Raw genomic sequence first — 128,581 nt, forward strand, 5'->3', positions numbered from 1 at the left:
ATAACAAAATATTATTATAATAGATAGCTTCCCTTTTCATCTGTGCTATGTCTACAGGCCTGAGGTTTTTCTTGTTGGGTCATGTGAATTGGAAACACTCCTGGCTTAAGGTGGATCAGACCCTTTTAAACAACCACAAACGTTGTTATTATTCATTCTGAATCTTATCTAAAAAAAAAAGCCAGAAACGACATCTTTAATGGACAACATACATTTACATTTTAACAGACGCTCTTATCCAGAGCGACTTACAGTTAGTGAGTGCATACATAATTTTTTTCACCCCCCGTGGGAATCGAACCCACAACCCTGGCGTTGCAAACGCCATGCTCTACCAACTGAGCTACATCCCTGCCAGCCATTCCCTCCCCTACCCTGGATGACACTGGGCCAATTGTGCGCCGCCCCATGGGTCTCCCGGTCGCGGCAGGCTACGACAGAGCCTGGATTCGAACCAGGATCTCTAGTGGCATAGTGGCCTTAGACCACTGCGCCACTCGGGAGGCCGACATATGCTGTAGTTTAGTGAATTACTATCGCAGGGCTGAGCGTTATGCAAAGAATGGTTACAATGACTTTAAATATTAATTCCACTCTACACACACAACGTTAAGCAGTGGACTTGAAAAAAAAAAAAAAAGACAGACAGGTTTCAATGTACACAAAACAAAAATAAAAACGGAACAATTTCAAAGACTTTACTGAGTTAGAGTTAATATAAGGAAATCAGTCAATTAGAATTTATTCGTGTCCTGTTGAAAAACAAATGATAGTCCCACTAAGCCCAAACCAGATGGGATGGCGTATCGCTGCAAAGACACGGCGGAAATGCATTCCAGGTGAGGCAAAGGGTGGCTATTTGAAGAATCTCTAAAAAAAATTAATAAATAAAAACCTTTGGATGAGTAGGTGTGTCCAAACTTTTGACTGGTAGTGTATATACTGTCTATATAAAACACATAAATCAAGTTTGACTGCACTGGGCCTTTGAGACCATGATATTTGCTCCACAAACATTTGTGAATAATCACCAGCAGTGGAAATAAAATAATATGCCAACATTTCTTGGCCTCCCATAGCCTCAACAGATCGTTTAATCTTTATCCTGTGCCAAACATATTTATTCAGTGAGTCTAAATTATTATGTTAGCTAGCTATAGATTGGATCATTCTAGCTAGTTTTAGAGGACAACTAAACTGATTTCATGAACACATACCTTGTTTTCCATGAAAATGTGTTTGCTCTCTCATGAGGCAGGCAATCAGGAGAGGAGGGTTGTAACTAGTTACCACAGTCACAAAGTACAAACTGGCTATCGTAAAAATCCATAATAACAAAAATATGCTTTTTTTTGTCTTAATTTAAGGTTAGGGATTAGGTTAGCAGTGTGGTTAGGGTCATATTTTAAGAAGAGCAATTGTAGAAATAGGTTTAGCCATAATTATGACGTTGTGGCTGTGGTAACTAGTGACGACCAGGGAGGAGCCTGAGCGAAGAAATAAACCAAGTGCAGAGTTCAGAGTCAAAGGGAAAGAGGATAGCTAATCAGTTGCACAACTGAATCAAAGATATGTATAACTAATGCATTCAACCGAAATGGGTCTTCCTCAATTAACCCAACCACTCTGAATCAGAGAGGTGCGGGGAGCTACCTTAATCGACGTTAAACAATGAGGTGCTGGTTGTTGAGAGGGATGGTTGACGAGGCTCTGTAAGCTTTAGCTAGGAGACCAATTATGCCATCATTTTATTCATTCTATTTCTATGGTGATTCCACATGGTACACATGGTATTGAATGAAGCACTATGTTCAATTAAAGAATTCTCAAAGACGCAGGATTATTTTTTACTCAAAGTACAGCGTGATCCATCCGTGTTGGATAGGAATGAACAACAACTGGAAATACTGTAAAGACGGTTTTGTTGAAAAGGACATGTATTTTATGGAAATTGATCATATTCGGCATATGCCATCTCAAAAGCAGATATTCAAACAAGGCCACTTAGGTGTGAGCGGGTGAATTATTATTGTTATATTTTGTTTTTCTGGGTGTATCTCTGACGACCTGTATAGGTCCGGAACGATGCACCCCTTTTATTTAGTTTTCCAAGCTCCCGATCACAACCTAGCTGGTGTGGTAAAAGACCCTGACTAACTGTAGCACTATTATTGGTCTTTGTTTTGTTTGTTTTGTAAGTGTTGTTAATTCTCTTAAGTGTATGAATGTGTTGTTTGTGGATGTTGTGTGGATTGTCTGCCAACATGTGGCATGTTTTGTTCTGTCTTGCACTGAAAAAGAAAAAACTCCAATAAAATATATGAAAACATGATTACTGTTTACTGTGAGAAAAACATATTTCACACTGTGTTGGCTGTTGTTTGTTTCCTTTTAATAGAAAAACAGCACAATTGGATGTTCAATGTCCACAACAATGTTTAAACCCTATCGGGAGATCATTTTTTAGGTCTGGAGTGTAGTTACCCTTAAATGCAAGCGTGCACCAGGAAGAGACCTTTGTTTGGTTAAGCGGTGTTGCTGTAGCCATCATGTGATTGCAGAGTTTGCCAAACAAATGGCCACTGGATTGATGCAAATTATCATGGTATAATTCCGCCAGGCAGGCATAGGCTACTTTGTAGTTAACATTTACTTGCAAAGGTTTTGGGGGAAAGCCATTCCTTCCCTACCTGAAGAAGGTTAACATTAGCATCAGCTAACGGCACTGCACACATGCACACAGACAGGGGCATTCCTGTGCTGTTTCAGAAAGGTCATGGAAATACGAATCACTGATGCATTTTGTTCATGTCTTATGATTCACTTGGGCAAATGAATGCGTTTTCAAACAAGTCGAATAGATTTAGTTGATTTCCTACTAAGTTCAATACATTTTTGAATGTTGTTGAATTTCGGTTTAATGTCTGGATTCCATGATTCCGTCCGCAACGCCTATTTTATAGGGCCCTAGTCCATGAACTTGTCATAAGTCAACATAGGATATGGCCTCTTTCCCCCCCCCCCACAAGACTCAAAATGATAGCATGGAAATGTAAGCAAGGGTTGAGCTTCTTCAGAGTGTGTCACAAAGTGGATACTTGTCTGTGTCCCTTTCAGAGTGAGGGACACATTGACTTTATATAGTGTACCAAGAGTTGTTCTTTACTTACGGCCATACCAGCCTGAATACGTCCGATCTCGGAAGCTAAGTAGGGTCGGGCCTGGTTAGTACTTGGATTGGAGACCGCCTGGGAATACCAGGTGCTGTAAGCATTTTGTTCCAGTAGGGTGTACTCTTGTGTCATGGAGCAACTGCCTTTTATTTATCACCCTAATAATATAATGTATTTCTATTGGACTAAATGCAGTTTGTATGTGCTGCCCTGCCTGCCCTGCCCTGATCAAATTAAATAATGGACAGTGCGTTTCCCTCAAAATGTAGGCAGTACATTCAGCCTTTGTTTTGAGTCTAGGAGACTGTCAATGTCTGTAGTCCATTAGGGCACTATAAAATCCCTTCGATGTTTTGCCTCATTCCGTTTTTTCCCAAGTTCCATTTTCTCCTTTTAGATTTCCCTGTTGACCGTTTGTCCCTGTTTTTGCAGGTTTTCGCTCTCAAAAGTACACATTTTTAATAGAAAAACAGCACAATTGGATGTTCTATGTCCACAACAATGTTTAAACTCTATCAGGAGACCATTTTTGAGGTCTGGGAAAAATTGAAGACGTTTAGATTTTGGGGTGTAGTTACCTTTAAATTCAAGCGTGCACCAGGAAGAGACCTTTGTTTGGTTAAGCGGTGTTGCTGTAGCGCTCATGTGATTGCAGAGTTTGCCAAACAAATGGCCACTGGATTTATGCAAATAATCACGGTATACTTCCGACAGGCAGGCATAGGCTACTTTGTAGTTAACATTTACTTGCAAAGGTTTTTGGGGAGAGCCATTCCTTCTCTACTTGAAGAAGGTTATCATTAGCATCATCGCTAACGGCTACACAATGTGTAGACATACGCGCGCACCGCACACAGACAGGGGCATTCCTGTGCGGTTTCAGAAAGTTCATGGAAATACGAATCACTGATGCATTTTGTTAATGTCTTATGATTCACTTGGGCAAATGAATGCGTTTTCTAACAAGTTGAATAGATTTAGTTGATTTCCTACTAAGTTCAATACATTTTTGAATATTGTTGAATTTAGGTTTAATGTCTGGATTCCGTGATTCCGTCCGCAACGCCTATTTTATAGGGCCCTAGTCCATGAACTTGTCATAAATCAACATAGGATATGGCCTCTTTTTTCCCCCCACAAGACTCAAATATATAGCCTGGAAATGTAAGCAAGGTTTAAGCTTATTCAGTCTGTGTCACAAAGTCTGTTTCCCTTTCAGAGTGAGTGACACATTGACTTTATATAGTGTACCAAGAGACTATGGGTCTATCCAAAATGGCACCCTATTCCCTATATAGGGGACTACTTTTGACCAGGGCCCATACGGCTCTGGTCAAAGTAGTGCACTATGTAGGGCAGAGTGTACCATTTGGGATGCACCCCAGTGTGGGGGGTCAAAAGTGAAATCAGGCCAATGGGAGAGCTCCTTACTGACAGACCGGGGTTCATGACCTTTTTGTTTCCTAGCCCAAAAAAGGCTAAAGTCTGCAGAAATGTATTTATTTCGTGTTGTTTTATTATTCAGTCTGCAGAAATGTCCTTCTTTCGTGTTTGCTGTTTTGTTCTCTATTGCTCCTCTATTGTTCCTCAAGCAAGGGGGGAGGCTGATGACATCACAACTTCCCAACAAACCAATTTCTTTAATGCCCTCCTACTTGACGTTTGCAGATGTGTCTATAAAACACTATTTTGCTCAAAGCACATTTTTTTACTTTTTAGTGTGTGTACTTTATTGTATTTATACTTATGATATCGCTTTTCAACAGGAAAAGTTCCAAAATTACTGGAGGAAAAATCAAGCCAAATAAACAACTTTATTACTGTCAGAATTACATTTACTTTATGACTCCAGGAGGCCATACAATGTGACTGACTGAGGCACCTGTAATTCCATGACATAAAAAATAATATGCTACATTGTTTTGAAAAAAAGAAAGAGCTGTCCTAACAGCCTGATCTCACCTCAGAATATCCCTATTTTTTTTATTTTTTATTTCACCTTTATTTAACCAGGTAAACCAGTTGAGAACACAAGAAATGCACACCTTTCCTCTCTGTTCATCATGAAATTCCATGATGTCATCATCAAAAATACAAATTAACAATACCTCTGACTGCTCTGCCAGAAACCTTAGTCACACATTGTGTGGACATGAGGTTGTTGTGATCCTTAGAGCCTTAGCCAAAAGAAGAGAGCTCTTCCTCATTGGTCTGGATGATAAAAAGACTATCACAACGAAGGAGGGATGGGATGGCATGGGGGAAGGAGGGGTGGGGTGTGGAGGAAGAGGATTAATCAGTCTCATTAACTCGAATTGAATGGTCTGAAAATAGGTTTCCAGTGTGAAGCTACTTCCTTGAATGCCTACCAGTTCTCTATCGGGAAGAAGGCATGGGGCGTGGTGGAAGAGGATGAATCAGTCTCGTTTCCTTGAATTGAATGGTCTGAAAATAGGTTTCCAGTGTGAAGCTACTTCCTTGAATGCCTACCGTCCTCCAGAAATTGTTTAACTTTTCCTGTTGAAAAGCGATATCCCAAGTATAAATACAGTAAAGTATGGTTTGAGCAAAATAGTGGTTTTTAGACACAACTGCAAACTTCAAGTAGGATGCATCCAAGGAGTTGGTCTGATGGGAATCCGGATGTCATCGGCCTCCCCCCTTGCTTGAGGAACAATAGAGAACAAAAGAGGAAATGCCCACCCCCCACTTGTACTATGCAGAGGTGGCACCACAGGTTCAAAAGTGGTGTGGCAAAATGTGTATTTTCTTTTCTGAGGGCTTTAGTTTTTCTTGACCTCATGACCTGGTCAGGTAAAACTATGGGTCCTATTTGTAGGCTATAACAAAATACTATTATAATAGATAGCTTCCCTTTTCATCTGTGCTATGACTACAGGCCTGAGGTTTTTCTTGTTGGGTCATGTGAATTGGAAACACTCCTGGCTTAAGGTGGATCAGACCCTTTCAAACGACCATGGATATAAAAAAAGCCAGAGACAACAACTTCAACGGACAACATACTCTGTAGTTTTGTGAACTACTATAGCAGGACTGAGCGTTATGCAAAGAATGGTTACAATGTCTTTAAATATTAATTCCATTATACACACACAACATTAAGCAGTGGACTTTGAAAAAATATACAAGACAGACAGGTTTCAATGTATACTGAACAAAAATATAAACAGGACATGCAACAATTTCAAAGATTTTACTGACTTACATATATTTAAGGAAATCAGTCAATTGAAATAAATTAATTAGGCCCTAATCTATGGATTTCACATGACTTGGAATAAAGATATGTATATGTTGGTCACAGACACCCTAAAAAAAGGTTGGGGCGTGGATCAGAAAACCAGTCAGTATCTGATGTGAACACCATTTGCCTCATGCAGTGCGACACATCTCCTTTGCATAGAGTTGATCAGGCTGTTGAATGTGGCCTGTTGAATGTTGTCCCACTCCTCTTCAATGGCTGTGCGAAGCTCCTGGATATTGGCAGGAACTGGAACACGCTGTTGTACACGTCGATGGCCTCACACACCAGTACAGTAGGTGGCGGTGTATGCACCTAAAAGTTGGATGCGTTCCGGACATTATTATGAGCCGTTCTCACCTCAGCAGCCTCCACTGGAGCCGACTAGGTGAAAAATCTATCAATCTGTCCTTGAGCAAAGCACTTAACCCTAATTGCTCCAGTGTTGCCGTCAATAATGGCTGATCCCTGGCTGTGACACCAAATACATTTCCATTTCACACCTCACACTTGTACAGGTTAATAAGGAATGGGAAAAACATGAATCAGCGTAACCACTGAGACATTAGTCCAAAGGTTAACCCAGTATAGGCAGGAAAGAAATTAGGTTCCAAAAACAGGCAGTTAAAGGCAGAACAGTTTTTCTTCTGTGTACTTATTTCATATGGCTGTTGTAGCTGAATAGAGAAGAGGTGGGCCTATCTACTGTAATAAAACGACTACTACTTTATCACTGGTAATAAAATGACACTTCATCAAAGCTCAGTAAAAGCAATAAATGCAATATCTCCAGAGAAATGCTGAGTGTGCCTGCAGACTGCAGGTAGGCCTATACGTGTTGCAACCAATGTTCCCTCTAATTTTTTTCAGCACTCAGCAAATTTCAGGTCTGCTAAGCACAAACCTGAACATTGTGAAAATTCTGTGCAACTTCCACCGCGCGTTCACTGTGAACACTGAGGCTGAACCCACTTTAAGTTCGAGTTTTAACAGTGGCCAAGTAGGCTACTGTGGCTATTTGATCATAATGTAGGCCTATTTTACCAGAGTTAAATGCATCCCATAACATTTTAACATGGAAATAGCTGTTCTATCATTCAGCCTACAACAGCAGCCAATGTGTGGTGTTCAATGTAGGCCTACATGAGACTTTTGAAAAAAACATGCAGGTCTTGACATTAACCTGTTTATCAATTTGTCCTTCAGACAAGGTGACTGAAAATGTTATTGTGTTGTTTAATGCAAGAAACCACTTTACAAAAGAAAATGCATTATTATTTCCACACCATTATTACAGAAAATCAGACAAATTATGCTACCCTCTGCATATTGGCTACATAGCTTATTCAAACCTGTCTCAAAATATAACATTGCTCCTTAAGACAAAAAAAGCTCTTTACCTGACTGGCTTTTCAAAGATGTCTAGAAATGTACACCTTTTGTGCTCTTGTAGGAAGCAATCACTCCCCTATTGCTGACTACAAATTATATATAACTGGGCTAATAACTCACTAACTAGCAAAGGATATGAACAACATGTGCAGATGTGGCTACATGCAGCTCTTGCTTTGATCTCAAATCAAGTGCATCTACTCAAGACCACAGCTGTAAACACAGTCCTGTTCAAAGTAAATGGCACAGGTACATATATGGCCAGTGGTGGAAAAAGTACCCCAAATGTCATACTTGAGTAAAAGTAAAGATACCTTAATAGAACATGACTCAAGTAAAAGTGAAAGTCACCCAATAAAAGTATCAAAAGTAAATTAAATTGCTAAAATATACTTAAATATCAAAAGTAAAAGTGTAAATAATTTCAAATTCCTTAAATTAAGCAAATCAGACAGCACCATTTTCTTGTTTTTTAAATTTACAGATAGCCAGGGGAAGGCTCCAACACTCAGACATAATTTACAAATGAAGCATGTGTTTAGTGAGTCGGCCAGATCAGAGGCAGTAGGGATGACCAGGAATGTTGTCTTGATAAGTAGGTGGATTTGACAATTTTCCTGTCCTGCATTCAAAATGTTAGAAGTACTTTTGGGTGTCAGGGAAACTGTATGGAGAAAAAAGTACATAATTGTCTTTAGGAATGTAGTGAAGTAAAAGTAGTCAAAAATATAAATAGTAAAGTACAGATACAAAAAAAAACGTTAATAGTACAAGTATTTTTACTTAAGTACTTTACACCACTGTATATGGCAATGGTCTATTTGCATATAGGCCTACTGCAGCTCTGTGTAGAGTACTCAGTCGTGGGCAATATAATCCTACTCCAAAGCATTCTGCTTACAGCAAAATCTCTTGCATAGTTCGTTTTGTTGCAGTATGTTGCAGTATGTCAGTATGTGGCATTGAACGTGGCTAATTGCATTGATTCGATCACAATTGCCACAGTAAAGGGAAACGTTGATAGATAACTAACAGGGAAAACTCTAGAAAATTGAGTGAAGTGCAACCTCCTGCTTCTCTCCGTGGGCTGATATTTCTTCTGCGCGCTGTGCGGCAATCCCGGTGGAGCTGCGTGGCAGTCTCGACGCTACTGTGCGCCAGCGCACGGACGCAGTTTAGAGGGAAAATTAGTTGCAAACAATGATGATACATTGGTTGCAGTGTACTTCGTCCACTTGCTCCACTCTCATGTGACGCAAATATTGTCCTCCTATTTGTTTGCTTACGTGCCTCTACTGCCACACCTTCTTACTCGGAGAGATATATTAACCTGTTGACCATTTGAGCTCCAGTCAGTTAGTTAGGAACACAAATCTCCATAGGACTTTACGCATCTAGGCTTTTTAATGACTTTCATGGAGGAGCAACGGTATCCTGTTAATGTCCGACTGATTGGAGTGATGCACAAGAAGAAAAGCAAAGTATGGATACTTGATGCATGTAATACTACTGCAGCTATTATGGGATATTTCTCCAGATTTCTGCATGAGATGAATTTGGCAGCAATGATTTATACCAAATATTTAATTGATATTTATAACTTATTTCTAATTTTCAGATGTACATGACCTCGGTGCTTTGGTCAGATCAGAATGACATCATTGTTTACAGAACCTTCAAGGACTTCAAGACACTTAATGTAAGTTACATCTTCAACTGCAATTCAAATTGTCAGATCTTATGTCGGCTACAAAAATGCAAAATATAATATGTAGCCATACTTTTCTTACTTATGCCAACTATTTATCCAAAACAGGAACAAATGAAGAAGATATTTCCACCTGCAAATCCACTTAAAAAATCGGACAGGATTATTCCTAGATTTCGAGGTAGGCCAACATTGTACTTTTAATATCATGTTGCCGATTGATGTCTATCAGTGGTATACTTTATGAACTAATAAGTTATTAATAATTCATAATTAGTCATCATCATCTATTCCTTCATTAGACTGGAAGATGAAGATAAACGCAAATAATAAAGGTCCCAGCAAGTCGGTGGTCCAGCTGAAGTTTTTGGAGAAATACTGCAGCGAGCTCCTCAGCTGCGACCCGCGCGTCTCACAGTGTCCTGAACTCATCCGGTTCTTCCACCCTAAGGACCAAGAACTACAGCCAGAGTTTGCCAAGAATAGGTAGATTATAGTGAGAATTACGCACTGTATCCTGAGCATTACCCACAGCATTACGCACAATTGGAACGACTTCAAATCCAGTGTCCCGTTATGTTTTAGTGATTTAATTTAGTACAAGAAATAGTAATACATTTACAATGTGACTTCCGTCCTCAGTATCGTGATCATGCCTTCAGAGGACTCCGCTGGACATGACAAGAGTGTCAACGTTGGCAACGTGACGCAGCCGTTCGTAACGGAGGCATACCGGTGCATGGCACCCTACGAGACCAAAGACACCAAAAACCGGCCTTTCAAAGTGGCCGTGGACGAAAACGTGGACGTGCTCATCAAAGACAAAGCAGGTGAGAGAATTTCTGCTGTGCTTTACCTTGCGCAAAGTATTATGTGCAAGTATTTTACTCTGTAATAAACATGTAAAATTGCATCACTTTTAAACTCTGCACCAATTGATCGATTCTGTGACATGTAATGGGCTTGAAAGAGCTGATCATAAATGTCCATCACCTGTCTAACCCCTCTCCCTCTGCTCCCAGGCTGGTGGCTGGTGGAGAATGAGGACAAGCGTATGGCCTGGTTCCCTGCTCCATACCTGGAGAAGGTGGAGGGGGAGGAGGAGGATGATGATAGGGACGGGTCCTATGGGGAAAGTAAGAGACCATCTCTTATTCCTTACACATATGCATTTATGTTTTCTATGGCCTGGGAGGGGATAATCAGGGGTACTGTCTGCAAAAATGTTTACATCAACAAATATATAAAATGTTCACATATAGCTGATGCACCAGCGTCAAGACATATGCACTGCAAATACTGTACTGTGCATGTACTGCAAGGTGTGGACTACCACTGACAGTATATTGCCATAAATTGATGTTGCACCTATCCTAACATTCTGCATCACCCACCCATAGGTGTGCTGTATAGTGCTGTCAGAAGCTACAAAGCCACGAATGGAGACGAGGTGTCTGTGGACATTGGCTCAGTGGTGGAAGTCCTGCAGAAGTCTGACAACGGCTGGTGGCTGATCAGGTATGTTACTGAACAACACCTGTCTGACTAAACAGGAAGAATACAGTAGCTATAACTGTAAAAGAGAATCATGACTTCCAGACTGTCGGAACCATGGAATCATAATGATTAGAACTCATACTAATTATATGGTCAGATGACAGCAAATGCATTGAGAGAATGGGAAGTGAATGGGAATTGAAAGTTATGGTGCAGACAGGCATGCAGAGTATCATCGCCCGTCCATCATATACCATGCGGAAACAACAACGCTGTAATTATCTCACTACATCACAAGTCATCTTTAGTTGATTCTGATGAACCAATTACCAGAGATAGCTGAGCCATTGTCTGCTCAATGCTCTTTTGAGACAACCTCTCAGCGTGTTCCACTCCTATCATTAGAAAATAGTTGGTATGCTGATATTTCGAGAGCTTGGGACTATAAGGTTCTATCTGCAAAAATATTATTATTTGATAATTGGCTTTAATGTTCCGAACCCTCATTGGTTTGAATAGTAACAGCGATTTTTATCTTGTATTCTTTTGAACTTAACAACATTCATTGGGGTATTTAGAGTACTATATACATTGGGGAAAAAAAGTATTTAGTCAGCCACCAATTGTGCAAGTTCTCCCACTTAAAAAGATGAGAGAGGCCTGTAATTTTCATCATAGGTACACGTCAACTATGACAGACAAAATGAGATTTTTTTTCTCCAGAAAATCACATTGTAGGATTTTTAATGAATTTATTTGCAAATTATGGTGGAAAATAAGTATTTGGTCAATAACAAAAGTTTCTCAATACTTTGTCATATACCCTTTGTTGGCAATGACACAGGTCAAACGTTTTCTGTAAGTCTTCACAAGGTTTTCACACACTGTTGCTGGTATTTTGGCCCATTCCTCCATGCAGATCTCCTCTAGAGCAGTGATGTTTTGTGGCTGTCGCTGGGCAACACGGACTTTCAACTCCCCTCCAAAGATTTTCTATGGGGTTGAGATCTGGAGACTGGCTAGGCCACTCCAGGACCTTGAAATGCTTGTTACGAAGCCACTCCTTCGTTGCCCGGGCGGTGTGTTTGGGATCATTGTCATGCTGAAAGACCCAGCCACGTTTCATCTTCAATGCCCTTGCTGATGGAAGGAGGTTTTCACTCAAAATCTCACGATACATGGCCCCATTCATTCTTTCCTTTACACGGATCAGTCGTCCTGGTCCCTTTGCTGAAAAACAGCCCCAAAGCATGGTGTTTCCACCCCCATGCTTCACAGTAGGTATGGTGTTCTTTGGATGCAACTCAGCATTCTTTGTCCTCCAAACACGACGAGTTGAGATTTGACCAAAAGTTCTATTTTGGTTTCATCTGACCATATGACATTCTCCCAATCCTCTTCTGGATCATCCAAATGCACTCTAGCAAACTTCAGACGGGCCTGGACATGTACTGGCTTAAGCAGGGGGGACACGTCTGGCACTGCAGGATTTGAGTCCCTGGCGGCGTAGTGTGTTACTGATGGTAGGCTTTGTTACTTTGGTCCCAGCTCTCTGCAGGTCATTCACTAGGTCCCCCCGTGTGGTTCTGGGATTTTTGCTCACTGTTCTTGTGATCATTTTGACCCCACGGGGTGAGATCTTGCGTGGAGCCCCAGATCGAGGGAGATTATCAGTGGTCTTGTATGTCTTCCATTTCCTAATAATTGCTCCCACAGTTGATTTCTTCAAACCAAGCTGCTTACCTATTGCAGATTCAGTCTTCCCAGCCTGGTGCAGGTCTACAATTTTGTTTCTGGTGTCCTTTGACAGCTCTTTGGTCTTGGCCATAGTGGAGTTTGGAGTGTGACTGTTTGAGGTTGTGGACAGGTGTCTTTTATACTGATAACAAGTTCAAACAGGTGCCATTAATACAGGTAACGAGTGGAGGACAGTGGAGCCTCTTAAAGAAGAAGTTACAGGTCTGTGAGAGCCAGAAATCTTGCTTGTTTGTAGGTGACCAAATACTTATTTTCCACCATAATTTGCAAATAAATTCATTAAAAATCCTACAATGTGATTTTCTGGATTTTTTTTCCTCAATTTGTCTGTCATAGTTGACGTGTACCTATGATGAAAATTACAGGCCTCTCTCATCTTTTTAAGTGGGAGAACTTGCACAATTGGTGGCTGACTAAATACTTTTTTTCCCCACTGTATTTTCCCAGTCAGATATAGTGTATTTTTCCCCACTGTAGGTAGAGAACATTGAACAGAACAAGGATATGTCAATAACTCAATTTTGACAAAAATGCAGATAGAACTTTCCAGACGTCAGTTCAACGTCTAGTTTTGATTTACATTTGGTTGAGTTGTCAACTAATGTGAGTGAAACTAATGTGGGTGAAAAAAAGACAAAATTCCCTTACGTTGACTTTTTTCAAATCCAACCAGTTTTCCATGTTGATTCAACGTCATCACATGGAATATTTTGGTTGAAATTATGTGGAAATAACGTTGATTCAATCAGTTTTTGCCCAGTGGGTTATAATCTCAAGTTCTCGATTTGTTTCTTACTGCATACCTTTTTACTAAACAGTACGTTCAAAATAGTATGTAGTAAGATTAGTACACAGTATGCAGTTTAAGTAAGAAGTAGCCAAGCCAGATTTCGGACACGACCATTGACTTGTCCATTTAAGTGAAAGCTAGACAGACAAATGTGTACAAAGGCCACAGACTTGTCAACTATCATTACCTAGGAGAACATATTGTACCAAGGCTTTGACAACATTGGGATTTCTGATATGAAATCCGAACTCATGTCAGTTTCCAATTTCTCACTTCTTCTTTCTCCTCTTGACAGATACAACGGCAAGACCGGCTACGTACCTGCCATGTACCTGCAGCCCTACAACAACCCCCGTGTCCGCCTGGCGGCTCTCAACCTGGCCCAGCTGCAGCTCCCCGGCTCCAGCTCTGACCACAAGCTGGCCGGACACTCCCACAAGCTCAGCCGTTCCCAAGGCAACCTCCTGCAGCTGCCCGGCTCTTTTAATGTTCTATCTGAGCCTCGGCCTAGCCCTCCACCTGTGATGTTCACCACCCCCGCCCCGGCATACCCTAGCAAGGGCACTCCAACACCTACTGTCATGGTGGAGGTGGACCGGGAGGTGGATAGACGTGAGTACAGCCTGACTGGCAGCAAGGGCAGCATGGGGAATGAGGGCAGCATGGAAAGCGAGGGCAGCGACTTCAGCTTCAGCGACGACGGCGTGTCGGAGGGGAGGATGGTCCACGGAAGATCAGACCCAAACCTGTTCAAGATGGCCCCCACCACCCCCAAGGTGCCCCCCAGGCCCAGGGCGCAGGAGATCCTGACGCGCTGCACCACCGTCACGCGCAAGAAAGCCTCCAAAGCCAGTCTGTCGCCAGCGCCTGCTGAGACACTGAGCCGATAAATTGGAGCAGTGTTGACCCAAAATGGTGGTGATTCGTTGGTAGCCAGTCCCTCCTTAGCCTTTTAAAACCAAGGTTGAAGACTGAGTTGTGGCCAGGAAATGTGGTGTGATCTCTTTATGGGTTACATGAAGAATCCAAAGGCTTTAGCACAGAAAGTCACCGTACTAGAAGCCCAGAAGATGGACTGTGGGACTTTTATGATGTTACCTGAACATGATTACACTGTGACATGATTTACAAGTGTTTAACTGTGCCGTGGGGCTGGTCATGTAACCATGAGTTGTGATATGGGAGGAAGAATCATACGTTACTGTAATACTCAGTCACATATTGAGTCTTTATTTTTTTTATGTGGAAGTTTACTTCTTGCACTGTTAGTCAGGCCTACTTCCATGCACCTGCACAAATGGATACTGACACTGAAACTCATTCACTGATAGTAACTGCATTGTAGACATTTTAATGCGGTCTGTTCATTCACAATTTATTTTGTGGATGAACAAATATTAAGGTTGGGGGTTTACTGTCATTTGTTTACAATCCTCAGTTTTAATTAATAATTTTTCTTCACTTAAAAATGTGAGAAGTCTGAAGTCATATACTGGTATAATGAAAATATACACTTTAGTGAATGAACATTCAGTAGCAATTTAGATTTCATAGTTTCTACTGTATGGCCTTGAATCTAGAGATCTCTATTTTCCATACTGGAAAAGTACTATTGTGCCTTATATGCATGTTATTAGCAACTATGGTTGATTCCACATCATGATTCCCTCATATTGTACTGCATACTGCAATAAATTCTAATACATTATCATACTAAAATAACTTGTCCGCCTCTCTTTGAATGGAGAAAATATGCTGATTTCAACTTAACAGTGTGTTGTGTTGTGTGTGGCCTACGCCGAGTGCTCTACAGATGACACTGGTTCCATCTCTTTTCATCCATAGCAAAGCACCCAATTTCTCAGTCTCGGTGTCACCATTCCTATCCACCGCTACCTTACTATTAATCATATTCTGGGTCACAAACTGTTAGGCATCTCCCGGAGTCCACTGACATACTGTTAGAACTCACCCTGAGTCCACTGACATACTGTTAGAGCTCACCCTGAGCCCACTGACATACTGTTAGAGCTCACGCTGAGCCCACTGACATACTGTTAGAGCTCACCCTGAGCCCACTGACATACTGTTAGAGCTCACCCTGAGCCCACTGACATACTGTTAGAGCTCACCCTGAGTCCACTGACTTATACCAGAGATCCCAGACCACACCTGCGCCACCCTGAGATAGGGACAGACCACTGACTTAAATAAAATGTGACAGACAGACACACAGGGTGACAACATGCTTAACAGGCTGGACCAGTCTAATGTGGTAAAGGAATACAGGCTTGACCTTATTCACCCGTTCCTGTGTCTCATGGTTTATGCCCCAAATGCCCTATGGGACTTTTATGTCAAATCATTTCATAAGTTAAGCCTTCAAACATACTCTTTTACATGAACATATTGGTTGATGTTTCAAATGAATATGAACTTAATAAAAAAAACAGCACAATAATTATTTCCACAAGGCACATTTTAATCCAGATGCATTTGTAATCATCATGACAAACAAAATATATTGTTACTTAAAGGAGGCTTTTGTTGTTGTTTATGTGGAAGAGCAGGACTGCACAACAATGTACAAATATAAAAATTAACGAGTGCTGGTTTCTGTAGAGAAGAGTGGGGAGGAAGTCACGGGTAGAGCCTCGACAATTTCTGACCACTAGTAGCAGGCTTCCACTAGGTACCAGTAGCAGGCTTCCACTAGGTACCAGTAGCAGGCTTCCACTAGGTACCAGTAGCACGCTTCAACTAAGTACCAGTAGCAGGCTTCAACTAGGTACCACTAGCAGGCTTCAACTAGGTACCAGTAGTACGCTTCAACTAGGTACCAGTAGCAGGCTTCAACTAGGTACCAGTAGTAGGCTTCAACTAGGTACGAGAAGCAGGCTTCAACTAGCCCATGGGGGGCCAGTATGAAAAAAAAATATGTATGCACTCACTAACTGTAAGTCGCTCTGGATAAGAGCGTCTGCTAAATGACAAAAATGTAAATGTAGCGCCCAGAGTTTTTCCTGGTCAGAAAAACTCATGGCACTATTTATGAGAAATGACACGGTTTTCCAAAATGGCTGCCGAGAAAGGGGCCTATGCTGACAGCCAGGCATATCAACCTCAAAACCAGTTCATTTTAAAGGTCGTTCAGGACCTGCTTCTCTGTCTGTCAGTGTCTATAAAGCCACACTATCAGTTGCTCCAGGCAGTGGTCCATGCTAAAGGGGACTCCTGTGGGTTCACACCCAGGCATCCTTGGTGGGCTTGGTGTCAGACAGTCTCCCATCAGCTGGTGATTGCTTGGAGGGGTGGAGGGGATGCTGCAGACAGGATGATCTGACACTTGGCCATCTTACCCTCTGTTTGGTCTCCCTGGTCCTCCTCTTCCTCATCTCCTGAGCTCTCCTCACTGCCAGAGGGATGGCTGCCATTTTCTTTTCTGTTCTGTCCATTTTCCACCCTTTGTCCGCTGACTGAGGCTTTCCTGGTGATACTGACTTCATCATCATCCTCCATGTTGGCTGGGAAATTTGTATCTTCCTCGAGACCACCATCCTCCTCCACCACTCCCTCATTCCATCTCTCCTCACCATCCCCCTGTTCCCTACTCCCATCCCCACCCTCACCTGATCGCTTGTCGATCATAAACAGGGGGTGCGGCACCTGAAGAGAGGCGGTGTCCATCTCCTCATCCTGCGAGTCCATACTGTAAAAGGATATGACAACACACATTAGCAACCAACAACAAAGGAGGTAAAATATCCATATAAATCACGTGCTGCACAGACCCATGTTTGCTCTGTCGTATTTCCTGAAGCTGGACTCTAGCTGGATTCTTATTGGCTCTTAGGACCATGTTGAAGAATTAGGCTCCGCTGCATGCTTCCTATCACATCATAATTTATATTAGGGTACTGCAGAATACATTATCTTTATGCTTGACCCATGACAATGACTTTCTAGATAATTACTTTAAAATAATCATTCTTCAAACCTGTCCTACAGCACCATTCTTCCAGAAGTTTCAGTGTAGATTTACCAGATTGTAGTTTAGGCTCCATGGTACAGTATGGGATTTTATAGTATCTGATTAATCTCCAGCTGATCCCAGGACCTGGTTATCGTTGTTACCGTTCCACATTCAGTTTCTTATTCATCATTACAGTTCTTTCATTTGCAGGCAACGCTTATAAACTGCCTCCCCTATTCTCTATGTAGTGCACTACTTTAGACCAGAGCCCTAGTGAAAAGCAGTGCACTTGTCTATACAGTGAGGGAAAAAAGTATTTGATCCCCTGCTGAATTTGTATGTTTCCCTACCGACAAAGAAATGATCAGTCTATAATTTTAATGGTAGGTTTATTTGAACAGTGAGAGACAGAATAACAACAAAAAAATCCAGAAACTCTTATGTCAAAAATTTTATACATTGATTTGCATTTTATGAGGGAAATAAGTATTTGACCCCCTCTCAATCAGAAAGATTTCTGGCTCCCAGGTGTATTTTATACAGGTAACGAGCTGAGATTAGGAGCACACTCTTAAAGGGAGTGCTCCTAATCTCAGCTTGTTACCTGTATAAAAGACACCTGTCCACAGAAGCAATCAATCAATCAGATTCCAAACTCTCCACCATGGCCAAGACCAAAGAGCTCTCCAAGGATGTCAGGGACAAGATTGTAGACCTACACAAGGCTGGAATGGGCTACAAGACCATCACCAAGCAGCTTGGTGAGAAGGTGACAACAGTTGGTGCGATTATTCGCAAATGGAAGAAACACAAAAGACCTGTCAATCTCCCTTGGTCTGGGGCTCCATGCAAGATCTCACCTCGTGGAGTTGCAATGATCATGAGAACGGTGAGGAATCAGCCCAGAACTACACGGGAGGATCTTGTCAATGATCTCAAGGCAGCTGGGACCATAGTCACCAAGAAAACAATTGGTAACACACTACGCCGTGAAGGACTGAAATCCTGCAGCGCCCGCAAGGTCCCCCTGCTCAAGAAACCACATATACAGGGCCTTCTGAAGTTTGCTAATGAACATCTGAATGATTCAGAGGAGAACTGGGTGAAAGTGTTGTGGTCAGATGAGACCAAAATCGAGCTCTTTGGCATCAACTCAACTCGCCGTATTTGGAGGAGGAGGAATGCTGCCTATGAACCCCAGAGACCACCATCCCTACCGTCAAAAATGGAGGTGGAAACATTATGCTTTGGGGGTGTTTTTCTGCTAAGGGGACAGGACAACTTCACCGCATCAAAAGGGACGATGGACGGGGCCATGTACCGTCAAATCTTGGGTGAGAACCTCCTTCCCTCAGCCAGGGCATTGAAAATGGGTTGTGGATGGGTATTCCAGCATGACAATGACCCAAAACACACGGCCAAGGCAACAAAGGACTGGCTCAAGAAGAAGCACATTAAGGTCCTGGAGTGGCCTTGCCAGTCTCCAGACCTTAATCCCATAGAAAATCTGTGGAGGGAGCTGAAGGTTCGAGTTGCCAAACGTCAGCCTCGAAACCTTAATGACTTGGAGAAGATCTGCAAAGAGCAGTGGGACAAAATCCCTCCTGAGATGTGTGCAAACCTGGTGGCCAACTACAAGAAACGTCTGACCTCTGTGATTGCCAACAAGTGTTTTGCCACCAAGTACTAAGTCATGTTTGCAGAGGGGTCAAATACTTATTTCCCTCATTAAAATGCAAATCAATGTATAACATTTTTGACATGCGTTTTTCTGGATTTTTTTGTTGTTATTCTGTCTCTCACTGTTCAAATAAACCTACCATTAAAATTATAGACTGATCATGTCTTTGTCAGTGGGCAAATGTAAAAATGTTTTTTCCCTCACTGTAGACAATAGGGTGCAATTTGGGATGCAACCATAGAGAGGGAATGTGGCTGTGTGTCTGGTTTCAGAATGAGGTCTACTTCAGTACATACAGTAAACACATCAGTTTGGTTACACAGGTATTGGTCTCAAACCACAGATATGTGAAAGTGAAATCTCTTGCCTAGATTGATTCCTATGAACAACAACAGCCATTGTTCTAGACTCAGATTAGATCTATCGCAACCTTCACGAGGCATACTGTCAACACTGATGGGTCGGATGACTGTTTCCTGCTACAAAGTTAATTAGAAGGCTACAAGGAAACATGAAATCAAACAATTGAACACGTCTTTTACTTCAGAGAAGTTATTGAGTCGAATCCTAAATTCTGCATAAATTGATTTTTCACTCAGTCAATGCATTGATATTGATGGGAGGGTAAGTGTATGTTAGGATTCGCCCCTAAGACAGATATTATCTGTCATCACTATCAATCCCTATTAAAATAAACTCAAAACAATGCAATTGATGTGCTTTTTATTCTGAATCTTTTTCTGAAAGCAATGCATTTGAAAACACATTTGAAAGTCATTGGGCAAGGCTGTATAGCGTTAGTATAAGCCCTGGATTGTGATTGGTGGGTGTTGTGTTTAAGGCCCTCCCCTGGTCCCCCTCACCTGGCTGGAGCTCCTGTCACTCTCATCTTCTGCCACATGTAGTCCAGGAACATGGAGGCCTGCAGGAGACGGCCTATCCTCTGCATGTGTCTCTCTAGGGGGCACAAGCAGGGTCAAATCAAACAAGGGAACTGAATCAACAAACACGTAAAGACGCATGCACACACACAATAAGCGGACACCATCACACACACACAATCAGTGGACATTCTCTGGCATCAGCGGTTTGATTCCTTCACTATTATTCAGAAATTAAAATATCATACATCATCTGCACAGTTTGGCGTGAGTCTATACATCAATGTGCCTAACACACACACTCTCACCCAAACACTCCCCACCCCACCCCCACACACGCTCTCACCCAAACACACCCCACCCCACCCCACCCCCACCCCCACCCAAACACTCCCCACCCCACACACACTCTGACCCAAACACTCCCCACCCCACCTCTCACCCAAACACTCCCCACCCCACCCCCAAACACACTCTTCCCCACCTCACCAGTGTAAGGTATGAGTCCCTCCAGATGTGCGCGTGCTCCTTGGTACAGGAGCAGCTCTTCAGGGGAGAGGTGTGTGAGCATCACCTGGATCACAGCCTGGGCGTCCAGACAGCTCCGGGCGTTGGTGTTCCACACAGCACAGAAGCGCAGCATAGACTCTGGAGGGGAGGGGGTAGAGGATTACACAGAACATTACCATACACGGACCACTACCATACACTGACCATTATCACGGACCACTACCATACACGGACCATTTCCACGGACCACTACCATACAATGACCATTATCACGGACCACTACCATACACGGACCATTATCACGGACCACTACCATACACGGACCATTATCACGGACCACTACCATACACGGACCATTATCACGGACCATTATCACGGACCACTACCATACACGGACCACTACCATACACGGACCACTACCATACACGGACCATTATCACGGACCACTACCATACACGGACCATTATCACGGACCACTACCATACACGGACCATTATCACGGACCACTACCATACACGGACCATTATCACGGACCACTACCATACACGGACCACTACCATACAATGACCATTATCACGGACCACTACCATACACGGACCATTTCCACGGACCACTACCATACAATGACCATTATCACAGACCACTACCATACACGGACCACTACCATACACGGACCATTATCACGGACCACTACCATACAATGACCATTATCACAGACCACTACCATACACTGACCATTATCACGGACCACTACCATACACGGACCATTATCACGGACCACTACCATACAATGACCATTATCACGGACCATTACCATACAAGGACCTTTATCATGGACCATTCCCTTGGACTATTAACATACACAGACCATTTTCACTGACCATTATCAGGTGGCTCCATCACCATATTGAATGTTCTGCAACGTAGTAAAAACATAGTGATTTTTTGGCCAGCTGAGTATACCTCATCCTTTATGACCTCACCTTTCTGGTCCTGGCGCAGCTTCAGCACAGTCTTCTCCAGCTGCTTAGCACCATCCTCCCCCTGGCGGATCGCTAGGGGCAACACAGGACAGTCATGAGGTCACAGACAGCACACACAGAGTAACCCACATCAGATATAGAAGCCTATGATCCTGGCATACATAGCCAGTGTCATGGCACACAATACATAAGCCAGTCTATTAAGACTTACGTAACTTTTTTCATAACTAACTTTCCCTACATAGTGCATTACTTTTGACCAGAGCTCTATGGGGATCAAAAGTAGTGCATTAGATAGGGAATAGGGTGCCATTTGGGATGCAGCCTAAGTAGGCATCATCATGACCTAAGTGACCCATCCAGTCAACAAACACATTTAAGATCCTCTAGTGTCAGTATGACGGTCCATTGTTATGCCAATACAATGAACTCTGACCAATCCTTGACGGTCAAACATGTAACCCTAGTCTCTCACATCCAGTTATTTTAATGGCTTTTAACACTAGAAGTGCCAAGGCTGTCATTTTAACTACATATGAATTGAAAATGTACATCTCTGTCATTTTTAAAGCCATTACCCCTCAGTCCTTTACTTTTCCTAAATAAGTCTATTTAACATACGTATGTTATATGTTGTTAGAATTTCAATATCGAAAACAGAATGTGTTATAAGCAGTTTTAAGAGGACATGTTGTTTTGGAGCTGCACTAGTGTGTTGCCTACATACATGATGTTCCCAACGCCAACATGCCTTAACACTGAGTATATGTACACTCCTGTGTTTATAAACTGTACGTTTATTTAGCTCAGAACCTGATCTCTCTCAGGCTATGTTCAATAGGCACGAGACGGAAGAAAGCGGTCCCAAACAGGGAGGTACTATCGGAACTTGTAAAATAAGAAATCATATAATTCTCGTTGTGCAACGTTTTGCCCTAATGAACACCACCCAGTCTACCTCATCCATGATCAATACATGCAATGTCTAAAACAAGATGTTCCACTCTTCTTTGTTTTGATAAACAAACACTAAAGTGCACCTGTGCACAGCTATTTATGTTTTGGCTCAGAAGAACGTCCTGGAATTTGGGAAGAGTGATATGGTCCATTTAGTCTGTTTGCCTCTCTAAGGCTTTGACAGACTGTCAGTGGACCTGTTGGTATGCATGTCATGAGGGGGTGCTAAAGAGACACACACAGGAAGGATAATAGGTAGTGACAGGGTGGAAGGTGAGTGACAAAATGAGTGATGTGGAATCCAGCAGCTATTTCTGGAGATGTGAGGAAGAATCTGGATGATCAACATGCCGTATGTACAGTGTGGAGAAAATATGTGAGAGACTAGAGACAGAGAGGGTAGAGACATTTACCTTTGATGACTTTGAGCACAGTGTGTGGCTGGTCCAGGGAGATGGCCAGGCCCAGAGCCTTCAGGTACTTCTTCTCATGGAGCAGGTTAGACAGCTCCTGTTTCCTGCACAACACAACATCAGAAAGTAGAAACCGGGGCTGTGTTCATTACGAACAAAACAGGACTGAGACAGGGAGGGGCCACCTGGATTTGTCCAATAAGAAACGCACATTTTTGTTTCCCGTTGCAAAATGTTTTAAAACGTGCCTAATGAACACTACCCAGGAAAGACGCACAAACACGTGCATGCTGTGATATCAATTTTTGTTAAACCTTTATCATGCTTGTGTACTAGAAGCTTTTCTTTAAGCTTAATTGCTTCTGCCTTAATTCTGAGATGATTGATTAACTAGATCATATGAGATGGGATTGTGCATGCATGGGTATGAGCCTGTTTCTAACTGTTCTGTGGATGTGTAGCATAGGAACCTAGTGTTAGGGAAGTATGGACATGATGTCTGGGTGCACAGCCAAGAGCTGACAGGTGAGATCTATGGTTTCCTGCTAGTCAGAAGGGAAAGAACTGGTTCCATCTCTATCTACTTCTACCAGAGCAAAGTGTTAAATCCTGCGCACTAATGACAAAGCTGTTGTCCTGGCTAAGGCCTGTTGCTGGGCAAAAGGTTCAAACTTGGTGTGTGTATGTGTATGGGTGTTAAGTCCCACATCATCTAGGCAGACAGCGAAAGACGCTTGCTTGCTCGGGTCAAGGGGCCATTCATCTACTTTTGAGGAACTATGTCTGAGGAGATTTCTTGTTGTTTTAACATCTATTGTCCTCAGAATGAGACAATCTTTTTCACAGTTAGTCTGCACCCTTTACCCCAGTTTTGTCTCATTGTCCAGCACATACACACACCAAGATCACGAGTTTTGTACATGCTTGCATAAGATGACTTGCCTATATAAGGTTTCTGTACTCCTCGTGTCATTTGAGCTCTCTGGCGTACACCTTAGAAGTGCATGTCTGACCAGCTCCATTATTGCAATAATTAATTGATAAATCAAGTATAATTGTTTGAAGAAATAACAAAGTCTCTCCTTATTGGGTAGAACTTCCACGACAATGCACAACTCATATGGTCATGTTTTTTTTCTCTCTCTGGCATCAGTGGTTTGATTCCATCACTATTATTCAGAAATTAAAGCATCAAACATCATCTGCACAGAGGTCAGACCTTAGGAGTTTCTGTCCTCTCCTAAACTTCAAGGAATCAAATGAAGTGGCGGCGACGTTCAGAAGCACATGATAGACTACACGGTCATTGCCACACACCAGCTTTTAATTTAGCCGCTGTTTTCTTAAGACGGAGGTACAATTTCTGCAGAATTACAGCAGCCATTAGCTCAGCACAGAGGAAACGTGGTGGGTGGACATTCTTACCAATCCCTGTGGTTATCCTTACATATGGTTCCAGAGAACAGGTTGTGACTTTTAAAAGGAACACTATCTGATGGGCCACAGCCTGTGTGTGTGTGTGTGTTTGTGTGTAAACAGAAGCAAGTAAATAGAACATTTTATCCATCGTGACTTCTTTCCAACATGACCTCTAGTCTGGTTAGGCAGTGGGCAAACTTTGGTCTAACAAACCCTTGATCTGTAGATACAGTTGAAGTCAGAAGTTTACATACACCTTAGCCAAATACATTTAAACTCAGTTTTTCACAATTCCCTAGTAAAAATTCCCTGTTTTAGGTCAGTTAGGATCACCACTTTATTTTAAGAATGTGACATGTCAGAATAATAGTAGAGAGAATGATTTATTTCAGCTTTTATTTATTTCATCACATTCCCAGTGGGTCAGAAGTTTACATACACTCAATTAGTATTTGGTAGCATTGCCTTTAAATTATTTAATTTGGGTCAAAGGTTTCGGGTAGCCTTCCACAAGCTTCCCACAATAAGTTGGGTGAATTTTGGCCCATTCCTCCTGACAAAGCTGGTGTAACTGAGTCAGGTTTGTAGGCCTCCTTGCTCGCACACGCTTTTTCAGTTCCGCCCACAAATGTTCTATAGGATTGAGGTCAGGGCTTTATGATGGCCACTCCAATACCTTGACTTTGTTGTCCTTAAGCCATTTTGCCACAACTTTGGAAGTATGCTTGGGGTCATTGTCCATTTGGAAGACCCATTTGCGACCAAGCTTTAACTTTCTGACTGATGTCTTGAGATGTTGCTTCAATATATCCACATAATTTTCCTTCCTCATGATGCCATCCATTTTGTGAAGTGCACCAGTCCCTCCTGCAGCAAAGCACCCCCACAGCATGATGCTGCCACCCCCGTGCTTTACGGTTGGGATGGTGTTCTTTGGCTTGCAAGGGTCCCCCTTTTTCCTCCAAACATAACGATGGTCATTATGGCCAAACAGTTCTATTTTTGTTTCATCAGACCAGAGGACATTTCTCCAAAAAGTACGATCTTTGTCCCCATGTGCAGTTGCAAACCATAGTCTGGCTTTTTTATGGCGGTTTTGGAGCAGTGGCTTCTTCCTTGCTGAGCGGCCTTTCAGGTTATGTCGATATAGGACTTATTTTACTGTGGATATAGATACTTTTGCACCTGTTTCCTCCAGCATCTTCACACAAGGTCCTTTGCTGTTGTTCTGGGATTGATTTGCACTTTTCGCACCAAAGTACGTTCATCTCTAGGAGACAGAACGCGTCTCCTTCCTGAGCGGTATGACGGCTGCGTGGTCCCATGGTGTTTATACTTGCGTACTATTGTTTGTACAGATGAACTTGGTACCTTCAGGCATTTGGAAATTGCTCCCAAGGATTAACCATACTTGTGGAGGTCTACAATTTCTTTTCTGAGGTCTTGGCTGATTTCTTTTGATTTTCCCATGATGTCAAGCAAAGAGGCACTGAGTTTGAAGGTAGGCCTTGAAATACATCCACAGGTACACTTCCAATTGACTCAAATGATGTCAATTAGCCTATCAGAAGCTTCTAAAGCCATGACATCATTTTCTGGAATTTTCCAAGCTGTTTAAAGGCACAGTCAATTTAGTGTATGTAAACTTCAAACCCACTGGAATTGTGATACAGTGAATTATAAGTGAAATAATCTGTCTGTAAACGATTGATGGAAAAATTACTTGTGTCATGCGCAAAGTAGATGTCCTAACCGACTTGCCAAAACTATAGTTTGTTAACAAGAAATTTGTGGAGTGGTTGAAAAACAAGTTTTAATGACTCCAACCTAAGTGTATGTAAACTTCCGACTTCAACTGTATTTATCAGCTGTTGCAAGTGCCGAGTCTACAAAGTGGGTCATGGTGGCTCAACTCAGAAGATTCTAACCCCTCACCACGACCCTAAACTAGCTTAACCACAGACCCTAAAGTGAACCGCTGACCCTATACTGACCCACTGACCCTAAAATTACCAACCGATGTTAACCACTGAAAGTAAACCAAATTCCAGTTCTAATTCCAAACTGTCCTCATTGAAAAACATTGAAGAATTGGAATTTCAATGTATTTCCTGAACCACCTACATTTAAAAACGATATATGCAGGCTGTATGTCCCAAGCAAAAATCAAACCCACAACCTTTGTGTTTGTCAGCACAATGCTCCAACCAACTGAACCATCTGAAGGCGAAGGATGTTTTAATGCCCAGTTGATATCTGTATTGAAGGTGAAGGATGTTTTAATGCCCAGTTGATATCTGTATTGGTGTGGACTGCACTAAGATGAACTCACTTGAGTATCTGGTCTTCCTGCTTAGCCTGCTCCTCTGCCTGCTCCACCTCTGTCACGTCCTACAGGAGGAAGGCACACAGAATACATTTATCATTTAATTAATTCTATTTATACAATAACATTATAACTGTCTGGTTAACAGTTCTAGATTTGCATACAAATATACCCCCAGTTTTAAGACGTATAGCATCTGGTTTAAACTTCACAACCTGAATCGCTAGACTATCTAGGATGGGTGTGACAATAGTTGGAATCAGATTAGAGTACCAAGACACTCCCTAAGCTAATTCACATTAAGTAACTCAGTATTCACACCTTGCATTAATCCTTTTCATAAAGATCTGAAACACAATGGACATCACGACCATACAGCACACGACACAGTACACAAATCATTGCCACACCAGCTTTTTATTTGATGTTTCCTTAATGTACAATTTCTGTAGAATAACCGTAGCCATGAGGTCAGCTGGGTGGCAACGCTTCCAAATCATCATCATGAAACCAGTCACCAATGACTAGGGGAGTTATACCTGGAAATTACACGGTACTCACTGTGAGGTTAACAGGAATTAGCGCAGTAATAATGCAATGGTATGAGCTCTTTTATTGACATAGACTGAACAGGTGAATCCAGGTGAACGCTATGATCCCTTATTGATGTCACTTGTTAAATCCACTTCAAATCAGTGTAGATGAAGGGGAGGAGACATGTTAAAGAAGGATTTTAAAGCCTTGAGACATGGATTGTGTATGTGTTCAATTCAGAGGATGACTGGGCAAGACAAAAGATTTAAGTGCCTTTGAACCGGGTATGGTAGTAGGTGCCAGGCGAACCGGTTTGTGTGTGTGTTAAGAACTGCAACGCTGCTGGGTTTTTCACGCTCAACAGTTTCCCATGTGTATCAAGAATGGTCCACCACCCAAAGGACATCCAGCCAACTTGACACAACTGTGGGAAACATTGGAGTCAACATAAGCCAGCATCTCTGTGGAACACTTTTGACACCTTGTAGAGTCCATGCCCCGACGAATTGAGGCTGTTCTGAGGCCAAAATGGGGTGTAACTCAATATTAAGAAGGTGTTCCTAATGTTTTGTAAACTCAGTGTGGTTACTGAGTAGCCAAAAGTAATGCACTAATATAGGGAATAGGGGGACATTTGGGACACAGACAATATTATGCAAGCTGCCGTGTCAAAGTTTTTTGTTTTTGGACCAGGGTTCATACAGTCAGTGGCAAGTCAAATTCAAAGACTTTAGTACTTTTTCAAGCACTAATATTTATTTTCAATTACCACCAATTTGTAATAGTCTGGGTAGCCATTTGATTAGATGTTCAGGAGTCTTATGGTTTGGGGGTAGAAGCTGTTTAAAAGCCTCTTGGACCTAGACTTGGCGCTCCGGTACCACTTGCCGTGCGGTAGCAGAGAGAACAGTCTATGACTAGGGTGGCTGGAGTCTTTGACAATTTTGAGGGCCTTCCTCTGACACCGCCTGGTATAGAGGTCCTGGATGGCAGGTAGCTTGGCCCCAGTGATGTCCTGGGCCGTACGCACTACCCTCTGTAGTGCCTTGCGGTCGGAGGCCGAGCAGTTGCCATACCAGGCAGTGGTGCAACCAGTCAGGATGCTCTCGATGCCTGGCCATGCAGTCATGAGTGAACAGGGAGTACAGGAGGGGACTGAGCACGCACCCCTGAGGGGCCCCTGTGTTGAGGATCAGCGTGGCGGATGTGTTGTTACCTACCCTTACCACCTGGGGGCGGCCCGTCAGGAAGTCCAGGATCTAGTTTAAGAGGGATGTGTTTAGTCCTAGGGTCCTTAGCTTAGTGATGAGCTTTGAGGGCACTACGGTGTTGAATGCTGAGCTGTAGTAAATGAATAGCATTCTCACATACAGTGGGGGAAAAAAGTATTTAGTCAGCCACCAATTGTGCAAGTTCTCCCACTTAAAAAGATGAGGCCTGTAATTTTCATCATAGGTACACGTCAACTATGACAGACAAAATGGAGAAAAAAAATTCCAGAAAATCACATTGTAGGATTTTTTATGAATTTATTTGCAAATTATGGTGGAAAATAAGTATTTGGTCAATAACAAAAGTTTCTCAATACTTTGTTATATACCCTTTGTTGGCAATGACACAGGTCAAACTTTTTCTGTAAGTCTTCACAAGGTTTTCACACACTGTTGCTGGTATTTTGGCCCATTCCTCCATGCAGATCTCTTCTAGAGCAGTGATGTTTTGGGACTGTCGCTGGGCAACACAGACTTTCAACTCCCTCCAAAGATTTTCTATGGGGTTGAGATCTGGAGACTGGCTAGGCCACTCCAGGACCTTGAAATGCTTCTTACGAAGCCACTCCTTCGTTGCCCGGGCGGTGTGTTTGGGATCATTGTCATGCTGAAAGACCCAGCCACGTTTCATCTTCAATGCCCTTGCTGATGGAAGGAGATTTACACTCAAAATCTCATGATACATGGCCCCATTCATTCTTTCCTTTACACGGATCAGTCGTCCTGGTCCCTTTGCAGAAAAACAGCCCCAAAGCATGATGTTTCCACCCCCATGCTTCACAGTAGGTATGGTGTTCTTTGGATGCAACTCAGCATTCTTTGTCCTCCAAACACGACGAGTTGAGTTTTTACCAAAAAGTTATATTTTGGTTTCATCTGACCATATGACATTCTCCCAATCCTCTTCTGGATCATCCAAATGCACTCTAGCAAACTTCAGACGGGCCTGGACATGTATTGGCTTAAGCAGGGGGACACGTCTCGCACTGCAGGATTTGAGTCCCTGGCGGCGTAGTGTGTTACTGATGGTAGGCTTTGTTACTTTGGTCCCAGCTCTCTGCAGGTCATTCACTAGGTCCCCCCGTTCGTGTGATCATTCTGACCCCACGGGGTGAGATCTTGCGTGGAGCCCCAGATCGAGGGAGATTATCAGTGGTCTTGTATGTCTTCCATTTCCTAATAAATGCTCCCACAGTTGATTTCTTCAAACCAAGCTGCTTACCTATTGCAGATTCAGTCTTCCCAGCCTGGTGCAGGTCTATAATTTTGTTTCTGGTGTCCTTTGACAGCTCTTTGGTCTTGGCCATAGTGGAGTTTGGAGTGTGACTGTTTGAGGTTGTGGACAGGTGTCTTTTATACTGATAACAAGTTCAAACAGGTGCCATTAATACAGGTAATGAGTGGAGGACAGAGGAGCCTCTTAAAGAAGAAGTTACAGGTCTGTGAGAGCCAGAAATCTTGCTTGTTTGTAGGTGACCAAATACTTATTTTCCACCATAATTTGCAAATAATTCATTAAAAAATCCTACAATGTGATATTCTGGATTTTTTCCCCTCAATTTGTCTGTCATAGTTGACGTGTCCCTATGATGAAATTACAGGCCTCTCTCATCTTTTTAAGTGGGAGAACTTGCACAATTGGTGGCTGACTAAATACTTTTTTCCTCCACTGTAGGTGTTGCTTTTGTCCAGGTGTGAAAGGGCAGTGTGGAGCGCAATAGAGATTCCATCATCTGTGGATCTGTTGGGGCGGTATGCAAATTGGAGTGGGTCTAGGGTTTCTGGGATAATGGTGTTGATGTGAGCCATGACCAGCCTTTCAAAGCACTTCATGGCTACAGACGTGTGTGCTACGGGTCGGTAGACATTTAGGCAGGTTACCTTAGTGTTCTTGGGCACAGGGACTATGGTGGCCTGCTTGAAACATGTTGGTATTACAGACTCAGACAGGGAGAGTTTGAAAATGTCAGTGAAGACACTTGCCAGTTGGTCAGCGCATGCTCGGAGTAAACGTCCTGGTAATCTGTCTGGCCCTGTGGCCTTGTGAATGTTGACCTGTTTAAAAGGTCTTACTCACATCAGCTACAGAGAGCGTGATCACACAGTCGTCTGGAACAGCTGATGCTCTCATGCATGTTTCAGTGTTACTTGCCTCGAAGCAAGCATAGAAGTAATTTAGCTCGTCTGGAAGGCTTGTGTCACTGGGCAGCTCGCAGCTGTGCTTCCCTTTGTAGTTCAACTCAATAATACGTGTTTCACTACTTATTTACTACATACATGAGTGGTAAGTCAGGACTAATGATATTTACTGATTTCAATATATGAACTAACTCATTCAAATCTTCGTAATTTTTGCATGTTGCGTTTATCTTTTTGTTCAGTGTACATAATATTAAATTGTCTTTATATTTAAATTGTCTTTAAATTTCACTAAATCTTAGGTCCCACAGGCTGTCCCAACACATAATGACATGAAGGTGAAATCTGACAGTGTAAAAGGCCCTTAGTTGACTGATAAATGCTGTATTCTATTCCCATTTGAAGAGAAAGTTAAATGTGTTTGATAAGATTAAAGACTATCAGGGGACCCTATTTAAATTTTAGAGGACCCCACATGGGTCTCGGCCCCAAATTTGTGAACCACTGTATTCCCTGCTTGCTTCAATGCTTCCTCACTCTATGTATCTCCTTTGCCTCCTTCATTGCAGCCTGACTCACCACTGTCTGTCTTACTACTCTCTATAAAGAACATGTATTTTGTTATGAGAACTTATAGTAGCCCATCTTTTGATTATAGCTAGCTTAATTTCAGTCAACTGCTCATGCTGAGGTCAGGCTCCGTTCAAAGTTAACTTCTTACTTCATCCTTCTAGCCAGCTAGTTAGCTACCTACCTGGCTAATAGCCAGAGCCCTTGAGCTACCTAGCTAGCTAGACATCTGACTGAAATATCAGCGACTATTTACCAGTTGTACACTCATTCTCCGAGAGACACAGCAGGAGTCGAGGGATGTTAAAATAATTCCCACTGTCAGCGGAGTCTCTCTGCTACTTGCCACTGTAGGTCTGGGCTGAGATTGTTCGTTTCACCTCTCGGCCTATGTCGTGGGCGGAGATTCCCGTTGGACAGAGTGGTGAATGAATACACTGCTAAAAAGGCAAATCCGGCGGAGCAGGTGAACATAACGAGCATACATGAATCATTCATGATTCCACTCGTTCGCATGATAATTAACTAAATAAAAAAGGTGAGTAAATGCTATTTCACAAATAAAAAGGTGCGTAAAGGGCGTTTACCCTCCACTACATCCCTGGTTGGGTCTGGCAAAACCCATTCATAAACATCAATATCCTGCCAGGCGGGATTCAGGCGGGATTTAACCTACATTTGCCCGGCATTTTAACTATTGATGTGACATTTGGCGGCGCCTAATCAGTCAGTTCTTTACCTGCCTGGCTAAGTGGCAGTGTGGGTGGAATGAGCGAGCTCGTCTGGCAACCAGAGCACGAAACACGTGAGGAAATAAAACTCGGTAGTCTGCCTGGAAATTCATTAGCAAGACCAATACATTTTTCTAATATTTTTCATATTAACATATTTGATCATTTTAATTCAAGTACTTTTGAGGTACCAACTTCAGAAAATGTCTGATTTTCAAAGTATTCCAGTACTTGAATTTCAGAGTGCCAAATTCAAGTACTTTAAGCACATCAAGCACCTTGTGCGAACCCTGTTGGACACCGGTAAGGGAGCTGGCAATGTTCCTATCTCAAGTTTTTGTAGGGGCGATTACAGCTGGTTATCTACTAATTTACAGGTAGGAGTCTGACTAATAGTATTTCTAGTAATTATATTTCTATGGTGTCAGTACAGGTGGAGTTACCCAGGGCTATGTACTGGGTTAATTCTGGTTAATGTCACTGAGACCAAGCCTTCTGAATAGTACATTACTCTCCTGCCCAAGGTTGTCCCTCATGGATCTACCCCAGGTAGATACGTCTCTTTCTAAGGCCTTGTCCCTCATGTATCTTCCCCTATGTTGGTAAGAGATGTCAAGACTTTGAAGCACTTTGTGACAACTGCTGATGAAAAAGGGCTTTTGAAATAGATTTGATTGATTGGTTGGTGGATTAATTAACTTACAGTATTTGTACTATATTAACCAGGTCATAACGTGGTTTCCAACTGGACCAGCTTTATATGCATTTCTAATTATCCGAAATCAGTCAATTAGCCAAACAACCAATCAGTGAGCGTTGGTTGGTTAGGGCCAGTACTGACCGTCCACACAGTGATGTTGGAGTCGGCCGAGGCAGTGACCACGCGGTCATCCTTCCTGGTGGCATGGAGACCCCACACCTTGTCCTGGTGGGCATCCAGCGTCTTCACACACTCGTTGGTCTTGATGGTCCACAGCTTGACCAGCCCATCTGACCCACTGGAGAGAGACAGAGAGACAGAGTAGGGAAGACAGAGAGACAGAGGAGGGAAGACAGAGAGACGGGCGGAGCGAAATAGAGAAAAAGAGGGAACGAGAGCGAGAGAGGGGCAAGCGGAGAGAGAGCGAGAGAAAGATAGAGGGAGGGAGAGAAAAAGATGTGGTTTAAGGAAAAGAAACGGAGTATAACCAACGCACGGGATGTGATATTGGCATGCTACCTTAAGAAATACGGAAGGATAGAAAAAGGCTACTTTTACAGTACCAGTCAAAAGTTTGGACACCTACTCATTCAAGGATTTTCTATTTTTTTTACTATTGTGCAAAGGTGTCATCAAGGCAAAGGTTGGCTATTTGGAGAATCTCAAATATAAAATATATTTGGATTTCTTTAACACTTTTTTGGTTACTACATGATTCCATATGTGTTATTTCATAGTTTTTATGTTTTCACCATTATTCTACAATGCAAGTTTTTTTTACAAATAAAGAAAAACCCTTGAATGAGTAGGTGTGTCCAAACTTTTGACTGGTAACGTACACAAAAGTGTGTCGTACCTTGTGAGTAGCTGAGTCCCTCTGCTCACAAAGATGAGCTTCAGCACAGAGGCATCGTGCCCTTCAAACGTCTACAAGACACAACATGGCACACCAGTTTCACTGCCAGAGAACGCACAGATACAACTTAATCTGCTTACACCAGGGCACATATTCAAAAAGCGTCAGTGAGTAGGAGTGCTGATCTAGGATCAGGTCCTCACTGTCCATATAACCTTATTCATTACAATCTAAAAGGCAAACCTGATCCTAGATCAGCACCATGGATACGGGCCCACGCCACACGTACGCTTTGAGCAGGTTGGCATTTATTGGGATGACTCATGTACTGGAAGCAGCTCTGCAGGGTAGTCACTAGCTGGCACAGCCACAAAGTCATCAAATCTGATTTTAAACCTAACTTTAACGCTAACCTTTTTACAATATAGCCAATTTTGACCTTTGCAGCTGGCCCATCTAGCGGAAATCGCTCTGTTCTGCCTCCAGGGCAAGACTCATGACAATACATGTCAACCTGCGAGCAAAAGGCTATCTTGGATTTCATGTGAGAGGTTAATAAAAAGACTAATGGATGTTTTAGATAACATTTCAAGATAGTGTACATAACTAACCAAGGCAAGCCATTACATCAGGTTCTGTTGTTCCTGTATTCCAGAACAGTTCCATACAGGAGAGCATGACTATTCAAAGAATACGTCACTCACAGAAAGGATATCGTGAGAGGGAGCCACAAGTTGAACACAACCTCACTCTATAAGCTATTATATTAGTGCATAAAGCTATTATGTGGTGATAACATCATCGCCTAACAATGGTCAAGATGACTCACAACTACCATTCAATACATGGTACATTTGGTTTTAATTGGTTTGACGTGTTTGGGAGAGCCAAGGTAATAGAGGAACTAAAATGGGGTTGATTATCTCATACCTACTGTACGTGGGAAATGAGCAATTGATGAGCAACGTAAAACATGTAAATTCTTGCAAATGTAAATTCTTACAAACATAAGAATTACAAACACATATAATCACATAAACACACACACGCAAATTAGCAATCATACACGCACACACCTACCCCCACCCCCCTCACCCACCTTAAGGCAGCTGAAGTCCTGGAGGCTCCAGAGCTTGATGGAGCCGTCGGCTGAGGAGGATGCCAGCACCTGGTCCATGGGGGAGAACTGGACGCACCAGACCCCCCGGCGGTGGCCCCGGAACACCCCCAGCAGGGCCAGGTCGGCCCCGGGGGCCCCCAGGGACCACAGCTTGGCTAGGCGGTCCTGGGAACCAGACGCCAAGAGCTTGTCGTTGGGGGACACTGCCACGCTGTTCACATCCTGGGGAGAGGGGGAGAGACAGGGAGAGGGACAGAATGAGAGAGAGATGAAAGGTCAGGGTATGGGGTCAGTGTGACAAAGCGCAGGGGTGAACACAAAGGGGAAATTAGAAAGTGAGAGATGAGAAGTCGACAAAGAGAAAATAGGGGGTGCGAGGGTAAAAGAGAAGTAGAGAGGGGTTGGAGAGGAAGAGGGTGGACAGGAGGAGTAGATGGGGAATATGAGGGTGAGAGACAGGGATGAACAAGGGAGATTTAATTCAGAAATTTGGCCAAAATACCTACCAAACACAAACACATAGTCCTTCCTTCCCTCTCAAGTATACATTTCACAGAACAGGCACCTACGTTGTGCATAGAAACCTCATACCATCTGTGTACTGTGTGCATTTGTATGATAACAATAGTTAATGCAGACAAAGGAGCTCACAATAGGAAATTATCAGCTAGGACTTTGACTTCCTTATGAGGAAAGACATATCTTTTCCGATCACAGTGAGCAAATCAAGCACCTGAGTCACCAGACAATCACTACAGCGTATCGGTCTGTCTGTCTGACTACCAGTGTGGTGCACCTGTGAACGTGCTTCTAGGCACGTGTTAGTGTGTGTCCTTGTGTACATGCTTGTGTGTAAGTGTGTCCTTGTGTTTGTGCTTTTGTGTGAGTGGGTGTGTGTCTGTGCAGTTATACGTCCTTGTGTACATGCTTGAATGTATGTATATACAGTTGAAGTTGGAAGTTTACATCTTAACCAAATACATTTCAACTCAGTTTTTCACAATTGCTGACATTTAATCCTAGTAAAAATTCCCTGTCTTAGGTCAGTTAGGATCATCACTTTATTTTAAGAATGTGACATGTCAGAATAATAGTAGAGAGAATGATTTATTTCAGCTTTTATTTCTTTCATCACATTCCCAGTGGGTCAGAAGTTTACATACACTCAATTAGTATTTGGTAGCATTGCCTTTAAATTGTTTAACTTGGGTCAAACGTTTCGGGTAGCCTTCCACAAGCTTCCCACAATAAGTTGGGTGAATTTTGGCCCATTCCTCCTGACAGAGCTGGTGTAACTGAGTCAGGTTTGTAGGCCTCCTTGCTCGCACACGCTTTTTCAGTTCCGCCCACAAATGTTCTTGCTGCTATTCCAGTTTCAACTGTTCTGCCTGCGGCTACGAAACCCCTACCTGTCCCAGACCTGCTGTTTTCAACTCTAAATGATCGGCTATGAAAAGCCAACTGAGAGACCTGAGCCCTAGGACCATACGTCGGGACTACCGGCCGTGGTGACTCCTTGCTGTCCCCAGTCCGCCTGGCCTTGCTGCTATTCCAGTTTAAACTGTTCTGCCTGCGGTTATGGAACCCCTACCTGTCCCAGACCTGCTGTTTTAAACTCTAATGATCGGCTATGAAAAGCCAACTGAGATTTATTCCTGATTATTATTTGACCATGCTTGTCACTTATGAACATTTTTGAACATCTTGGCATGGTTCTGTTATAACCTCCACCCGGCACAGCCAGAAGAGGACTGGCCACCCCTCATAGCCTGGTTCCTCTCTAGGTTTCTTCCTAGGTTTTGCCTTTCTAGGGAGTTTTTCCTAGCCACCGTGCTTCTACACCTGCATTACTAGCTGTTTGGGGTTTTAGGCTGGGTTTCTGTACAGCACTTCGAGATATTAGCTGATGTAAGAAGGGCTATATAAAATAAAATTGATTGATTGATTGATTGATTGATTGATTGAGGTCAGGGCTTTGTGATGGCCACTCCAATACCTTGACTTTGTTGTCCTTAAGCCATTTTGCCACAACTTTGGAAGTATGCTTGGGGTCACTGTCCATTTGGAAGACCCATTTACGACCAAGCTTTAACTTCCTAACTGATACCTTGAGATGTTGCTTCAATATATCCACATAATTTTCCTTCCTCATGATGCAATATATTTTGTGAAGTGCACCAGTCCCTCCTGCAGCAAAGAACCCCCACAGCATGATGCTGCCACCCCCGTTGCACACGGTTTGGATTGTGTTCTTCGGCTTGCAAGCGCCCCCTTTTTCCTCCAAACATAACGATGGTCATTATGGCCGAACAGTTCTATTTTTGTTTCATCAGACCAGAGGACATTTCTCCAAAAAGTACGATCTTTGTCCCCATGTGCAGTTGCAAACCATAGTCTGGCTTTTTTTATGGCGGTTTTGGAGCAGTGGATTCTTCCTTGCTGAGCGGCCTTTCAGGTTATATCGATATAGGACTTGTTTTACTGTGGATATAGACACTTTTGTACCTGTTTCCTCCAGCATCTTCACAAGGTCCTTTGCTGTTGTTCTGGGATTGATTTCCACTTTTCGCACCAAAGTACATTCATCTCTAGGAGACAGAACGCGTCTCCTTCCTGAGGGGTATGACGGCTGCGTGGTCCCATGGTGTTTATACTTGCATACTATTGTTTGTACAGATGAACGTGGTACCTTCAGACGTTTGGAAATTGCTCCCAAGGATGAACCAGACTTGTGGAGGTCTACAATTATTTTTCTGAGGTCTTGGCTGATTTCTTTTGATTTTCCCATGATGTCAAGCAAAGAGGCACTGAGTTTGAAGGTAGGCCTTGAATTACATCCACAGGTACACCTCCAATTGACTCAAATTATGTCAATTAGCCTATCAGAAGCTTCTAAAGCCATGACATAATTTTATGGAATTTTCCAAGCTGTTTAAAGGCACAGTCAACTTAGTGTATGTAAACTTCTGACCCACTGGAATTGTGATACAGTGAATTACAAGTGAAATAATATGTCTGTAAACAATTGTTGGAACAATTACTTGGGTCATGCACAAAGTAGATGTCCTAACCGACTTGCCAAAACTATAGTTTGTTAACAAGACATTAGTGGAGTGGTTGAAAAACAAGTTTTAATGACTCCAACCTAAGTGTATGTAAACTTCCGACTTCAACTGTATGTATGATGCTTGAATGTATTGTTGGGTTCTAGTCTGAAATACTTGCTATACTAGAAGTTAATGGGTACATGTATGAGGAATGTATATAGTGGGGTCAATGGAGGTTGGATAAGAGCCAGGGGCTTGGAGAGTTACTAAGTAAGGGAAAAGTCAATCACTTGGTTGCGGTCACTGATAAGGGTGGATAGCTGTGGATTAGTGAGGAATGTGGGCCGAGGTCAGGTCAGGTCACATGAAGGGAGAAGGAACAGTTTTATTACACACATCACTTAAATTCCTGCCTAGCAACAGAGATGTATTGGCTGTCTAGATGTGTAAGGAGTTGACTCCGCACTGTAGATGGTATAAATATATGTACTTGTGGAAACATGTCTTTGTCTTTGCAGCTGTTTGACCCAGTGGGCTAATAAACTTAGTTTGAGCTTTGACTAGTTGTCCGTTAGGTTCTAAATAAACAGAGTAAAAAAAAAAACGAACAGTATGTATGTGTGTGCGTGCGAGCACGTGTCATACTTTGTCGTGTGCCTTCTCTGTGACCCGTGCGGTCAGCAGGAACATGTCAAAGTCTGTTTCCAGGATGGTATCTGGGAGATCCCACACCTTGATGGTGCAGTCCTGACTACCAGACACCACAAACGACTCCTTCATCCTGAAAGAGAGAGAGAGAGACAGAGAGAGAGAAAGAGAGAGAGACAGACGTAGGATAAGAAGGAAGGATTAGAAAGTGCACAAGCAAGAGTGTATGGATGATGGTCTGTAGCTCAATTGGTAGAGCATGGCGCTTGTAACGCCAGGGTAGTGGGTTCGATCCCCGGGACCACAAATACGTAAAAATGTATGCGCACATGACTGTAAGTCGCTTTGGATAAAAGCATCTGCTAAATGGCATATTATTATTATTATTATAATAACACAAACTACATTGGATATTGGCATTCCCAATACTGGAGAAATGTGCATCCACAGTGGGCCTCCAGGGCCAGAACTGAGGAGACCCTGGTGTGTAGTGGTTTACCTGGAGCAGGTGATGGAGCCCACAGCGTTAGCATGGCTGGAGCCCTGGGCCACACAACACACCTGACCACTGTCTGGATCCTGTCTCCACACACGCACTGACTTATCCTGGGGGGGAAAGAAAGAACGAAATAAAGAAAGAGAGCGAGCGAGAGGACACTGACTTATCCTGTACAGAGAGAGAGAGGACACTGACTTATCCTGTACAGAGAGAGAGAGGACACTGACTTATCCTGTACAGAGAGAGAGAGGACACTGACGTATCCTGTACAGAGAGAGAGGACACTGACGTATCCTGTACAGAGAGAGAGGACACTGACTTATCCTGTACAGAGAGAGAGAGGACACTGACTTATCCTGTACAGAGAGAGAGAGAGGACACTGACTTTTCCTGTACAGAGAGAGAGAGAGGACACTGACTTATCCTGTACAGAGAGAGAGAGGACACTGACTTATCCTGTACAGAGAGAGAGAGAGGACACTGACTTTTCCTGTACAGAGAGAGAGAGAGGACACTGACTTTTCCTGTACAGAGAGAGAGAGGATACTGACTTATCCTGTACAGAGAGAGAGAGGGGACCCTGGTTAGAGGGAGGGAGTGTGTGTATTAGATGTGTGTGTGTGCTGTCTTGCCAACTTGCTTCCATCACTATTATACAGAAATTAAAACATCATACATCATCTGCACAGAGGTCATTGTCACGTTTGGCATAATGATGACCATAGGAGTTGGCAAAACAGCACAAACAGATCTGGGACCAGGCTAGTGTTCAATAGTAATGATTAGATGATACTGGTTAGTAGGGAGTGTGTGTGTGTGTGTGTGTGTGTGTGTGTGTGTGTGTGTATGCATGTGCGTGCATGTGTACGTGTGGATTTCATCCTACTCTGTGGTTAACTAATGTTGACAAAAGGTTGAGGAGAGGTTTCCATCCATCCTACTCTGTGGTTAACTAATGTTGACAAAAGGTTGAGGAGAGGTTTCCATTCGTAAATGGTGAACACTCCTGATGAAACAAGGAAACAGTCAGTCTGTAGCCTCACCTTCGCACAGCTCACAAACAGGGAACCTTTCTTGAACACGTCGAGTGACAGGACGGTATCTGTGGAGGAGAAAGGAAAGATCAGTAGAATTCAAAAGGTCAACCCTTTTGAAAGTTCGAGCCAGGTGAGAAAAGAGCAACACACTCAATGTCAGTCAAACCGTCAAACCTGACCAACCAGTTACCAAGCTATCATTGTCTCTAATCCTGAATGACAGTAACTCTGTCTGACTGATTGCTCAGTTTACAGTTCATCAGGCTTCTTGTTTTTTTATTTTATTTTACCTTTATTTAACCAGGTAAGCCAGTTGAGAACAAGTTCTCATTTACAACTGCGACCTGGCCAAGATAAAGCAAAGCAGTGCGATAAAAACAACACAGAGTTACATATGGGGTAAAAAACATAAAGTCAAAAATACAACAGAAAATATATATACAGTGTGTGCAAATGTAGCAAGTTATGGAGGTAAGGCAATAAATAGGCTATAGTGCAAAATAATTACAATAGTATTAACACTGGAATGCTAGATGTGCAAGAGATTATGTGCAAATAGAGATACTGGGGTGCAAAAGAGCAAAATAAATAACAATATAGGGATGAGGTAGTTGGGTGGGCTAATTTCAGATGGGCTGTGTACAGGTGCAGTGATCGGTAAGGTGCTCTGACAACTGACGCTTAAAGTTAGTGAGGGAGATAAGAGTCTCCAGCTTCAGAGATTTTTGCAATTCGTTCCCGTCATTGGCAGCAGAGAACTGGAAGGAATGGCGGCCAAAGGAGGTGTTGGCTTTGGGAATGACCAGTGAGATATACCTGCTGGAGCGCAGACTACGGGTGGGTGCTGCTATGGTGACCAATGAGCTAAGATAAGGCGGGGATTTGCCTAGCAGTGATTTGCCTAGTAAGTGCCTTCACAGCTATTATTGAACTATAATCCCTCCAATCGCCATGGTTTAAAAAGGCTTCCATACTGTATATGATACATTCTTTCAGGGTGGAGATATTCTACAGATGCATTGGAGGGTGCAGTTTGGGGATCAGTGTTTCACACAGCAACTCTGCCTCCTGCTGGTCAATCTTCATAACTGACCAGAAACTGCACAGATCTTATCACTCCTATTCAGTGATGTAGGAGATAATTTGGGTGAAATATTAACTATATGTTGTTGTTGGCACTAATGTTAGAGCTGGGCTGAAGGGAGCTGCCAGATTCAAAAGAAAAGAGCCAGATACTTATTCTGAGAACTCTCTTATTCTGAGTTTCCATCTTCCTACCTAGTGACCACCCCGTATAGACAAGCAGAGAGGTGCTGCTCCCTGTTGGTCAGAGGACTCACCTGTGTGTCCGTAGATGATCTGACAGCTGCTGGTGGCCAGCTCAAACACCTTGAGCTGGGAACTGTTGGTCGCCACGACAATGTGAGTGTCCCCCTTGCCCAGAAACTTCACATCCAGAACCTCATCATTGTAGCCAACAAACTGGGGGTGGAGAGAGAGAACAGAGAACGAACACCAGCAACATAAAAGCAAGCCTCTTGATCAAAACAAACCATTAGCATGGGTGAAAACATTCAGACAAACAGAAGACCTACCATCTGAACTAAAGGATTCTGAATAATAAGAACAATCCTAGTGTCCCTTTCAACCCCCCCTGTTGTTGTGTGGTGGTGGAGGGCAGCTGGTAGAGACCTTGTTATCAGTTACCCACCTGTTGCTGTGTGGTGAAGGAGGGCAGCTGGTAGAGCAGGATGTTATGTTCTGCTGTGACCGTGGCCAGCCTGAGGGAGGAGGGCAGCGGGAGGCAGTAGGTGAGGCTCCGGGGGTCTCCGTACTCCTCTCCCACTTCCTCTGAGCCCTCCGCGGAGGAGGCGGAGGGGAGCGTCTGGGCGAACACACAGCGGGCCGAGCTGGCATCCCACACCCTCAGCACACCTGGAGAGAGAGAATCAGAGTGTTTCAAGTTACTCCCTTAAGTGGAGGTCTTTGATTGGGCTTGCTCCCTGTGTTGTTTTGTGTATAGTAGGTAAGTACTAGGTATAGCCTGGTACCAGATTTGTTTGTGCAGTCTTGCCATCTGGCATCAGTGGTTTCTTTCATCATTATTATTCAGAAATTAAAACCATATATAATAATATACATCAACTGCACATAGGACTTGCTAAGACAGCACAAACAGATCTGAGACCAGGCTAAGGTTCAATAGTATTGAGTAGAAGTAGAAGATGATATTCAAGATAGTCCAGTAGGATTAAACTGTTGGCCTACTACAACATGTGTATGTGACCAATACAATTTGATACTGAACTATAAAATGATGATCATCTCTGATTGGCGGCTAAAACTATACACTAGTCTCATCCAGTATTATCTAGCTATATTGGTGGGCAGTGGGCAGACTCCTCCACATTCATCCACCATGTAGCCTGGGGATTGTTGGAGTAAGGAGAAGTGGCCCTTAGACACTGATCTTGAGTCGGCTTTGCATTTCCCCCCACTAATGGTTAAGTTAGGATTGGGGAAGTTGATCCTAGATCTGTACCTAGTGGGAACTTCACCCAGGAGCGGGACTGTAAGCACATACCTTTGCTGCCTGCTGTGATGAAGTGTATCTCTTTAGTTTTCACCCCGATCTCAGAGAAATCTTCCTCCTCAGGGAGCAGCACAACACTCTCCACAGCCTGGCGAGGGAAGCAACACATTTCATGCAATTAGGCTGATGATACACCAATCAACTTTTTGTTGCCAAAGCCAGTCTAAAACAACTCTGAAAGAAAGTAGAGTATGAGAGTTTACCTCATAGACGGGCACTGTCCTCTTGGCGGTCCTGCTCTTCAGATCCCACACTGTGCAGATCTTGTCCCTGCCAGAGCTGCAATCAAATAATCATCCAACATTCAGCTAGCTCGCAATGAATTGATCTGGTATGATGGGGTCTAAAGCTATGGTTTTCAACCTGTGGTCCACGGGGGTACTGCAGGTGAGCCGCAAAATAAATAAATAAATATAACAGTTGGGAGAATTAATGGGATTATAAGCAATTTTACATGACTTTTCACTATGCATTTTTTTTTTGTGTCATTTAGCAGACGCTCTTATCCAGAGCGACTTACAGTCAGTGAGTGCATACATTATTTATTTATTTTTCATACTGGCCCCCCGTGGGAATTGAACTGACAACCCTGGCATTGCAAACGCCATGCTCTACCAACTGAGCTACATCCCTGCCGGCCATTCCCTCCCCTACAATGGACGACGCTGGGCCAATTGTGCGCCGCCCCATGGGTCTCCCGGTCGCGGCCGGCTACGACAGAGCCTGGATTCGAACCAGGATCTCTAGTGCCACAGCTAGCACTGCGATGCAGTGCCTTAGACCGCCACTCGGGAATTTATATATTTATAATAGGTCTTTGATGTGTTACATTTGTGATCAAATTGGCTAAATTTGACCGGCAAGATTGAACAGCTTGGACAACACTGCACCAATAGCATAAAATAGGATTTGTTGAGTCTTTGAGGTCGCTCACCGTGTTGTTTTGGCTATGATAGGTATAGCCTGGTACCAGATCTGTAAGTGCCGTTTTGCCAACTGGCATCAGCGGTTTCTTTCAGCACCATTTTTCAGAAATTAAAACAATATACATCATCTGCACAGAGGTCCATAGGAGTTGGGGCAACACAACACAAACAGATCTGAGACCAGGCAAGGGTATGATAGGTGTCAGAAGGCAGGTTTCCATCGACCCAGGTTTATTCAACAAAAGCAATGTCAAATATATATTTTTTATTGCGACATGTATAATGGAAACAGCAGATAAGAGACATTTTCTTAAGAAAATATATCTGTTTGACAGGGATGGATATTTCTTTATTGCAACAAATGATGATGGAAACGGTGTTTTTCAAATAAATGATTGCCGAATAATTCTGAAGGTACTTTTTTGGTTTGACGTCATTACGTCCGGTTGTTTTTAATCGACACAAGATAGTTAATTGGAAACGCACCCTAGCAGGCAAATGTCGCATCTATTTTCTATGCAAACTTTCTAAATGTCAGCAACAACAAAATAATCACTGGACAAGTGAATGGAAACCTAGCCAGAGACTGGTAGGTGGAGCCCAGTCAGCTCAGCTGTCCTACAGTACAGGAGGTTTAGATTTAGGTCTACTCTACTGTAAAGCTCTTTGTGACAACTGTTGATGCAAAAAGAGCTGCATAAAAGAAACGGTTGATTGATTGTTACAGTACCTGACCATGGAGACTCCATCGGGGGTGAAGGCCAGGGAGGTGACAGGGCTGTAGTGGCTCTGCAGCACACACACACACTGGCTGGAGCGCAGGTCCCACACCCTGATGCCACAGTCTGACGCCGAGGAGAAGAGCTGCAGTAGACTTATGTCTGGGTGGAACTCCACCAGGCTGCAGGGCAGGAGGAGGAGGACAATGGGAGTGTTTGAGATCATTGCAGTCAGACTGCGCTTAATCACTGATCTACAAACCACATTGCATCCATAATAACTACTCATTATGTAATTAAGATTAACAATTCTGCAGCTCGCCTTGCTTAACCTGATCCCCTCAAACATGCTGAATCACAATATAAAATATTCATTTCCACATGTCAAACTGGCAACTAGATTCAAGTCATGTCTTGTTGTCAATGTATCAACTTATCGAAGGCAGCTACATCTACAAGGGTTTTATTCATAAAGTGTCTCAGAGTAGGAGTGCTGATCTAGGATTAAGGTCCCCCCCTGTCCATGTGATCTTATTCATGATCTGAAAGGCTAAACTGATCCTAGATCAGCAGTTCAGATCAGAGTAAAAGAGGTGGTCAGTAACTTACTGTACGACCCCAGAGGAGCCCTTCAGGTTGTGTGTACAGTACTGCTTCACCACGTCCCACAGCTTTATGGTGCCATCACAGCCTCCTACACACCAACAGGAGGACAGACTCATATTACAGACAGGAAGTACAAGGTGAAATCTCAGAGTACCCTTTTATAGTGGAAGCATTTGATTGAGCTCACTCACTGTTTTTTTTGGGTATAACAGGTAGGTACTAGGCAGTGTTAATTTCGTCAACAAAAATAGTGAATACAATATTCGTCAAACACCTATTTTACAGTGGCAATTGGCGAGACTAAATAGACCCAGAAAATGATTTTTTTATTTGAGTTTTTTTGTTTTTCAATTTTTTATTTTATTTTTTATTTATTCTTTCACCTTTATTTAACCAGGTAAGCCAGTTGAGAACAAGTTCTCATTTACAACTGCGACCTGGCCAAGATAAAGCAAAGCAGTGCAATAAAAACAACACAGAGTTACGTATGGGGTAAAAAACATAAAGTCAAAAATACAACAGAAAATATATATACAGTGTGTGCAAATGTAGCAAGTTATGGAGGTAAGGCAATAAATAGGCTATAGTGCAAAATAATTACAATTAGTATTAACACTGGAATGCTAGATGTGCAAGAGATTATGTGCAAATAGAGATACTGGGGTGCAAAAGAGCAAAATAAATAACAATATAGGGATGAGGTAGTTGGGTGGGCTAATTTCAGATGTTGACAAAAAGTTGACAAGTTGACAAAAAAACGAGACAAAATTATCTCTGTGACTAAAATTGGACTACTAAGCGGAATGGACAAGAGTTTTTGGAGAGATTGAGAGCTTTTCAGTGATGAGCACAATACATTTTAGCAGCACAGATGCGCAGTTCTGTTCAGCAGTGGGAAGGACGCGCCACACACAGCCTACATCAGCTGGTGAGCTGCGGGGGAGCAAGCGATGAGTGTGGGCAGACTCCGGCTCGGAATTACACACATTGCGCAGGCAACTGTCTTGCTTCCAAGTAGCTAACCAGTCACCACTAGCCTTCTAGTCAGCTAGCCTTTGCCTGGTTAAGAAACACAAGCTGCTTTACAAAATTGTAAACAATAGCAGCATTGAGTTTAATAGTAAAATGACATTCTAGGTATGTTTTTCCATCCGTTGAGTATAGAAAAGTAGGCAGTCTTTTAATTTGTAGTCTCGCTCACCCCTCCCACTTTCCCCACTGCATTTCATAGCCAGGTTCTGTAGCCAACGTAGCCGAGAAAATGGCTTGGTTCTAGCCCTTACCGTTCAAAATTAAATTAAATAAACGTATCGTGCATTGTCGGGACGCATTTTACATTCATAAAGCATATCGCGGGCCGTTCTAAAACTAGGCTACTTGAGGACCGGACCGTTAACCATTTGTTTAGACTACACCTTGTTCAGTCATGTTACCTCATTAGCTAGCTATAGTTAACAACCTGGGGCGCGTTCAGCAGAACTGAACTTTTTGGAACGGTCAGATAGAAATATGCTATGAATAATTAACATGAATAAGGAATAACGCCGTCTCGATTCGAGAACGTTTTGCAACTGAACGTGGCTCTGGTAACATTACCAGAGTCTATATGCAAACATTTGGTGCCACAGAAAGAAAGGAAAAGGGACAGCAAACAATTGATTGACTAAATCCTTTTGCCATTACACTATATCTGACTGGGAAAATACAGTGGGGAAAAAAAGTATTTAGTCAGCCACCAATTGTGCAGGTTCTCCCACTTAAAAAGATGAGAGAGGCCTGTAATTTTCATCATAGGTACACGTCAACTATGACAGACAAATTGAGGAAAAAAAATCTAGAAAATCACATTGTATGATTTATGAATTTATTTGCAAATTATGGTGGAAAATAAGTATTTGGTCACGTACAAACAAGCAAGATTTCTGGCTCTCACAGACCTGTAACTTATTCTTTAAGAGGCTCCTCTGTCCTCCACTCGTTACCTGTATTAATGGCACTTGTTTGAACTTGTAATCAGTATAAAAGACACCTGTCCACAACCTCAAACAGTCACACTCCAAACTCCACTATGGCCAAGACCAAAGAGCTGTCAAAGGACACCAGAAACAAAATTGTAGACCTGCACCAGGCTGGGAAGACTGAATCTGCAATAGGTAAGCAGCTTGGTTTGAAGAAAACAACTGTGGGAGCAATTTACGAGGAAATGGAAGACATACAAGACCACTGATAATCTCCCTCGATCTGGGGCTCCACGCAAGATCTCACCCCGTGGGGTCAAAATGATCACAAGAACGGTGAGCAAAAATCCCAGAACCACACGGGGGGACCTAGTGAATGACCTGCAGAGAGCTGGGACCAAAGTAACAAAGCCTACCATCAGTAACACACTACGCCGCCAGGGACTCAAATCCTGCAGTGCCAGACGTGTCCCCCTGCTTAAGGCAGTACATGTCCAGGCCCGTCTGAAGTTTGCTAGAGTGCATTTGGATGATCCAGAAGAGGATTGGGAGAATGTCATATGGTCAGATGAAACCAAAATATAACTTTTTGGTAAAAACTCAACTCGATCGTGTTTGGAGGACAAAGAATGCTGAGTTGCATCCAAAGAACACCATACCTACTGTGAAGCATGGGGGTAGAAACATCATGCTTTGGGGCTGTTTTTCTGCAAAGGGACCAGGACGACTGATCCGTGTAAAGGAAAGAATGAATGGGGCCATGTATCGTGAGATTTTGAGTGAAAACCTCCTTCCATCAGCAAGGGCATTGAAGATGAAACGTGGCTGGGTCTTTCAGCATGACAATGATCCCAAACACACCGCCCGGGCAATGAAGGAGTGGCTTCGTAAGAAGCATTTCAAGGTCCTGGAGTGGCCTAGCCAGTCTCCAGATCTCAACCCCATAGAACATTTTTGGAGGGAGTTGAAAGTCCGTGTTGCCCAGCGACAGCCCCAAAACATCACTGCTCTAGAGGAGATCTGCATGGAGGAATGGGCCAAAATACCAGCAACAGTGTGTGAAAACCTTGTGAAGACTTACAGAAAATGTTTGACCTGTGTCATTGCCAACAAAGGGTATATAACAAAGTATTGAGAAACATTTGTTATTGACCAAATACTTATTTTCCACCATCATTTGCAAATAAATTCATTATAATTCCTACAATGTGATTTTCTGGAAAAAAATCTCATTTTGTCTGTCATAGTTGACGTGTACCTATGATGAAAATTACAGGCCTCTCTCATCTTTTTAAGTGGGAGAACTTGCACAATTGGTGGCTGACTAAATACTTTTTTCCCCCCACTGTACACTACCGGTCAAAAGTTTTAGAATACCTACTCATTCAAGGGTTTTTCTTTATTTTTACTATTTTCTACATTGTAGAATAATAGTGAAAACATCAGAACTATTAAATAACACATTTGGAATCATGTAGTAACCACACAAAAAAAGTGTTAAACAAATCTAAATTATCTTAATGCGTTTGAGCCAATCATTTGTGTTGTGACAAGGTAGGGGGGTATACAGAAGATAGCCCTATTTGGTAAAAAAAAACAAGTCCATATTATGGCAAGAACAGCTCAAATAAGCAAAGAGAAACGACAGTCCATCATTACTTTAAGACATGAAGGTCAGTCAATACGGAACATTTCAAGAACTTTGAAAGTTTCTTCAAGTGCAGTTGCAAAAACCATCAAGCACTATGATGAAACTGGCTCTCATGAGGACCGCCACAGGAATGGAAGACCCAGAGTTACCTGCTGCTGCAGAGGTTAAGTTCATTAGAGTTACCAGCCTCAGAAAGTGCAGCCAAATAAATGCTTCACAGAGTTCAAATAACAGACACATCTCAACATCAACTGTTCAGAGGAGACTGTGTGAATCAGGCCTTCATGGTCGAATTGCTGCAAAGAAACCACTACTAAAGGACACCAATAATAATAATAATAATAAGAGACTTGCTTGGGCCAAGAAACACGAGCAATGGACATTAGACCGGTGGAAATGTGTCCTTTGGTCGGGAGTCCATATTTTGAGATTTTTGGTTTGAACCGCCGCGTGTTGTGGATGAACGGATAATCTCTGCATGTGTATTTCCCACCGTAAAGCATGGAGGAGGTGGTGTTATGGTGTTTTGCTGGTGACACTGTCTATGATTTATTTAGAATTCAAGGCACACTTAACCAGCATGGCTACCACAGCATTCTGCAGCGATACGCCATCCCATCTGGTTTGGGCTTAGTGGGACTATCATTTGTTTTTCAACAGGACAATGACCCAACACACCTCCAGGCTGTGTAAGGGCTATTTTACCAAGAAGGAGAGTGATGGAGTGCTGCATCAGATGACCTGGCCTCCACAATCCCCCGACCTCAACCCAATTGAGATGGTTTGGGATGAGTCGAACCACAGAGTGAAGGAAAAGCAGCAAACAAGTGCTCAGCATATGTGGGAACTCCTTTGAGACTGTTGGAAAAGCATTCCAGGTGAAGCTGGTTGAGAGAATGCCAAGAGTGTGCAAAGCTGTCATCAAGGCAAACGGTGGCTATTTGAAGAATCTCAAATATAAATATATTTTGATTTGTTTACCACTTTTTGGGTTACTACATGATTCCATGTGTTATTTCATAGTTTTGATGTCTTCCCTATTATTCTACAATGTAGAAAACAGTAAAAATAAAGAAAAACCCTTGAATCAGTAGGTGTTCTAAAACTTTGACCGGTAGTGTAAGTATTTAGACCCTTTAGACCCTGGAAATTGCGCTCAGGTGCTTCCTGTTTCCATTGATCATCCTTGAGATGTTTTCTACACCTTGATTGGAGTCCACCTGTGGTAAATTCAATTGATTTGACATGATTTGGAAAGGCACACAACTGTCTATATAAGGTCCCACAGTTGACAGTGCATGTCAGAGCAAAAACCAAGCCATGAGGTCGAAGTAATGGTCCATAGCGCTCCAAGACAGGATTGTGTCGAGGCACAGATATGGGGAAGGGTACTAAAACATTTCTGCAGCATTGAAGGTCCCCAAGAACACAGTGGCCTCCATCATTCTTAAATGGAAGAAGTTTGGAACCACCAAGACTCTTCCTAGAGCTGGCCGCTCGGCCAAACTGAGCAATCTGGGGAGAAGTGCCATGTTCAGGGAGGTGACTAAGAACCCGATGGTCACCCTGACAGAGCTCCAGAGTTCCTATGGGGATATCGGAGAACCTTCCAGAAGGACAACCATCTCTGCAGCACTCCACCAATCAGGCCTTTATGGTAGAGTTGCCAGACGGAAGCCACTCCTCAGTAAAAGGCACAACAGCCCGTATGGAGTTTGCCAAAAGGCACCTAAAGGTCACTCCGACCTTGATGAAACAAGATTCTCTGGTCTGATGAACACATGATTGAACTCTTTGGCCTGAATGCCAAGCGTCACATCTGGAGGAAACCTGGCACCATCCCTAGCATGGTGGTGGCAGCATCATGCTGTATGGATTTATTTCAGTGGCAGGGACTGGGAGCCTAGTCAGGATCGAGGGAAAGATTAACGAAGCAAAGTACAGAGAGATCCTTGATGAAAACCTGCTCCAGACTGGGGCGAAGGTTCACCTTCCAACAGGACAATGACCCTAAGCACACAGCCAAGACAATGCAGGAGTGGCTTTGGGACAAGTCCCTGAATGTCCTTGAGTGGCCCTGCCAGAGCCCGGACTTGAACCCGATCAAACATTTCTGGAGAGACCTGAAAATAGCTGTGCAGCAACACTCCCCATTCAACCTGACACAGCTTGAGAGGATCTTCAGAGAAGAATGGGAGAAACTCCCCAAATACAGGTGTGCCAAGCTTGTAGCTTCATAACCAAGAAGACTCAAAGCTGTAATCGCTGCCAAAGGTGCTTCAACAAAATGCAGAGTAAAGGGTCTGAATACTAATGTAAGTGTGATAAGTTTATTATTTTTAATACATTTGCAAACATTTCTAAAAACCTGTTTTTGCTTTGTCATTATGTGGTATTGTGTGTAAATTGATGAGCAATAAAAACAATGTAATCAATTTTAGAATAAGGCTGTAACGTAACAAAATGTGGAAAAAGTGAAGGGGTCTGAATACTTTCCGAAGGCGCTGTACATTCTTATATGTTTGTCATTTTTCTGCTGTTGGGTAGAGAATATGACGTTATGCAGAAAGATATGTTGGTAGGAGAAGGATATGTATGTTTGTGCACATGGAAGTCAGTGATTTATGTTTACTATCGGTTTATGAGGCAATACAAATGTGATGTGACAAAATGTGACTAAAATGAAAGGGCATTTAGTGGACTAAAATTTACATTTTAATCATTTAGCAGACGCTCTTATCCAGACCGACTTACAGTTAGTGAGTGCATACATTTTTCATACTGGCCCCCCGTGGGAATCAAACCCACAACCCTGGCGTTGCAAGCGCCATGCTCTACCAACTGAGCTACAGGAGGCCCACTGTTTTACTCCTTTGGACAATAATTAGACTAAATCATTATTCAAAATGACAAAAATGTGACTTAATTATATTTTTGTTAAAATTACTAAGACTAAAATACTCTAAAAGATTGCCAAAATTAACACTGTTACTAGGTATAGCCTGGTACCAGATCTGTAAGTGCTTTCTTGCCAGCTGGCATCAGTGGTTTCTTTCAGCACAATTATTCAGAAATTAAAACAATATACATCATCTGCACAGAGGCCATTGTCATGGCACAAACAGTTCTGGGACCAGGCTAGGGTATGATTGGTGTGGGACAGATCTGGGACCAGGCTAGGGTATGATGGGTGTGGGACAGATCTGGGACCAGGCTAGGGTATGATGGGTGTGGGACAGATCTGGGACCAGGCTAGGGTATGATGGGTGTGGGACAGATCTGGGACCAGGCTAGGGTATGATGGGTGTGGGACAGATATGGGACCAGGCTAGGGTATGATGGGTGTGGGACAGATATGGGACCAGGCTAGGGTATGATGGGTGTGGGACAGATATGGGACCAGGCTAGGGTATGATGGGTGTGGGACAGATATGGGACCAGGCTAGGGTATGGGTGTGGGACAGATATGGGACCAGGCTATGGTATGATGGGTGTGGGACCAGGCTAGGGTATGATGGGTGTGGGACAGATCTGGGACCAGGCTAGGGTATGATGGGTGTGGGACAGATCTGGGACCAGGCTAGGGTGTGATGGGTGTGGGACAGATCTGGGACCAGGCTAGGGTATGATGGGTGTGGAACAGATCTGGGACCAGGCTAGGGTATGATGGGTGTGGGACAGATATGGGACCAGGCTAGGGTATGATGGGTGTGGGACAGATATGGGACCAGGCTAGGGTATGATGGGTGTGGGACAGATATGGGACCAGGCTAGGGTATGGGTGTGGGACAGATATGGGACCAGGCTATGGTATGATGGGTGTGGGACCAGGCTAGGGTATGATGGGTGTGGGACAGATCTGGGACCAGGCTAGGGTATGATGGGTGTGGGACAGATCTGGGACCAGGCTAGGGTGTGATGGGTGTGGGACAGATCTGGGACCAGGCTAGGGTATGATGGGTGTGGAACAGATCTGGGACCAGGCTAGGGTATGATGGGTGTGGAACAGATCTGGGACCAGGTTAGGGTATGATGAGTGTAGGAAGTTATCCTATGAGGTCGATCCGCTCACCTGTGGCCAGGAGCGTGGAGGTGGGGTCAAAGGTCATGCTGGCGATGGGCACGTTGTGGATGGCCCTCCAGGAGCGTGTGCACTGGGCCTGCTTCCAGTCCCATTGCTTCAGCAGCAGAGCCTTGCTGGCTGTTACCAGGATCTGGGGAGGGAAGGAGGAATGGATGGAGAGAAAGGGTGAGGGATGGAGAGTGAGAGGGGGGTAAGGGAAGAAGAGGGAGGAGAAAAGGGGAAGTAAGGGATGAAGGGAAGAGAGGGGATTAAAGGTGTCCACATGCTTCTCAGCTGCAACAGTTCGGTAGAGTTTGTGCATATATTATGACAACATTTTTTAAACGTTTTAGTTCGTTTTGCACTTTGGTGAGTTTTTTGGGGGCTGTTCGGGCACACACACAAAAATTCTGGAGGCAACCTGAAGTTCGGAGCCAAAATCTACAACCCTTCGTCGGTGACAGTAGGGATTCTTCAAGAAAGTATTGTCATTCAAGGAGTGACGACTTGTTTAAATGCAAAAGGCGCCAGCCTAACTGAAGCATGCTGATGCCTTTAGTTAGTCAAACTAAGGCTGCTTTTACACAGGCAGTACAATTCTGATATTTTTGTGACTAAATTGGTTTCTCGACCAATCTGATCAGATCTTTTGCGACCAATTGGGCAAAAGATCAGAACTGCGCTGCCTGTGTAAATGCAGCCTTAGTTATGGAACAGCACATCATATTATGTCAAATGTTTTACCTCATCATCAAGGCTGAGGGCGAATGATGTAATGTCCTCCTGATCCTCCTGCAATCACAACAGTTATGGAAATTAGAATCTGTGCAGATATGAAATTAATGTCTGATTTAGCTACACACGAGTGTTTAGAGAGAGAGAGAGGACAGTCTCACCTGTTCAATACTGTGAACAATCTTCCCTGTGACGATTTGCAAGACGTTGACACGTGTGCCACACGTACAAAATATGTATTTCTCATCTTTACTGATCTGCAACGTAGGAAAACATTGAAATACCATAAAATATATGTCAACGGTATAACTTAGCTAGTTAATTATATCTACAGTAACGTTGGATAGTTAGCTAGTTAACTGTTTTACAGAGGGAGGTAACTATCAGTGATAAACAAACAACTTACTTGTACTTTTCCTCCCTTGTAGAATGGTTCGATAGTGTTGGAAACAGCATAGCTACATGAAGAAGAAACAACGGTAAGATAAGAACGTCTGCTAAATGATGTAAATGTAAAGATAGCTAGGATTTGCCCGGCCTTAGCTAGCTCAGTTAGCTAGCTAGCTATCCACGTGAAGTGCGTTCGACTTACTTGGTCTTGAACTGGAGACTGCTGTTTGCCATCTTGCTTTGGAAGACGTGGGTAAAACCCCACGATTTTACAGTTTAAAGACAGATGAACTGATTTCGATCACTTATTGTTAGAATTCATTAGCTCCGATCAAGAAAATCCCACATGTGTCGTTCAAGAGGTGGCTTTCGGTCGCTCACATTGTACGTCATACGACAGCGAGCGTGGATAAAAGCGCACGACAAGGTGATTGGCTAGAACGCAAACGTTTTTGGTTTCTTTGCAATAAGAAAAGCCAGGAGGAAAAAACTCGATAAATGTTCAAACATTTTAAATGCAGAAAGATAAAAGGATACTGAATATAAATGTATACATATGGTGCATTTAAATAATTTAATACAAATAAAATGATGAAAAAATAGCTACATTTCCCACACCTGTTACCGGTGACAATACAATCGAGAAGAGATTATACTAGACTAAAAACCTATTCAAAACGACAACAAGTTCTCATTCACAGCTAGGGGATTGACGACTGGTGCTAGAACATAAGGGAAACGACACGGCCTACTACAATTTACATCAGTTCCGTGCTTTATATATGAATAAATATGAATGTCAGTGCGCATGGTCACTCCTTTATGTTACGACAGGAATGTTCATCTGCGTGTATGTTCTCTGAGTTGCCTACATCAGTGTGTATGATACCTTATTAGACAACAGGAATGGAAACTAGCTGAACAGAGGTGATTACTATGGTGAGTAAATAACTTAATAACTATATTTGTAACTTGAGTAATCAAAGGTTGAGTATGCTATTGACAATAGGTGTAAATTATTTATCTAATATTTTCTGTTATAATAAATATTTTTGTATTTTCATGGCTATATTGTTTTACTATTCGTTTTGATTTTAATACTCTTTACAAAGATTGAACGGCATTTGTCATATTGTGTTGTTTGCGGGCAGACATTCACTTTTCCTTATATTTAAAAACAGAGGCACTACCAAAATATACTTGTGCTCTGAAAGCCACTACAGAAAAGATTGCAAGGCGTGGTGGTTAAAAACACACTTTTTTAAATCAATTATGACAAGCTGAACATTTAAAACGTTCTTAGTTATTTCATGTTATTCCTAGTTAGGAGAATAAACGGAACCATTTTGTTTAGTCACATGGTCTATCTCATATTATGACGTTCCAGAACAAGTCTATTGTGACTGCTCATGGGTGACACACTGAATTGTTGACATTATTATGGGCTGGCGGTGGCCCTTTCTTTAGGCTAAATATTCATAATTACAAACCAGAATTATAGACTTTCTCAGATTGTAACATACTTGGTCTTTATTCTGCTCTTGTCTCAGTGCACTTTGGTGCTCTGGATAAAATAATCTGTGAAATGCATTTTGAGTAAAAAAAAAAAAAAGGAAGAAGAAGAAGAAGAACTTATCAATATAAAGTATAAATAAAGTAAAGACACTGTAACTGTTGTATTGTTGTGTTCAGGCCGACCCGGACATGTCTTCGCAGAGTGGGGGTTATGATGTGGAGCTGTTCATAGAGACCCCAGACTATGACCTGATCTGCACCATTTGCCAGGGGGTCCTCAGGTGCCCAGTAAGAGCTGCATGCCACCACATCTTCTGCAAGAAATGCATTTTACAATGGCTGAAGAGGTACTGCCTGTGCCTCATCACAAGCAAACATTATTGCGTCCATAGATCATGGTTGGATGAAGAGACAGTTTCCCAGACAGTTTCTCCATTGAAATAGCTTCATAGTCCAATACTATAGGTTTAATCTGTGTCTGGGAAACTGTCATCATCATTGGTTTAATTTAGGCTACAGCAGAATAATAACCTATTTATTACTATAGTAACGAATATACTAATAACTATTACTATAGGCCTATACTACTACAATGTAAATATGAGACATTTTGGGACAGTTTGTGAGTGATGATGATTCATTATTTTTCTTCAGGTGCAGACAGCAGACCTGCCCCTGCTGCAGAAAGCCTGTCAACCAGAGCTTGATATTTACAATGTTCAAGCTAAGCAAGGCAATCGGTCGCCTAAAGATCAAGGTAAAGAAATGTAAATGTTTTGTTTGAGAAAAAACACACACTTGGAGCAACCTAATCTCTTGTAGCAAACATCTGCTTACTTGCCCCTTGGGTGTGTTCATGCTTAATCTCATAGAGCCAGACATGTGTGCCTCTGAATATTGCATATACTCCGACAGTCTGGTACGCGAGATTAGCACATGCTAACTTTGCTTACAATAAGTATTAATGGAGAATCAGATACTCTTGTTAAAAGCTGGCATTAAATATGTAACAAACGCTTTGTTATAAAAAAAGGTACTGAAAAGTCACCAGATCTTATAATAAACATATACTGTACTTACAGTGCATTCTGAAAGTATTCAGACCCCTTGACTTTTTCCACATTTTGTTACATTACAGCCTTATTCTAAAATGGATTAAATACATTTTTTTCTTCATCAATCTACACACAATACCTCATAATGACAAAGCGAAAACAGGTTTTTAGAAATTTGTGCAAATTTATAAAACATACAAAACAGAAATACCTTATTTACATAAGTATTCAGACACTTTGTTTTGAGACTCGAAATTGAGCTCAGGTGCATCCTGTTTCCATTGATCATCCTTGAGATATTTCCACAACTTCATGGGAGTCCACCTGTGGTAAATTCAATTGATTGGACATGATTTGGAAAGGCACACACCTGTCTATATAAGGTCCCACAGTTGACAGTGCATGTCAGAGCAAAAACCAAGCCATGAGGTCGAAGGAATTGTCTGTAGAGCTCCGAGACAGGATTGTCGAGGCACAGATCTGGGGAAGGGCACCAAAAACATTCTGCAGCATTGAAGGGCCCCAAGAACACAGTGGCTTCCATCATTCTTAAATGGAAGAAGTTTGGAACTACATAGACTCTTCCTAGAGCTGGCTGCCTGGCCAAACTGAGCAATCGGGGGAGAAGGGTCTTGTTCAGGGAGGTGACTAAGAACCCGATGGTCACTCTGACAGAGCTCCAGAGTTCCTCTGTGGAGATGGGGGAACCTTCCAGAAGGACAACCATTTCTGCAGCACTCCACCAATCAGGTCTTTATGGTAGTGGCCAGACGGAAGCCACTCTTCAGTAAAAGGCACATAACAGCCCACTTGGAGTTTGCCAAAAGGCACCTAAAGGACTCTCAGACCATGAGAAACAAGATTCTCTGGTCTGATGAAACCAAGATTGAACTCTTTTGCCTGAAAGCCAAGCTTCACGTCTGGAGGAAACCTGGCACCATCCCTATGGTGAAGCATGGTGGTGGCACCATCATGCTGTGGGGATATTTTTCAGCGGCAGGGACTGGGAGACTAGTCAGGAAAGATTAACAGAGCAAAGTACAGAGATACTTGAGGAAAACCTGCTCCAGAGCACTCAGGACCTCAGACTGGGGCGAAGGTTCAAAGCAGGAGTGGCTTTGGGACGAGTGGCCCATCCAGAGCCCGGACTTGAACCCGATCGAACATCTCTAGCGAGACCTGAGAATAGCTGTGTTGCGACGCTCCCCATCCAACCTGACAGAGCTTGAGAGGATCTGCAGAGAAGAATGGGAGAAACTCCCCATATACAGGTGTGCCAAGCTTGTAGCGTCCTACCGAAGAAGACTTGAGGCTGTGATCACTGCCAAAGGTTCTTCATCAAAGTACTGAGTGAAGGGTCTTTGTCATTATGGGGTATTGTGTGTAGCTTGATGAGCGGAAAAAAAAACAATTTTATCAATTTTAGAATAAGGCTGTAATGTAACAAAATGTGGAAAATGTCAAAAGGGGTCTGAATACTTTCCGAATGCACTGTACTCCTTACCATTTGACCTCTGCCCTTCTCATCTCCCCCATCTATTCCCCAAGTGTAAAAACGAGATCCGTGGCTGCCCGGATACCTTAGCCCTGTCGGAGCAGTACTGCCACAGCATGAGCTGCCTGTTCGAGCTCATTCCCTGCCCCTACCAGGGCTGCCGTGCCCAGCTCCTCCGCAGGGACCTGGATGCCCACACCAGGCACTGTGAGCACTGGAGCCAACCCTGCCACATGGGCTGTGGCACCGTGCTGTCCCACCGCACCCAGGCCCAGCACAACTGCTACAGGCAGCTGAGGCATGAGTACGAGGCCAGGCAGAGGAACCACCGGGCCATCGCAGCGGCCCTTCAGAGGAAGATGGGGAGGATGCAGAGCACCATGGCCCACATGAAGAGGCAGATCGGCCTGATCTGTGAGAGCCTGGAGGTCATGGACGAACTGGAGGAGGTAGAGGAGGAGGACCTGGGTGAAACCAGCGGCAGTGGGAGTTTCAGTAGCAGTAACAGCAGCTCCTGAATCCTGATGCAATGTATTTATATTAATAAAAATGACTCACACACACAATTATCTCTGCACTGGAACTGTTTAGGGCTATGCAGATTTTATTCTTAGCACCACAAGTATGAAAGACCTGTGGAAATGGAATGTTCAGAGATGGACTGCCTCAAATAGCACATTTAGTCATAATTGCTTTGAGGGTGTGTTGATAATGAAATTTACAACAATTTTGTACTGTGGCCTTTTACATTTTGATTCGTAAAGGATTATATATTTTATAAATAAAGTCAGCAACCTTTAACCAGTGTGATTTTTTTGTGTTATATCATTATGCATATGTATATGCACATTCTACATGTGACAATAAAAACACATTTTTGTATCTGTTTGCATGAAACGTTACTTCCAGGAGGTCCCATGTTGGCCCTTACTGGCTATAATAAACCACTGCAACTATTTATATGTTCCATATGGAACAGCGCTCACCAACCACAGGAACATGCAATTCCATAATAAGATACTGTCTTTATTGTGTTATTATTATAATACAACTCCCATATTTGTATGCATGGAAGTCAGTATATTTAATCACGATGCAACGTGGAGTGCCTGGATACAGCCCTTAGCTGTGGTATATTGGCCATACACCACGAACCCCCAAGGTGCTTTATTGCTATTATAAACTGGTTACCAACGTAATTAGAGCAGTAAAAATAAATGTTTTGTCATACCCCTGATATGCCACGGTTGTCAGCCAATCAGCATTCAAGACTCGAACCACCCAGATTATAATCACAAATATTTCCTAGAATCCAGAAATGTTATCATACAGATTACAGGGCGTAGGAAATATCGCGAGGTTTGCCCTCATATAAATACAAACCGAACCAGACTGGGGCCTTCTTCCTGTTATACAGAACACGTAAGTGAAATGGCGAATAGTTCCTCATGCAACAAAATCCACAAATATCTCTTTGATCTCTGGACAGACTGCACTGTTTGATGGCAGAAATCCATACTTGTACTGTTAACAGTTCATTTAGAACTACATTTAAAAATATGTGCTTAGGCAATTAATGATATTTGTGACAAGGCAATACCGGTTCCTAGTTAGCGCACATAGCAACAATACACACTATCAATGTGTTACTCGTGTTTCTTTATGGTGTTTACTGTACAATATGTAAATGTATCTGTCAGAAAACCTAACTATGTGACGGCAACATTTATTACATCCGTGTTTCTTGTCCTTCAGTGTTTCATTTGTTAGCCAGTGCGCTAAGCAATTCCACGTGCCATGATATTGATTGGGCCTTGTTAACGCGAATTTAGGTAGCTCATCGTTACTTATTCTGACACCTGACGTTTGATCGTTTCTTTATCAACAGCAAATGGCGGACAACGCCGGTGGAGAACGTGGAGGTTTCCGTGGAGGTTTTGGCAGTGGCGACCGAGGTCGTGGTCGTGGACGCGGCAGAGGCCGTGGTCGCGGTCGTGGACGCGGTGCCAGGGGCGGCAAGTCCGAGGACAAGGAAGTGAGTTGACAACCTTAAGCCCTTGTTTTTCTTGCTGTTAATAATAAAGGCAGAGCCTCTGATCACGAATGGAGACTACACTGGCACGAGTGACATTACATGTGCAATATGTGGGGTTGATGTTTTTAATTCATAATTCAAGTGATGCTTAGTCAGCAATTTTGAACCTACACAAGGTGTTGATTCTGCAGACCATTGTCAGCGAGGCTTGGCCTGGAGTGGCTCTGTTCTTTCCTGTAGTGTCTGCTAGAGAGAATTGAGATGGTTTGAGGCCCTGCCATGTCTCCTCCATGGCAGGGTTATAGGTAATTCTCTGACAACTAATAGTTGGTGGTCCTGTGGCTCAGTTGGTAGGCCATGGTGCTTGCAACATTGGGGTCGTGGGTTCGATTCCCACTTGTATGGAAACATTGTACTCATGCACTACTGTAAGTCGCTTTGTATAAGTGTCTGCTAAATTTAAACGCTTGTTCTTCCAGTGGGTGCCAGTGACCAAGCTGGGCCGCCTTGTCAAGGACATGAAGATCAAGTCTCTGGAGGAGATATATCTCTACTCCCTGCCCATCAAGGTAAATGACAAATTAGCGGTTTCCATAGTTGTTCATGCTCTTTTGAAACCGAAAGCACTATGGGTAGCTCGCTCCCACGACATGTTTATACAAGTAGTGTTTCCATCCTGCATTTGCTGAAAGTGTTTTTACCCCCTTGGTACAGGAGTCTGAGATCATTGACTTCTTCCTGGGGTCCTCGCTGAAGGATGAGGTGCTGAAGATTATGCCTGTCCAGAAGCAGACCAGGGCTGGCCAGCGCACCAGGTTCAAGGCCTTTGTTGCCATCGGCGACTACAACGGCCATGTGGGCCTGGGGGTGAAGTGCTCCAAGGAGGTGGCCACCGCCATTCGAGGAGCCATCATCCTGGCTAAGCTGTCAATTGTGCCTGTGAGGAGAGGATACTGGGGGAACAAGATCGGCAAGCCCCACACAGTGCCCTGCAAGGTGACCGGTCGTTGCGGCTCCGTCCTGGTGCGTCTGATCCCTGCGCCCCGTGGTACTGGCATCGTGTCTGCCCCCGTGCCCAAGAAACTGCTCACGATGGCTGGCATCGACGATTGCTACACATCCGCCAGGGGCTGCACTGCCACTCTAGGCAACTTCGGTAAGAAACCTACACTGAGTTTGACTTATTTTCAATGGTGTTTTAATGGGTATTATCAGTGCAGCCGCACCCCCCCCCCAATAGTCTCTTCTGTTCCCCTTTTCTGTGCTCAAAAACCAGCCCCAGTCACTGCAGCAGCGTAGTCAGGTAAATTTTTAAGTTAATTGATGCTAACTGTTTGTCTTTACAGCCAAGGCTACCTTTGACGCCATCTCCAAGACCTACAGCTACCTGACCCCTGATCTGTGGAAGGAGACAGTCTTCACCAAGTCTCCCTACCAGGTCAGTTCAAAAGCCTTGATGCCCTCAATATTCATGATCATGGATTGGGTTTATAAAGGCCTTTTACGAAGTAAATGTTGCCTTTGTATTGCCCGTTCATTGTCTCAAAAGTGAATGGGTTACTGAAGGAGGCATACAGTAATGCTTGTGGTTGTCTTTGAGGGGTGCCCGCTGAATCCTTCCAATACGATCAGCTGCAAGAACACACAACTGAAGCTAGAAATGATATATTTAATGTACGTGTGTGGGGGGGGGTTCTAGAGCTGTGTTGCTGTGAAGTGGAATGTGATATATTGTTGAACACTAACGGATATGGTTCTTCACAAATCAAAACTGGGTGAAGTTTGACAGTAAGGAACTTGGATGTGTGAAACTGTCTATTTTGTGTCCTGCAGGAGTTCACCGATCACCTGGCCAAGACCCACACCAGGGTGTCTGTGCAGAGGACGGCCGCAGCTGTCCCGGCATCCTCCTAAGAACTTTTGTACAGTGGATTAAATAAAGGGTTTAACACATTACGATCTTCTCTCCTCAAACTGATGTGCTGTATGTGGTTGTAATATTGAATGATGAATCAAGACGCAAGGTTTTGAAGCTGAGGGCTAGCTAGTTCAGGTGTGAAAAGTGATAATGGCAAGATTTAAACTCTATTTTGGGCATTTTGACCCCATGGTGAATTATTACTTCAAAGTAATGATTACTTCAAGGGCTTAGTTCCCTCCTCCAAATCTGGACATCAACGCCACTATTCGTCCCTATAAATTGGACTGATTTTAGACCTTGGAGACCAGGTAGGTCCAATGAATTGACCTCCATAGGTTATGATTTGAATAGCTCTGGCTTAGTTGCTGGCTGGTTCCCAAATTCTTCGTACATACTGGGTGCAATAATAAATTGTAGGTTTACTCTTACACCTGCTGTCCTTAGTCTGAACGAGTCTACTGTAGCGTATTTATATTGGCCAGTGAGTGCTAACGTTGAAAATAATTGGTACCTGGCATTTACACAAGACAGTGCCTTCAGATAGTGTTCCCACCCCTTGATGACAATGTTACGACCTGAATTTAAAATGGATTAAATTGATTTTCACTGGCCTACACAATACTCCATGTCAAAATGGAATTGTTATACATTTTTACAAAAAAATGGAATTGTTATACATTTTTACAAATTAAAAAGCTGAAATTTCTTTCAAGTACTCAACCCCATGGCAAGCCATAAGTTCAGAATTAAAAATGTACCTAAGTTGCATGGACTTGTGTGAAATAAGTGTACCATGATTTCTTTTTAAACCACTACCTTATCGCTGTACCCCACACATACAGATGTGTAAAGTCGAGCAGTGAATTTCAAACAAATTCAACCACAAAGACCAGGGAGGTTCGCCAATGCCTCGCAAAGGGCACCTGGTCAGTAGGTTGAAATAAAAAGCAGACATTGAATATCCCTGTGAGCATGATTAAGTTACTAGTTACACTTTGGCTGTTGTATCAATACGCCCAGTCACAAAGATACAGGCGTCCCTCCTAACTTAATGGTTCTATATCGTGGAGCTCCGCCCCATAGGGGAGCTCTGCTCCTATTGGTTTACCCTCTGCCCTAAGGCAGCATCAGCCTGAGACAAAACTATGCACACACCTGCAGCCAATAGGAGTACAGGTGTCCCTATAAGAGGGGATGCCTCCCCTCAATCTGCCTCCCTTTATCTTCAGCGACTAGACTGAAGAGACGAAGAGAAGACTCAGGACGAAGAAAACGCAGTCGATTTTCCAGATCATCGACGTCGTCCTACAATGAGCACACCAAGCTTATCCATAGGGTAAGTATTTAACAAAAGCTCTTTTCAGAGCTCAATGTCGCTGTTCCCCTTGGCGGCTGTCACCCCCCCCCCCGACATATGTTTCGTGGGTCGAGGGACACAGCACGCCAGGGACGGCCTCATTAATCCCCCACTATGCGCCAGCTGCGCCCTCCTTTTTTGAAGGAGTGGAAGCAGCGTTGGGCATTTTTAGGGAGGATATTCCTCTTGAGGATGTGCTATCAGTGTTAGTCTCAGCTTCTGAGGCATCATCTGAAGGCGCTGACTCAGGAGATGACAGGGCTATTGGGGAAGAAATGAATATTCTATTGGAACAATTCATTACACTGACCCAGATGTTTAACACCCCTTTTCCTTCAGGAAATTGTGAGGTCATTACATCCCTGGATGATGACGCCACAGCCTCTCTGTGCTCTGAATTCTCAGGTCTCATTGAGTGGGCTGCTAAACAGCGGGAGATTAAGCTGCCCCCCATTCCCTCCAACCCGGAAGTGGATATGATGAAGGGCGGCCGTTACTCTCGCTACAGCTTGGCGTCAGGCGGCGGCCTCCAGCAGCAAGGGAGCGGGCCTCGCCCCACCCCCTGCAGCGCCAGAGGTGTCGGCGAGAGAGGTCATTAAAGCGTCATCCTGGCATCACCCGAAGGGCGGCCAGAAGAGACGCCGTTTATGACAGGCGAGGGGGAGAGAACGGAAGACGGCGCAGCGCCTGCTGTGACCGAGCCCACTGTCCCCCCCCACCCTACCGTTGAGTGTATGGAGGAGAATGTTTTTTGTTGATGTGTGTAATAAAGAGTTGGCTCTACTTGACACTGTCAAAAAAGAGCCCCTTTTCCATAATACATCCGAGAGCGTTCGACCTTCCTCACTCTCGCTCTCTCTCTTACCACTATGAGTGCAGCTCAGCCCACCATGGTGCGTTGCTGAACGCACACTTAAGGCAGGTATATAAAAGGTATTAAGTGTACCTTATAAAGACCTCACTTTACAGACTCCTAGGAGTGCTGTAGTGAGTGTCTCACATAGCAGGCTGCAGTCTCAGACAGATAATGGCATGATGACGCGACCGCTATTCGGGACGGCGCTCTGTCTCAGGCTAACGCCTCAGTCAGTGCAGTTCAGACCCGTGCTGCGTTCACGGAGGGCCTGATTACTACGGTTACGGGCGTAACCAACGTATCGGCACCCCCATTTCTCTCAGAACGCGCTGATAATAACCACACCGAGTGTAGTTCAGCCCACCAGAGGTGCAGAGCTGAACGCACACAGGAGGTGAAAGGAGGAATAATACCTAGACGCCGTCTTGGTTTATCTCAAATAGACCTCACATTACAGACTCCAAGGAGTACTGTAGTGAGTGCCTCTCATAGCAGGCTGCAGTCTCAGTCAGGAGACATGATGACGCAGCCGCTAGTTGGGGATGGCGCACTATCGCAGACTAAGGTCTCGGTTAGTGCAATTCAGACCCATGCTGCGTTCACGGAGGGCCCGATTACCACGGTCACGAAGGTGCCCAGTGTATCGGCGCCCCCACTTCTTTCTGAACGCGCTAATACTCACCACACTGAGCGTAGTTCAGCCCACCAGAGGTGCAGAGCTGAACGCACACAGGAGGTGAAGGGAGGAAAGATACCAAGACACCGTCTTGGCTTATCTCAAAGAGACCTCACATTACAGACCCCAAGGAGTACTGTAGTGAGTGTCTCTCATAGCAGGCTGCAGTCTCAGTCAGGAGACATGATGACGCAGCCGCTATTTGGGGATGGCGCACTATCGCAGACTAAGGTCTCGGTTAGTGCGATTCAGACCCATGCTGCGTTCACGGAGGGCCCGATTACCACGGTCACGAAGGTGCCCAGTGTATCGGCGCCCCCACTTTCCTTGAACGCGCTAATACTCACCACACTGAGCGTGACTCAACCCACCAGAGGTGCAGAGTTGAACACACACAGAAGGTGAAGGGTAAGACGGTATCAAGGCGCCGCCTTGTGTTACCTCATAGAGACCTCATATTACAGACTTCGAGGAGTATTGTAGTGAGTGGCTCTAATAACGGTTTGCAGTCACCTACGATGACGCAATCGCTTGCTGGGGATGGTGCCCTGTCGCAGGCTGTGGCCTCGGTCAGTGCAATTCAGACCCACGTTGCGTTCACGGAGGACAGGAATACGACGGTTACAGGTTTAACTGACGTTTCTGCCCCCCCTTTTGGTTCAGAACGCACTAATGTTTCCTCTCCCTTTCTTGGGAGGCCCGCCTTGGCTGTTCCACCACCTCAGTGTTGGAGAACAGCGGCGGCAAGGGCCATAGAGGAATACAGGTCCTTCCTACTGGATGCACCACAGCTTCGTGCTCAGCCGCTTTCTCTGCATTGCTGGCAGTGGCGAAGAAGCTGCACCCTCTCACGCTGGCTAGAACAGACGTTGCAGAAGGGTTATGCTCTCCAATTCCACCGGACCCCACCCCCGTTCAGGGGAGTGGTGGAGACGGTGATGAAAACGCCAGACAAAGTGGCCGCTCTGATGACAGAGATTACGGAACTTTTGGCGAAGGAGGCGGTGACAGTAGTTCCCCGGGAGCAAAGGAACAAAGGGCTATATTCGCCTTATTTCCTAGTGCCCAAAAAGACGGGGGGAGTGAGGCCGATTTTGGACTTACGCATTCTCAACGAGAGCATAACCAAACGGCCCTTCCGAATGCTAACGACAAAACGTCTGCTGGAATGTGTCCAGAGAGGGGACTTTTGTACGAGCATAGACCTAAAGGACGCGTACTTTCATGTGCCGGTTCAGCCGCGTCACAGGAAGTTTCTGCGGTTCGCCTTTCAAGGGGTGGCGTACGAATACACGAGGATGCCATTTGGGTACGCCCTGGCACCTCGCACATTTTCCAAGTGTGTGGAGGCGGCATTGAAACCGTTGCGTCGTCAGGGAATACGGCTACTAGCCTACCTGGACGATCTACTGGTTCTCGCCCCGTCAGCAGAGCTGGCGATCACTCACACAACACAGACAGTGATGCATCTCACAAGTCTGGGGTTTGCTGTGAATTGGAAAAAGAGCGCGCCCTGGCCCACTCATCAGATTGTCTACCTGGGGATACAGCTAGACACTGTGAGGATGAGGGCTCGAATTTCGGACCCCGAAGGGTAGCCTTGTTGCTAGCCCTGAGGAAGTGTCGTCCGAATCACACGGTGACGGCGCTGTCGATCATGTCACTTTTGGGTCTCATGTCGTCAGCCCACTCTGTGGTTCCGCTGGGACTCCTGCATATGCGCAGGATGCAGCGATGGTTCGCCTAACTAAGACTAGACCCATTGCGTCAATGTCATCGGTTGGTGGTGGTTCCCCTCTCGCTCAGTGCAGATCTGAACTATTGGAGGAACCCGCGCGTTCTCACGCACGGAGTCCCGATAGGAAAGGTGTCCTCTCACATCCCAGTATTCACGGATGCGTCCCTGACGGGATGGGGAGGGACATGTCAGACCCAAGCGATAGGAGGTGTGTGGCCTCAATCAGGTCGTCATATCAACCTCTTGGAGTTGGAAACGGTTCGACTGGTTCTGACCCACTTCGCGTCTACCCTTCGGGGTCGCGATGTGCTGGTCTGGTCAGACAACCGGACCACAGTAGCTCACATAAATCGCCAGGGAGGAGTCAGGTCTCCTGCTCTCCATCGGGCGGCAGAGGAATTGTGGCTGTGGGCTCACGAGCACCTTCGCTCATTGAGAGCAGCACACATTCCGGGCTACTTGAACGTAGGAGCAGACCTCATGTCAAGAGGGGGTCCTCGAGACGACGAGTGGTGTCTGCATCCGGACATTGTTCTCCAGATTTGGGAACAATTCGGGAGAGCCGAGGTGGACCTATTCGGCGTCACGCGTGAACGCGCAATGTCCTCTGTGGTTCTCTCTGAGGGAACAGGGACGAACCGCCACTGGGAAGGGACGCCTTTGCGCACCAACCGTGGCCGAGAGTTCTCCTGTATGCATTCCCTCCGCTGTCCTGCATTCTCCCACTGCTAGCCAGGGTGAGGTCAGGGGGGCTGTCAGTGATACTGATAGCGCCCGATCGCCCGGGGGCTCCTTGGTTTGCGGAGATGAGTCAGATGTTGATTGCGCCACCTTGGCCAATTCCACATCGACGGGACGCGTTGTCTCAGGCGGGAGGCACGATAGGGAAATTGCCCATAATCGGCCAACCACTGAAGGCCTGGCTGCTGAGAGGGACAGGCTAGAGCGCCGTGGGTTATCTGATGCAGTGATCAGGACCATACAGGGTTCACGTGCCAGTTCCACTTCTAAGATGTATGCCAGTAGATGGAACGTGTTTTCACGATGGTGTGTCACACAAGGTGTAGACCCCATGAGCTGTCAGGTGGAGAGTATTCTCTCTTTTCTACAGCTCATGTTTGATAAGCAAAAATCGCCTGCCACTATTAGGGTGTTTGCAGCAGCGATTTCAGCTTGTCATGAGGGGTTTGGCAGAGACAATGTCTTTAGCCACCCTCTAGTGAAACGCTTCCTATTAGGAACGCGGCGACTTAGGCTAACACCTAGAGTCACGCTTCCTCAGTGGGATTTGGCTTTGGTACTCGAAGCGTTATGTAAGTCGCCGTTCGAGCCATTGAATCAAATACCCCTCAAGATGCTGTCTATGAAGACAGCACTGTTGCTCGCTTTGACTACAGCTAAGCGGGTCAGTGATTTGTGTGCTCTTTCGACGAGACCTGACTGCCTGGCCATCAATGGTGACCTGAGCAGAGCAGTGTTACGTCCTAACCCGGCATTTGTGCCGAAGGTTATTAAGAGTTCATATAGGTCACAGACCGTGGAGCTGTGGGCTTTTTCTCCTCCTCCTCATAGAGAGAGGAGTGAGGAAAAGCTCCATCGCCTGTGCCCGGTACGCGTTTTGGCGTGTTACGTCGAGCGCACAGCAGCGATTAGGTCATCGCCTCAGTTGTTTGTGTGTCACGGTGCGGCTGCACTAGGTAGACCATTTTCAAAACAGCGGTTGTCTCACTGGCTTTGTGAAGGCATTGAGACAGCTTATGAGGCAGCGGGCGGCAATTGCCTCAGGGTATCAGAGCTCACTCCACTCGTGGAGTAGCGGCTTCTACTGCCCTTTTCAGAGGAACAGGGGTAGAGGATATCTGTAGAGCAGCATCCTGGTCGACGCCGTCTCCATTTATCCGTTTCTATCTCTTAGATATGTCTTCTAACTCTCTGGCTCGATCTGTACTCAGCGTGGCTGAAGGGAGATCTTGAGCAAGAAAGAGAGGAGAAGCAGGACTGTGGACACAGGTTTCCATCAGGTCCGCTTTGGTTAGGAAGACGTGTTTTTGACAGATATGTTTTCTAACTCTTTGGCTCGGTCTGTACTCAGCATAGCTGAAGGGAGATCTTGAGCTAGGAAGAGAGGAGAAAGCAGGACTATGGACAAGGTTTCCATCAGGTCCGCTTTGGATAAGAAAACATATTTTGTGGCATGACTCCTGACTGACAGGTTCAGTACAGTAGAGGCATGTGTTGATTGACAGAATGTGAGGTCATCTATCTGCTTGTTCAGTTTTAGTATGACCCATGTTTTGTTCCCGCCCACTAATCTCTGGGAGTCCATTGAGTGAGTGAGGCGGTCTACCGCGTTCACAATGTAGAGTGACACTTGGTGTCATTCCATTAGTGGTCGGTAGTGTTTTCACAGGATATTGAGGCACATCTATCTGCTAGTACAGATTAGTATGGCTTCTATTCTGGTGAACTGCCCACTAGTCATTGGCATTGCCATTGGACTAGGTGGGGCGGGTCTTTTACCGATGACGCGGTATATTGTGACGTACTTTTTACGCTGCTGCTACTCTAAGTATTTATGCATAGTCACTTTAACTCTACCCACATGTACATATTACCTCAACTACCTCAACTAGCCGGTGCCCCCGCACATTGACTCTGCAACGGTACCCCCCTGTATATATAGCCTCCCTACTGTCACTTTATTCTATTGTATATATAGCCTCCCTACTGTCACTTTATTTTTACTTCTGCTCTTTTTTTCTCAACACTTTTTTGTTGTTGTTTTATTCTTACTTTTTTTGTTTAAAATAAATGCACTGTTGGTTAAGGGCTGTAAGTAAGCATTTCACTGTAATGTCTGCACCTGTTGTATTCGGCGCATGTGACCAATAAAATTTGATTTGATTTGATTTGATTTGTAGGGGTTTTTAGTTGCAGTACTGCGGGACTTGGGTGCAGCCATTGCTAGGCCTGACCTTTCCGTTTCGATGGGAAGTGTTGGGCTCGGCAGGGAGTACATTTTGGAGCGCTACGCTCCGCCTTAAACCAATAGGAGCAGAGCTCCCCTATGGGGCGGAGCTCCACGATATAGAACGATTAGTTACCGGAGTGTAACTCCAGTTCTATGAGTGGAGCGGAGCCCCATAGGACTTAAGGCCCTGCCGACCCTCTCTAGTCTCGCTGAAGATAAATATCTCGGGAGGCAGATTGAGGGGAGGCATCCCCTCTTATAGGGACACCTGTACTCCTATTGGCTGCAGGTGTGTGCATAATTTTGTCTCAGGCTGATGCTGCCTTAGGGCAGAGGGTAAACCAATAGGAGCAGAGCTCCCCTATGGGGCTCCGCTCCACTCATAGAACTGGAGTTACACTCCGGTAACTAATCGTTTCCTTCCCCTCCAACAACTAAGGGATTTCACCATGAGGCAAATGGTGCCTTTAAAACAGTTGAATGGCTGCGAACTGTGGATGGATCAACATTAACTCCACAATACTAACCTAATTGACAGTGAAAAGGATGCGTGTACGGAATACAAATATTCCAAAACATGCACCCTGTTTGCAGTAAGGCACTAAAGTAAAACTGCCCAAAAAAAATGTCCTGAATACAGAGCGTTATGTTTGGGGAAAATCCAACATCACTGAGTACCACTCATATTTTGGTGGTGGCTGCATCATGTTTTGGGTATGCTTGTCATCGCCAAGGATTTGTTTTTTTTATGATAAACTGAATAGAGCTAAGCACAGGCAAAATCCTGGAGGAAAACCTGGTTCAGTCTGCTTTCCAACAGACACAGAGACAAATTCACATTTCAGCAGGACAATAACTTAAAACAAGGCCAAATATACACAAGTTACTTACCAAGATAACATTGAATGTTCTTAAGTGGCCTAGTTAGTTTTGAGTTCAATCTATGGCAAGACTTGACAATGACTGTCTAGCAATGATCAACAACCAACTTGACAGAGCTTGAAGATTTAATTTTTTTTGGCAAATATTGTACAAAGCTCAGAAAGACTCAGCTGTAATCACTGCCAAAGGTGATTCTAACATGTATTGACTCAGGGGTGTGAATACTTAGGTAAATGAGATCTCTGTATTTCATTTTAAATACTTGTGCAAAAATGTCAAGACATGTTTTCACTTAGTCATTATGGGGTATTGTGTGTAGACGGGTGAGAAACATTTAATCCATATTAAATTCAGGCTATAACACAATGTGGAATAAGTTTAGGGGTATGAATACTTTCTGAAGCCATTGTATGATGCAGCCACAGCGCCATTTTTCCATTTACGTTTTGAGGTTGGACTTGAGCACGTATAGCTCGTTGGCACGCCGATTGGTGTCAGCATGTGTTACACCTGTGCTGGTTGCCATCTTATTAATGAGGTGTTTCACCTGTGCTGGCCCAGGTGCTATTAGGAGTGGTTGGCCAGTGGTCTTGATAGATGAAAAAAAATCTCTTGAAACCGTTTTGAATTCATGGACAAACCAGCTTTCTTTTAGAACCAGATAATGAACATCTGAATGCTTTAAAAATTACTTGCGTGTTCTGTGGGGTAAAACCTCTGGTTCCGATAGATCATCATGTAGATTTAATCATGACTGCTCAATGAGAGATCTACATTTCACAACGTTGCGCCTCTTGAATGTGACCAAGGTGAATCCCATTTGCTTCCCATTCCTTGTGTTCTGTGTCACCTTGAAATGAGAATATTCAAGGCTTCTCTGCTCAGACATCAATGCGTTTTGATCAAGTGAGGTGCAGGGACGAGCAATCAAGTTAAATACATGAAGATTCAGCACTACTTGTGGCAGTCTACTTGCACCATGCAGCCCAATTTCGTGGGACCAGACCACAACAGTTCCCGTTTGAGAATGGTTTGAGTTCTGGAGAAAGCTAAAAAAAAACTGCTGGAGTCGAGGGTAAATGCAGCACATTCAAATAGTTGTCTGTTACTACAGCTAAACAATGCAATGAGGACCATTTTTTCTCTCTCCAATAAACATATTTACTGTACATTTCATACATAGGCGAGACATTTACATTTTATTTATTTAGCAGACGCTCTTATCCAGAGCGACTTACAGGAGCAATTAGGGTTAAGTGCCTTGCTCAAGGGCACATCGACAGATTTTTCACCTAGTCGGCTCGGGGATTAGAACCAGCGACCTTTCGGTTACTGGCACAACGCTCTTAACCACTAAGCTACCTGCCGCCCCAAACTGAGACTTGGTACAGAGTGATTAGGGGTTGCAGTGTCTAAGCTTCCGCCTCGGCCGCCATCATCCTGTCTTTCTGCTTCATCAGACATTTCCTTGAGCTGGCGTAGGCTCCCAGATCCCCATCTACAACAGAGGAAGGACAACAGTTTGACAATGGAACAGTTGCCACAGCCTTACCGTTTCTGCATTCCACAAGACTGCAGAAAATTCTGCCCGGGAGGGGTCATATTAAATGATTCATATTGGAGAAATTCAGGAAGCAGCATCTCAGTTTCTAAATGTTTTCTCCTATTGGTGCCTACTGAACACAACCCAATTATTGACACCTGGAGTTTTTCAGGTTTGGGTCTGTTGATCTTTTTCTCTCTCTGGCATCAGTGTGTTTTTTCATCAGTATTATTCAGAAATTAAAACATCATACATCATCTGCACAGATTCAACAACAGGTGCCGTCACTGGTTGCATGTGAAAAGTTGGAGGTTCGAGCGAAGCATTGGCCTAGCTGTCATTCTTACCCTGTAGATGCTAGGGACGTGCTATCAACAGTGTTACTGCCATATTGGCAACACTGAATGGTAGTTGAGGCATGACTGAGTGAGTGGTACTTACAGCGTGACTGGTAGGCCTTGGCCACGTCGGCAAACTGCTGCAGCTCCTTGGAACAGTTCTGGTGGTAGCTGGTACCCTCCCTCTGCTGGCAGGCCCTCAGACGCTCCTGGACCACCTTCACTATCTCCTGGTCCACCTTACTGAGGGGGGAAACACAACATACAGCTGTTAGGAACAAGGGTGGTTGTGAATACGCCAAACAGGACGTGCCAATGAATGGTTAAAAGCAGCGGGTAACCGTCCTATCATATCTGACCACAGAACATTAATCTCTTGGGGGTCGGACTAGGTAAGGTCAACTCCACAGTAACCGATTGATGCTGACTCAGATTTTTCATAAAACAAATGACTTGTGATATGTGGTTGCCCCACCTAGCGATTAAGATTAATGCACTAACTAAGTCGCTCTATGTAAGATGGCCGACCTTTCGTTACAGTATGTCTTGTCCTTTAATCCAGTCAATGGGTTTTTCCTCATAATGAGAGTTGGTGTAGAGGGGTGTCATACTTCTGAAGAACCACAGTGTTTGCTGGTTTTCACTCTTTCCTTTAATGTTTCAGACTGGAAAACCGCGACTTTGGACTTCCAAGGTAATCAATTACCTTAATTGGGAGGACAGTAAAGCCAGAGGCACTGCGGCCCTTGAGCTTGAAAGAGGAATACTTACTGATCTCTCCTCCACTGCATCTCAGCCTCATAGTAACAGGTGTAGTCTCCCTCTGTGCACTCGGTCAGCTCGGGGACACGGCGGAACTTCTGATGGTAGTAGTTGTACTTGTTGCCTGAGTGGATACCCTCCACAAGTTCTGTTGAGAGATGAGGGGAGCATGTCAACATTTACCTCTTGTTGATCATGTGGTACAAAGTACTTAAGGAGTCCTATTGCTCACTGATCTCACAAGACAGGATTGGTGAAAGCTATGTGGAACATAATTGGCTTTCACCTAGTTATCCAATTATGTTAGATCAGTGATATCACTGGAAAGAGGTGAAGGATGCATTTCTAGACCATGAATTACAGTAATAGGAAATTTAGTGAGTAGTATCTAGCGAGTGTCAAGTGCATTGCGCTGCATACAACATTATGCATTACACCTGAATAAACCGTAACTAAAACTGCAACACACATAGCTACCTAGCTAGGTAAATAGCGTAACAGCAACACTTGCTAGTTTAGCTATCTTGTTAGGTAGCATTAGCTAACTGAATCAATTTCTCTGCAGTGCACATTCATCTGACATTTGAAATCCTGAATTATGATTATAAATATGTTTTGTCCATGTTCGGTCTACAAATAGTCTGGCCACGCAAGACTAGTCTCCTCCACGTATCACGCTAGATAGCCAACATTAGCTAGTGTTAGCAACACCACAGATGGATTAGTTATAAAAAATTATTGGCAACACGTTAGCCTAGCTAGCTAGCTCACCTCTGAATGTGGTGACAGGGAGGTCCACGGAATAATAGAAGAGTTTAGTCAAAATCAGGGCTGGGTTGGGAAGGGTCGTCTGCTTGTCCACGACGGGAGTCTGGCGGGGAGGCTCCGGGTACGCATCTTTATCATAGTCTGACGGCATTTTGCTGTCTTCTGTTAGAGAAAAATAAGAAATCTCTTCAATTCGACCTCGTCTACGCGCATGCGTGGGAGGAACAACATGGCGTTGGAGGTCAGTTAGAAATAAATATAAAATGTAATATGGTGAACTTAAATAAAATGTCAATAAAATAAAAAAATATGTATATATTTTGTATGCACCCTTTATCTCGAATATTGCGTTTACATTTCTTTCATTTTTCAAGCAGAGGTCGAAGGTAAAAGTTCAGCATCGAGAAAATGTGTGGTCAGAGAGGAAAAGGCGACCTTGACCCCAAATCTGTCCAAAATAAGACCAATGCGTTTCTGTGGGTTTATTTTGGACCTAAACTTGGCGCCTGCCTTCCCGCCTTTGGGATCTCGTCATTATATACTGATCTCTGGGGTGTTGTAATTTAATGAACTTCCAGTCCACAAGGTGGCATAAAACATAAAATTACCTAAAAACGTTCAAACAGAAAGTCGTCAGTGTTGCGCAAATCAAGTTGAGGGTGGTGAACGGAAGGTCATGAGTTGTTACAGTAAGTTGTATTAATGAAACTATTAATGATAAGCGTTATGATGATCAAATTGAGGTATTTTCTTCAACTAGATCAGGTTGTTAGTTAGTTATCTATCTAAAACAATGGAAATGCCATGAAAACGCCACGCATGTGCCCCCCCATGTGGGGTGATAATGTTAGCTAGATCCATAATCTCCTCATTGTCGCCAATCAAAATTAGCCTACATTTAGGCTGTTTATATGTGTATTTGTTGGAGTAAAAACCGGAGTAATACTTGTATGGATGTCAACCTCAATGCATGTTCATGTCATGGTCACCAATCACACTATTTCTATATGGCTAGCTATGCTACCAGCTTATAAGAACTGGAGTTAGCATTTAGCCGAATTATTTTCTAAGCCAGAGAAGGGCAACTTCTAAATATTATGCAGCGAAAACAGTCAAGTATATCCAACCCGGATTTTAGTAACCACCTTGTGGTCCTGTTGGAACACACAAATTATGACGGATTTGACCAATATCCACTTTGTTGGATCAGATTTTGAATTGGCGCCAATGAATGCGTCCTTTGTTCTATCCCCCACGGTTTGCGTTCCATTGATATTTTTACTGCATGTAGCTAACTCGTTCGTTAGCTATGTTGTATTGTACCGTCCGTGACAGAAAGTTCAATCTCAAAATTGGTTGTCAGTAAAACAATTACATTATGAAGTAATTTAGCGGTTTGAATAGCTATTGTTATTATCCTTGGGTGTGTATGTATGTATGTATGTATGTATATGTGTATATATATATATATATACGTTTTGTAGTGGTGAAACATGTCATGTTTATTAGCTCGTGAAAGTGACTAATACATACCCTTGAACCTTGTCATGTAAATGTCATGCTTTCAATCTTCATAAGAAGAGGGCGGCAGGTAGCTTAGTGGGTAAGAGCGTTGTGCCAGTAACCGAAAGGTCGCTGGTTCTAAAAAACAGCCGACTAGGTGAAAAATCTGTCGATGTGCCCTTGAGCACTTAACCCTAATTGCTCCTGTAAATCGCTCTGGATAAGAGCGTCTGCTAAATGACAAAAAAAAAAAAAGAGCCTTTGATAAGCCTACATATAATAAGTAGTCCACCCAAACATGTTATGAATAGGTACAGTAACAGTAGATAAACAGTAGATGTCTCTCTCTTCCCGCAGCCCCACAGATGTCTGCAGCCAGTTGTCTGGGCACCCCACCACCAGAGGCCCACCATGGGCCAGTGCTGGCAGCCCTGGTCTTGTTTGAAAATGAATACGGCTCCTTAACTGGGCCAGCCACCAAATTAGAGCCCTTGCATAGAGTATCATCTTGAGTATGACCCTGACATCAGCACTCGTTCCTGTCTCTTTTTGTCCCTTGCCTGGAAGGCACACACAGACATGGTCAGTGCTCCTGCTGTCTTTTCCTATATTTCTAACCTGAAGGGCACCTTGGGGTCTACTAACTTTGGTCAGGGGCTCTGTTTGTGTGTTTGTTTATGTGTATATGGTTTGATTTTAAGTTTATCTGGTGTGCTTTGTTAGGTATTAAGACAACTTGTTGAACACGTTGCCTGATCACTGTTCTTTCTCAGTATGCCATGTGCAAGAGGGCAATGGCGGCGTGCTTTTTGCATGTGGTCTCAACATCGGTAATATCATAATTTCTTTGGACTTGGGCTGTTGTTTCTCGGCTACCTCAATCATCTGCTGTCACAATTACTTTTTATTGACGTCTTCTTTATTTGAGTTTCTCAAATATTAATTTGTAATTAATACTGTATAGGAAATGTTTCCCATTAGTTGTGCTACTAACTTGGTTTGAATAATGGATATTTTGCATATGGACAGAAATTAATCTGACTATTGACCTCAATGCAACACCTTTCCCCAGGTTTTCTTCTGTTATGTCTTTCATATCTCTGAAGTGCACAGAAATCTACAGTGCTTGCATTATTGGTTCATTTGTAAGAATATTCTTTATTTTTTTGCTGATACAGAAATGCAGTAGTCAGTTCAGTCAGCTTATAAAGGGAGACTTATACTGTGGATATACTGATCCCTGTAAACTGAATTTTCCACTGTTACTCTACATGTGTTCTGATGGCTTATGAATCTCGATCGTCATTCAATTTCTCAAGACCGTCTCTTTGCCTGTATTACATGCCTGTATTAGTCGTTAGTGTATAGGCTGTTCAGCACACGGACACTCATCTTTAGAAACCGTTACTTAAGCTCCGAGGCCGACAGGGCACACAACATGGCCATTCATTATCAGAATACAGCCGCTGGGCCTCTCCCTGACACCTGTTCTTGGCACCGAGCTAGACTGAACAAGACGTCTGTCATAAACACGTAGGGTGTGTGTGTTACTGACTGTATGAATGGGGAGGAGGGGGTTTGGGGATTCTTCAGGGGTATTACGGCACAGGCATAGGGGTTTAATGGCACAGGCAGGGAGCCCAGCCAACAGCGAGTTGCAGTAATCCAGACGGGAGATGACAAGTGCCTGGATTAGGACCTGTGCCGCTTCCTGTGTAAGGCAGGGTCGTACTCTCTGAATGTTGTAGAGCATGCACCTACAGGATCGGGTCACCGCCTTGATGTTAGCGGAGAACGACAGGGTGTTGTCCAGGGTCACGCCAAGGCTTTTTGCACTCTGGGAGGAGGACACAACGGAGTTGTCAACCGTGATGGCGAGATCATGGAACGGGCAGTCCTTCCCCGGGAGGAAGAGCAGCTCCGTCTTGCCGAGGTTCAGCTTGAGGTGGTGATCCGTCATCCACACTGATATGTCTGCCAGACATGCAGAGATGTGATTCGCCACCTGGTTATCAGAAGGGGGAAAGGAGAAGATTAGTTGTGTCGTCTGCGTAGCAATGATAGGAGAGGCCATGTGAGGATATGACAGAGCCAAGTGACTTGGTGTATAGCGAGAATAGGAGAGGGCCTAGAACTGAGCCCTGGGGGACACCAGTGGTGAGAGCACGTGGTGCAGAGACAGATTCTCGCCACGCCACTTGGTAGGAGCGACCTGTCAGGTAGGACGCAATCCAGGAGTGAGCCGCGCCAGAGATGCCCAACTCGGAGAGGAGGATCTGATGGTTCACAGTATCAAAGGCAGCAGACAGGTCTAGAAGGACAAGAGGAGAGAGAGTTAGCTTTAGCAGTGCGGAGAGCCTCCGTGACACAGAGAATAGCAGTCTCAGTTGAATGACCAGTCTTGAAACCTGACTGGTTTGGATCAATAATATGCCATTTAGCAGACGCTTTTATCCAAAGCGACTTACAGTCATGCGTGCATACATTTTTGTGTATGGGTGGTCCCGGGGATCGAACCCACTACCTTGGCGTTACAAGCGCCGTGCTCTACCAGCTGAGCTACAGAGGACCACAGAGAGATAGCAAGAGAGTTGGCTAAAGATGGCACGCTCAAGAGTTTGAGAGAAAAGAAAGAAGGGATACTGGTCTGTAGTTGTTGACATCAGAGGGATCGAGTGTAGGTTTTTTGAGAAGGGGTGCAACTCTCGCTCTCTTGAAGACGCAGACAGCGGTCAAGGATGAGTTGATGAGCGAGGTGAGGTAAGGGAGAAGGTCTCCGGAAATGGTCTGGAGAAGAGAGGAGGGGATAGGGTCAAGCGGGCAGGTTGTTGGGCGGCCGGCCGTCACAAGTCGCAAGATTTCATCTGGAGAGAGAGGGGAGAAAGAAGTCAAAGCATAGGGTAGGGCAGTGTGAGCAGAACCAGCAGTGTCATTTGACTTAACAAATGAGGATCGGATGTCGTCAACCTTCTTTTCAAAATGGTTGATGAAGTCATCCACAGAGAGGGAGGAGGGGGGGGGAGGATTCAGCAGGGAGGAGAAGGTGGCAAAGAGCTTCCTAGGGTTAGAGGCAGATGCTTGGAATTTAGAGTGGTAGAAAGTGGCTTTAGCAGCAGAAACAGAGGAAGAAAATGTAGAGAGGAGGGAGTGAAAAGATGCCAGGTCCGCAGGGAGTCTAGTTTTCCTCCATTTCCGCTCGGCTGCCCGGAGCCCTGTTCTGTGAGCTCGCAATGAGTCGTCAAGTTACAAATAAAAATGTGTATTATATGTTACAAATTTGCAAAATGTATGATATGTTACGAATTTTAGCTAGGTGGCTAGCTGGCTAACATTAGCTAGGGGTTAGGGTTACGTTCAGGAGTGGAGTTCGTTAAAGGGTTAGCTAACATGCCAAGTAGTTGCAGAGTAGTTGAAAAGTTGCTAAAATTGAAAAGTTGTTCGAACTCACAACCTTTGGTTTGCTAGACGTTCGCGTTATACGCCCAACCCGACCAATCACCCTCCTTTCGTTTTTGCCTTAAGTAACTATCTGTCTTATGTAACATATCATATTAATATGGGTGTCCCGGATTTACATTTACTATGTTACATCTAGTCTGAGGCTGGGCTTTGTTTTCCATGGTGTTGATAACAATAGTAATTAGTTCATATTGTACTTGTTTTCACTGATTTCTCGCATGGAATAGCCTTAATTTCTCAGAACAAGAATAGACTGACGAGTTTCAGAAAAAAGTTATTTGTTTCCAACATCTAGTAACCCATGTTTGATACTTCAGAGAAGGATGATATGAATTGAACTGAAATGTAAAAAAATAGACAGCAAAATGAACTTTAACAAGAATAAAGCACAGTAATAACATGGGGTTTTAGAGCCCTTGAAGCATTATCAGAAGTTTATTGACGTGTGCATCTGTTTCTCTCCCTCCCAGTCTCACCGTAAATTCCACGCGCCCCGCCATGGGCACTTGGGCTTTCTGCCCTGCAAGCGCAGCAAGAAGCACCGGGGGAAGCCCCGCAGCTGGCCCCAGGACGATCCCAGCCAGCCCGTCCACCTCACCGCCTTCATGGGCTACAAGGCCGGCATGACACACATCCTGCGCGAGGTGCACCGCACTGGCCTGAGTATGTACAACCTGCCTTACAGCGTGTCATGGTTGGATGATAGTATAAGTGATAGAACAATATGTATATGTGAATCAGGAGTAAGAACCATGAGAGTATTAGACCTGGTCCCAGATCTGTTTGTGCTGTCTTGACAATGATCTCTGTGCAGATGATGTATGATGTTTTAATTTCTGAATAATAGTGATGGAATCAAACCGCTGATGCCAGAGAGAGAAAATGTGACGATGACCATAGAGCCCAGCTCTGTTTTCTATCCTAGTCATCTTCCTCTGTTCTGACATTGATTTTATACTCTACCCTTTGTTGTTCCTCCTGTAGGCTACACACAGGCCATTTGCCTTTATAGTTCTGTGGCAACTGACCCCATCTCTGTTCCTCTCCCTCCCTCCCAACAGAGCAAGCCAAACGTGAGTCGGTGGAGGCAGTCACTATCATCGAGACTCCGCCTGTGATGGTGGTGGGGGTTGTTGGATACATCAACACAGTCCGTGGCTTGAGGTCCTTCAAGACCATCTTCGCCGAGCACCTCAGTGACGAGTGCAAGCGCAGATTCTACAAAAGCTGGTGTGTGGCAATGAGCGTCTGGTGTGTGTGTGTCTTATTGAAGTATAGAGATGTGACTATGACCTCTGTGCAGATGATGTTTGATGTTTTAATTTCAGAATAATAGTGTTGAAATCAAACCACTGATGCCAGAGAAGGGGGGTGTAAAATAACACTCATGATCAAGAGATTGGTTTTCAATCTCCACCCTGTATGTAAACTCTTCCAGGTACAAGAGCAAGAAGAAGGCATTCACCAAGTATGCCAAGAAGTGGACAGACGAGAGTGGCAAGAAGCAGCTGGAGAAGGACTTTAATAACATGAAGAAATACTGCACATCCATCCGAGTCCTCATCCACTCTCAGGTACATAGAACGCTCTTATCAATCATGTGATCCAACGGAAATCCTCCACTCCTATCCTCAGTGAGTTTCTATTGGCTTGTGGTGAATGAGTAACAGCTGGTGGTATCCCTGGGGTTCACCCGTCTCCACCCCAAGGACCTCCCTTCAGAACGGGCACGGCTGTCTGAGTTATTGCCTACCCAGATCCTACCCGATCATATGGCAACTGAAAGAAAGAAAAACTCCCTAATCGCATGGCCCCCGTTGTGAACAAATGTCTTCTCTCTCTCGCACGTACAAACGCATGCATGCAGAGGAGTACTAGAGTATGGAGTTTCAAATTACAGTTTAAAAATACTCCTGTGAGGAGCAGAACCTCGACTGCACTTACAAACTTCCCTCGAGGGAAGCGTTGTGTTGGTACCAAACACTACTCAGTGTTACTGATAGAATTCAGGGTATTATGGTGTCTGTTTGTCGAAGCATTTACATTTTAGTCATTTAGCAGACGCTCTTATCCAGAGCGACTTACAGTTAGTGAGTGCATACATATTCATTTATTTTCATTTTTTTTCCTTTCATACAGTGGGACTATATGATTACTGTAAGATGGGGATAGAGCAATGTGTATGTTAATCATGTCTCCAGTGAGAGAATTAGCCTGGTACCAGATCTGTTCTAGCTGTCTTGACTATTCCTATGGTCAGTGTCACGTTTGGCAGATGTTTTTTCTCTTTCTGCAGATGATATATGATGTTTTAATTTCTGAATAATAGTGTTGGAATCAAACCACTGATGCCAGAGGAAAAAAACATGATCGTAGGTGTCAAGACCGCACAAACAGATGTGGGACTTGGCTATTAGAGAACAGAGACCTGACTGAGTCACAGGGTTATGATGAGTCACAGGGCTGTAGGGTGAAGTTGCCCCTAGACCGTGTGGTTAAAAAATATATATATATATATCTACACTACTGTTCAAAAGTTTGGGGTCACTTAGAAATGTCCTTGTTTTCCATGAAAATATACATGAAATGAGTTTGAATAGGAAATATAGCAAAATGCATAGGAAATGTAGTCATTGACAAGGTTAGAAATAATGATTGTGTCCTTCAAACTTTGTTTTTGTCAAAGAATCCTCCATTTGCAGCAATTACAGCCTTGCAGACCTTTGGCATTCTAGTTGTCAATTTGTTGAGGTAATCTGAAGAGATTTCACCCCATGCTTCCTGAAGCACCTCCCACAAGTTGTATTGGCTTGATGGGCACCTCTTACATACCATACGGTCAAGCTGCTCCCACAACAGCTCAATAGGGTTGAGATCCAGTGACTGTGCTGGCCACTCCATTATAGACAGAATACCAGCTGACTGCTTCTTCCCTAAATAGTTATTGCATAGTTTGAAGCTGTGCTTTGGGTCATTGTCCTGTTGTAGGAGGAAATTGGCTCCAATCATGCGCCGTCCACAGGGTATGGCATAGCGTTGCAAAATGGAGTGATAGCCTTCCTTCTTCAAGATCCCTTTTACCCTGTACAAATCTCCCACTTTACCACCACCAAAGCACCCCCAGACCATGCTTGACAAATGGCATCAAGCACTCCTCCAGCATCTTTTCATTTGGTCTGCGTCTCACAAATGTTCTTCTTTGTGATCCGAACACCTCATACTTCGATTCGTCTGTCCATAACACTTTTTTCCAATCTTCCTCTGTCCAGTGTCTGTGTTCTTTTGCCCATCTTAATATTTTGTTTTTATTGGCCAGTCTGAGATATGGCATTTTCTTTGCAACTCTGCCTAGTAGGTCAGCATCCCGGAGTCACCTCTTCACTGTTGACATTGAGACTGGTGTTTTGCGGGTACTATTTAATTAAGCTGCCAGTTGAGGACCTGTAAGTCGTCTGTTTCTCAAACCAGACACTAATGTATTTGTCCTCTTGCTCAGTTGTGCACCGGGGCCTCCCACTCCTCTTTCTATTCTGGTTAGAGCCAGTTTGCGCTGTTCTGTGAAGGGAGTAGTACACAGCGTTGACGAGATCTTCAGTTTCTTGGCAATTTCTCGCATGGAATAGCCTTAATTTCTCAGAACAAGAATAGACTGACGAGTTTCAGAAGAAAGTTCTTTGTTTCTGCCCATTTTGAGCCTGTAATCGAACCCACAATTGCTGATGCTCCAGATACTCAACTAGTCTCAAGAAGGCCAGTTTTATTGCTTCTTTAATCAGCACAACAGTTTTCAGCTGTGCTAACATAATTGCAAAAGGGTTTTCTAATGATCAATTAGCCTTTTAAAATGATAAACTTGGATTAGCAAACACAACGTGCCATTGGAACACAGGACTGATGGTTGCTGATAATGGGCCTCTGTATGCCTATGTAGATATTCTATAAAAAATCAGCAGTTTCCAGCTACAATAGCCATTTACAACATTAACAATGTCTACACTGTATTTCTGATCAATTTGATATTTTAATGGACAAAAAAATGGCATTTCTTTTGAAAACAAGGACATTTCTAAGTGACCCCAAACTTTTGAACGGTAGTGTATATATAATTTTAGATTTTTGTGTGTAGGAAAACAAACTTGATATACTTTAAAATGAGTGAAACCAAATCGAAACTGTAGAAATAATGGACCTACATTCATACAGTTTTTTAAAAATTGTCCAGCTTGTTTATAATCACCTAAATTAAAGCTAGACAGAGGGAGCATCAAAAATGTAAAAAATGATGGATAGAGGATACGTTTCTTGAAAATTGACAGCAAGGAAATATTTTATCAAATTCAGTGCGGCCTTCCGGACCTCGTTGTAGACCGAATGCGGCTCCCAGGGCAAAATGAGTAAGACAAACCTGCCCTAGACGCTGATCTTCAGATTTCCCCCACAAATGGTTAGGATTGGGGAAAGGGAAGCTGATCCTAGATCAGAGATTGAATCCTAGAATAAATAATACTAATTATTCAGTGTGAAAGGGAAGGGAGCGGAGGCATTAAAGTTGTGTGTGAATTGTCCTGGCTTCTGTACCTTCATAATTGTCTCTAGATTCGCCTGCTGCCCCTCAAAGCTAAGAAGGCCCACATCATGGAGGTGCAGTTAAACGGCGGCACCATCTCCGAGAAGGTGGACTGGGTCAAGGAGAAGCTGGAGCAGCCCGTCCCTGTGTCCTCAGTCTTCTATCAGGACGAGATGATAGACGTCATCGGGGTCACCAAAGGTCACGGGATGAAAGGTAGGAGGTTTTGAGGTATAGTGACGTCGGGGTAAAAGGGTCACGGTAGAAGATGTTCCTAGGTACAGATCTAGGATCAGCTTCTCCCACTCATCCGTTTGACAATGATCTCTGTGCAGATGATGTATGATGTTTTAATTTCTGAATAATAGTGAAGGAATCAAACCACTGATGCCAGAATTTTTGTTGTTGTTGACAATGACCATAGGAGTTGGCACTCACCCCGGGGATGAGTGGGAGAAATCTATATGGACATTAATAACATGGCAATACCATTGGTTATAATATCTCCATAGACATGTCTCTAGGTCAAACAGAATGGCTCAGAAAGACCCAGAATTTTTCTTCTTGCTAATAATAATTAGTAAAAGATGCATGTCAATGTCTGCAGGCCGACGGTATAGTACCATTCAGCTATTATGTTATATTGGCTGGTCCTGTGGCATAACTAATTTCCTATTGGTTTTCTACTGATTTTCCTACTTTCCTATTGGTTGTCAGGTGTGACCAGTCGTTGGGGAGTGAAGAAGCTGCCCAGGAAGACTCACAAGGGCCTGCGTAAGGTGGCCTGCATCGGAGCCTGGCACCCTTCCCGTGTGGGCTACACCATCGCCCGGGCCGGCCAGAAGGGCTACCACCACCGCACAGAGCTCAACAAGAAGGTCCGCAGCACCAGGGTTCTAGTTGAGATAGGCGTATGAAATTCATCATTTGACCAGATATTGTGATTTGACCAGGTGTTCCTTGAAAATGTGTTTTGACCTCAAAGGGACTACGTTGTAAAATAGTTTTCTTCATACTTTGTTAATGAACGATCTGTGTGAATGTTTGAGTTTCCTGTACATAACTGGAACTAGCTAGGGTTCTGTTGTAGTTGTAATTACGTAGAGGTTGATACTGTACTGGTTAGACTAAGGGTGATTCACCACCATCATGCTGTTTCAGTGTTTTACTCTGTCGACAGATCTACCGTATTGGCAAAGGGGTCCATGTCCAGGATGGCAAAGTGATCAAGAACAACGCCTCCACTAACTACGACACCACCCAGAAGACTATCACCCCCATGGTAATATAATAACATCACCCCCATGGTAATATAATAACATCACCCCCATGGTAATATAATAACACCACCCCCATGGTAATATAATAACACCACCCCCATGGTAATATAATAACATCACCCCCATGGTAATATAATAACACCACCCCCATGGTAATATAATAACACCACCCCCATGGTAATATAATAACATCACCCCCATGGTAATATAATAACACCACCCCCATGGTAATATAATAACACCACCCCCATGGTAATATAATAACACCACCCCCATGGTAATATAATAACACCACCCCCATGGTAATATAATAACACAATAACGTCCTAATAATGTTATTGACATGAGCCTGGAAACGATGTGATATAACATGGTAACCAATCTAATTCTTACTTTTGGTTAATGACGTGATGCATCCTCTGCTTTCGATCACCAGCTTTGTCTGGTGATGCCACCCTGTAAAGGAAAGCCTAGAGCCCTGACATGCAAGATGGGTATATGGCTGATATTAGACTGCAATTACTGGCTATGTATTGCAGGTTGTGGCCATTAATGCGGTGTGCTACTCCCGTTTCATCTATATTATTCACCCATCCTCTCCCTCTGTCTCCTGTTGTCTGTCTGTAGGGAGGGTTCCCCCACTATGGTGACGTGAAAAATGACTTCTTGATGCTGAAGGGCTGTGTGATTGGCTGCAAGAAACGTGTCCTCACCCTGAGAAAGGTACAGTGCCTATGTGTTAGAGAGAGGAGTGAAACGCATAATTTTGATGCCAAACGTGACAACTACCTCTGTGCAGATGATGTATGATGTTTTAATTTCTGAATAATAGTGAAGGAATCAAACCGCTGATGTCAGAGAGAGAGAAAAACATGACCATATGAGTTGGGGATGCTAAAGCATAGGACATATTTGACAGTGTGTTGAACTCTAACCACTTGTGTGTGCGCGTGCTTCTCTCACAGTCCATGCTGGTGCACACATCACGCAAGTCCAAGGAGACCATCGACCTCAAGTTCATTGACACCACTTCCAAGTTTGGCTATGGCCACTTCCAGACCGCCCAGGAGAAGAGGGCCTTCATGGTGGGTACCGGCCTGGCTGTGGATGGTGGGAGTGAGCTGAATCATTGTAGGGGGGAGTGGGACTGATAGACATTGTTAATGATATAGTGGGACTGATAGAGGATGTTAGTGATGGAGGAGTGTAGGTAAGTAAAGGGAAAGGCTAGGTTTATGTAGGGACAGAGTAGGTTGGGGTGGAGGCACTGAAGCGTTTGTGTGTAAAGGGGGACACCCTGTATCGAAAGTGACTATGGCATGACTATTGTCCTAGTCATTGATAGTACAGGAATAGTGATGAAAGATTTTCCCGTGTTTGTTGGAATATCTGTTCCTGTCAAACCCTGTATCTTTCAAACATCTTCCATGTCTACAACAATCAATACTTTTAATGTGTAAAACGTTGTGCTCATATTAGACTCGTTTTCACTCATCTAGCAAAAAATGCTTTTTCTTGAACCGATGGTTTGATCTAATGCTGTGACAAATTGGATGTGTATTAGCTGGATTCTGGATAGTGCTCTCAGAAGAAAAAGGTAAAGGGAATTGAGATGTGGAATTCACTGGAGCATGATGGGGAATGAGGTGGCGTGGAGTGGTGATCTCCCTTCTGCGTCCCAAGTGGCACCCATTGGGCTCTGGTCAAAAGTAGTGCACTATATAGGGAATAGGGTGCCATTTGGGACGCAACCCTCTATCTCAGCTGGGTGAACCTGTTGCTTTAATACTGGACTTCTGTTGACCCTGCTGTGACCTCTGACCTACAGGGCCCACTGAAGAAGGACGTGCAGAAGAAACTGGCCGCCGAACCATTGCCAGAGGAGGCTTAGAAGTGATGGTGGTCCACCGTTCAAACCAGCTCAACAGAAAAACAAATTCTTATAGTAACAGTCTTCTAATAAAACAGTCTTATTTATCCAGGTGGTGTTTGGCTATTCTGTTCAAATAAGTTTCCGCTTTAGTTTAGACTTGGCCCATGTCCCAAATGTCACTCATATAGTCAACTACTTTTGGCCAGGGCCCAAATGGCATCCTATTTCCTATATAGAATGGGGTGCCATTTGGGACACCAATTTGGATAAGTGGCTAATGGTGGCACAGTGATGTGGTTAAAAAAAATTGGTGGGTAAACTGGTCGTAGGGAAAAAGTAACTCTCCCTATACTTTCAATGCATTTCCCCCCAAAAAATATGGGTAAACTGAGTTTACTTGTGGCTACCCTCCACTACACCAGTGGTGGCACACAATCATTTGTGTGGGACATGGTTAAAAGCGGAAGTCAAATTTCGGTTGGACCTTGTATGCAATTGACCAATAAAGATATCTTAATCATGTATTATCTAGTACATTTGTACTGTTCTACTGTATTGTACTTTTATGAATAGTTTCTATATTTTCCCACCAGTCCATCACAATATCTTGATAATAATGTATAAATGTACAAGCTATTGTTTAGTTGATCAATGAAGAGAGGGTACGCTGTCCAAAAATCCATGCAGAAAGCCATTTGCTGCCTTAATCTACCACAACAAGCAAAAATGACGAGAACGTTTTAGAGAACCAATAATCTCCAAGGAATCTTCTCTGGGCTACAATCACTTTCAAATAGGAATTGTTCAAGTAGTTGTCCAAGGAGTCCATTTTGTCAGGCTAATAATACACCAATGTTCTGGCCAGCCCACCGGACAACATGAGTACAACGCTCACCTTCAGGAGTTGAGGACAAACTTATTCGGTTCCAATTCAGTGTATCAGCATCGTCATTATACAGTAACAATTCATACCAGAGTAATGCCCATACTTTCCTTCAAGTGGACAAATATGTACCTATTGCTGTTTCATTCAAAATGGCACCCTATTCCCTGTTAATGACTGGAGCGGAATAGGTGGAATGGTATCAAATGCATGGTTTCCAGGTGCCGTTCCGGACATTATTATGAGCCGTTCTCCCCTCAACAGCCTCCTGTGATATATATATATATATATATATATGGATTAGGGTGCAAATTGGGACGCAATCACTATCTTTATTACGCAGGTTAGCTTTTTCCGTCATGAATCTTGTTCTGGAGGCAGCTATGCAGATTGGCCACTAGCTGGCACTGCTACAAAGTCATAAAATCTGAATTTAAATTAAGACCAAAAAGCACATTTTTGTTTATTAATTTTTACAATACAGACAATTTTGAATTTGCTGTACCATCTAGTGGAAATCGCTCAGTTCTGCCTCACGGACAAGACTCATCCTAATAAACGTCAACCTGGTTCATTACAGGGCTATTGCAGGTCACTTCCCTATTGCAGAGTGCTATCTAAGTGAAGTCTTCTAGATCAGTAGAGCCGGGCGCTATACCAGGTCCCTCTTGCTGCTCAGAGCATAGGCATGCCACTCTCCAGTCGTCATGCCACGTTGTACGTGCCCGCCACAGGCTTTGCTATGACCATCCCTCACAAGCTAGGACTGAACCAAGCTCCATCTGCTCAGAATCCACTGTGGACCCATGCCCACTGGTTTTCCATTAGCAATATGGTTTTCCATGTATTTTTCTCTCCATCCAACGCCACAGTGAGGCGCTATTCAGACACATAGTATTGGGAGTCGTTGGAGGAGCGGCGTGAGGAGTGGGCTGGAGAATGCTGGGATGCTGGAGGGTAGTCCAGCACGGAGGACATGAGAGGAAGATAGAGGTCGTCCATGTTGGGCATCACAAACTCCTTCTGCAGTGGACGAAAGAACAACAAGCATGGCTGAGACAACTATACATGGATAACAATACAGAAGATGAAGTCCTAGCAACTTGCAGGATCAACATAATAATAACATAACACTCTGTATGGTGCACCTTAACACTGGTATGGTATCAGATGGCTGGGATCGGACTTATAGTATTATAAATAATTTGTGACAACTTTATTAGTCTGTACAGAACACATGATGGCGCGGAGAAGATGGCTGCCGTTTTACAGCCCTCTAATTGTACTATTATGTGTGTTTTTCCGCGTTATTTGTAATTTATTTTGTACATAATGTTTCTGTCATCGTCTCTTATAACCAAAAAGAGCTTCTGGATATCAGGACAGCGATTACTCACCTCGTATTGGACGAAGATTTTTTCTTCAACGAGGCGGCCGCGAAGGATATCCTACAGACACCCGACAAGGCCCAAATCCCCGTCATTCGCATGAGAAAGAGACGGAGATATCGTGGACGTAGGTCGGGGTGCCTTGTAAGGATCCGACGGCGAGCGAGAAAACTGCCTCTCCCATCAATCCTATTAGCCAATCTTCAATCATTTGAGAATAAATTGGATGACCTAAGATTACGGTTATCCTACCAACGGGACATTAAAAACTGTAATATCTTATGTTTCACCGAGTCGTGGCTGAACGACGGCATGGACAACATACAGCTAGCGGGCTATATGCTACATCGGCAGGATAGAACGGCTGACTCCGGTAAGACAAGGGGTGGCGGTCTGTGTATATTTGTAAACAACAGCTGGTGCACAAAATCAAATACTAAGGAAGTCTCGAGGTTTTGCTCGCCTGAGGTAGAGTATCTTATGATAAGCTGTAGACCACACTATTTACCAAGAGAGTTTTCATCTATATTTTTCATAGCTGTCTATTTACCACCACAAACCAATGCTAGCATTAAGATTGCACTGAATGAGCTGTATAAGGCCATAAGTGAACAGGAAAACGCTCATCCAGAGACAGCGCTCCTAGTGGCCGGGGACTTTAATGCAGGGAAACTTAAATCCGTTCTACCTAATTTCTACCAGCATGTTAAATGTGCAACCAGAGGGAAAAAAACTCTAGACCACCTTTACTCCACACACAGAGACGCATACAAAGCTCTCCCTCGCCCTCCATTTGGCAAATCTGACCATAACTCTATCCTCCTGATTCCTGCTTATAAGCAAAAACTAAAGCAGGAAGCACCAGTGACTCGGTTAATAAAAAAGTGGTCAGATGACGCAGATGCTAAGCTACAGGACTGTTTTGCTAGCACAGACTGGAACATGTTCCGGGATTCTTCAGATAGCATTGAGGAGTACACCACATCAGTCACTGGCTTCATCAATAACTGCATCGATGATGTCGTCCCCACAGTGACCGTACGTACATACCCCAACCAGAAGCCATGGATTACAGGAAACATTCGCACTGAGCTAAAGGGTAGAGCTGCCGCTTTCAAGGAGCGGGACTCTAACCCGGACGCTTATAAGAAATCCCGCTATGCCCTCCGACGAACCATCAAACAGGCAAAGTGTCAATACAAGACTAAGATTGAATCGTACTACACCGGCTCTGACGCTCGTCGGATGTGGCAGGGCTTGAAAACTATTACAGACTACAAAGGGAAGCACAGCCGCGAGATTCCCAGTGACACAAGACTTCCAGACGAGCTAAACCACTTCTATGCTCGCTTCGAGGCAAGCAACACTGAAGCATGCATGAGAGCACCAGCTGTTCCGGATGACTATGTGATCACGCTCTCCGTAGCCGATGTGAGTAAGACTTTTAAGCAGGTCAACATTCACAAGGCCGCAGGGATTACCAGGACGTGTACTCCGAGCATGTGCTGACCAACTGGCAAGTGTCTTCACTGACATTTTCAACATGTCCCTGACTGAGTCTGTAATACCAACATGTTTCAAGCAGACCACCATAGTCCCGTGCCCAAGGACACTAAGATAACCTGCCTAAATGACTACCGACCCGTAGCACTGACGTCTGTAGCCATGAAGTGCTTTGAAAGGCTGGTCATGGCTCACATCAACACCATTATCCCAGAAACCCTAGACCCACTCCAATTTGCATACCGCCCCAACAGATCCACAGATGATGCAATCTCTATTGCACTCCACACTGCCCTTTCCTACCTGGACAAGAGGAACACCTACGTGAGAATGCTATTCATTGACTACAGCTCAGCATTCAACACCATAGTGCCCTCAAAGCTCATCACTAAGCTAAGGATCCTGGGACTAAACACCTCCCTCTGCAACTGGATCCTGGACTTCCTGACGGGCTGCCCCAGGTGGTAAGGGTAGGTAACAACACATCTGCCACACTGATCCTCAACACAGGGGCCCCTCAGGGGTGCGTGCTCAGTCCCCTCCTGTACTCCCTGTTCACCCATGACTGCATGGCCAGGCACGACTCCAACACCATCATTAAGTTTGCCGACGACACAACAGTGGGTAGTGCGTACGGCCCAGTACATCACTGGGGCCAAGCTTCCTGCCATCCAGGACCTCTATACCAGGCCAGAGGAAGGCCCTCAAAATTGTCAAAGACTCCAGCCACCCTAGTCATAGACTGTTCTCTCTGCTACCGCACGGCAAGCGGTACCGGAGTGCCAAGTCTAGGTCCAAAAGACTTCTCAACAGCTTCTACCCCCAAGCCATAAGACTCCTGAACAGCTAATCATGGCTACCCGGACTATTTGCACAAACCCCCACCCCCACCCCCCACCCCATCTTTTTACGCTGCTGCTACTCTGTTAATTATTTATATGCACTTTAACTCTACCCACATGTACATATTACTTCAACTACCTCAACTAGCCGGTGCCCCCGCACATTGACTCTGCACCGGTACCCCCTGTATATATAGCCTCCCTACTGTTATTTTATTTTACTTCTGCTCTTTTTTTCTCAACACTTTTTTGTTGTTGTTTTATTTTACTTTTTTATAAAAAATAAATGCACTGTTGGTTAAGGGCTGTAAGTAAGCATTTCACTGTAATGTCTGCACCTGTTGTATTCGGCGCATGTGGCCAATAAAATGTACTTTGATTTGATTTGAGATATGAAAATAGCTGATGCAAACACTTCGGCCCCTTACCTATGAGTACAGTGAATCCAGACAGGAATCAAACAACCATTCTGTTGCTACAGTATCATCATGCTTGGGCCTATGCTAACCCTGACCACAGCACTATATCATGACGTCAGTCTCGTGTATGATGTCATGTTGAGGCGCCACCTCACAGGTGGAGGACAGACTGACCTGAAACTCTCGACTCAGCTTCTTCTCGATCCACTCTGTGACGTGTGTGAAGGTGACCTCCCTCTCCCCTAGCATGGGACGCACACGCAGGTCCAGCCTGGGAGGCACGCGGAAACTGTACCTGTGGGGGGAGACAGAAAGAGAGAGGGAGATTCGGGGAGAGAGAAATAGAGAGGGAGAGTCAGGGAGACAGAAAGAGAGAGGGAGAGAGATAAATACCTATTTGAGACTTAAACAAAAACAAGAGCCAATGTACCTTTCAGTTCAGTGTATCTACACAATGATATGATAAAACCACAGAACTAGAATGATTCTATTCCTATGGTTAAAACTAGCAGGTTTGCAGTACCATATCCTGTCAGTAGGGGGAGGTGGAATGTTGACAGCTAGAGTCCCCGAGAGTTCTAGAACTTCCACGGTGAGCATCAGTGGCATGTTGGAGACCTCAGCAATCTTCTTCTTGATGTACTCGTTCTCCGTGGCCTTCTGGAAGTACTTGGACGAGGCGATCTTGTCTACGAACCTCAGGAACCGTCTGCCGGTGCTGCCACCACTCCCACTGAGAGGAGACATGAAACGCAGCTCAATAAAAACACTAATTTAAAAACACTTACAAACTTTAAAAAACGCTAATTTAACAACAGTTTTTTTCCCCACTTGAAAATAATCACCTGGTTCAACCGTGGAGCTCACTTTAAAGTGAGACCAACAGTCTTTCATCCAGTGAACAAAACAGTACAAGGGCTAACAACTTGTCATTAAAGAATGTAAAATAATACATTTAATTATGACCTGCGTCCCAAATGGCAAGTTATTCCCTATATAGTGCACTACTTTTGACCAGGCCCATAGGGAATAGGGTGCCGTTTGGGACACAATATCAATTTACCCATCAGTCGCTGGTGGTGGTGGCGTGCCTGTGCTCTTATCTCCCAGAGTTCCCTGGGGTTCGGTGGGCGGCACCTCCTCCTCATCAGACGAGCCGGCACTGGAGGACTCCTCATCACTGTCAGCTAATACACACAGCCTGGGCCTGGAGCTGAGACACACACACACATACTATAAATACTGCATTTGGATCCAAATGATTGTGTCATCATGAGTCATGGCACAACTTCTATCGTCGTTGTAATCAGGATTACAAAACTGTTTCCTTTATACAGGCAACACACACACACACAGCATGAGGCAAAACAGTGTATCTGAGACGCAGGCTGTTCGGTGATGTACGAGGACATTGGGATCAGGTCTTACCCATAGAGATGTACTAGAGAGCTCATCTTCTGTCTCTGCAATGGACAACTTTTAAATGGTGAAAGCCCTCAATGGCATTGCCCATGCTGAAACAGGCTTTGGTCCAATTGATCCTCTATCCAACTCTATGGTCTTACCCTACTTGGCTGGTCTCTGGGATGTCTCCGTCAGCCTCCACCCCAATTGACTTCTCCTTCCCCAGTTTACACAGGTTCAACTTAGTCTCCAGGGTCATCTGTAGGCAGCCTGTATACACCACCTCCATCTCCAACCACAGGCCTGAGAGATGGGGGAGGGGGGTTAGAGAGAGAGGGATGGGGGAGGGGGTTTAGAGAGAGAGGGATGGGGTGGGGGTTAGAGAGAGAGGGATGGGGGGTTAGAGAGAGGGATAGGGGGGTTAGAGAGAGAGGGATGGGGGGGGTTAGAGAGAGAGGGATGGGGGGGTTAGAGAGAGAGGGATGGGGGGTTAGAGAGAGAGGGATGGGGAGGGGGTTAGAGAGAGAGGGATGGGGGGGTTAGAGAGAGAGGGATGGGGGGTTAGAGAGAGAGGAATGGGGAGGGGGTTAGAGAGAGAGGGATGGGGGGGGTTAGAGAGAGAGGGATGGGGGAGGGGGGTTAGAGAGAGGGGGGGGTTAGAGAGAGAGGGATGGGGTGGGGGGTTAGAGAGAGAGGGTTGGGGGGTTAGAGAGAGGGATGGGGGGGTTAGAGAGAGAGGGATGGGGGGGTTAGAGAGAGAGGGATGGGGGGTTAGAGAGAGAGGGATGGGGGGGTTAGAGAGAGAGGGATGGGGGGTTAGAGAGAGAGGGATGGGGGGGGTTAGAGAGAGAGGGATGGGGGTTAGAGAGAGAGGGATGGGGGGTTAGAGAGAGAGGGATGGGGGTTAGAGAGAGAGGGATGGGGGGGTTAGAGAGAGAGGTCTTTATTAAGGTGATACAGAAGCCAGCGAGAGATTCGCGCAGTCAGGCACACACACATTTTGGATCGAATCATGATTTTAATTGATTTCCTATTCGAGACAACCATTATTGTTGTCATGTTATCATAAAAGGAAAGGGAGGGGGCAGATGTAGTATTGTCATTCTGTGCCATATGGCAAGTTGAGACTAGTGACGATAGTAGCCTAATGGGATGTAGCGTTAGCATGTTATTGTGTGTGTAGGAAGATCAATGTTAAGCAGATTGCTAATCCCTGCGGAGGAAGACAATAGGAAGGAGCTTTAGGCTGCGTTCCAAATGGCACCATATTCCCTTTATAGTGACAGACCTGGTCAAAGGTAGTGAACTATAAAGGGAATAGGGTGCCATTTGGGACGCAGCCCTAGAGTTGTGTATGCTCCATTAGGACACACATGGTATCAAGTCAGCACTGGACCTGGTCTGAGAAAGTAATGTGTGTGTGTGTGTGTGTGTGTGTGCGCAGGATATCAATCTGAGCAGGGGAAAGATACAGATGCACCACACACACTCGCACACACACACACACACACACATCCTCTCACCTCTGTGGTCCAGTGAGGGTTTGGAGATGCTGAGTGCCTGAGGTATGCAGGTACCCATGTCCAGATCTGCCAGCTTCAGTTCATTCACAAAGTACGGCAACTACAGGAGAACAAACAATAATGGTGTTCAGAAAATGTATGTCTCGTGTGTGCGTGCGTGGTGGGAAGTGTGAGTGTGTGTGTGATGGGGAGTGTGTGTGAGTGTGATGGAGAGTGATGGGGAGCTGCAGCACATGACAGCCCATAATAGAGGGAGCTGACAAGGCATTAACCCTCCTCCTCCTTTCCACTCTCCAATGTTGATACCCTGCTGCCCTTGTCTGACCTCGTGCTCAACAGTATGACTGATGTATAAGTAACAAGCACAGAGCAGTACCCCAGTGCCCCAGTACCTTAATACCCCAGTACCTTAATACCCCAGTACCTTAATACCCCAGTACCCCAGTACCTTAGTACCCCAGTGCCCCAGTACCTTAATACCCCAGTACCTTAATACCCCAGTACCCCAGTACCTTAGTACCCCAGTGCCCCAGTACCTTAATACCCCAGTGCCCCAGTACCCAGTACCCCAGTACCACAGTACCCCAGTGCCCCAGTACCTTAATATCCCAGTACCCCCGTACCCCAGTACCCAGTACCCCAGTGAGAGGATCATGTCCTGTAGTTGGATTCTATAGGACTTACCATGTAGTGACAGAGATATGGAGGATATCGATATTATTTTCTTTACATACAGACATTTCCTCCACCCACCCACTGACCCACAAACCCATCCATCCATCTACCAACACTCCCTCCCACCCACCTACTCATCCATTCATCCACCCACTCACCCCCCTTCCCCAACCCACCCCCAGACTCACCCTGATCTTACTCAGCTTCTTCTGGATCTTGTGGGCCACCAGGTCCACCCAGTACTTCTCCCGGAGGAAGTCCCAGAAGATCCTCCCCACCAGGGCATTGACCCAGGCCGGCTGGCCCTCTGCTGGGCAGCCCCCCTCTGCTGATGCCTCCTCACTGGGGAACTGGATAGAGGAGAGAACAGAACAGAGACGGATTACAAAAAATGTTTCACAGTAGGCGTGCTGATCTAGGATCAGGCCCCATCTCACTACTACCTTACTCCACAACAGATGCTCACCACACAGGACATCAGAACAGAACACACAGCCAAACCTGGGTCATATTCCTTAGTGCACACCGTAGCAAACAAGCCACAACGTGAAACAGAAACAAACATTTCCTATCGGTCAAATTCAGGTAGGTCCCTCCCCGTTTTGGTTGTTTGCTTCCGTTTGGTGCCCAATGAATACAACACAACCAGGTACACTGCTCCTATTAATATCCCATCCAGGTGATATCTGATCCATTTAGTCCACTCAGCATGTATACAGCATCTAGCTGAGTCAGTCAGTATCTATCCTCCTCTCTCCAAGGCCAAAGACTGACTGGATTGTAACTGTGGCTGTATTTATGTATTCTAATCAATGTGAGTTATGTTAAGGATTCAAACGATAGTAAAGGTTCAGAGGTTAAGTACCCAAAATGGTGATCTGATTGGCAGATACTGTATGTAGTGTAGTACTTTTGACCAGAGCCATATGGGGAAGAATAAACTTATTTGTATGAAACACCATTGAACCACCAGGTTAATAGTCCCGTCTTGTAGCGTACCCTCTTCCTAGCTGTGGGGCTTCCCTGGTCGCTGTGGCAGCAGCTGGGGCTGGGACTGCTACCCTCTAAGCCAATGAGGCGGCTCATGTAAGAGCCGTATTCCACCAGGTCACGCAGGCCAACCAGAGGGGGCAGGTGCTCTGTACTGCCCATACTGGAGCCCCCACTGCATAACACCTCTGGGGAAGAGAGAGAGAAGGAAGGAAGTGGGGAGATATGGAGGAGGATAGAGAGAGGGAGAGAGTCAGGAAGACAGGTGGACAGGGCAAGAGGGGGTAAGGAACACGGGAGGGAGGTGGTTAAAATAATATTACACTCAATTCAATCCTTATTATATATGAAAAATGACAAACCACTGATTCCTGTCCAGGGTGTTTCCCAAATGGCACCCTATTCCCTATGTAGTGAACTACTTTTGACCAGGGCCCACAGGGAATAGGGTGCCATTTGGGATGTAACCTACCATGTCAGTAGGGGGCAGCACGGTTTCTTACCAGACTTGGGCATGTCTCTGATTGGGCTGCTCTTGACCTCTGACCTCGAGGCTAACAGGAAGTGCTGGAACCAATCCTCCTTCTCTCTTCCTGTACGACCAAAGAGGTAGAGAGTGTCGGGGAGGCCCTGTGTCTGTGTGTCTGGGAGTGTCTGCTTGTCTGTCCTCTCCTCCTCCTCTTGCCCGTCTTCCACTCTCTCCTCCTCCTCTCTCCCCACCTCTCCCTCGGCCAGTATGATACAGATGGGGTACTTCTTGTTCCAAACTCTCTTCCGTGCCAAGGCAGCAGGCAACAGGGAGACCTGGTTTGAAATAAGAAACAATAAATAATGAACAACTTACCGTAACAAAGCCTTCATAAACCCTTTATAAAGACTAGATGCTTCAGAAATCCTTAAGCAAATGTCATGCTATTTGGACACACTGACCTTGCAGTTGGCCAGCTGGTAGCAGCGTGAGCGCAGGAACACGGCTTCATGGGGCAGTTCGTCGAAGGCTGCCCGTCGGGGGATGTTGGTGCGGGGGTAGGCCAGGCGCAGGCGGCTGCCCTCCAGGGTGGCATACACAGAGTGGGTGAGGGACGGGTGGTAGGTCTCCGGGTCGTACACAGGCATCTCGTTCATCCAGCCCTAGAATGCATGGAGGATGTATAGTACAGGTTTGGGTTGTGTCTAGAATGGCACCCTATTCCCTATATAGTGCACTCCTTTTGAACAGAGCCCATAGGGGCTTACGGTGAACAACAGCATTTCACCCAACACGTTCCCTAAGAGGAAAAATGGGGGTTCCGTGCTCCAACAGCAGGAGAAGAGGTGGAAACCATAAGAGGTAGAGGCGCGACACTCTTTATTTTATTGAATACTTATGTAAATAAGGTATTTCTGTTGTTAGTTTTTTTATACATTTGCAAACATTTATAAAAACCTGGTTTCTCTTTGTCATTATGGGGTATTGTGTGTAGATTGATGAGGAAAACAATTAATTTAATCCATTTTAGAATAAGGCGGTAACGTAACAAAATGTGGAAAAAGTCAAGGGGTCTGAATACTTTCCGAATGCACTGTATCTATCACAGGAGACTGGCTCTATACATGTCTTATCTATCACAGGAGACTGGCTCTATACATGTCTCATCTATCACAGGAGACTGGCTCTATACATGTCTCATCTCTCACAGGAAACTGGCTCTATACATGTCTCATCTATCACAGGAAACTGGCTCTATACATGTCTCATCTCTCACAGGAGACTGGCTCTAGCACTCTGGGGTATCGCCTGGTGAGCTTTGTTTGTTTGTTAGTGTTTCTCTCTCACTCTAATAAACTCACATTTCTTTCACTTTCTTACATTGTGTTCACTTGGGCAGTCACAGCTTTTCACTGATGTTTACTGTTGCTGTTGTTGTTTACAGAGTGTTTACCATGAATTATCTCTCAAAGGTAATATGTACATAACTCACAGTCAGCAAATTGTCTCAAATCTGTCTTCCTTCCTGCTGTATTTGTTCTAGTATAACCCTTCCTAGTTTTGCCTGAATACTCATTGGATATTGAGCGCTGTGATTTACCTGTAGTCAAATCTGTGGCAGTGAAACCAGAGCTAGGTGCAGCTCTCTATTACTCCTTTACACTACTGAGCAAAGTGGAGCTGCACTGGACTGGCATGGTTATACCTCCATCATAGTTGCTGCAACCACGCTGGAAATGACTATATGAAAATAAAATATGCAAGCCAGACCAGTACGGGTTGGGTCGGCCCTACAGTGTGAATCAGGTATGTTTCTGTTCCTCCGAGGCAGAACTCAGGCTTAGGGCTTAGGTAAGGTAGTCATGCTGTGACATCAATCTGATTGGTCACCTACTGGACTTGGAAGAAACACAGATACTTGCATCTTATGTACTAAGCTGTATACATGCCTACTGTAAACTGAAATACAACACTGAATGCAGCATGCAACATTGCATTGGCTTATAGCCTTAAAAGTTTCAACCTAATTTGACTGTTTTGCAGTGGTCTACTGAGCTTATTATGTGTTTCTTATGTCTTGGGTTCAGCTTAGAGCCAACTGAATTAATCAAGACAGAAATATCACAGCTGCTGCAGCTAAGGGACTGGTAGATGAGACACGCACATGCACGCACGCACACACACACACACACACACACACACACACACACACACACACTTAGACACACAATTAGACACAATTAGACACACAGCGGCAATTGTCTATCCTTTCAGTAGTGGTGATTGGAGAAACAATTATGAATATGCAAATCACAGAGTGACATCACAGGTGGAAGTCTGCCGCGCAGATAGACAGACGTTAAACCACAACCAATCCACAACCAATCCATCAGACTAGCAAGTCAACTGGCCTAGACACAGAGGGTTTTAAACTGGGCTCTGGTGATTATTAGCACTGTGTAGCTCCAGCTCTAAGAGGCCAAGGGCCAGAGGGTGCACAGGGACTACCTTGGCTACAGTAGACTGAGATGGGCTGTGCTGTATCTGGACCGGGCTATAAGCCCCTCATTCCTCACTAATCAAAGGCCAAGGGGCAGAGGATGTACAGGGACTACATGGGCAACAACTGAGAGAGATGGTATGCGTCCCAAATGGCATCCTATCCCCTATGTAGTGCACAACTCTTTACCAGGGCCCTGGTCAAAAGTAGTGCACCACAAAGGGAATAGGCTGCCATTGAAGAAGCAGCCGTATGGTCTGTAATGCTGTATCTGTACTAGGCTGTAAGCCCCTCAGTCCTCACTATCCTCTCTAATCAGCACCTGGCCTCATTCATGCTCTGCTTCACAGAAACAAAGGTCTCTACTCCTCCACTCTATAGAGACACAGTAGTAATGATTGTTACCATAGATACAGTTTGTTGCTCTCGCTTTGGTTCATGAGAGAAATGTATCAACAATTTTTTTTAAAGATATAAAAAAGATGAAAGCCTGTTCTCTTTGTATTTTTAAAGGCTGACCGTCTGCCTGCCTGCCGGCCTGTCTGTCTGTGACAATCTGTCTGTCCGTCCGTCTGTGTTTACCTACTGTAACTCTATCAATCTTTGGTACTTGTGTGTGTGTATGTGTGTGTGACCACTTCCATATCCTCAAACTCACCTCCAGGACTTCTGCATCTGTGCGCGGCCCACCAACAGGGTCCGAGGGCAGCAGGCTGTTGTCTTGGGACCACCGGGCCCCTGTAGTGCCCCAGGGTGGCAAAGCTCTGGAGCGCTGACGGGGCGTGAACACCAGGACCACCACCAACCCTAACAGGAACCCACAAGCTAGCCCCAGGGACAGCCCAGTCACATAGGAGGGCAGAGGGAGCACAAAGAACCCATAGGCCAGTACGCCCACAAACAATAGCCAGCGGACAGGCACTGAGGCCACAGGAACTCCAGGAATCCTGCCTTGAGCCTGGTGACGGGTTCCTCGATGCTGGCATCTGGTACCAGCTCCCTTGGTTCCGCCCCCCTGGACCTCCACCACCTGGATGAGGTCTCCGTTGGTGCAGATCTCGTAGAGGCTATCCCCCAGCTGGCTGTGGTGCTCTGGGGAGAGCGAGGGCTTCAGAGGGCCCCTCCTGGGTCTCCTCAGTGGGGTTTCACACACACCCAGTTCGCTGTCTGTTCCACGTCTGTATCTTACTTGTGTCTCTGTGCTCCTGTCTTCAATGTTCATTGGGGTCCCACTCCCACCACCTCCACAGCTACCAAGGGAGGCAGGTGAGTCCCCGACCCCCCCAGACACCTTCTGTTTGGGGCTCCCCGAGCTCGACTCGTCCCCCATCATCTTACCCCACATGCTCATGGGGTCCTGCATGGCCTCCGAGAACTTCCTTCGCGTGTCCTCAAACTCGGTCATCAGGGAACTTCCTTTGGGCTCCGTGGGGGAGACGGGGGACGGGGGTGCCGTCAAGCTATCATTCCCAGAACCAGCCTCCTGGAGCTTGGGTTGGGTCTGGGTGAACTGCTTCCAGGGGTGCATGTGGAGCTTGGAGTCCGACTTGGAGAGGTAGACCTCAGGTTCGAGGCGGGAGATCTCAGTGGAGAGGGACTTGACCAGGCTGAGGAGGGGTTTGGAGCTTCTCAAGGAACTAGTCTCTTTGGTCTGCAGCTCTGTGGAGGAGGACTTCACCAGGCCTGGGGGTGTCGAGGCCATGGCCAGGTCAGCCAGGGAGCCCGGGGAGGAGGGGGAGAGGGGGACGTGGAAGCCCGAGGAGCGGCGTCCCTGGCCTGGCTCCAGCCCCAACCCTAGCCCCAGGCCTGAGTCGGGCCTACTGTCCCTGGCCTCCATGACTCCAGGCTTGTCTTTGGAGAAGACCACGGTAGGACCCTCCCTGACTCCAGGCTTGTCTTTGGAGAAGACCACGGTAGGACCCTCCCTGACTCCTGGCTCCACAGTAGGGCCCTCATCATGGCGCTCCAGAAAGATGAGCTCACTGTCCTCCATGCTGTTCTTCTCTCTGCCTCTGACAGTTTGTAAGACTATGTTTGTTACTACTCAATATCCACAGTACTCACATTCAATCTGAGATATGGTTCCATCCCCTTCTCAGTTTTCATGTATTAAAGATGTGTATATTTTGATGCTGTAGCTATGGAGACGTGGTCCCCCAAACACAGTGGCTGGCTCTAGGATAGTAAGACATGGTGCTGGGGATCACTGGGTGCTGCACGGTGAGTAGCATTCTCTTCCCCAGTCTGAGTCATAACTCAACCACAGGACCCTGGAGACATGGGGAAGAAGGAAAGGCGACATTGAGTGATATTTTCCTATTGCAAGTCTATCATCAAACATCAATCAAAAATGTTATATTTTATAACATAAGAATACACTCATAATAGTAACATCCCCCTGATTGAAGATGATGGATGTCAATCATACACACATGCGCACACATGCGCACACACACACACACACACACACACACACACACACACACACACACACACACACACACACACACACACACACACACACACACACACACACACACACACACACACACACACACACACACACACACACACACACACACACACACACACACACACACACACCTGTTTATCCCTGAAGGAGGACAGTAGAGAGATTGTGTCCCAAGTGGTACCATATGGGTGCCATTTGGGACATAGCATCAGTGTCTGGGACATAGCGCCCTGCAGGTTTCTTCATCCTGTGTATCTGACAGACTGCTCTGGTCTGTCAGGCAGTATCAGGCCTGACTGTGGATGTAAATATAAATAGAATAGGGGTGGGCGGGAGGCGGCATTGGGGGGCTGTTCCCTTCTGAAGCAAACTGTTTAGTGTCTGTTTCTCTCTCTGTGTGTGTGTGCATGTGCATGTTTGCATGTGTGTGTGTGCGTGTGAATGCGTGTGTGTGTCTTATAGAGACAGGAAGAGAAAAGATTCCAACACTGGTGAGGTGAGTTCCTTCACTTTCTGGATTAATCTGAGAAGTAAAACAGTGAACAAACTCAGGGTTTAATCCCACTGATGGCCAAGGGCAGACACTCCTAATCTCTCATTATGGACCATTACCACAGTCAGATTACAGGTTTACACAAGGGTTGTGTGTGTGTGTGTGTGTGTGTGTGTGTTGTGTGTGTGTTTGTGTGTGTGTGCATGTGTATGTGTGTGTTGTGTGTGTGTGTGTATGTGTGTGTGTTGTGTGTGTGTTGTGTGTGTGTGTGTGTGTGTTTGTGATGTGTGTGTGTGTGTGTGTGTGTCTTAGAGAGAGAGAGAGAGAGAGAGGAAAATCTATATTCCAAACACTGTGGAGGATGACGAGTACACACACTGACAGCACGCTACGATAGACAAGTTTTTGAGCCGTTTCCGCTCTACTTCCTGAACTCCTCCCGTCGATGCAATCCACTTCCGTTCTGCCGGGCTGGGTTTGTTTTGCTAGCTAGCTCCGTTGTGCCGACAAAGCACTGATATCGCAGTGACAAAGAGGATATAAAAATTACAATTACAACATGAAGAAAAGTGGTTCGGGAACGACGTGTGCGGTAGTTGGTTGCAAAAACTCGAGAAAGCACCTGAACGAGTGGTTAGATAGAGAGTGCTACGACCACAAACCAGCTACGAAGAGGCAATGTCCATGCGCTCCATTGTTTACATTTTTTTCGCAAGCCTGATACCGACTCGGAATCAAGGACCTGGCTGAAGGCATTGAATCTAAAGAAACCACCCCTCAACGTTTTTGTTTGTTCCTATCACTTTGTTGACCAAAAACCTACCAAGGATAATCCTTTCCCAGAGTTGTGGTTGGGATACAATCGCCCTCCCCAGCCAAAGAGGCGTCAACTCACCCAGCGGACCACTGCCTCCCCCAGATAAAGAAACGCAGACTTGAATCTGAGGGTAAGTTCAGCAACTTTAGCTATGAAGCTGACAATACTGTTAATTATGAAGAAGTTGTCATACATTAACATTGCTACCGGTATTTTGCTAAGGCAGTTGATTGTTTTGGAGATGGGACAAACAATGCCCACGATAGCTACATCATTAATTGTGTGTGTGTGTGTGTGTGTGTGTGTGTGCCTGCCTGCGTGTGCCTTAGTCTACATCATAAATACAATGCAAGGTGGCAGGCTGTTGTGATGATGATTGTGTGTGTGCGTGTGAGTGCAATGTTGTAGTACACATTTTTCCATTGTGATGTTTGTAGTGAGAGGACTCTATGCCTGCATTAATTTAGCTCCATCCATGTTTTCTCTTCCCCTTTTTAGATGCTCCAGAAACCTGTCAGCCTGTCTGTGAGGCCGAGCCTGCTACACCAAAATTTCGAGATGCCCAGACCCAATGGGAGGATCCGTCACATATTGATCACATTTACTGTTCAACAACACAGTCTGTTAAAGTAGACAAGGCCACACAGTGCGAGGCAGAAATGGGTCCTACTGTGACCAGCACCACGGTCATTGATGATGCTAGGTCCCGGCTGTATACAGGAGTGCTTATGGTTCAATTCTTCACCCTGGTGACGGTGTTGTTGCCTTTCAGTAAGCCATCAATTACCCTTCCTGTTGTTGACCAAATACTTATGACATTGATGAAACTAAAACTAAACCTAATATTAGGAGATATTGCTCACCGCTTCAATGTGTCTACATCCATGGCAAGCATTGTGATTAGTCACTGGATTGACGTGATGGGTGAACAGTTCAAAGTCCTGATCCCCTGGCTTCCAAGAGAGACCATTCGTGCCACCATGCCCTTGTCGTTTCAGAGGAACTACCCTCGAACCACCTGCATCATTGACTGTGCCGAAAGTGGCATGCAGAGAGCCACAAACCACGACTCAAGGCGTGACACTTTCAGCCAGTATAAATCACGCAACACTGTGAAATATCTCGTCGCTGTGGCCCCTAATGGGCTAATCATGTTTATATCTGATGCCTATGCTGGCAGAAGCAGCGATAAGTTTATCACCATGGACAGTGGGTTCCTAGACTATCTGAGGGCTGGTGATGAGGTCATGGCGGACCGTGGGTTCACCATTCGAGACTTGCTTGATGAGAGAAGGGTCAGTTTGAACATCCCTGCTTTCACCTACAGGCGCAATCAGTTGACCAATGAGGAGACGACACGCACCAGGCGAGTAGCCAATGTCCGCATACATGTGGAAAGAGCAATCCAGAGACTGAAGGTGTTTAAGATTTTATCCCAGAATGTTCCCATCAGCATGGCACCGAAACTGGACAACATCTTAACCATCTGTGCTGGCCTAGTTAACCTGAAGAGTCCACTGATCAGTGAGGTTTAGAATCTTGCCCTGTGTCCCTGTCTACCAACACCCAGCCATGTTGTTCATTAAATACAGATAAACACAACAAATACTGCGTGCATTGTATTTTTTTAATATTATATATGAATATTTTCATAGTGATGTAATTGTGTGGGCTGCTTTTGTATTTTACTTTTTAATACCTGTTAAGATTAAACACGCAATCTTTCTTGTTGAAGCCATTTGTTTAGTTTCCTCAAAACAATTAATTAATCCAGTGTTATTTATGTACAGTATGAGCTTACTATGAATTATGAACTGTGTTAAAATAAATTGTAGCACTCTAAGGATTGAAATTAAATCAAACTTTATTTTCACTCAAACAGTAGGCACACTGATATATTGCACAGCATAAAGAGATCATGTAAACAATGGACATCTGTTGGCTCCTGTGGGCATGACCTAAATAAGGCAGTTTATTTTGGTTTTAAAATGCTGAGATATTTACTGCAGAACTGTAACCTTCCCTCAACAAAATCATCAACAATTTTCGGGAGCATGTGGGCAAAGTAGAATGTGCGCAGCCTTATGATATGCCCCTGGACGAAGCCTTGGTCGTAGGGTACTTCGATTTCTAGGTGCTCAGTTTTGTTCCAGATCACCAACTTGGAGTGCTGAAGCCCTGTGCAGTGCATCCCAATTTGTACCTGCATGTAGTAGCCTTTTGGACCATTGCAGGCAATATGGTAATCTACCCTATCTCCGTTTGCCACAGTTGTGATTTCGCAGTTCTTTGTTGCCAAAAATTCTGCAAGTGACTTGTTTCCCATCACAGGTGATTTGATCTCCAACAGAATGTCGTTGTTTATCACTCCATCGGGAGATGCTGCAAGCCACGGTTCCTTTTCGCACACCACTAAGCCTTTGGTTTCAATGCTGTTGCCCAGAGTTTCCAAATAGTCCCTTGCAAGTTCCTCCCCCTCCGCTCCTTGACGGGTTGCGGCATAGTAGTAGAACCGTGTTCCCAAGCTAGCGTCGACATCGCTGTGTTTACACCGGCAGACGTTGTGCCAACAACTTCCGGCGGAAATGAAATGCATTTGTGTAGAGTTATGGCGCCACCCGGGATACAGCGCGTAAACTTGTCTATAGAACACCATGTTTATTGAAAGCGCACACACACACACACAGACACACGCACACACACACACAGACACACGCACACACATCAAACAGTTTGTTACGCTGCTGACACATTGTAGCAGAGGAAAGAGCAGACCATTTTCCCTTACTCAGACTAGTACATTTTGCCATAATGAGTCAAAGATGAATTGAACCAATCAGCTATGGTCATGCAAATTCAAGAGAGGGGCGGGTGGTCATTAAACAGAGCTGGTTTCCTTCCAGAATGCTGAGTGCTGCTGTGTGTCCTAAATAGCACCCTATTCCCTATAGAGTGCACTACTTTTGACCATGGCCTATAGGGCTCTGGTGAAAGGTTGTGCACTGTATAAGAAAAGGGTGCCATTTGACACACCCCTGGTGTACTGCTGACATTAGGCCTAATTAACTCAATGGACTCTCCCTAGGGAAATCAGGGAGTCCTGTCGGAGTAGAGAATCGGAGTAGAGAATCCGTAAGAGTGAAACAAGCTTTTACCTACTTGTCTCCACGTGTCAATCATTGGCTTATAGGGAGATTAGAAATAGCAGGTGATGCAGCCTCGAGTCTTCTTGGGTATGACGCTACAAGCTTGGCACACCTGTATTTGTGGAGTTTCTCCCATTCTTCTCTGCAGATCCTCTCAAGCTCTGTCAGGTTGGATGGGGAGCGTCGATGCACAACTACACTGCTCAAAGAAATAAAGGGAACACTAAAATAACACATCCTAGATCTGAATGAATGAAATAATCTTATTAAATACTTTTTTCGTTACATAGTTGAATGTGCTGACAACAAAATCACACAAAAATTATCAATGGAAATCAAATTTATCAACCCATGGAGGTCTGGATTTGGAGTCACCCTCAAAATTAAAGTGGAAAACCACACTACAGGCTGATCCAAAATGAGGCTCAGTAGTGTGTGTGGCCTCCACGTGCCTGTATGACCTCCCTACAACGCCTGGGCATGCTCCTGATGAGGTGGTGGATGGTCTCCTGAGGGATCTCCTCCCAGACCTGGACTAAAGCCCTGTGGCACAGGGCGCCAGTGGCGAATTTGCCAATCTTGGTGTTCTCTGGCAAATGCCAAATGTCCTGCACGGTGTTGGGCTGTAAGCACAACCCCCACCTGTGGACGTCGGGCCCTCATACCACCCTCATGGAGTCTGTTTCTGACCGTTTGAGCAGACACATGCACATTTGTGGCCTGCTGGAGGTCATTTTGCAGGGCTCTGGCAGTGCTCCTCCTGCTCCTCCTTGCACAAAGGCGGAAGTAGCAGTCCTGCTGCTGGGTTGTTGCCCTCCTACGGCCTCCTCCACGTCGCCTGATGTACTGGCCTGTCTCCTGGTAGCGCCTCCATGCTCTGGACACTACGCTGACAGACACAGCAAACCTTCTTGCCACAGCTCGCATTGATGTGCCATCCTGGATGAGCTGCACTACCTGAGCCACTTGTGTGGGTTGTAGACTCCTTCTCATGCTACCACTAGAGTGAAAGCACCGCCAGCATTCAAAAGTGACCAAAACATCAGCCAGGAAGCATAGGAACTGAGAAGTGGTCTGTGGTCACCACCTGCAAAACCAGTCCTTTATTGGGGGTGTCTTGCTAATTGCCTATAATTTCCACCTGTTGTCTATTCCATTTGCACAACAGCATGTGACATTTATTGTCAATCAGTGTTGCTTCCTAAGTGGACAGTTTGATTTCACAGAAGTGTGATTGACTTGGAGTTACATTGTGTTGTTTAAGTGTTCCCTTTATTTTTTTGAGCAGTGTATTTTCAGGTCTCTCCAGAGATGTTAGATCGGGTTCAAGTCCGGGCTCTGGCTGGGCCACTCAAGGACATTCAGAGACTTGTCCCGAAGCCACTTCTGCGTTGTCTTGGCTGTGTGATTACGGTCGTTGTCCTGTTGGAAGGTGAACCTTCGCCCTAGTCTGAGGTCCTGAGCGCTCTGGAGAAGGTTTTCATCAAGGATCTCTCTGTACTTTGCTCCGTTCATCTTTTCTTCGATCCTGACTAGTTTCCCAGTCCCTGTCACTGAAAAATATCCCCCCACCATGCTTCACCGTAGGGATGGTGCCAGGTTTCCTCCAGACGTGACGCTTGGCATTCAGGCCAAAGAGTTCAATCTTGATTTCGTCAGACCAGAGTGCTGCAGAGATGGTTGTCCTTCTGGAAGGTTCTCCCATCTCCACAGAGGAACTCTTGAGCTCTGTCAGGGTGAGCACCGGGTTTTTGGTCACCTCCTTGACAAAGGCCCTTCTCCCCCGATTGCTCAGTTTGGCTGGGCGGCCAGCTCTAGGAAGAGTCTTGGTAGTTCCAAAATTCTTCCATTTAAGAATGATGGAGGCCACTGTGTTCTTGGGGAACTTCAATGCTGCAGAATTTTTTTGGTACCCTTCCCCAGATCTGTGCCTCGACATAATCCTGTCTCTGAGCTCTACGGACAATTCCTTCGACCTCATGGCTGGTTTTTGCTCTGACATGCACTGTCAACTGTGGGACCTTATATAGACAGGTGTATGCCTTTCCAAATAATGTCCAATCAATTGAATTTACCACAGGTGGACTCCAATCAAGCTGTAGAAACATCTCAAGGATGATCAATGGAAACAGGATGCACCTGAGCTCAATTTCGAGTCTCATAGCAAAGGGTCTGAATACTTATGTAAATATGGTATTTCTGAATACTTTCCGAATGCACTCTCTATATATTTATATAAAAAGGGGATTGGAAATGATCAATGTAATGTTATTTGATAGTCTCCAATTCTATCTGCTAATTTCATAGCTGATCTACCCCCCCTCAAAACAAATCTACTATATTCTGCTCTAATGTGCTTTGAGAAGGAGACTAGGAGGGAGGACATGAGGAATCAAGGGAGTCCAATTGAGATTGACCCAGTGTTATTACTTACTAGCATATATGGGCTTCCCATAGCCTGCCATACTGAACCACTGCATACAATCAGACTGAAGTGAGAGCCTAGACATGGGTCTAATCTATTACAGATACCCATGGCATTATCCTAATCAATTTAGACTTCACAGTCAATCCAGATCAATCCACAGCGACAGCGATAGTAAAAACTCTCTTCCTTCGAAAGCCTTGAGTCAGCAAACGTTTGGCAGCATTTCAGACACGCTCCTTGGTGGAGAGTTTTAGTAGAAACTGAAACTGCAGCCACAGGCACTGATATGAGTCCATAGTGTTTCACAGGATCAATGAAGCTGACGTCAATGAAAACATGTACTATTTTTAGTCGGTATGACTAGTATTAAGTTTGTGCACCGGCTGGATCTATAGGCCTACTGCAACTCTCTGGCAGCCATCGTCTGTCACCACCTGTCACGGTTGTCTGCAATTCTCACCTACTCCTCCCAGTTGGTTAGCCACGGTCAATGTGTAACAGCACTGTTTCTGCAGTATCGTGTAAGAAAATGGTCATGTGGATTAGAATGTGGTGTGTTGAACGAAGACATTGGGTGCACCAGGGTGCCATTTGAGACACAGCTATTGTTTGGGATCAGGGTATTAGGGTCAATTAGCCTGAACTTAAACTTCTAGTACCTGACAACGACAAACAACTCTCCACATCTTTCCAGGGACCGCCTTCACATAACCACCTCGCAGGGACTTTGTTAGGGAGAGAAAAAGTAATACCTGGAAAGTAGGTTGCCGGTTCAAATCCCAGGCTGTGTGTGGAGGTTGGCAGAAGAATATTTTTTTGCTGTCACAGTAATAAAAAAGTGACATCATATTTATATTATGAGTGTCATAGCCGACATGATACACTCGTTACCCCTGCTAACGAAGACTAAAGTTCTTAGTGGCTGTCTGCTGTCCTCTATGGGGGACTATCCATGGGAAGAGATAGGAGACCAGGGTGAATAGTTCATTTCAGGTGAGGTAATGTAAGAGGACTGACTTCGATGAGCTTACAGAGACCAAAGCAGCTAGGCCACCTCTGGCATACTTACAGGGCAGCTTGCTCCCTTCCCCTCCTCTCCTCCCCTCAACCCTGTGTCCAGGCGTTTCAGATTAAACCTATTCCAAAATCTTGCTGAGGCCCACCCCTCCTCCTATTACTACTGGGTCAAACACATTGCTCATCTCATCTTGGAACATCATTGTGCAAAGCTTTCATAAAGGCAAAGGGTGGCTATTTGAAGAATCTCAAACACAAAATATATTTTCATTTGTTTAACACTTTTTTAGTTAATATGTGATTCCATATGTGTTATTTCATAGGTTTTATGTCTTCACTATTATTCTACAATGTAGAAAATAGTAAAAATAAAGAAAAACCCTTGAATGAGTAGGTGTGTCCAAACTTTTGACTGGTACTGGCCCAGCGTCGTCCGGGTTTGGCCGGTGTAGGCCGTCATTGTAAATAAGAATTTGTTCTTAACTGACTTGCCTAGTTAAATAAAGGTAAAATAAAATACATTTAAAAATAAATAAATAAATAAATATATATATATATATATATATATATATATATATATATATATATATATATATATATATATATATATATATATATATATATATATATATATATATACACAGTGAGGGAAAAAAAGTATTTCATCCCCTGCTGATTTTGTACGTTGCCCACTGACAAAGACATGATCAATCTATAATTTTAATGGTAGGTTTATTTGAACAGTGAGAGACAGAATAACAACAAAAAATCCAGAAAACGCATGTCAAAAATGTTATAAATTGATTTGCATTTTAATGAGGGAAATAAGTATTTGACCTATCTGCAAAACGTTACTTAGTACTTGGTGGCAAAACCCTTGTTGGCAATCACAGAGGTCAGACGTTTCTTGATGTTGGCCACCAGGTTTGCACACATCTCAGGAGGGATTTTGTCCCACTCCTCTTTGCAGATCTTCTCCAAGTCATTAAGGTTTCGAGGCTGACGTTTGGCAACTCGAACCTTCAGCTCCCTCCACAGATGTTCTATGGGATTAAGGTCTGGAGACTGGCTAGGGCACTCCAGGACCTTAATGTGCTTCTTCTTGAGCCACTCCTTTGTTGCCTTGGCTGTGTGTTTTGGGTCATTGTCATGCTGGAATACCCATCCACGACCCATTTTCAATGCCCTGGCTGAGGGAAGGAGGTTCTCACCCAAGATTTGACGGTACATGGCCCCGTTCATCGTCCCTTTGATGCAGTGAAGTTGTCCTGTCCCCTTAGCAGAAAAACACCCCTAAAGCATAATGTTTCCACCTCCATGTTTGACGGTGGGGATGGTGTTCTTGGAGTCATAGGCAGCATTCCTCCTCCTCCAAACACGGTGAGTTGAGTTGATGCCAAAGAGCTCAAGTTTGGTCTCATCTGACCACAACACTTTCACCCTGTTCTCCGCTGAATCATTCAGATGTTCATTCAGATGTTCATTGGCAAACTTCAGACGGGCCTGTATATGTGCTTTCTTGAGCAGGGGGACCTTGCGGGCGCTGCAGGATTTCAGTCCTTCACGGCGTAGTGTGTTACCAATTGTTTTCTTGGTGACTATGGTCCCAGCTGCCTTGAGATCATTGACAAGATTCTCCCGTGTAGTTCTGGGCTGATTCCTCGACGTTTTCATGATCATTGCAACTCCACGAGGTGAGATCTTGCATGGAGCCCCAGTCCGAGGGAGATTGACAGTTATTTTGTGTTTCTTCTATTTGCGAATAATCGCAACAACTGTTGTCACCTTCTCACCAAGCTGCTTAGCGATGGTCTTGTAGCCCATTCCAGCCTTGTGTAGGTCTACAATCTTGTTCCTGACATCCTTGGAGAGCTCTTTGGTCTTGGCCATGGTGGAGAGTTTGGAATCTGATTGATTGATTGCTTCTGTGGACAGGTGTCTTTTATACAGGTAACAAACTGAGATTAGAAGCACTCCCTTTAAGAGTGTGCTCCTAATCTCAGCTCCTTACCTGTATAAAAGACACCTGGGAACCAGAAATCTTTCTGATTGAGAGGGGGTCAAATACTTATTTCCCTCATTAAAATGCAAATCAATTTATAATTTTTTTTACATGCGTTTTTCTGGATTTTTTTGTTGTTATTCTGTCTCTCACTGTTCAAATAAACCTACCATTAAAATGATAGACTGATCATGTCTTTGTCAGTGGGCAAACATACAAAATCAGCAGGGGATCAAATACTTTTTTCCCTTACTGTATATATATATATATATATATATATATGTATTTTATTTAATGTCCTTGTCTATAACTGTTCTGTACTTTGTCATGTACAGTGCCTTCAGAAAGTATTCACACCCCTTGACTTTTTCCACATGTTGTTGTGTTACAGCCTGAATTCAAAATTGATTAAATTGAGATTTTGTGTCACTGGCCTGCACACAATACCCCATAATGTCAAAATGGAATTATGTTTTTAGAAATGTTTACAAATTAATAAAAAATGAAAATCTGAAATGTCTTGAGTCAATAAGTATTCAGGCCTTTTGTTATGGTAAGCCTAAATAAATTCAGTAGTAAACATTTGCTTAACAACTCACATAATAAGTTGCAAACACTCACTCCGTGTACAATAATAGTGTTTAACGTGATTTTTGAATGACTACCTCATCTCTGTACCCCACACATAAATAATCTGTAAGGTCCCTCAGTCGAGCAGCGAATTTCAAACACAGATTCAACCACAAAGACCAGGCAGGTTTTCCAATGCCTCGCAAAGAAGGGCACCTATCGGTAGATGGGTAAAAAAAAAGAAGCAGACATTGAATATTCCTTTGAGCATGGTGAAGTTATTAATTACACTTTGGATGGTTTACTACTACACCCAGTCTCTACAAAGACACGGTGTCTTTCCGAACTCAGTTGCCGGAGAGGAAGAAAACCGCTCAGGGATTTCACCATGGTGACTTTAAAACCATTACAGAGTTTAATGGTTGTGATAGGAGAAAACTGAGGATGGAGCAACACCATTGTAGTTACTCCACAATACTAACCTAAATGACAGAGTGAAAAGAAAGAAGCCTGTACAGAATAAAAATATTACAAAGCATGCATCCTGTTTGCAATAAGGCTCCAAAGTAAAACTGCAAAGAAATATGACAAAGATATTAACTTTATGTCCTGAATACAAAGCGTTATGTTTGGGCAAAATCCAACACAGCACATCACTGAGCACCACTCTTATATTTTCAAGCATGGGGATGGCTGCATCATGTTATGGGTATGCTTGTCATCGGCAAGGACTAGGCAATTATTTGGGATTAAAAACAACCGGAATAGAGCTAAGCACAGGCAAAATCTTAGAGGTTCAGTCTGCTTTCCAACAGACACTGGGAGACAAATTCACCTTTCAGCAGGACAATAACCTAAAACACAAGGCCAAATATACACTGGAGTTGCTTACCAAAACGACATTGAATGTTCCTGGGTGGCCTAGTTACAGTTTTGACCTTAAATCAGCTTGAAAATCTATGGCTGTCTAGTAATGATCAACAACCAATTTAACAGAGCTTGAAGAATAATGTGCACAAATATTGTACAATCCAGGTGTGCAAAGCTCTTAGAGACTTACCCAGAAAGACTTACAGCTGTAATCACTGCCAAATGTGATTCTAACATGTATTTACTCAGAGGTGTGAATACTTATTTAAATGAGATACAGTATTTCTGTATTTCATTATCAATAATTTTGCCCAAAAAATTTAAAACATGTTTTTACTTTGTCATTATTGGGTAGTGTGGGTAGATGGGTGAGAGAGAAAAATCGATTTAATTCATTTTGAATTCAGGCTGTAACACAAAAAAATGGGTATGCATACTTTCTGAAGGCACTGTATTTATATGTTTTATGTGGACCCCAGAAAGAGTAGCTGCTGCATGTGCAGTAGCTAATGGGGATCCTAATAAACTAAACGAAACACCACTGTCTTTACCCTGACCTGCACAGGCCTGTGTAGGCATATTCATGTGGGGCCCTGTCAGGAGGGCAGGCAGGCAGAGAGATCTAACTCATCTGGATTAGACAAATTATGTCTAATTGATGGCCATCCTATTCTTACATCAGACAAATAATCTGATGGGATTATCCTGGAGAACAATAAAGCTGTCCTGGCATTAGGGCATAAGGCTACACACACAAGTGGTTGAAGAGTGTTTATCCACCGGTTGCATCAGACTTACTGTGTTTTTGTTTTGGTTATTATTTCCATGACGTGCATAGGTCTTAATGTGATTTTTACTTTGTTTTTTTCTACAGGCCTAAAATGCCAAATGTAAACATGATCAAACTTCAATATAGGCTAATTCAAGTCAAATTTCAGGGCTAAACCATCTATGCTAAATGACTGCTAAACATAGGCCTATATTTTGTTGATTCAAAATATACTTACTTCAATATCTTTGGCGATGACAAAACATAGCCTACCCACTCGAATTTAGAGCTACTCACCTGAACACCATCAAAACGACAATGAAGGACCCATAATGTAGGCTATAGCGGATACTGTTATCCCCGTTGATTGACAGGTAAGGAATAAGACCCAAGTCACTCTCGTTAAATTCAGTCGTCTTTCGATTTCGCTCTCAAAACTGTCAAAGCCGCAGTCTGACTGCAGACTAGAGCGCAGCACTCTGTATGTCCGAATACTGCACAGGGATGCACTGCAGTGGACTGACTAGAATTTAAACCCTGTTAAAATAACTTTGCTCACGCTTTGCACGCGTTCGCTTTGCCTTGCATGGCGTAGGAAAAAACTCCCAATAGATGTAATAGCACGGATAGTCTCTCGTAGCCTCACTTCAGACGTGCAGATCTCCTGAACCAGCATGAACCAGCATGAACAGTAACAGTATGCGCCGAGACACCACCATATAACCGAGGAGCCCTTGCTTCGCGTCTCTCTCCTCCCTCTTGAAGAAGCGCCAAGCAAACGCTGAACAATCTGATTATTAGAGTCCTGGCAAGGGAGAAAAACACTAATCTAGATTAAAAGAGTCACACAGCAGCACCTATGTTGTCCTCGGCTCAGTATGAAAACACAATGTTGTCCTCTGCTCAGTATGAAAACACTGTCACACTTGTCTATAGGATTGGATAGGATCTGAGTGAGTGAGCAAAGCTGGGGCCTGGCTGGACATGAACTTTGGGACATAACGGATTACACGAGTTCCTGCTTATCTCATTTGGACACTGCAGGGGGCAAGGAGAACAGACCAAACACTGGCACAGACACAATACACTGACCTTCAGCATTTAACAGGACTATACATTATCATCAACATGGCATTCTTTTCATATAGAGTCTATATATAGTATTGCCAATTAGAGGTGTTTTTCATGTCTATATGATCCTGGACTTGCACATACAGTGGGGAGAACAAGTATTTGATACACTGCCGATTTTGCAGGTTTTCCTACTTTCAAAGCATGTAGAGGTCTGTCATTTTTATCATAGGTACACTTCAACTGTGAGATACGGAATCTAAAACAAAAAATCCAAAATATCACATTGTATGATTTTTAAGTAATTAATTTGCATTTTATTGCATGACATAAGTATTTGATCACCTACCAACCAGTAAGAATTCCGGCTCTCACAGACCTGTTAGTTTTAATTTAAGAAGCCCTCCTGTTCTCCACTCATTACCTGTATAAAAGACACCTGTCCACACACTCAATCAAACAGACTCCAACCTCTCCACAATGGCCAAGACCAGAGAGCTGTGTAAGGACATCAGGGATAAAATTGTAGACCTGCACAAGGCTGGGATGGGCTACAGGACAATAGGCAAGCAGCTTGGTGAGAAGGCAACATCTGTTGGCGCAATTATTAGAAAATGGAAGAAGTTCAAGATGACGGTCAATCACACTCGGTCTGGGGCTCCATGCAAGATCTCACCTCGTGGGGCATCAATGATCATGAGGAAGGTGAGGGATCAGCCCAGAACTGCATGGCAGGACCTGGTCAATGACCTGAAGAGAGCTGGGACCACAGTCTCAAAGAAAACCATTAGTAACACATTACGCCGTCATGGATTAAAATCCTGCAGCGCACGCAAGGTCCCCCTGCTCAAGCCAGCGCATGTCCAGGCCCGTCTGAAGTTTGCCAATGACCATCTGGATGATCCAGAGGAGGAATGGGAGAAGGTCATGTGGTCTGATGAGACAAAATAGAGCTTTTTGGTCTAAACTCCACTCGCCGTGTTTGGAGGAAGAAGAAGGATGAGTACAACCCCAAGAACACCATCCCAACCGTGAAGCATGGAGGTGGAAACATCATTATTTGGGGATGCTTTTCTGTAAAGGGGACAAGACGACTGCACCGTATTGAGGGGAGGATGGATGGGGCCATGTATCGCGAGATCTTGGCCAACAACCTCCTTCCCTCAGTAAGAGCATTGAAGATGGGTCGTGGCTGGGTCTTCCAGCATGACAACGACCCGAAACACACAGCCAGGGCAACTAAGGAGTGGCTCCGTAAGAAGCATCTCAAGGTCCTGGAGTGGCCTAGCCAGTCTCCAGACCTGAACCCAATAGAAAATCTTTGGAGGAAGCTGAAAGTCTGTATTGCCCAGCGACAACCCCGAAACCTGAAGGATCTGGAGAAGGTCTGTATGGAGGAGTGGGCCTAAATCCCTGCTGCAGTGTGTGCAAACCTGGTCAAGACCTACAGGAAACGTATGATCTCTGTAATTGCAAACAAAGGTTTCTGTACCAAATATTAAGTTCTGCTTTTCTGATGTATCAAATACTTATGTCATGCAATAAAATGCAAATTAATTACTTAAAAATCATACAATGTGATTCTCTGGATTTTTGTTTTAGATTCAGTCTCTCACAGTTGAAGTGTACCTATGATAAAAATTACAGACCTCTACATGCTTTGTAAGTAGGAAAACCTGCAAAATCGGCAGTGTATCAAATACTTGTTCTCCCCACTGTATGTGTGAGCGACCATGTATTGAATCAGGTTAATCTGCATGGCTCAATACCACCTTAGCCCACTGAGCTAAAGGCACTCTGGTAGCTAACGTAACTCTTCAGGTCTCAAGGTTACTATGCGCATTGACCACCTCCTTCCACACTACATTGAAACAGAGCCAACAAACTAGACTAATTGTTCTCTCTCACCAGCGTTGCCTCTAAAATTATTATAATAAATGTCACATGATCTATATGACCTTGGGATTTAAACAGACTTTGAGGTCGGATTTTATTGAGCTGCTGTACTTTAATATGAACATGATTGTTACTATATAATGAGTCTTGGTCACAGACTGTTTTTTTTCCTTTCACAGTCAATAAAACAGAAAATTGTGCAGTAAATCAATGTTATTGGACTTTTAACAACCGTTTTTTAGAGCATCAACCTGTGGACTGTTTTGTTTTTATTTATTTGATGACTTGTACAATATGCTTTACCTGAAACTATGCAGACATTGTGATACAGTACTGAATGTGGAAACTGGTTACCTAACAACAGCGACATCTTGTGTCATAAAGTGGAACACATGTAATGCAGCTGGGACTGCAGGGTCACGTGATCCATCCCTCCATGCGGATTGGTTCGATTTCCACCATTCTCCTGTCCCCAGGTTGGTTTGAGTAAGCTAAATTGTATGAAGAGAAGAAGAACATGTAGCTTAACTGTCCTTCACCATCTATTCTTTCACACATTTTCATGGAGGAGCAGCACATAAAAGTGAGTCGACAGTTTTACGCATTTTAGCTATAAATTGCGAGCTAGCTTGAAGTAAACCAGGACGACTGAGTGGTTAAGATAGCTATCCTCAAAGTTATGTCAAGGTCCTGTCCTCTATGATATTTTCTGAATAATAGCTACTGTATTTACTATGAATTATTACTGCAACTAATGTACCGAAGAGAAGGACGTGATCATCAATGGCAGTCAACGTGTGCGATCTCCACATGTGTCTGAATAGGAGGGAGGGTTGATCAATAACTTTGTAGCTAGTTAGCTAGCAAGTTAGGCTAATCGACAACAGTAAATTACAGTAGCTGTCAGCTAGATGCAGGTGTTACGTCAGTATCTGTAAAGTCAACTTCCGGTTAAACAGAGAAAAGACTACCAATGAATAAATCCATAACACATGATTGATCAGTGGAAGGTGCCTGATGACTCTTTTATACAGCTACTAACTGTATCTCTAGTGGCAGTGATGCACAAATAAGTAAGTGATACAGAATTGGCTTCCAATAAAAATACCAACATACTCAATCATTCCTCGTGAATCACAATAGACTGTCCATATTTACAGTGACTGTCTCTCAGAGAAACTACTAGTCACCCTGCATACAGTGGAGGCTGCTGAGGGGAGGACGGCTCAAAATAATGTCTGGAATGGAGCAAATGGAATGGCATCAAACCTCTGGAACGGCGCAAATGGAATGGCATCAAACCATGTGTTTGATGTATTGAATACCATTCCACTTACTTCGCTCCAGCCTGTCCTCCCCAATTAAGGTGCCACCATCCTCCTGTGCTGTATGAGGTAGCTTAGTGGTTAAGAGCGTTGTGCCAGTGACCGAAAGGTCGCTGGTTCTAATCCCCGAGCCGACCAGGTGAAAAATCTGTTGATGTGCCCTTGAGCAAGGCACTTAACCCTAATTGCTCCTGTAAGTCACTCTGGATAAGAGCGTCTGCTAAATGACTAAAATGTCAAAATGTATAACATGTTTTCTCTCCCCCAGACCTGAGGTCCTCTGGTGAGGCTGCTGTGGAGTCATCATGGTGGGCTATGACCCAGGGTCTCAGGGCGCTACTCTAGCCCCAGAAGATGCAGCCCTGGCTGGGTCGGCCGCAGGCATGGTGACCCGAGCCCTGATCAGCCCCCTGGATGTCATCAAGATAAGATTCCAGGTACAGTAAGCATCATCAGATGGATATTATTGTGGTGCAACTTTTAGTTGCATGGCCACTTTGGGCACTAACTAACTACACAATTAAATGCAACATAATGTAGGCCTAAACATTGACAGACATTTTACAGTTATGTAAGATGGAACTATATGTGGCCTAACCCTAGTGGTTCTGGTAAACATACAACTCTGTTATTTGTGCATGCTAATCTCTGCCCAGGCTTTTATGACTCAAACCAAAAACCTCAGTGTTGTGTGCGACTCAGTTACATCAAGTCCTGAAGAAGTTTTGTTTAATTGCTACTGAACATTGTTTGGTTGTACTGCATTATTTTGATATGAGTCACAGCACCACACCCAAACCCTCAGACACCACTGGGCATGCCCAGTTCCTCACATCACACTGGTGGCCATGGCAACACACACTGGTGGCCATGGCAACACACACTGATGATGTGCTCAGCATTTGCTGGGGAATTGCTTACAACTGTGTGCGTTTGTCTGTCTGTCTGTCTGTGTGTGTGTGTGTGTGTGTGTGTGTGCATGCATATGTGTATTTCGTTCTACAGAAGAATGTATTTAGCAGAATGTCCTCTTTCCCTGTCTGACACTACACATCCCTCCTTGCATCCACAGTTGCAGATAGAGCGTGTGTCGTCCCAGCACCCCGAAGGAAAGTACTGGGGCCTGTTCCAGGCATCACGCTGTATCCTGGCAGAGGAGGGGCTGCCTGCCTTCTGGAAAGGACATGTCCCTGCCCAGCTCCTCTCTGTCTGCTTCGGGGCAGTACAGGTATGGAACATACACTGGGGCATTTTTCCTATCAGAATACCCTGTTGTATGTCACACAGTGTCGTAGTTGAATGAAGTGATGTCTGATAGTTGTTTTCTGACTCAACTTGAAAAGTTGTCCTAAATGCAACTCTTTGTCCCTAGCTAGCCTTTGCCCTGTAACGCCTCAATAGCATCTCTCACATGGTAGTGCGTTGATAGATTATAATATAGTCATGTGCCTTTTATTTCTATTTTTTTATCACTGTGGTCTCCATTCATAGCTGTGGTGTAGAACTAGGCACTGTTGTGTCTGGACTTTGTTTTTGAGGCTATGTTTTTGTCTGTGTTTTGAAACTGTTTTCATCTGTGCTTTAAGGCTGTGTTTTAAGGCTGTGTTTTGAGACTATGTATTCGTCCCTCCATAGTTTGCCAGCTTTGAGTTCCTGACTGAGATGACCCACAAGAGCACCACATATGACAGCCAGACAGCAGGGGTGCACTTTGTGTGTGGTGGTCTGGCCGCCTGCTCTGCCACTGTAGCCTGCCAGCCACTAGACACACTGCGAACACGCTTTGCAGCTCAGGGAGAGCCCAAGGTGAGAGAGAAAGAAAAACCTACAGTATGAGTCTATGGAAAAGCTTTAGCTTCATTGTACTGTTATCAACAGCAGTAATAGTCCATTAACTGTGCAACCCATATTTTGGCAAGCACCAAAACGACAACCACACAATTTCAACCAGTAAGTAATTATTTATAAACTAAATATACATTTATAATAAACAATATATAATAATTAACTGTCAATAAACTACTTATAACCCCTTAAAAGGATAGTTTAGCGAAATGATATATCTTTATTTAGATATTTGTTTCCTTACCTTGAAGGTAGTCTATGGACAAGGAGTGACTGCAATCCACACTTTGGTTTTGTTAAAGCGTTATCATTGAATCTTTGGCTTGTGCTACTGATAGCTGTTAGCTAACCACAGGCATAATCTGTAACATAGGTGTATCGGAGCCTGAGACATGCTGTGTCCACCATGTACCGCACTGAGGGGGCCCTGGGGTTCTACCGTGGCCTGGCTCCCACACTGGTGGCAGTGTTCCCTTACGCAGGCCTGCAGTTCTTCTTCTATAAGGTCCTCAAGAACCTCATGGGACCACCGCCCAAGGACAGCAACGTCGGAGGTCAGTGGCCAGTGTAGGGATGGTCATGTTTTAAATACACAACACTGTACACATACCAATGACTGTTAAGGGTATAGGACCTAGAAACTAGAATATAACCTAGGCTTGGCTTGTGTCCTAACAAACAGGAAACTAACTTTGAAACTAGGGCCTGGATTGTGCCCAGTACCACTGACTGAACACATAAACATGACTGAAGGATAGGGGCCTAGAAACTACCTGAACATTACTGCTTTTTTCCCATTTCCTTTCTATTGTAGGAAACCTCAGAAGTTTGGTATGTGGAAGCTGTGCTGGAGTCATCAGCAAGACAATGACATACCCCTTTGACCTCATCAAAAAGAGACTGCAGGTGGGAGGGTTTGAAGAAGCCAGAGCCCACTTTGGACAGGTACAGTAGACATCTCATTACATTGTCTCATTCAGTCATGTGCCTGACTGCAGGTCTTATATTAGAGCCAAGATGCCTGTCATACGGGGCTACCATCTACTTGACATTGAAGTGTATTGTCTCTGCTTACTGTGTGCAGGTGCGGAAGTACGGTGGCTTTGTAGACTGTGTGTCCCAGATCGCCAGAGAGGAGGGTCTCCGGGGCTTTCTCAAAGGCCTATCTCCCAGCCTAGTGAAAGCAGCTGTCTCCACGGGCTTCACCTTCTTCTGGTATGAGTTCTTCCTTAATGCCATACAGAATTTGAAGGGCAGCCAGTGAGTAGAGGAGCTCTGGGTAGAAGTTGCTTTTAGGGACAGATCTAGGATCAGCTCAACCGCCCCAAATTCTAACCTTCCCAAACTCGGTCCTCGGGACCCCAAAGGGTACACGTTTTGCTTTTTGCCTTAGCACTACACAGCTGATTCAAATGATCAAAGCTTGATTCAAATGTGCACCCGGGGGGGCAGGACCGAGTTTAGGAAACCCTGGTCTAGGGGCAACTGAAGAAGCAGAGGAACTCAAAGCACTGGAAAATAAAGGAGGGTATGGCAGAATCACACACATCTACATCGTACATGCCATATCCCCATCCCACTGGTGATAGGAGTCAACATTGCTGGGAAGAAAAAAGTATCTCCTTACTGCTGTTTACCTATGGTGTATCCTACAATTTGGGAAAGTCAAGGTGTGGTGTTGCTCTGGACCTTACACATAATAAGGAATGATGTCACCTCACCTTGCCATGTGTTTGGTGTCAGTGTTCAAACACCTTGCACAGGTATATGTAAGTATGTCTATCATGTAACTCTTTGCTGTTGTTTTTATACTATACTCATGGTTTGTGTTGCACAGTCTATATTGAGGACTGGATGCCTGTTACTTTTAAAGACCTTTGTCATCCACCAAAAATTACCATATTTGTAACAACAATGTATTCTGTTTTTAAACTACCTGCAGAATTGCTATTACCATTGTCTTAGATCATGTACGGAGAATATACCTCTGCAAGTGTTCTTCTGTGTTTTGACAGCTGCGGAATGAGAGGAAAAGCACTTAAAATTCTCCTTCCAATGTTTTGTGTGTTAAATTGATAAGCCCAGATGGTTGCACGTGAAACAGAAAGATACCATGAAGCGAAGGGAAAGAGATGCTTGATCTAGGCTTAAAGAAACGGAGTCAGAGCCAGGCCAAAGTTGATCCTATCATGGAATGCGTTTTAATATGGACGATTCGATCAATTTCAGCTAAAAGTTGTGGTGTTAACTAATATGTTAGCATAGACTCAAAATTATCATGCATTCTAAATGAGGGGCAAGGTTTTGTTTCTTTCTGTGTGGAATGTGTTGCAATATTTATATATGGTTGGTAATGCTTAGTAATAACAAAAGTAAATTACCATCGATGCTGTTTTCTGTTTGCTTTCTTTGATGTACTGTACTTTCATTTCATGTAACCTGTTGTAACAGCTTTTATGTGTGTCAGCATTGGAATTCTGAGCAAAATTCTTAAACTGGCTACTGTTGACTTGCTCAGTGCTAAAATATTACATTTTAGTCATTTAGCAGACGCTCTTATCCAGAGCGACTTACAGTTAGTGCATACATTATTTTTTTTATTTTTCATACCCCCCGTGGGAAACGAACCCACAACCCTGGCGTTGCAAACGCCATGCTCTACCAACTGAGCTACATCCCTGCCGGCCATTCCCTCCCCTACCCTGGACGACGCTGGGCCAATTGTGCGCCGCCCCATGGGTCTCCCGGTCGCGGCCGGCTACGACAGAGCCTGGATGACTAAAGAAGCATGACAGTGTATGTTAGTTTTAAATATATGACCAACTGGATAAGAGTGTCTGCTAAATGACTTAAATGTAAATGTCTATATACAGCATATCTAACACTGTATTTAAAATGGAATATTCATTCTGTGTATGTTTAACGTTGGAAAGATTGCACTTGGTGGAACAATTTCTTGTACTATGTGTACCATTTGTGTCGGTACTGATGCACTGTACAAAGGGGTGGCAGGTGTGTCAGTCTATTTTGGTTTTTATATCAAACACATTGTATGTACTTATGTTTTGTTATTTTGAACTATTTTTGAATAAAGAATATGCATGAAAATTAACCTTTCATTGGAATGATATAGTCAGAATAGAACAGACTTTTTTTTAAAATTACATTGATAATGTGGGTTTATTCTATGGGCAAACGGTTTATTTAACTTCTCTCTAGGCGTCAGTGCTAGCGCATTTGGTCCTATACCCTTGGCGTGCGCAGAAAGCACTCAGGAAGTGGGGCGCAAACAGCACAGCACAGTGGAGGGTGTGTGTACAATGTAATCACTGCTTCAAACTGAACTTTAGGAAAGTAAGTAACTCATGACTTAAGTTTATATTCAGAAACCTGAACGAAAGTAATTTGTGCTCTTGTAAACCTTGTAAATCAGACTCAGCAAGTCAGTTAACTTAGCTAGCCACCCAACCACAAAACGCTGTTTCAAACATATTCGCTAGGTAGCTAATATTATCTGTCTAACAAGTCGTTAACTAGTTAGCTATTTGTTTCGTTTCTAATTTTAGCAGCTAGTATAGTTAGCTCGCTAGCTACATTGTACGGACTTTAGTTTTGTCCTCACTCATCTTTTTTCGTTAAACTTTTTCACCCCGGACGTTTTATCCCGAGACAGAAGAGTCATTTTCCTGTGCGTTTTAGCTGCCAATTTTACTTTATTTTCCATCGCAACTTTTCCTTATTCAACTTTTTACCTCCGGACGCTTTATCTGGACATGGTTCGTCAACATCTTCAACAGCCGAAGCTAAGTAGTAACATTAACATGATGTCTTCCAATTGCAGTCGCTGTACTCATAATATACAGGGAGAACGATCGCCTTCACGGCGAGAATAGCTGTGCTACAAGCCCAGCTTCAGACGCAATCGTTAGGCAAGGGTAATTTCAGTGTAGGGAAAGGAAGAAACAGCGTCTGTGCCACCAGTAAGTACAGACAGTAACGTTAGTATAAATCCCCCGCACAGTCCCCGCAGCGGACAACTTTCTCATGGCTTCTGGAGGGAAATACTGTTGGAATGCTCAACCGGTGTCGCTCATTCAGCCGACAGAAACCTTCAACCGGTTTTCCCATTATGTAGCGAGTCGGAGTCTGAGTCTGAGTCTTCTCTTGTCTCTACTCCTCCCATTACGGGGTCTGAGACGCCGAAGGCTCCCACCATTAGCTCTGACAAATTGAAAACCCTGGTCATTGGCTGACTCCATTACCCGCAGTATTAGACTTAAAACGAATCACCCAGCGATCATACACTGTTTACCAGGGGCAGGGCTACCGACGTTAAGGCTAATCTAAAGATGGTGCTGGCTAAAGCTAAAACTGGCGAAAGTGTAGAGTGAGTATAGAGATATTGTTATCCACGTCGGCACCAACGATGTTAGGATGAAACAGTCAGAGGTCACCAAGTGCAACATAGCTTCAGTGTGTAAATTAGCTAGAAAGATGTGTAGGCATCGAGTAATTGTCTCTGGGCCCCTCCCAGTTAGGGGAAGTGACGAGCTCTACAGCAGAGTCTCAGCACTCAATCGCTGGTTGAAAACTGTTTTCTGCCCTCCCAAAAGATAACATTTGTGGATAATTGGCCCTCTTTCTGGGACTCACCCACAAACAGGACCAAGCCTGACCTGCTGAGGAGTGACGGACTCCATCCCCTAGCTGGGAGGGGTGCTCTCCCTCTTATCTACCAACATAGATAGGGGCTCTAACTCCTCTAGCCCCACAGTGAAATAGGGTGCAGGCCAGGCAGCAGGCTGTTAGCCAACCTGCCAGCTTAGTGGAGTCTGCCAACAGCATAGTCAGTGTAGTCAGCTCAGCCATACCCATTGAGACTGTGTCTGTGCCTCGACCTAGGTTGGGCAAACTAAACATGGCGGTGTTCACCCCAGCAATCTTATTAGGATAAAGACCTCCTCCATTCCTGCCATTATTGAAAGAGATCGTGATACCTCACATCTCAAAATAGGGTTACTTAATGTTAGATCCCTCACTTCAAAGGCAGTCATAGTCAATGAACTAATCACTGATCATAATCTTGATGCTGATTGGCCTGACTGAAACATGGCTTAAGCCTGATGAATTTGCTGTGTTAAATGAGGCCTCACCTCCTGGTTACACTAGTGACCATATTCCCCCGTGCATCCCGCACGCAAGGGCGGAGGTGTTGCTAACATTTACGATAGCAAATTTCAATTTTACAAAAAAAATGGCGTTTTCATCTTTTTGAGCTTCTAGTCATGAAATCTATGCAGCCTACTCAATCACTTTTTATAGCTACTGTTTACAGGCCTCCTGGGCCATATACAGCGTTCTCTCTGAGTTTCCTGAATTCTATCAGACCTTGTAGTCATAGCAGATCATATTCTAATTTTTTGGTGATTTTAATATTCACATGGAGAAGTCTCACGGACCCACTCCAAAAGTCTTTCGGAGCCATCATCGACTCAGTGGGTTTTGTCCAACATGTCTCTGGACCTACTCACTGCCACAGTCATACTCTCTGGACCTAGTTTTGTCCCATGGAATAAATGTTGTAGATCTTAATGTTTTTCCACAAAATCCTGCGACTATCGGACCACCATTTTTATTACGTTTGCAATCGCAACAAATAATCTGCTCAGACCCCAACCAAGGAGCATCAAAAGTCGTGCTATAAATTCTCAGACAACACAAAAATTCCTTGATGCCCTTCCAGACTCCTTCTGCCTACCCAAGGATGTCAGAGGACAAAAATCAGTTAACCACTTAACTGAGGGAACTCAATTTAACCTTCGCGCAATACCCCTAGATGCAGTTGCACCTCCCTAAAAAACGAAAAACATTTGTCATAAGAAACTAGCTCCTGGTATACAGAAAATACCCGAGCTTTGAAGCAAGCTTCCAGGAAATTGGAACGGAAATGGCGCCACACCAAACTGGAAGTCTTCCGACTAGCTTGGAAAGACAGTACCGTGCAGTACCGAAGAGCCCTCACTGCTGCTCGATCATCCTCACTTTTCCAACTTAATCGAGGAAAATAAGAATAATCCAAAATTTCTTTTTGATATCTGTTGCAAAGCTAACTAAAAAGCAGCATTCCCAAGAGAGGATGGCTTTCACTTCAGCAGTAATAAATTCATGAACTTCTTTGAGGAAAAGATCATGACCATTAGAAAGCAAATTCGGGACTCCTCTTTGAATCTGCGTATTCCTCCAGGGCTTAGCTGTCCTGGATCTGCAGCAGACTCTCGCGAGGGCCTGGGATCGAGAGACACTAAGTGTTTTAGTACTATATCTCTACCCAATGATGAAAATAATCATGGCCTCTAAACCTTCAAGCTACAATGGATCCTATTCCTACTAAACTGCTGAAGGAGCTGCTTCCCCCTGTGCTTGGCCCTCCTATGTTGAACATAATAAACAGCTCTCTATCCATCGGATGTACACCAAACTCACTTAAAAGTGGCAGTGATAAAGCCTCTCTTGAAAAGCCAAACCTTGACCCGGAAAATATAAAACTATCGGCCTATATCGGAATCTTCCATTCCTCTCAAAATTATTTTAGAAAAAGCTGTTGCGCAGCAACTCACTGCCTTTCTGAAGACAAACAATGTATACGAAATGCTTCAGTCTGGTTTTAGACATCATAGCACTGAGACCTTGCACTTCAGAGGTGGTAAATGACCCTTTTTAATGGCGTCAGACCGAGGCTCTGCATCTGTCCTCGTGCTACTAGACCTTAGTGTGCTGCCTTTGACACCATCGATCACCACATTCTTTGGAGAGATTGGAAACCCAAATTGGTCTAACGGACAAGTTCTGGCCTGGTTTGATCTTACCTGTGGAAAGATATCAGTTTGTCTCTGTGAATGGTTGTCCTCCGAACAAATCAACTGTACATTTCGGTGTTCCTCAAGGTTCCGTTTAGGACCACTATTGTTTCTTCTATATTTTACCTCTTGGGGATGTTATTCGAAAACATAATGTTAACTTTCACTGCTATGCGGATGACACACAGCTGTACATTTCAATGAAACATGGTGAAGCCCCCAAAATTGCCCTCGCTTAGAAGCCTATGTTTCAGACATAGGGAAGTGGATGGCTGGAAAACTTTTCACTAAACTCGGACAAAACGAGATGCTTGTTCTAGGTCCCAAGAAACAAAGAGATCTTCTATTAAATCTGACAATTCATCTTGATGGTTGTAAAGTCGTCTCAAATAAAACTGTGAAAGGACCCCGGCGTTACTCTTGACCCTGATCTCTCTTTTGTGAACATAATCAAGACTGTTTCGAAGGACAGCTTTTTTCCATCTACTTAACATTGCAAAAATCAGAAATTTTCTGTCCAAAAATGATGCAGAAAAATTAATCCATGCATTTGTTACTTCTAGGTTAGAATACTGCAATGCTCTATTTTCCGAGCTACCCGGATAAAGCACTAAATAAACTTCAGTTAGTGCTAAATACGGCTCGCTAGAATCCTGACTTCAGAACCAAGAAATTTGATCATATTACTCCAGTGCTAGCTTCCCTACACTGCTACTTCCTGTATAAGGCAAGGGCTGATTTCAAGGTTTTACTGTTAACCTATAAAGCGTTACATGGGCTTGCTCCTACCTATCTTTCGAGGTTGGTCCTGCCGTACATACCAATACGTACGCTTACGGTCAGAAGACGCATGAGCCTCCCTAATTGTCCCTAGAATTTCTAAGCAAACAGCCGGAGGCAGGGCTTTCTCCCTATAGATCTCCATTTTTATGGAACAGTCTGCCTACCCATGTGTGAGAGACGCAGACTCGGTCTCAACCTTTAAGTCTTTACTGAAGACTTATCTCTTCAGTAGGTCATATGATTGAGTGTAGTCTGGCCCGAGGAGTGTGAAGGTGAACGGAAAGGCTCTGGAGCAACGAAAGCCCTTTCCCTGCTGCCAGGCCGGTTCCCCTCTCACTGGGGTTCTCTGCCTCTAACCCTGTTGCAGGGGCTGAGTCGACTGGCTTGCTGGTGCTCTTTCATGTCCCTGGGAGGGGTGCGTCACTTGGAGTGGGTTGAGTTACTGACGTGATCTTCCTGTCTGGGTGGCGCCCCTGGTTTGTGCTGTGGTGGAGACCTCTGTGGGCTTATACTCGGCCTTGTCTCAGGATTGTGGGGTTGGTGGTTGAGGATATCCCTCTAGTGGTGCTGGGGCTGTGCTTTGGCAGAGTGGGGTGGGGTTAGATCCCCTTCCTGGTTTGGCCCTGTCCGGGGTTTCTTCGGATGGGGCCACAGTGTCTCGGACCACCTCTGTCTCAGCCTCCAGTATTTATGCTGCAGTAGTTTATGTGTCGGGGGGGGCTGGGGTTAGTTGGTTATACCTGGAGTACTTCTCCTGTCTTATCCAGTGTCCGTGTGAATTTAAGTAGGCTTTCTCTCTAATTCTCTCGTTCTCTCTTTCTCTCTGAGAACCGGAGCCCTAGGACCATGTCAGGACTACCGGGCATGATGACACCTTGCTGTCCCCAGTCCGCCTGGGCTTGCTGCTGTTCCAGTTTCAACTGTTCTGCCTGCGGTTACGAAACCCCTACCTATCCCAGTTCTGCTGTTTTCAACTCTCTAATGATCGGCTATGAAAAGCCAACTGAGAGACCTGAGCCCTAGGACCATACGTTAGGACTACCGGCCGTGGTGACTCCTTGCTGTCCCCAGTCCGCCTGGCCTTGCTGCTATTCCAGTTTCAACTGTTCTGCCTGGGTTATAGGAACCCCTACCTGTCCCAGACCTGCTGTTTTCAACTCTTAATGATCGGCTATGAAAAGCCAACTGAGATTTATTCCTGATTATGTCTTTGACCATGTTTGTCACTTATGAACATTTTTGAACATCTTGGCATGGTTCTGTTATAATTCTTCTTACCCGACAGCTTTCTGAAGAGGACTGGCCACCCCTCATAGCCTGGTTCCTCTCTAGGTTTCTTCCTGGTTTCGCCTTTCTAGGGAGTTTTTCCTAGCCACCGTGCTTCTACACCTGCATTACTAGCTGTTTGGGTTTTAGGCTGGGTTTATCTGTGCACAGCACTTTCGAGATATTAGCTGATGTAAGAAGGGCTATATAAAATAAAAATTGATTGATTGATTGATTTTGCATTAAT

The 128,581-nt window shown here is 44.4% G+C and overlaps 8 protein-coding genes, 2 non-coding genes and 1 pseudogene across 10 annotated transcripts; 8 read left to right on the plus strand and 3 right to left on the minus strand.

Annotated features, from left to right (window-relative positions):
• Positions 1–3,164: 3,164 nt before the first annotated feature.
• Positions 3,165–3,273, plus strand: LOC123484430 (annotated as a pseudogene).
• A 5,923-nt stretch (positions 3,274–9,196) lies between these two features.
• On the plus strand, positions 9,197–15,280 carry LOC121550819 (NADPH oxidase organizer 1-like). The gene is made up of 8 exons (XM_041863188.2): positions 9,197–9,308; positions 9,446–9,526; positions 9,644–9,716; positions 9,838–10,021; positions 10,178–10,365; positions 10,558–10,671; positions 10,936–11,053; positions 13,876–15,280. The coding sequence occupies exons 1-8, from the start codon at positions 9,234–9,236 to the stop codon at positions 14,468–14,470; spliced, it is 1,428 nt and encodes a 475-aa protein (XP_041719122.2). The 5' UTR covers positions 9,197–9,233; the 3' UTR covers positions 14,471–15,280.
• A 758-nt stretch (positions 15,281–16,038) lies between these two features.
• LOC121551419 (transducin beta-like protein 3) lies at positions 16,039–53,910 on the minus strand. The gene is made up of 23 exons (XM_041864062.2): positions 53,719–53,910; positions 53,533–53,584; positions 53,288–53,383; positions 53,136–53,183; positions 52,401–52,542; positions 44,723–44,807; positions 44,125–44,295; positions 42,672–42,747; positions 42,460–42,556; positions 41,587–41,810; positions 41,216–41,357; positions 39,882–39,940; positions 38,839–38,945; positions 38,337–38,472; positions 34,624–34,866; positions 33,525–33,595; positions 32,810–32,966; positions 26,730–26,788; positions 22,979–23,082; positions 21,609–21,680; positions 20,605–20,763; positions 20,098–20,191; positions 16,039–17,289 (listed from the first exon to the last, which is right to left on the minus strand). The coding sequence occupies exons 1-23, from the start codon at positions 53,748–53,750 to the stop codon at positions 16,869–16,871; spliced, it is 2,847 nt and encodes a 948-aa protein (XP_041719996.2). The 5' UTR covers positions 53,751–53,910; the 3' UTR covers positions 16,039–16,868.
• Positions 53,911–54,228: 318 nt separating this feature from the next.
• Positions 54,229–58,429, plus strand: LOC121550739 (RING finger protein 151-like). Its single transcript, XM_041863096.2, has 4 exons — positions 54,229–54,455; positions 55,209–55,378; positions 55,686–55,788; positions 57,635–58,429. The coding sequence occupies exons 1-4, from the start codon at positions 54,453–54,455 to the stop codon at positions 58,097–58,099; spliced, it is 741 nt and encodes a 246-aa protein (XP_041719030.1). The 5' UTR covers positions 54,229–54,452; the 3' UTR covers positions 58,100–58,429.
• A 1,009-nt stretch (positions 58,430–59,438) lies between these two features.
• On the plus strand, positions 59,439–61,572 carry LOC121551422 (40S ribosomal protein S2). Its single transcript, XM_041864064.2, has 5 exons — positions 59,439–59,616; positions 60,096–60,185; positions 60,331–60,772; positions 60,963–61,054; positions 61,450–61,572. The coding sequence occupies exons 1-5, from the start codon at positions 59,473–59,475 to the stop codon at positions 61,528–61,530; spliced, it is 849 nt and encodes a 282-aa protein (XP_041719998.1). The 5' UTR covers positions 59,439–59,472; the 3' UTR covers positions 61,531–61,572.
• On the plus strand, positions 59,802–59,938 carry LOC121552022. The gene has a single exon (XR_005997155.1). It is a non-coding gene; the product is annotated as a small nucleolar RNA SNORA9 (small nucleolar RNA).
• Positions 61,573–71,315: 9,743 nt separating the features above from the next.
• LOC121551423 (NADH dehydrogenase [ubiquinone] 1 beta subcomplex subunit 10) lies at positions 71,316–75,038 on the minus strand. Its single transcript, XM_041864065.1, has 5 exons — positions 74,962–75,038; positions 73,432–73,590; positions 72,670–72,808; positions 72,002–72,141; positions 71,316–71,515 (listed from the first exon to the last, which is right to left on the minus strand). Exons 1-5 carry the CDS (start codon positions 74,975–74,977, stop codon positions 71,430–71,432), a joined length of 540 nt encoding a protein of 179 aa, XP_041719999.1. The 5' UTR covers positions 74,978–75,038; the 3' UTR covers positions 71,316–71,429.
• A 277-nt stretch (positions 75,039–75,315) lies between these two features.
• LOC121551421 (60S ribosomal protein L3-like) lies at positions 75,316–86,632 on the plus strand. The gene is made up of 10 exons (XM_041864063.2): positions 75,316–75,513; positions 78,861–79,053; positions 79,452–79,620; positions 79,829–79,964; positions 82,987–83,173; positions 83,675–83,835; positions 84,138–84,239; positions 84,865–84,960; positions 85,203–85,322; positions 86,066–86,632. The coding sequence occupies exons 1-10, from the start codon at positions 75,511–75,513 to the stop codon at positions 86,126–86,128; spliced, it is 1,230 nt and encodes a 409-aa protein (XP_041719997.1). The 5' UTR covers positions 75,316–75,510; the 3' UTR covers positions 86,129–86,632.
• On the plus strand, positions 85,533–85,658 carry LOC121552001. Its single transcript, XR_005997136.1, has one exon. It is a non-coding gene; the product is annotated as a small nucleolar RNA SNORA71 (small nucleolar RNA).
• A 621-nt stretch (positions 86,633–87,253) lies between the features above and the next one.
• Positions 87,254–114,229, minus strand: LOC121551833 (testis-expressed protein 2-like). Its single transcript, XM_045214790.1, has 12 exons — positions 113,589–114,229; positions 99,365–100,976; positions 96,668–96,868; positions 96,241–96,541; positions 95,747–95,925; positions 94,936–95,097; positions 94,073–94,172; positions 92,711–92,852; positions 92,209–92,358; positions 91,669–91,878; positions 91,320–91,440; positions 87,254–88,016 (listed from the first exon to the last, which is right to left on the minus strand). The coding sequence occupies exons 2-12, from the start codon at positions 100,697–100,699 to the stop codon at positions 87,873–87,875; spliced, it is 3,045 nt and encodes a 1,014-aa protein (XP_045070725.1). The 5' UTR covers positions 100,700–100,976; positions 113,589–114,229; the 3' UTR covers positions 87,254–87,872.
• Positions 114,230–116,716: 2,487 nt separating this feature from the next.
• LOC121550420 (mitochondrial thiamine pyrophosphate carrier) lies at positions 116,717–122,021 on the plus strand. The gene is made up of 7 exons (XM_041862671.2): positions 116,717–116,841; positions 117,852–118,020; positions 118,656–118,811; positions 119,219–119,389; positions 119,802–119,982; positions 120,243–120,373; positions 120,513–122,021. The coding sequence occupies exons 2-7, from the start codon at positions 117,889–117,891 to the stop codon at positions 120,690–120,692; spliced, it is 951 nt and encodes a 316-aa protein (XP_041718605.2). The 5' UTR covers positions 116,717–116,841; positions 117,852–117,888; the 3' UTR covers positions 120,693–122,021.
• The last annotated feature ends 6,560 nt before the right edge of the window (positions 122,022–128,581 follow it).

This window comes from Coregonus clupeaformis, unplaced genomic scaffold (genome assembly GCF_020615455.1).
Source record: "Coregonus clupeaformis isolate EN_2021a unplaced genomic scaffold, ASM2061545v1 scaf0313, whole genome shotgun sequence".
NCBI classification, from domain to species: Eukaryota; Metazoa; Chordata; class Actinopteri; order Salmoniformes; family Salmonidae; genus Coregonus; species Coregonus clupeaformis.

Bases quoted from the DNA above. Each gene is read 5' to 3' on its own strand.
- LOC121551421 (XM_041864063.2), top strand. The intron at 79,621-79,828 runs GTGTGTGGCAAT...AAACTCTTCCAG, and splicing joins CGCAGATTCTACAAAAGCTG to GTACAAGAGCAAGAAGAAGG. The intron at 85,323-86,065 runs GTGGGTACCGGC...TCTGACCTACAG, and splicing joins AGGAGAAGAGGGCCTTCATG to GGCCCACTGAAGAAGGACGT.
- LOC121551419 (XM_041864062.2), bottom strand. From the start codon at position 53,750: ATGGCAAACAGCAGTCTCCAGTTCAAGACCAA. The intron at 39,941-41,215 runs GTGAGTCCTCTG...TCTCCTCCACAG, and splicing joins GATCATCTACGGACACACAG to ATACCGTCCTGTCACTCGAC. The intron at 32,967-33,524 runs GTACGACACACT...GTCTCTCTCCAG, and splicing joins GGGACTCAGCTACTCACAAG to TGGGTCAGATGGGCTGGTCA.
- LOC121550739 (XM_041863096.2), top strand. The intron at 55,379-55,685 runs GTACTGCCTGTG...ATTTTTCTTCAG, and splicing joins ATTTTACAATGGCTGAAGAG to GTGCAGACAGCAGACCTGCC. The intron at 55,789-57,634 runs GTAAAGAAATGT...CTATTCCCCAAG, and splicing joins TCGGTCGCCTAAAGATCAAG to TGTAAAAACGAGATCCGTGG.
- LOC121551833 (XM_045214790.1), bottom strand. From the start codon at position 100,699: ATGGAGGACAGTGAGCTCATCTTTCTGGAGCGCCATGATGAGGGCCCT. The intron at 94,173-94,935 runs GTGAGTCTGGGG...GTTCTCCTGTAG, and splicing joins AGAAGCTGAGTAAGATCAGG to TTGCCGTACTTTGTGAATGA. The intron at 92,359-92,710 runs GTAAGACCATAG...TGTGTGTCTCAG, and splicing joins CCAGAGACCAGCCAAGTAGG to CTCCAGGCCCAGGCTGTGTG.
- LOC121550420 (XM_041862671.2), top strand. From the start codon at position 117,889: ATGGTGGGCTATGACCCAGGGTCTCAGGGCGCTACTCTAGCCCCAGAA. The intron at 118,021-118,655 runs GTACAGTAAGCA...TTGCATCCACAG, and splicing joins TCATCAAGATAAGATTCCAG to TTGCAGATAGAGCGTGTGTC. The intron at 119,390-119,801 runs GTGAGAGAGAAA...TCTGTAACATAG, and splicing joins CAGCTCAGGGAGAGCCCAAG to GTGTATCGGAGCCTGAGACA.
- LOC121551423 (XM_041864065.1), bottom strand. The intron at 72,809-73,431 runs GTGAGCTAGCTA...ATCTCTCAACAG, and splicing joins CCCTGTCACCACATTCAGAG to AACTTGTGGAGGGTATCCAC. The intron at 72,142-72,669 runs GTAAGTATTCCT...TTCCCCCCTCAG, and splicing joins ATGCAGTGGAGGAGAGATCA to TAAGGTGGACCAGGAGATAG.
- LOC121550819 (XM_041863188.2), top strand. From the start codon at position 9,234: ATGACTTTCATGGAGGAGCAACGGTATCCTGTTAATGTCCGACTGATT. The intron at 9,309-9,445 runs GTATGGATACTT...TCTAATTTTCAG, and splicing joins TGCACAAGAAGAAAAGCAAA to ATGTACATGACCTCGGTGCT. The intron at 11,054-13,875 runs GTATGTTACTGA...TCCTCTTGACAG, and splicing joins AACGGCTGGTGGCTGATCAG to ATACAACGGCAAGACCGGCT.
- LOC121551422 (XM_041864064.2), top strand. From the start codon at position 59,473: ATGGCGGACAACGCCGGTGGAGAACGTGGAGGTTTCCGTGGAGGTTTT. The intron at 60,773-60,962 runs GTAAGAAACCTA...TTGTCTTTACAG, and splicing joins TGCCACTCTAGGCAACTTCG to CCAAGGCTACCTTTGACGCC. The intron at 61,055-61,449 runs GTCAGTTCAAAA...TGTGTCCTGCAG, and splicing joins TCACCAAGTCTCCCTACCAG to GAGTTCACCGATCACCTGGC.